The sequence below is a fragment of the Hemiscyllium ocellatum genome, chromosome 5 (genome assembly GCF_020745735.1).
Source record: "Hemiscyllium ocellatum isolate sHemOce1 chromosome 5, sHemOce1.pat.X.cur, whole genome shotgun sequence".
NCBI classification, from domain to species: domain Eukaryota; kingdom Metazoa; phylum Chordata; class Chondrichthyes; order Orectolobiformes; family Hemiscylliidae; genus Hemiscyllium; species Hemiscyllium ocellatum.
Genome location: NC_083405.1, coordinates 82,287,267 through 82,431,445, shown reverse-complemented (window position 1 = coordinate 82,431,445; position 144,179 = coordinate 82,287,267). Strand labels below are relative to the sequence as shown.

The 144,179-nt window shown below is 41.8% G+C and overlaps 2 protein-coding genes across 3 annotated transcripts; both read left to right on the top strand.

Annotated features, from left to right (window-relative positions):
* Positions 1-6,904: 6,904 nt before the first annotated feature.
* LOC132816092 (glycerol-3-phosphate dehydrogenase 1-like protein) lies at positions 6,905-60,935 on the top strand. 2 transcript variants are annotated; one of them, XM_060825524.1, is made up of 8 exons: positions 6,905-7,025; positions 19,283-19,460; positions 23,154-23,294; positions 26,084-26,222; positions 32,797-32,909; positions 50,622-50,855; positions 57,048-57,154; positions 60,415-60,935. In XM_060825524.1, the coding sequence occupies exons 1-8, from the start codon at positions 6,982-6,984 to the stop codon at positions 60,509-60,511; spliced, it is 1,053 nt and encodes a 350-aa protein (XP_060681507.1). In that variant the 5' UTR covers positions 6,905-6,981; the 3' UTR covers positions 60,512-60,935. The 2 variants fall into 2 exon arrangements, with proteins under 2 accessions (XP_060681507.1, XP_060681508.1); XM_060825525.1 differs by lacking the exon at positions 6,905-7,025 and adding an exon at positions 15,028-15,069.
* Positions 60,936-79,513: 18,578 nt separating this feature from the next.
* Positions 79,514-135,992, top strand: cmtm8b (CKLF-like MARVEL transmembrane domain containing 8b). The gene is made up of 4 exons (XM_060825522.1): positions 79,514-79,642; positions 129,719-129,892; positions 132,544-132,663; positions 135,857-135,992. The coding sequence occupies exons 1-4, from the start codon at positions 79,514-79,516 to the stop codon at positions 135,941-135,943; spliced, it is 510 nt and encodes a 169-aa protein (XP_060681505.1). The 3' UTR covers positions 135,944-135,992.
* Positions 135,993-144,179: the final 8,187 nt, after the last annotated feature.

Below are 144,179 nucleotides of genomic sequence, written 5' to 3'. Positions count from 1 at the left end.
ATACAAGCACCATCCTATGCATGAAAAAGTTGCCCCTTAGGTCCTTTTTAAACCTTTCTCTTCTCACCTTAAACATATGTCCTCTTGTTTTGGACTCCGCTATCCTGGGAAAATATCTATTCACCCTATCCATGTCCCTCATGATTTTATAAACCTCTGTAGAGTAACCCTCAGCCTCCAATGCTCCAGGGAAAACAGCCCCAGCCTATTCAGCATCTCTATAGCTCAAACACTCCAACCCCAGCAAAATCCTTGTAAATCTTTTTTGCACCCTTTCAGGTTTAAGAACATCTTTCTTACAACAGGGAGACCGGAATTAAATGCAGTATTCCAAAAGCAGCCTAACCAAAGTCCTGTGTAAAGCAGCATGGTGCATAGTGGTTAGCACTGTGCCTCACAGCACCAGGGACCCATGTTTGATTCCAGCCTTGGGTGACTCTCTGTGTGGAGTTTGCACATTCTCCCCATGTCTGCTTGGGTTTTCAGGTTATTCCCATAGTCTAAAGATGTGCAAGTTAGGTGGATTGGCTATGTTAAGTTGGCCAGAAGTGCCCACGGGTGTGCATACCAGGTGAAGTACCCATGGGAAATGCAGGGATAGGATAGAGGAATGTGTCTGGATTGGATGTTCTTCAGAGGGTTGGTGTGGACTCAATTGGCCGAATGGTCTGCTTCCACACTGTAGGCATTCTATGATCTCTGAATCTATGAGATATTTGTGTCTTCATTTCTTTTGAAGAACAGGCCGCAAAGCTGGCAAGGGAAGACTTTATCTGTAGTGATGGAGAGACTGGACTCTCAGAGGAAACTAATGGGGAAGCCACTGGTCTGTTTTTCACAGATGTGCAGACAGTGTGAAATGTTGCTTAGATAAACGTTGTTCTTTCTCTTTTCCACTCTTGGTACAAGCAGACATTAAACAGAAGCATCAGGAGAGGGCATTTAGAAAAGTTCCCAATGGTATAGGGGGTTCTCAGGTGCACACATATCACTCTATGGCCAAACATGATAGCAGGGAGATGTTCTGCTAGGGCATTTACTACCCATTCATACTCAGTTGGTGTGCTGCCATACCCAGGGTTTGGTTTGCTCAGTTGGCTGGATGTGTAACTTGTGATACAGAATAATGCTAACAATGTGGGTTGAATTCTTACACTGGCTGAGGTTACCATGAACTCAACTCTCCCTTTGCCTGATGTATGAAGATTCTTGGATTAAACCATCATCAGTTGTTTTTCTCTAGTGAAAGCAGCTCCATGGTCTGATAAGACTATGACAATTTTAACTTTATACTCAGAGTATTCTATGGCCCACCACAAAGAACTAGAAACAGGCTGATGACCTCTACTCCTCATCACCCATCTGCCACCCAACCTCACAGGGCACAGGGACAGCATGTCTGTGATTAGACCCATTATAAGGTGGGACAAAAATTCCCATCAGATATTCTGGACCAAAACCCTCTGAACTTGGGACAGGAGCTTGTGGAAAACATTTGAACTAAGATTCACTGAGCTCTCTGGCTTCCAATGCAAGCTCTAGAACAGGGTTTAGCTAAAGCTAAAGGATGATCCCCACAAGCACCTCAGCTAAAGACAATGAACACCATCCTGCAGAGCAAACAACAGACACATTTTGGAGCCTACACAATTACAAAGCCATTCAAGTTTTAATCAATTTGCTCGGACACAAGAGATACTGAACATCCTCACCATTGTACTACATGCAAACCTGTCTGCCCTTGAATGTGAAGGTCTTCACACAACCAGTAAAACATTAATATATATCCATCTAAGAGATATACTGGACATTCAAACCTATCAGAAAACCACTTACTTTAATTGGAGAACCATTCACACCTCATCTAATGATCAGGAGTCTCATTCAGTCTTGAGAGGAGGAACAACAGCTCAGTAATCAAATCCAGATTTAGCGGGAGATCAGGGGAACTGAGAGTCAGTATAACTGATCTCTAAGGAGGGTTCGGTTTAGCCAATCGAGAGAATCATGACCTCCCAACTCCTATTCCTAATGTACTGACCAATAAAGACCAGAGTACCAAATGCCGCCTTCACTATCCTGACTACGTGTGACTCCACTTTCAAGGAAGTATGAAATATACCCCAATATCCCTTTGTTCGGCAATAGTCCCCAGGACCCTACCATTAAGTGTATATGTCCTGCCCTGATTTATCTTACCAAGATGCAACACCTCACACTTATCGGAATTAAATTCCATCTGCCACTCCTCGGCCCAGCTGTTTAAGGTTCTGTTGTACTCCGAGATAACCTTTTTCATTGTCCATCACACCACCAATTTTGGTGCAACCTGCAATTTTACTAACCATATCTCCTATGTTCTTATCTAAATAAATGACAAAAAGCAGTGGACCCAGCACCGAACCTTGCACCACACCACTCCTCACAGGCCACCAGTCTGAAAAGCAAGTCTTCACCATGTCCTTTTGTCTTCTATCTTCAAGCCAATTTGTGTCCAAATGGCTAGCTCTCCCAAGATTCCATCTGATCTAACCTTGCTAACCAGTCTACCATGCGGAACCTTTTCTAACGCCTTGCTGAAACCAATATGGAAAATGGCCAATGCTTTGCCTTAATCAATCTTCTTCATTACTTCTTCAGAAAGCTCAATCACGTTAGTGAGACATAATTTCCCTTCATTAAACTATGTTAACTATCCCCGATCAGTTCTTGCCTTTCCAAATACTTGTAAATCCTGTCCCTCAGAATCCCCTCAAACAACTTACCCACAAATGAGGTCAAGTTCACCGGTCTGTAGTTCCTTGGCTTTTGCTTACCACCTTCCTTAAATAATTACACCATATTAGCCAGGCCCTTATGTCCCTGTGTCCTTATAAAACAAAGTTACCCTTTCTAACATCTGATTTGTGGTTTGGGGTGTCAATTTTTGTCATTTTTTCCTCCTGTGAAACACTTTGCAAGTTTTCCTACTTTGAAATTGCTGAATGAAGACAATTAGTTGCAGATATGGGCATTCAGCAGAAAGTTAACAAATTTGAGTGCAGATGGGGAGTTTGTCACTTACTCTCAAACAGGGTTAAATTAACACAGATGCAAAAAGCAAATGCATTGTTTCTATATGCAAATAGATTTTTACACCCTGTGCTTTCAAAAGAGATATCCGAATCTGCTCAGATAAAGAAAAATAACTTGCAATATGTCAATTGTTAAGAAATTGAATTATTAATATTACATGCAATATCACATCTCTAGTATGGAACATCTGATGCCAATGTAAATTGTAACATTATAACATGTCCAACTTCTGCAGTACCTGACACTTTCCAATGATTGTGGTGAAAATGTGTTGCTGGAAAAGTGCAGCAGGTCAGGCAGCATCCAAAGAGCAGGAGAATCGACGTTCCGGGCATGAGCCCGAAACATCGATTCTCCTGCTCTTTGGATGCTGCCCGACCTGCTGCGCTTTTCCAGCAACATATTTTCAGCTCTGATCTCCAGCATCTGCAGTCCTCACTTTCTCCTCAATGATCTGTGGTGGTCAGTCTATGTGAAGACAAGTCAGTCCTGTAAAACTTTACAAAACAAGTTGATAATATCCTAGCTTTTAACTACAAAGCCAAGGGTGTATTTTTTTAAAGTCAATTACAAAAATTAACTTATTAGATTTGTAACGTGTTTTCACATTATCAATCTAAAATGCACCATGGCAATCCACCGGTTTTGTTAGGCTGTACCTCACCATCAAAATGGTCACCAACCAGCAGTTCCATATAAAGTTTATTTAAAAGTATACGATTGAGATAACATTTTAAGAAGAACTTTTAACAGCACTGTATTTATGTAGCAAGAGGTGGACAACATTCCCGAAGAAGGGCTTATGCCCAAAACGTCGAATTTCCTGTTCCTTGGATGCTGCCTGACCTGCTGCACTTTTCCAGCCGTACATTTCCAGCTCTGATCTCCAGCATCTGCAGACCTCACTTTCTCCTCGAACAGTCAGGCTTGGGTTGATAACTGGCAAGTAACATTTGCGGCACACAAAGCAATGGCCATTTCCAACGAGAGCGAATTTAACCACTACTCTTGATATTTAATGGCGCAACCATCATCGAGTCTCCCACTGTCAAAATCTTACCATTGAGCAGAAATTAAGCTGGACCAGCCATGTAAATACAGTGTTTACAAGAGCAGGTCAGAGACTGGAAATCCTGAAGCGAATAACTAATCCCCTGTTTTCCCCCAAAACTGTCCATCACACGTGGAGAAAGAATGCCTCATCTTTCACCTTGAGACCCTCCGATCACATGGCATCAATGTCAGTTTCACCAGTTTCCATATCCACCCCCGGCATCCCAGATCTGAACCTACAACTCAGCACCACCCTCTTGAACTGTCCCACCGTCCATCTTCTTTTCCACCTATCCACTCCACCCTCTGCTCTGACCTATCACCATCACCCCCCCACCTGCATCTACTTGTCGCCTTCCAAAGTACCTTCCCCCAACCCCACTCCATATTTACTCAGCCCCCTTCCCGCTCCCCGACATTCCTGATGAAAGACTTATGTCCAAAACGTCGACTCTTCTGCTCCTCGGACGCTGCCTGACCTGCTGTGCTTTTCAAGTGGCACACTTTTTGACTTTGATCTCCAGCATCTGTAGTCATCGCTTTCTCCACCATCTATAAAGCACCAACAAGGAGTGTGATGGATTACTCCCACCTTGCAAATTAACATCAACTCTGATCACATTTCTCTGTTCACATTAATAATTGAGAGATGGCTGGAATAAAAAAAATTCTCCAGCTTTGTTCAAAAATTCATCTAAATGATAAAATAAAGAACAGGTAATGTTAGAAATCTGAAATAGAAAACAAAAGACAAAATCCTCACTAATATAGCCCCACACAATCTCAGGTTAATTACTAAATAAAAACCAGAAGAACTGCAGGTGCTGTAAATCAGAAACAGAATCAGAAATTGCCGGAAAAGCTCAGTGGGTCTGGCAACTGTGGAGAGAAATCATAGCTGACGTTTTGGGCCCAGTGACTCTTTCTCAGAATGAAAGGTTAACTCTGATATCTCTTCACAGATGCTGCCAGCCCTGAGCTTTTACAGCAATATCTGTTTTTATATCTCAAGTTAATGTCACTCTTCAATTAGAACCCCGCATTTACAATTCATTACTGCTGTTGCACATTAGCATTATCAAATGCCTGAATGCTTTTGTGTAACTCCCATGACTAAGAGAGTGGGACATTGGTTAGTTCAGTTGACTGGACAGCTGGTTTACAATGCAGAGTAATGCCAGAGAGTTGAGTGTGCACTGGCTGAGGCTCTCCTTCTCAACTGAGGGGAGGTGACAGTCAGTTAAATGACCACATGTCTCTTGCTGAGAAGACAGCAGCCCTGTGGTCTTCTGGGACCATAGCCATTAACTTGATTTTACTGCAGTGGGACCTGGGCTCTGTATCAGTACACATAAGAGCGCTAGCGAAATTCCACCAGCAATCCCTCTGCTGAAATCTCCAAGTTCAATGGGAGGACGGAGCAAATGCCTGTGTCCTTTTTGAAACCAGGTGTACAAGTAGTCAAAGTTTCTCAAAATCAATTATGATCAACTGGAAAATATATGGGCGGCACGGTGGTTAGCACTGCTGCCTCACAGCGCCAGAGACCCGGGTTCAATTCCCGACTCAGGCGACTGACTGTGTGGAGTTTGCATGTTCTCCCCGTGTCTGCGTGGGTTTCCTCCAGGTGCTCCGGTTTCCTCCCACAGTCCAAAGATGTGCAGGTCAGGTGAATTGGTCATGCTAAATTGCCCGTAGTGTTAGGTAAGGGGTAAATGTAGGGGTATGAGTGGGTTACGCTTCGGCGGGTCGGTGTGGACTTGTTGGGCCGAAGGGCCTGTTTCCACACTGTAATGCAATCTAATCTAATCTAATATGCAGATAGCTCAAAATCGACTCCACTGCTATATCTCAATTCTCAAATGGCCAGTGTTCAAAGCGAGGATAAAAAATGCTACATAGACACTCTGAATCCCTCCTTGAAGCATGGCAGCTTTGATATTAATGCCTTGCTGTATTATGTAATAAGTCCAAATGCCATAAGGCAAAGTAGCAGCAGCAGGGTAGAGGAATGGAGGCAAATTCTCAATTCTGGATCCCACTACCTTGTGGAACACCCTGTTCTACACGTTCATAAACTTGCAGGTGGATCATTGGCCTGTTCAATCATGGGGAGATCTATGGCTAGAAATTGTGCCTGTGAGTAGACATCATCTTCGAATTGACAGACAGCTTACAATACTTTAGTGGTTGACAGGGATGATGGCCAGAAGAGCACTAGTATAACCGACTCTGGAGGTTAAAGGTATGGGTGCAACATTGAAGAGCAAATGCACAAAGGTGATAGTGGGTAATAGAATTAGATAATAAGTGGATATGGGATAAATTGTCAGGTGAGAAGCTGAGGTAACCAAAAGGCTCATTCGCTAAATAACAGAGCATTGCTTGTGCTTGCAGCTTCACCAATGAGGCAGGAACAATGTTTGTATTTTGACATTTACCCAATCCCATTCTTCCTGATAAAAGTTCCCGGTCCCCTCCTGTCACCATCCCAACACTCCCCTCCAGCTCCAGTTCAATTCCCATCTCAGCCTTGACTCAACCTCATTTCCAGCGCCAACATCTTTTATTGTCCAGCGCTAGCAGCATTCCCACCTCCAGGCTGCAACACCTCTCATTGTCCAGCTACAGCCTGCAACATCTCTCACTGTCCAACTCTAAAATCAATCCCAGACCCAACCTCATTCCCAGCTCCAACTTTTCCTCTGCAGAGAGGAGGAGCACGTACACGTGATACGGAGAGATACACGCAAGCTCAGTGCCGGCTGCCGGTGCCTTCAGGTTGACGTTTTGCTGAGCTTCCCCGTGGCTGCTGTCAGACAAAGTCAATAGGAAATCCCGTGCTGTTCGCAAATGGCCGCACCTTTGAAAGTATGCATTATTGGCTCTGGAAATTGGTGAGTTTAATGAGAGGGTTCTGGTTGGGAGGTGCTGTTTGCCTGTGACTGGCAGGGGGGGGGGGGGACTGTCAGCGAGCAGTAACACTAGCAGAACCCAGGGCGAACATTACAATTGTTGCATCGCTTGAATTCAGCTTATTTGGGAATATGTTGACTTGTATTTCTCTGTGTATACTGCTGCTGTTTTAAACACATTTTAATGAAGTCCTAGTTTTGCCTCTTAGCTGCATGAAGTTCTATATTTGCGAGTTTCTCTATTGCATGCCATATATAGGGAGGAGATATTTTAATACCCTTGCCAACTTTGAACTGACATTTTGACATTTCAAGTGCAGGATCACCCTTTCACTCAGGATAATATTAGCAGTGGTTGATATTTAAATGAAACCCTCATCCACCACGTCAGGGTTATCTGAGAAGATCGTCTCAATCCGTATATAATATTTAATTTATAGTATGAGGAGTTTATTTTCTGTAAGCCTGTTTATATGTTCTATTATTACTAATGCATCTTCCAGTGTTCAATGCTCTGTGATTTTAAATAGTATTGTAGAGTTTGGATTTGATTTCCCTCTTTCAGAAGGGGTCGCATGGTCTTGCAGTCATTAGGATCATCTTGGGAGTGTGATTTCATCTTGTTCATATTTGCTAATCAAATCACTCCTACAGGCAATGTTAAATTCTTAACGTTCTACCAAATCCAACAATTAAAGACATTGTAACTCATTTCATAATTTCTCATGCAGACTGATTTTATCCAGTTTGAAACATTTGAAGGTGTAACTACTCGAGTATACTAATGGCATTATCCTTTAGGAATTTCTGTTAAAATGGTGTGAACATAACAGTGAACTAACATTAATATGTCAGTAACCTAACCACAAGCTGGTTTGTCTGAGACTAATCAACATGAATGCCTGGAATTTTTTTTTTAATTACCAAATACATTTGGATGCACTTGACAATTTGATACATGCATCTGTTAGTATGGTATCTTGATCACCAAATATGAATTTTAATAAAATTATTTTGAGATCGGGGAGTTGCTAGCTAGGTCAGCATTTTTGCCCATGTCTAATTGCCCTTGGGTGATGGTGAGCTGCCTTTTTGAAACACCGAGGTCCATATGGTGTAGTTATGATGTGGAGGAGCCAGTGTTGGACTGGGGTGGACAAAGTTAAAAATCACACAATATCAACAGGTTTATTTGGAAGCAGTAGCTTTCAAAGCGCTGCTAGCTACCTGAGGAAGGAGTAGCGCTCTGAAAGCTAGTGCTTCCAAATAAATCTGTTGGACTATAACCTGGTGTTGTGTGATTTTTAACTATATTGTATAGGTATATGCTGTTTGGAAAGAGTTCCAGGATTTTGACTGTACGAACTCAGTTCCCCCTGCATATCAGGTACATTATTTGAAATGGGGTAAAAACAATGACTGCAGATGCTGGAAACCAGATTCTGGATCATCATGAAGGGCTTTTGCCCGAAATGTCGATTTCGCTGCTCGTTGGATGCTGCCTGAACTGCTGTGCTCTTCCAGCACCACTGATCCAGAACATTATCTGAAATAATAGCTCTGATTTGTGTTAACAGTTTCTCTAACTATCGTGATGCATTTGATAACTGAGAATTTAATAAAGTTGATTTGTTTAAGTTGCGTTACAATGAACTTGTATTTTGTGATATGTTACCAATTTTGGACAATTATTAAATTTGAAACACCGTCAGATATTTTTAGCCAGACAGCCAGCTATCAAATTAGTTGTAGACAACATGCAGACTGTGTGTGTGTGTGTGTGTGTGTGTGAGAGAGAATAAAGTTTGCAGCAACTGTATTAATTTTATATTGCTTTTCCTTCAAAAGCAAAAACATTATTGAGGCAAAGCAGACTGGTATAATTTATGTTTTAAGGTTTTCTACGTCAGGATTTGGATATTATCCAGTTGGATTCTAGAACTCCTTAGTTAGGTACATAGGATTGTTATTATGCAAGAGGAGGCCATTTGGCCCATTGCTCATGCTGATTTTCTCAACAAGCATTATGGTTTAGTCCCATTCTCCTACTTTTTTCCCTGTAACCCTGCACATAGTATCAGATGAATAGAAACAATCTTGAATCATTGATTTGAACCTGCTTCCACTACACTTCCAGGTTTTGAATTCCAAACCCTAACTTCAAAACTGCGCACACAGTCTCACATTCCATTCCTGATCATTTTACAAGTGGCAACAGTTGACTGTCTGGACCAATGTGATTTTGAAAGTTTCTGTCAAATCTCATTTTGGTATTTTATCTCTCCAAGGAAACGGTCTTACCATCACTCAGTTTTCACAATGGAAGTTTATTATTCCTGCAACCATTCTCAGAAACTTTTAACACACTGACTCCAATGAATTTACATCAATTCTGAAGCATGGCATCCAGACTATACACAACACTCCAGCTTCTCAAAGCTTCAGTATAAAGCTGTCATTCATTCCCTGAGTCAGGTAGAGCAAAAGAGATGGTTGTAAGTCAAAAGGACATATCCCATTGTATGCTTCATAATGAAGCCTTACCAAAGGGAATCACTTAGTAAGTGATTAGAATTACCAAACTATTTGCAGCTGTTTGATTATTTTAAGGGGATAACATTTGTAATTTAACAATACAATAAAGAGAGTCTTGGTTAGGATGGAATGTGATGTAAAAAAGAATAGCCATTTCGTTATGTCGGCTTTCATTTTGAGGTAAATGATAATAAAAGCTAACTAAGAAATTGTAGCAATCTCTATGGTGTGGTTTTCTTTTCCAAATCTGGTGCCAAATCTAGGGGTTGCCTTGGTGCACAGCATAGAGTCATAGGGATGTACAGCACAGAAACAAACTCTTCAGTCCAACTCGTCCATGCTGACCAGATATCCCAACCCAATCTAGTCCCACCTGCCAGCACCTGCCCCATATACCTCCAAACCCTCCTATTCATATAAACAGCCTTTTAAATGTTACAATTACACTAACCTCCACCACTTCCTCTGGCAGCTCATTCCATACATGTACGACCCTCTGTGTGAAAAAGTTACCCCATAGGTCTCTTTTATATCTTTCCCCTCTCACCCTAAACCCATGCCCTCCAGTTCTGGACTCCCCCCACCCCAGAGACTTGTCTATTTATCCTACCTGTGTCCTTCATGATTTTATAAACCTCTATAAAATCACCCCTCAGCCTCTGACGCTCCAGGGAAAACAGCCCCGGCCTATTGAACCTCTCCCATAGCTCAAATCCTCCAACCCTGGCAACATCCTTGTAAATATTTCCTGAACCCTTTCAAGTCTCACAACAGGAAGGAGACCAGAATTGCACACAATATTCCAGAAGTGGCCTAACCAGTGTCCTGTACAGCTGCAACTTGACCTCTCAACTCCTATACTCAATAGGAAAGCATACCAAACACCTTCCTCACTATCCTATTCACCTGTGACTCCACTTTAAAGGAGCTATAAATGTAGGAGTGATTTCAACATGCAAGTAAGGGACCACTAATAGCTCAGTTGGTTAGATAGTTAATTTTGCAATGCAGAGTGATGCCAGCAACATGGGGTCAATTCCTGCGTCAGCTGAGGTTACCATGAAGGCCTTCTCTGCCCTTTCTCTTGCCTGAGATGTGGTGACCCTCAGTTTATACCACCACCACAAGTCGCTTTCTAATAAGGGAGCACCATTATTTGACTAGTAAGACGATGATGATTTTACCTTTTAGGATTCACAGGCACAAAAACAGGAAGATAAAAACTATTTATTCTTTACAAATAGTTTGGTAAAATGCAGACATATTCAATAGTGAAATAAATGATATAATTGGATTAAGATTGAAGTTAAAGCAAACATAAACTTTTAAGGAAAGTTTGTTGAAATGTATGAATTTCTTTTCCATTATGGTAAAACCTGTCATTGTACAAATGTAAAATTGCCATTTCAGGGGCAATATGTATTTAGCAGAAATTAAGAGGTTCCCACCCAGTGGAAAAATCCAGTCACATCTCATCAACTAACACTGAAGGATTTTAACATTGAGACTAACTGCACAAGGTGTTACAGTCCCTCTTCAGACAGTAAAAGAGATTTGAGATCCTAGTGATGCACTTGAAGAAATTAAACACGATCTCTGGGTTTAAGGCTTTTACTTGAACAACCAAATTAAAATCAACATCAGCTAAATGTTACTCAGTAGACTGCTGATATACTAAATTACTTTAAAAAAAAATCCCTTGTTCATTTCTGAGCACAGCCAATAACAAGTCACCATATTCATACCTAATGCTGCATTTGATGCAGAATGTTGCCTTTTCGTTTGAGTCCTTTCTGGTGTTCCGAATGATTCTTTCCTCCCCATTACAAATGCTTCCATTTGCATTCGTAGTTGTTTCTTATAACTTATGATTCCAACTGATGTTAATGTTGGCCAAGTCAAATCAGAGGAAAAACGTGGCTTGGTGCATTCTAATTTTGTTATTTTTCTTTTGTTTTAACCATAGAGGTCAGTTACTGAGCACACTATTAAGAGTCTGCTGATGTACTTTTAACAAAAAAAAATTTAAAATCTGACCTTAGACAAAAAAAATTTGGAAAGGTTCAACAGGAAAACTTTTTAAAATTCCAGATATTTCTTTCAAACGTCAAAACTTCAGAAAAGGTTAAGTACTATCTCTACATGAAAGCTTCCACTCAGGCGGACACATGCAACTGGTTTGGTTTCCTTCCAGCAATTCTCTTTATATTCATTAAATGTTTTTTAAACTGTTGTCGCTCCCTGAGACAGCTAAAACAAATGGTACATTGAACTGTCTTATAATTAAATTTCAGAACAAACTCATAAGTTCCATAACTCAGTTTCCACCAGTTTTGTTGGATTTCCTATTTGAGAGTCAACATACTAGCCTCCACTTTCTAGTGTGCATGCACACACAATGACTCATTTCTTGATAAAAGGTAGGGAGGAGGGACTTGGGGGAGGGGCGTTGGAAGTGCGATAGGTGGAAGGAGGTTAAGGTGAGGGTGATAGGCCGGAGTGGGGATGGGGGCGGAGAGGTCAGGAAGAAGATTGCAGGTAGGAAGGTGGTGCTGAGTTCGAGGGTTGGGACTGAGACAAGATGGGGGGAGGGGAAATGAGGAAACTGGAGAAATCTGAGTTCATCCCTTGTGTTTGGAGGGATCCTAGGTGGAAGATGAGGCGCTCTTCCTCTAACCGTCGTGTTGCTATGGTCTAATAATGGAGAAGTCCAAGGACCTGAATGTCCTTGGTGGGGTGGGAGGGGGCGTTGAAGTGTTGAGCCACGGGGTGGTTGGGTTGGTTTGTGCAGGTGTCCCAGAGGTGTTCTCTGAAATGTTCCGCAAGTAGGCGGCCTGTCTCCCCAATATAGAGGAGGCCACATCGGGTGCAGCGGATGCAGTAAACGATGTGTGTGGAGGTGCAGGTGAATTTGTGGTGGATATGGAAGGATCTCTTGGGGCTTTGAAGGGAAGTAAAGGGGGAGGTGTGGGCACAAGGTTGGCATTTCTTGCGGTTGCAGGGGAAGGTGCCAGGAGTGGAGGCACCAACGCACTTCCAACATGCCTCCCCCAAGTCCCTCCTCACTACCTTTTATCTTAGCCTGCTTGGCACACTCTCCTCATTCCTGAAGAAGCGCTCATGCCCGAAACGTCGATTCTCCTGCTCCTTGGATGCTGCCTGACCTGCTGCACTTTTCCAGCAACACATTTTCAGCTCTGATCTCCAGCATCTGCAGACTTCACGTTCTCCTTTCTTGATATTACAGTTTCTGCATGTTCCTAGATCTATGTTGCTGGGAAAAGCATAGTTTCTCTTTTTTTTATTATTACAATAAATGACTAGCTCTCAACCCTTCACTTCAAGAGTTGTAAAATGTTATTAAAGATTTATGGAAACAATTGGGCTTTCGGATTCCTTGGCATCAATCTCAAAAGTTCAACTGTAAACTTTGTGATGACAACAACATGGGTTAAATTTTTGCATCGCCTGTGATTACCACTCTCCTTGTCAACCGTTCCTCTTGTCTGAGGCATGGTGACCCTCTGGTTAAACCATCACCACCAGTCATCTCTCTGTAGTGAGAGGGCATCCCTACGGCAAACACACTGCAGCATCTGCATCTTCCTGTCTCACACTCTTGTCTCTATCTGAGAGTTTGCAAGTCTACCCATGACTACCGCAATACCTTTTCTGTTTAGCTATTAAATCCTGCACTTACCCTGTGTCCTTCCATTATTTCTGTGGCAACAGGCTTATTATTGTGCAGATTTAATCGCAGGTCATTATGCTACTTTATACTTTGTATGTTAAACATTGTATTTTAATTTAAACATCTTATAAAATCTTGCACTGTAGCAAAGAAAGTAATGTTTAGGCAATTAAATGTATTTGAGTCTATGGGAACTTTTCCAGTTAGAAAGGAATGTTGACTCACTGACAAAAATAGAAATTGCTGGAAAAGCTCAGTAGGTCTGGCAATATCTGTGAAGAAAAATCAGAGTTAATGTTTAGGGTTCTGAGGAAGGGTCACTTGACTTGAAAAGTTAATTCTGATTTTTCTCCACAGATGCTGCCAGACCAGCTGAGCTTTTCCAGCAATTTCCATTTTTGTCTCTGATTGAGAGCATCCACAGTTCTTTTGTTTTTATGTAGACTCACTGACAGCCTCTGGATTCCCATGTTATTTTGTACATGTGCAGGTTCTTATATGTTGGTGCAAACTCTTAACAGTTTTGTCAACATCAGTACCACAAACTCCAGATCATTACGTCTCCAAACCTAGCATTTACTTGTAGCTGCTTAGTCTAAGTTATGGATTCTTAGAAAGAAAATGCAACATGTGCTGTTATGTGTTCTGGAAAGGGTGACTGGTGCACATATTATTTTTTCTTTTCAATAAAACAGAGAGCATTGGTTTAAGGTGAGAGGGGAAAGATTTAAAAGGGGCCTGGAGGCAAAGGTTTCACACACAGGGTGGTGCATATATGGAACAAGCTGCCAGAGGAAGTGGTAGAGGTCAGTACAATTAAAACATTTAAAAGATATTTGGACAGGTACTTGGATAAGAAAGGTTTAGAGGGCTATGAGCTAAATGCAGGCAAATGTTAATAGTTCAGTTTAGGAACCTGGTCGGCATAATTAGTTAGGCTGAAGAGTCTGTTTCCATGCTGTATGACTCTGACTCAACAAGTTTATTAACATCTTAAAATAGGCTAACATTGCAAATGAGCCAATCATTAGTAATTAATAGTTGAACGTGCCTTATTTTGCAGATAGACCAACTGTTTTATTTCTACAGAGTGTCCTTATTTTAAGTGATTAACTTTGTTCTATTAGGTGATTTTGGCATATTGGTAATTAAGGTCAGCATTTACTGCCAATTTATAATTGTCCTTGCTCGGCCATTTCAGAGGGTAGTTAAGAATCAGCTCTTTACTGGGGACAGGAGTAGGCCAGACCGCGTAAGGATGGCAGATTTCTTTCACTAAAGGCCTTGAGTGAACCAGATGGGTTTTTACACCAAGTGATGATAGTTTTATGTCATCAATTGTTTATTTTTAAAACAATTTGTCCGAGGCTCATACCCCCATTCAAGATCCAATCAAGATTGTGTGCTCCCCACCTGCCCAAGATCTCACTCTCGCAGACCCAATATGGGAGTCACACAATAGCCTTCAGGCATATGACAATGCTAACATATAACAGCAGCAGTGGATTCTAATTGGAGAACGACATCAACTTAACATGATGTGTGGCAACAGTGGTTTGCTGCTTATTTCAAATTCCTAACTTTATCAGTTTTTAAAAAAAATCATTCAGCTGGATTTTTGAACATACCTGGAGAATTTTTTTTATTCCAGTTATTTCATGGTTATTATTGTAAACAGAGAAATACAATTGGAGGTAATGTTAAGGAAACTATGTTTGTTGATTTAATAGCTTTTTTTCTGTTTAGCTGCAAGTTTACAGTCACTTAGTACATGTTGGCCAGCCAATGGAGAACTATGGTGTGAGTAGTGCAAATATTCTCCATTTACCTATTTGCACTGTTTTAATAATTATAAGATAGCATTTTATTTTGTTCTACTAAATAATCCCAGAACATTGCATCATCCATGTCTTTAAGCACTTATGCCTTCTGGGTTCAAATGAGTGAGTTGAGCCCATGTAAGTGTAGGAAAACAACCCAAGTCCATGCTTTGATGAAGGGAAGCAGGCAACATTATTTAGAAGCAATCTTTTAATTAATAATCCCTTGTCTGCCTAACCTTCTCTCTCCCCCCACCTCTCTCTGGGCACTGTCCGCAGCTATTTGCCTCCCCACCCCTCCCTCCCTGTAATCAGAGTAAATATCACCTTTTCCTCCCTACTGTAAGTTCTGAAGAAGGGTCATTGCATTTGAAACATTAACTCTATTTTCTCTCCACAGATGCTGCAGACCTGCTGAGTTTCTGCAGCAATTTCTGATTTAATTTCGGAAGCATCTGATCTTTGTTAATCCAGCATTGGTTTTAAGAAGGGTTAATGAGCACGCATTCACTAGCTGGATGCGGAAAACGAAACTAATAAAAAGAATAAAGTGGTCATGATATTTGTTACAGAACAGCCTTCATTGAGAAGGCAATAAACTTTTCTCCTTTGTGGTTAAATATTCTGAATAGAGCATTAGTTCCCTAGGCTGTTCCAGTGAATGAATTCAATGATTATATTTCAAATAATATCATGTGCAAGCTTGGTCAATCTGCATTTGCCATTTAGCACAGGTAACTACAATTCTATGAGAGGAATCAGTGGTAACCAATCCTTCTGTTGCCCCGCAAGCCAAGCTAGAAAATTAGCATTAGTTGACTATTAGGCACAATGGCTCAGTGGTTCACATTGCTGCCTCACAGTCCCAGGGACATGGGTTCACTTCCACCCTTGGGCAACTGTGTGTATGGAGTTTGCACGTTCTTCCCATGTTTGCGTGGGTTTCCTCCTGGTGTTCTGGTTTCCTCCTACAATCCAAAGATATGCAGGTTAAGTGGATTGGCCATGCTAAATCGTCCATTGTGTTCATGGATGTGTAGGTTAGGTGCATTAGTCAGGGGTAAATATAGAGTAGAGGAATGAGTTTGGGTGGGTTGCTCTTTGGAGGGTGGGTGTGGACTTGTTAGGACGAAGGGCCTATTTCCACACTATAGGGATTCTAGTTTAATAATTTTAATAAAACAAAGAACTTCAGATGTTGAAGATCTGAAGAGGGGTCCCTGGACTTGAAGCATTAACTCTGCTTTTTCTCCACATATGCTGCAAGACCAGCTGAGTTTCTCCAGTAATTTCTGTTTTGGTTTAATTACTGTACTTGATTCATTTCCAAATAATTTGAAACACAACATATTTCTATCTTTTAACCAAGAATAGCTTCTCCTGGACAATTTATAGATATTTAAAAAGTAGAAATGGTTGTAGGAACTACAGTAGGATTTTATCAAGTAAAATGAATTAAAAGAATTTTAGTATGTGGTTTGTTATCAAAACATTTTCTAACTCCTGTTGCTAATATTGCCTCTTGATTCTGTTGAGAGGTGTTTTCTGTTGAAAAGCAATGTAAAACTGTGCATAAATCAGTAGATTCTGTGTTCTTAAAAAAAATGAATTGCATAGCAAACGCATTTTGCAGGGGCTGATAATGGACCTAAACTTTGTGCTCGCAGCTGGATATGATCTGTCACTGGCCTGGCATTTACAACTTATTAATGTATTAGTGTGACTCTTCATGTTTCCTAATAGCTTTTGGTTGCTACAATATGGGCAGTGTGAACTCTGTCCCCTGCTATTGCAAAATAACACCAGGTCACAAGGAAACAGATAATGTCGCAGAATATAATTGGCATTGACTCTCTCACAAATGTACTGCTAATTTTCAGTACGCTGTAAAGAAATACCTTTCCATAATGTACAAAAAATCATCACCATTTCTTTGGTGCTGTTGATTTTTCAATTACACAAGCGGTCAAACAGAATTGCTCCCTTAAACAGTTAATGATTTTATGCCTGGGATCAACCATTTTACCTCAAAAGAGGCTGCAACTAATCTTGCCAAAACTAAAATTTCACTCGGAATAGCAACTGTGCATGCTCATACACGTTCCTTTTGAAGGAAAATAAAAGTTTTAAGCTACATTTGAGCAGACACTTTGTTACATCAACATTTACAGCATAGAAACAGGCCGTTTGACCTGACAGCTGCTTGGTGAAATTCATGCTTCATATGACATACAACTCCCTTGGAAACCAGCACTAATCAAAATCTCTTACAACTGCCAGTCCTTGGTACCATCTTCACCTTTTACTGTGCAATAATTTATGAAAGAAACATGGTTCTTACAATCTATCAAGTATGCTCTCCTATTAATGTGGTTAATCCAGTTGATTTCTGGTTTACCACCTTATTGATCTGCTGATTTTTTTTATTATGACCAGTTTAACAATTTTCAATCACAGTGAGAAATGGGTTTTTGTTCTGCAAAATGCTGAGAAGCTGCAAGCCATTTGCATGTCATTGAGGTTTTCTAAGTAGAAAATATTTTAGTCTAAGATAAACCAGAGCAAAGGAGGAGCGTTAGTCTAAAAAATAAATCCCAATCCCAACCTGCATTCAAATCTCCTTCAGTTTTACTCGAGACTGACTGGAGTCAGGTAATTGAGAGTTAGGTTTGCAATTTAAATATTCTATTGAGGTTGCTTACTTCTGCCTGTATTGCTTACAAGACAAAGCTTTTCACTGTGCCTCGGTACACGTGACAGTGAATACAATTGATTTCATCTTTATTCAACATTTGAAATGTTAACCCTGACCTGAGTCTTGACAAACCAGCCAAATAAATTGAGGCAGGATCTGCTAGATCAAGGGTTAAGAGCATTCCAGCTACATGCTGAAATCAGCATGCCTGCCTGGCCAACCTGTCAGGATCTGACAACCCCACACCATCTCCACTAATGATTCCAATCTGTTTCACAAGCCTCTGGTTTCTGGACTCAACCACCACAGTTGGGACACAGACCAATATATACATTTTGAGCACATCCTACAGCATGTGTGGGGAGGAGGCCCTAGCTTCTGAATTATCCTTGCTAACCCTCTTCACGTTCACATGCACAGATCATCCATTCTTGAAACGTATCTGAAGCCTCTTTTGATTTTAGATCTTGATAGTTTTATTGTTAATATTAAATAAAGCGACATGTGAATAGCCGGTACATGATAGAAAATGGCATGTATGTATTTAGTGGCATTAATGTTTATAAGAAGTATTCTTGACAGAGCCATGTTTAATATCCTTTTTTTATGTGCATCTTCAAACTCTCCACCTCTGAGCTGCATTTGCAAGTGCATATAATTGAGGTATAAGAGAAAGCTGTTTGTGTACTTTGTGTGTACTGTGGATTTGTAGGGAATAAACATTTATTACTATGTTCCTACAAAACTGTATTAAAATATTCTGAGAGCTTAACTATTCCATGACTTTATTTTTCCCCCTTCTCTACTTTTCCTGTTGGTTTTCTCCCTTTATCCCATTTCTCTTGAAGGCAATGAATCATTCTGCATTACAGTTCTACATATGGCAGCAGCTCTTCAGTCCTTTGCCCAAATGGCCATTCATCATGCGAGACCAGACAGTGAGTATTGCCAGAGGAATTGTGTGAGGAACCTCGCAGTCAAGCTCCTTCTCACCGAAAGTGGTCCTCATTAATAGCAATCAGGCACACGAACCTGAGTTGGTTTTGTTTTCTCTGTTTTAGTTTGTTGTTTCCTTCTCCTCCTGTACCCCAGCATTTTTGGATGCTAAAGCCAAATGTAGCTCCACCTCTAATCATCAGTGCCACAGTAAACTGAAACCTTATTAGTCTCTGACTCAGTCATGCAACGTGACACGTTACTGCAGTGAGCTGGAGAATATCAGTGGTCGGGGGGGGACGGTGGGGGGGACAGTGAATGTAGAAGTGTTGTCACAAGAAGGAGTTAATTGATATCCAAAAGGTAGATTGTTCAGTATACTGTATATACATTACAGTGCTCACTGCTGTTATTTTTTTCCCATTATTATTCACATGTATTTGCACAATTTGTACATCGTTCAAATGTCCTTAATTGTATTAAAGGTATAAAAAATGTGCAATACTCCAGCAAGCTGAAAAAAATGAATATTTTCCTTCACACATTTTTAATGTTTTCACAGGGGGTCTGCAATTGCAAAAATAGTTGGAAACAATGTACAGAAGATTCAGAAATTTGCCACAACAGTCAATATGTGGGTCTTTGAAGAACTGGTTAATGGAAGGAAGCTAACTGAAATTCTAAACCAAGAACATGAGAATGTTAAATATCTGCCTGGATACAAACTGCCTGAAAATGTGGTAAGATAGTAGTCAGAAAAAAAATGTTGATAAGCTAAAGATTAATTGTTGTTTTAAGAAGAAATTACTATTTATTATCAGCAACCGTACAATTTTTTTAGTTGGAAAGAGTAAGATTTTTGTGGGGTTCTAGGCCATAATTTGCCCTTTATTTCATTTAGTTTATGGTTTTACCACTGCTTTCATATGCCTCATGGAATGCAACCTTTTTTTATTTCTGAATAAAACGCAATTAAATTTTTAATTTTTAAGAACTAATTTGAAGTAGCATTCGATGTGACCATTTGCACAGGCATTAGTTACATGGGGCAAAACTGGTACAAAGTTCAAAGCAGAGTTTAACTGATGAAGGGATGGCATGCTACACAGACTGCATCCTAAGTTACTTGAACCTCAAAAGCATTTGAGTCGAAGAAGAACAAAGAACAATACAGTACAGGAACAGGCACTTTGGCCCTCCATTTTGCCCTTCCGTACTAAAACACTTACAGGATCCGTATCCCTTTATTCCCTTCCTATTCATGTATTTGTCCAGATGTTTCTTGAATGCCTCTATTGTATCTGCTTCCACCATCTCCTCTGGCAATGCATTCCAGGTACTCATCACCCTTTGTGTGAAAAACCTGCCTCACACATCTCTTTTAAACTTCCCCTCCTTGCACCTTGAAACTGTCGCCTAGTAATTTACCCCTCTACCCTTGGAGAAAGCCTTATACTTTCCACTGTATCCATGCAATTCACAATCTTATGAACACGTATTAGGTTGCCCCTCAACCTCCTTTGTTCGAATGAAAATAAACCCAGCCTAGCCAACCTTTCTTCATCGCTAAAGTCCCCCATACCAGGCAACATCCTGGTAAATCTTTTCTGTTCCCTCTCCAAAGCATCCACATCCCCATGGTAGTGTGGTGACCAGAACTGGATGCAATATTCCAAATGTGGCTTAACTAAAGTTCTGTAAACTGCAGTATAAATTATCTATCCTTATACTCAATGTCCCTTCCAATGAAGACAAACATGCCACAACCTTTTCTTACTGCTGTATCTACCTACGCTGCCACCTTCAGTGATCTGTGGACCTGCACACCCAGATCCCGCTGCATATCAATACTCTGCCATTCACAGGCTGAATGTAGCACTGACTTCTGCCCTTCCTGTGATAAATCGCTGCTTCCAGTCTGTCCTTCCTTCTAATATTAAAAGTTGAGATTAAGGTGTGAGATTAATGTATGAGTATATTGACACTTCTTTATTATTCTGTGAACTATTGGGTTTTGGAATTTACTGTAATTTTGTTTGAGGATTTTTTTGTTTGAATTATGTAATAAATTTTTCATCCCAAACTCATTTTGTAAAATAAGCTTGTTTCGTAAGGCATGCTATAAAGAAAATGTTGCTTTTGTGTATAGAACCTTATAGGACTTCAGGATGTGTCAAGGCACCTTTATAGCCAATTAAGTAGTTTTAAACTATATTAACTGGTTTAATGTAAATGTCAGTTTTGATCCTGCACTGCATTTCACATTCAATTAATTGTCTGCCTCAGATTATCAAATCCCAGTTCATGTTTTTGAAAATTAGATACTTTAATATCAATTCTTTCACTTCCTGGATGGGGATTGACTTTTTTAGGTTCTAGGACCTCCCCACAAAAGATATACTTATATGAACATAGTATCTCAGGAGGCTGTTCAACATGGAGGGAATTGCAGGCAAGACCAATATCACATGATGCCCTTCCACAACATTTCAAGGAGTTGCTTAGAAAAGACCTAACTCAGGAATTGAGACTAAATTCAGTGTTGCTTAAGCTAAGAGTGGCTAATTTTGCTCATATACTACATTGTAAACATGATGTGGAAGTGCCAGTATTGGACTGAGGTGGACAAAGTCAAAAAACACATTACACTCCAACAGGTTTATTTACAGATTGTAAGTTGTGAAATGCAATCTCTAGTCTATGCTAATTGAACTCATAGTCATTAATGTCAAGTTGCTTACTCATGGGGCTGAAATTTAGGGTGTGCTGTGTTCCCTTATACTCCCTGCTCCACCCCAAATAAAACACTGGCTAGGAGCATGCCCACATATAAAACTGTTTGACAGGTTGTTAATTCACTCAGGACAACACTTCAATCTTCATCTGGAGAGGAAGATCCACCTTAAAATTGTTGAACGATCCAAATGGCCAATAGCGCTGTAGTCACAGCAATTCCACAGTTAGTCCCTAAAGAAGCGAAGTTATGGGAGCAGGACTGAAGATAAATATGGGCTATCAATGAGGCCTGATTGTTGGGACCTTGTTTTGAGTGGTTGGGGCAGTGGACTAAAAGGTGGCTGAAGTTTGGGGGTTGGGGGGGGGAAGGAGAGGAGAGAGAAGGTACCTTAGATGGACCTGAAGGCCTTCAGAGAAATGCTCACACCCATGTTAACCCTGCTTCAAGACTGTCCAACAGAAGCTGGATTAGTGGTGCTGGAAGAGCACAGCAGTTCAGGCATCATCCAAGGAACAGTGAAATCGATGTTGCGGGCAAAAGCCCTTCATCAGGAATAAAGGCAGAGAGCCTGAAGCGTGGAGAGATAAGCTAGAGGAGGGTGGGGTGGGGAGAAAGTAGCATAGAGTATAATAGGTGAGTGGGGGAGGGGATGAAGGTGATAGGTCAGGGAGAAGAGGGTGGAGTGGATAGGTGGAAAAGGAGATAGGCAGGTAGGACAAGTCATGGGGATAGTGTTGAGCTGAAAGTTTGGAACTAGGGTGAGGTGGGGGAAGGGGAAATGAGGAAACTGTTGAAGTCCACATTGATACCCTGGAGTTGAAGTGTTCCGAGGCAGAAGATGAGGCGTTCTTCCTCCTGGCGTCTGGTGGTAAGGGAGCGGCGGTGAAGGAGGTCCAGGACCTCCATGTCTTCGGCAGAGTGGGAGGGGGAGTTGAAATGTTGGGCCACGGGGCGGTGTGGTTGATTGGTGCGGGTGACCCGGAGATGTTCCCTAAAGCGCTCTGCTAGGAGGCGCCCATGGATGCTGCCTGAACTGCTGTGACCTTCCAGCACCACCAATCCAGAATCTGGTTTCCAGCATCTGCAGTCATTGTATTTACCCTGTCCAACAGAAGCTGCTGAGCCTTCAATTTGAAGTCTCCCCTTGCGAATGGAAGCATGTTTAGTACTTAACTAGTCATTGGTTTGTCACTCGAGGGCTTCACAAGGCTAAAAGGTGGTTGCCTGCAATCCTCACCATTGACATCCTCTCCCCAAATAAATAAAAGGGATATAGGTCAGTGTCGAGTAATATGGGCAGGGTGCTGGGCAGACAGCCAACACACTTCATTTTACCAGATACCTCCAACAGATGTTAGAGAAATTGTATCAAGTATATATTATTTGTGTATATATTTGTAAATCTGCCTGCTGTTTGGTATAGCCTAAATTCATAAAAGGATACTATATAAATGCAAGTCATTTTTTTTCTATTTGTTGACATGTTGGGATTCCAAACTCCTTGATTTGTAAAATGTCTTTCAGTGGAATGATGAGTCTAACCGTTTCTGATGGTCTGCAAAAGGCAAGTGCATACAACTGATGGGCTGGTGTTATTACGTATGATGAATGTAAAAGCAGTTATAGAGCTGCTTGCAAATGAACAACATCTGCATTGTGGATAGTTACTACCTAACCTATTGTGATTTTATTACAGGTTGCAATTCCAGATGTGAAGGAGGCTGTACGTGGTGCAGATCTGTTAATATTTGTTGTACCCCATCAATTTATCCGTAAACTGTGTGATGAAATAGTTGATCAAGTGCCGCAGAAAGCTCTTGGCATAAGTCTTATAAAGGTATCTGTACATTTATAAATGATTCTCTCACTTCTGGTTGCCACAACAGTGGCATATACAGTTTCATTTGAGGAAGCCATTGGACTGGGAAGGAAAAGTGGAATCTGTTTCTAGCTTTGAATCTTTCGATGTTTAGTTAACTTGCAGTGTTTATAAAATGTCAACTAATGCCTGCTCTTGTTGGCCAAGTTTTCAGTTCGTTTCTGATTCATTTTACTCCAAACTTCCAACATTCTACGGGTTAGCATTCATCTTACAATCAATAATTTGAGAGAAAGTTAGTATTTATAAATGTGTGAATTAATTGAAGCAAGGATGGATTTGCTAGTCTTTTGAGGGAACATTGGATAGCTATTTGAAGCTTAGCAAGATACAAGACAATGGGAAATATTGTTTTAGTGGAATCAGTTTTAGAATGCTCAAGCAAGGATCTGGCATCAGCATTGATGGTAAGCTGACTAGCTTTCTGTGCAGTAATAAGCAGACATAACCAAACTGTTAACAGAACATGATATACCTCCTGCACAGCCTGCCCTCTCCCTTCTTTTAGTTTGGCTGTTGTCTCTCCATATTGCTTTTGTTTATAGAAGCACTGTTTAAAAAAAAAACAATGCTGATATGAAGCAGGCCAGCCAATATCTATAAAGGGAACAAGCAAAAATGCAAATTGCTGGAGAAACTCAGCTGGCCTGACAACATCTGTGGAGAGAAAACAGCCTCAAAACATTAACTCTGGACTATTTTCTCTTCAGAGATGCTGTCAGACATGCTGAGCTTTTCATACAATTTACATTTTGGTTTGTTTTTGTTCTCCAGCGTCTGCAGTTTTTTGTCTTATTTCTATAAAGGGAACATTGCATGCACCCAGCATTTTCTGCTTTTGCTGAAATTTGATTTTCATTGGCTAAGTCTGTATGTCAATTAGGTAATGGGTTGCTACATTGGAGAGAGTGTGTTTATTAAACTACTGAAACTGGGCAAAAATGATTAAAGATAAGAAGTATGCACTTTCTTTCAAACACTCCAAGATGGCAGCAGAGTTGCAGCGCAACATGTGGTCTCCTCTGCCCGAGAGCCTGGAGCTCATCTATTCCATTCGCTCTACTTGTCTTTTCTCTTTCTAGGCTTTTTTTAAAAAAAATTTCCATTTATTATGGTATTTTACGTTTTAATGACTTTGGCAGAAGGCATCTTCTTGTGGCCCCGGCCTAGTGACGAGGTGAGTTTCAGCAGCCCAGAATGGTGGTATAAGCCTGGCACCTGGTAGGAGGTCTCCTGGTATGGTGGCGTTGTCCAGGAGAAGCGGTCTTGGTCTTGTCCCAGCAGGGAGGTCTTCAGCAGCTTCTGGGTATTCTAGCAACCCAATGTGGTGGTCTAGTCTCGGTGCGGCAGTCTCAGCTCGGCTCTGGCTGCCGGTTTTGGCACAGTTTTCCAACATACCCCAAAAGCAGGAGCTGTTAATTAAACTGTGATGAACTTTTACTTGATTTTTTTTCTTTTTTAAGACTTGTGTCATTAATTTAGGCACCGTAGTATGGCAACTTATAAAATGTTCCTTTACATGTTTTAAATAAAACTACACACGACAATAAATTGATATTCTATTTTTATCTGTGTGACTACACATGCTGAGTTTGTTGAGTGGCCCACTAATGTGGCAATTAATGATGGTGAAATTCATGTCCTGATCTTGTAGTTAGCTCATGATTATTACTAAAGCAGTCAACAATTTAGTACTTGAAGGAAATTTCAGATCTTTCATGTGAATGACATTAAACACTTATCAGTCTAAGCATTATTTCAAAATACCAGAATGTGGTGCTGGAAAAACACAGCAGGTCAGGCTGCATCTGAGGACCAGGAGATTAGACAGATAGATTAGGTACCCAACAGAATGGAAACAGGCCCTTCGGCCCAACAAGTCCATAGCGACCCTCTGAAGAGCAACCCACCCTAACCCCTTCCCCCACCCTATATTTACCCCTGACTAATGCACCTAACACTATGGGCAATTTAGCATGGCCAATCCATCTTTGGATTGTGGGAGAAAACCGGAGCACCCAGAGGAAACTCACGCAAACATAGTGAGAATGAGGAAATTCCACACAGACAGTCTCCCAAGGCAGGAATTGAACCTGGGTCCCTGGTGCTGTGAGGCAACAATGCTAACCACTGAGCTACCATGCTGGAGAATCAACATTTCAGGCATAAACCCTCCATAAGCCTGAAACATCAATTCTCATTCTCCTGGGATGCTGCCTGACCTGCTGTGCTTTTCCAGCACCACACTCTCAACTCTGATCTCCAGCATCTGCAGCCCTCACTTTCATCCATTATTTCAAAATGCACTGTACATTGTCAATATGGACACAGCCATATTAGAAATATCAGAATGCAATACCGTGACTTTATATTGAAAAGTTACCACCAAGGAATCATAATGAAAGCATGAAGCTATCATTAATGTTTAGTTTCATTGGAATCGCAAATACAGTCGGTTCTGCTATAACGTGCATTTCTTCAATGCAAATTGGCTATAATGCGTTTGAAGAATTTAGACCATTATTTGCAGAACTCAAACTTTCCTCACCTGTATTGGCTATAACTCTATTCCGGTCTCGTTGGTTTAAACAGTACCACTATTATGCGAATTTCGAATGATATGGGATAGCACGGGAATGGAACTATCACATTATATCAGAACAGACTACTACAACTCTAATGTTTAAATGAATCATTTCAGTCACAGTACATTCAATATTTTTCTGTTATTTTCTCTTTGATTCCAGGGGATTGATGAAGGGCCTGAAGGACTAAAATTGATCTCAGATATAATCAGGGAGAAAATGAAGATTGATGTTAGTGTTTTAATGGGGGCCAATATAGCCAATGAAGTTGCAGCAGAGAAATTCTGTGAAACTACAATCGGTAAATCAGTTTACTTTGCAACATTTCTACTTTTGCATTGCAATTTTTTTTCAAAAATTCAAATTCTGTATGCGATGAATTGTGGTGCTGTAATGTATTAAGCTTCCAAATAAGAATATGCGATTAAGTGTGTGGCAGACAGTAATCCTTCTGTTAAAGATGTGCTGTGAATTGTGCTGTAATGTATTAAACTTCCATTTAAGAATGTTGGTAGAAAGTTGCATGAATTAGCAGTTTAATTGTTACAACATTCTATTGTCTTCAGCCTTCAGAAAGATAAAGTGGACTGCATTAACACTATTATGTCTAGTTCTATGGAAGAGTTATTACTTACACTTTACTGGAGTGAGTTGGAAAGTGAATTTGGCAGAATACAAACCATACAGATTAGTTGGTCAATAGCTTTTGCTGAGTTAGTTGATCTGAGCTGGTGTGATAAAGTTGTACTTACAATTGTAATGGTGCTTTAACTGTGTTTATGCCTGTGAACTCAATCATGGTTTCCACTTATGACTGTTGTCTAGTGACACCTGCAGGAATATTGTAGAACGTGGCTGCTGGATCAAAATACCAGCTAGCACTTTCACTGAATCACACAAGGTGGCTGGGATCTTTTGAACCTTAGCCCGTGCTGGAGTCATTGCCTTTGTAGTAAATGGAGAGCTATTTGAAAGAAAATAAACAAATAAGTAAACAGGAACGGAACTTGGGAATGTTGCTCAATGAGGCACTTATGTACAAAATAGAAAATAACCTTTATCAGCACACAAGGGTGTTGCAATATTCTAAAAATACAGGGAAACAAATGAGAACATGTTATTTTGAAAACTATTTGTAGCACGGTAATAAAGAACTGTTTTCTTTGATTTGAAAATGTCTTATAAGTTGTAGAACAAATAGTGGTTGAATTAATGCATACAGGTCATGAATGTCAGGTTCCTGACTTTCTGGGATGCGTATAGTGCTAACTTAAAAAAAAAATAGGGAACTTTCAAAATGCAATAGGCTATTTGACTTCAGCAGCACATACCTTTGTTTACCCTTCATGTGAACAAATAGTTCTAATCTCACATTCACCAGATGCAATATGATTTACATTGTTTGTGTTGATGTTGGCCATTGTCCCCTTTTACTTGAAATCTAACAAAGTTTATATCTCTTATTAATTTATAATCATTAGCATTCTTTCTCATAGCATTGGCTTTGTTGCTTTTCAGATAAGTTAAATGCTGTCTCTATTTTCTTTACTGCAAGTGTTATCTCCTTGCAGGTCAGATTATAATTTTATAAGCATCAGCACTGACAGACACTTGCACATAGGCCTTTAGTGCCATACAGCTTGCAAAATGTCTTTACAGCCAAATATTTAGTGATGCAGTTGAGACGTGGGAGGTCTACAATAAGATCCCTCTCGGTGTACACTGTCTACTGAAATCTCTTGTATCATTTGGAACACAGGTGTGTCAGCACTGCAGTGAGATAAGGTCAATCATAAGCCAGAAAACTGGTTACTTAACTTAAATGAGCAGGAGACCATATGGCTGAAAGGCACTGTATTTTTTCTAATGCAGTTTAATTTATACATGCCACAACTTAGAATGTTCCACAAATTTCCTCTGGCTAAACAGAAAGTGAGATCCTCCTGTTTCTCAGTTTCAAGTCAAATGGTTTACCTGAACAGACAATGAGCAAACCAAAAATCTAATCTTGCCCCTTCCCTGCCTTTTCCCTGAAGATTGGATTGTCAGTATACAGTTTATAAAACTGTCATCTTGTTCCTCCACCTGTTACACTTGATACTAAGGCTCAGGTACATAGGTTGTTTGTCTTGTTGGGGTTCATGTTGTCCTGAGTGACAATAGACAATAGGTGCAGGAGTAGGCCATTCTGCCCTTCGAGCCTACACCACCATCCAATATGATCATGGCTGATCATCCTTAATCAGTATCCTGTTCCTGCCTTATCCCCATAATCCTTGATTCCATATCCTTGAGAACTCTATCCAACTCTTTCTTAAATTAATCCAGAGACGGGGCCTCCACTGCCCTCTGGGGCAGAGCATTCCACACAGCCACCACTCTCTGAGTGAAGAAGTTTCTCCTCATCTCTGTCCTAAATGGTCTACCCCGTATTTTTAAGCTGTGTCCTCTGGTTCGGCACTCACCCATCAGCGGAAATATGTTCCTGCCTCCAGAGTGTCCAATCCTTTAATAATCTTATGTGTCTCAATCAGATCCCCCCTCAGTCTTCTAAACTCAAGGGTATACAAGCCCAGTCTCTCCAGTCTTTCAGCGTAAGGTAGTCCCGCCATTCCAGGAACTGACCTCGTGAACCTACGCTGCACTCCCTCAATAGCCAGAATGTCTTTCCTCAAATTTGGAGACCAGAACTGCACACAATACTCCAGATGTGGTCTCACCAGGGCCCTGTACAGCTGCAGAAGAACCTCTTTGCTTCTGTACTCAATCCCTCTTGTTATGAAGGCTAGCATGCTATTAGCCTTCTTCACTACCTGCTGTACCTGCATGCTTACCTCCATTGACTGGTGTACAAGAACACCCAGATCTCTTTGTACTGCCCCTTGACCTAAATTGATTCCATTTAGGTAGTAATCTGCCTTCCTGTTCTTGCCACCAAAGTGGATAACCATACATTTATCCACATTAAACTGCATCTGCCATGCATCTGATCACTCACCTAACCTGTCCAGGTCACCCTGTAATCTCCTAACATCCTCTTCACATTTCACCCTGCCATCCAGCTTAGTATCATCAGCAAATTTGCTAATGTTATTACTAATACCATCTTCTATATCATTAGTATATATTGTAAAAAGCTGCGGTCCCAGCACTGATCCCTGCGGTACTCTACTGGTCACTGCCTGCCATTCCAAAATGGAGCCGTTTATCACTACTCTTTGTTTCTTGCCAGCCAACCAACTTTCAATCCAAGTTAGTACTTTGCCCCCAATACCATGCGCCCTAATTTTGCTCACTAACCTCCTATGTGGGACTTTATCAAAAGCTTTCTGCAAGTCCAGGTGCACTACATCTACTAGATCTCCCTCGTCCATCTTCAGAGTTACATCCTCAAAAAATTCCAGAAGATTAGTCAAGCATGATTTCCCCTTCATAAATCCATGCTGACTCTGACCTACCCTGTTACTACTATCCAGATGTGTCATAATTTCATCCTTTATAATAGACCCCAGCATCGTTCCCACCACTAAGGTCAGACTAACTGGTCTATAATTTCCTGCTTTCTCTCTCCCAACTTTCTTAAAAAGTGGTACAACATTAGCCACCATCCAATCCGCAGGAACGGATCCCAAATCTATCGAACTCTGGAAAATAATCATCCACGCATCCACGATTTCTCGAGCCACCTCCTTCAGTACCCTGGGATGTAGACCATCAGGCCCCGGGGACTTATCAACCTTCAGATCTAACAGTCTCTCCAACACCAATTCCTGGCAAATATAAATTCCCTTAAGTTCAGGTCCTTCAGCCACTGTTACCTCAGGGAGATTGCTTGTGTCTTCCCCAGTGAACACAGATCTGAAGTACCAATTCAATTCTTCTGCCATTTCTTTGTTCCCCGTAATATATTCCCCTGTTTCTGTCTTCAAGGGCCCAATTTTAGTCTTAACCTTTTTTTGCCTTTCACATACCTAAAAAAGCTTTTACTATCCTCCTTTATATTTTTGGCCAGTTTACCTTCGTACCTTATTTTTTCTCTGCATATTTCCTTCTCAGTAATCCTCTGTTGTTCTTTAAAAGCTTCCTAGTCCTCCGTTTTCCCACTTATCTTTGCTATGTTATACTTTTTCTCTTTTAACTTTATATGTTTCTTAACTTTCCTCATCAGCCATGGCCACCCATGCCTCCTTCTAGGATCTTTCTTCCTTTTTGGAATGAACTGATCCTGCATCTTCTGCATTATACACAGAAATATCTGCCATTGTTCCTCCACTGTCATCCCTGCTAAGGTATTGCATCGTTGAACTTTGGCCAGCTCCTCCCTCATAGCTCCATAGTTCCCTTTATTCAACAGAAATATTGTCACTTCTGATTGTACCCTCTCCCTCTCAAATTGCAGATTGAAGCTTATTGTATTATGGTCACTACTTCCCAATGGCTCCTTCACTTTGAGGTCCCTGATAATTCTGGTTCGTTGCACAATACCAGATCCAGAATTGCCTTCTCCCTGGTAGGCTGCAGCACCAGCTGTTCTAAGAATCCATCTCGGAGGCACTGCACAAAGTCTCTTTCTTGAGGTCCAATACCATCCTGATTCTCCCAGTCTACCTGCATGTTGAAATCCCCCATAACAACTGTAATAACATCTTTGCAACAGGCCAATTTCAGCTCCTGATTCAACTTACATCCGACATCCAGACTACTGTTTGGGGGCCTGTAGATAACTCCCAAGAGGGTCTTTTTACCCTTAGAATTTCTCAGCTCTATCCATACTGACTCTACATCCCCTGATTCTAGCCCCCCCCCCCCCCCCCGCGTAAGGGACTGAATATCATCCCTAACCAACATGGCCACCCCATAGAAACCATTCTAACATCATAGAAGAGGATGTGCTTTAAGTGTTAAAATGCAAAAAGGTAGATAAATCTCCAGGAGCTGACCAAGTGTATCCCAAGACATTGTGGGAAACTAGGGAAGAACGTGCAGGACCTCTAGCAGAAATATTTGTATCATCTACAGCCACTGGTGAAGTTCCAGAAGACTGGAGGGTGGCTAATGTTGTGTCTTTATTTAAGAAAGGCTGTGAGAAAAAGTCTGAGAAATGTAGGCTGGTGAGTGTGATGGAATGGTGGGTAATTTGTTGGAGACAATGCTGAGACACAAAATTTACATGCATTTGGAGAGGCAAGGACTGATTAGGGATAGTCAGCATGGCTTTGTCCGTGGGAAATCATGTCTCTCAAACTTGATTGAGTTTTTGAGGATGTGACCAAGATGATAGTTGAGGGCAAAGCATCAGATTTTGTCTACATAGACATTAGCAAGGCCTTTGATAAGGTTCTGCATGGAATACTGATTAATAAAGTTGGATCACATGGGATTCAGGAAGAGCTTGCTAATTGGATACAAAATTGGCTTGATGGTGGGAGACAGGGAGTGGTGGTTGAGGGTTGTGTTTCAGATGAGAGGCATGTGGTCAGTGGTGTTCTGCAAGAATTAGTATTTGGTCTACATTTGTTTACCACTTACATAAACAATTTGGATGAGATTATAGGAAGCCTGGTTTGGAAGTGTGTGGATGACACCAAAACTGGTGGTATAATGGACAATGAAGATGATTATCTAAGAGTACTACGAGATCTTGATCAACTGGACCATTGGGCTGAGGTGTGGCAGAAGGAGTTTAATTTAGATAAATGTAGTGTATTTTGAAACGATGAACATGGGCAGGATTTACACAATTAATGGTAGGTTGTTGAGTATTGTTGAGCAGAGAGACCGAGGGGTTCATGTACATAGTTCCTTGAAATTGGTGTCACAGGCAGACAGAGTGGTGAAGGAGGAGTTTAGCAAGCTTGCCTTCATTAGTCAGACATTTGAACAAAAGGAGATGGGACATCATGTTGTGGCTGTGCTGGATGTTGGTGAGGCCACTTTGGAGTACTGTGTACAATTCTGGTCACCCTGCTATAGGAAGGATATTATTAAATTGAAAATTGTGCAGAACATATTTACAAGGATGCTCTCGGGACTGAGGGTTTGAGTTATAAGGAGAGGTTAGAAAGGCTGAGCCTTCTTTTACTGGAGCATAGGAGTTGAGGGGTGACATTATAGAGGTTTATAAAATCATGAGGGGCACAGATAAGATGCATAGCACCTCAGGTAGGGGAGTTCAAAACTAGAAGGCATAATTTTAAGGTGAGAAGAGAAAGATTTAAAAGGGACCTGAGGGCAATTGTTTCACACACGCCGTGATTCATTTATGGAATGAACTGCCAGAAGTGGAAGATGCAACAACAGATCCAATGTTTAAAAGACACATAGACAGGTACATAAATTGGAAAGATTTAGAGGGATATGGGCCAAAAGCAGGTATATAGGACTAGTTAGTTTGGGAAACCTGGATGACATGAATGAATTGGACTGGAGGGTCTGTTTCCATGCTGTATGACTCTATACAGGAGCAAACATCTCTAGCAGTTTATTCATCAGTTCTAATGTATAAACAAAATCATTTTTATATAGCACCTTTCATATTGCAAGCCACCCTAAAGCATGTTATAGCCAATTAAACACTTTTTCCCTTAGTTTGGTGATTTCAATGAAAGCATAGATTACAAAGTTTGTTATCAGTAGTCAAATGACAGTACCCTGGTCCTTCAGCATTCTTCAGGGGCCTGAGTGCATGCGTTGTTGTGAAAGCCCAAAAAGTAACACTGAGTTTGCTTATTGCAAAACAATTATGTGAACCAATCATATGTTTAGTATGTACATGTGCTGTTTTTGTTGTTTGTGATCTGCTGTGTTAATTTAAAAAGTGGCAGTACATTTAACTTCAGTTAATTGGAGAACTTAGTAAATTGTTTTATAATCAGGCAGCAAAAACGTGCAAAATGGAAACCTTTTCAAAGAGCTTCTGCAGACATCCAATTTTCGGATAAGTGTGGTGGAGGATGCGGATACTGTGGAACTATGTGGAGCACTAAAGGTCAGAAAGCCTAATTAAGACTTCAAATCCTCCTCATTTCAAGCATTTTTATATGTTGTTGCCTAAATGTGTGCTCAAGTCTCACTCGTGCTTCTCAAAAATAAACAGGAGGTACATGGGTGTGACATGGTTGCTTTTTCAGTTCGATGGAGGTTATACTGGACAGTTTGGTGGCATGGAATTGAACCTATGGTTCCCTTACTCATACCATAGTAGTGTGTTCCATCATAGGCTTTGGTTGACTAGCCACGTTTGAGAAGTGAAGGGCATGAACTGGATCTTGCATTTTAAAAGTTAACATAGAACATTAAAGCGCAGTACAGGCCCTTCGATGTTGCATCGACCTGTGAAACCAATCTGAAGCCCATCTAACCTATACAATTCCATTCTCATCCATATGCCTATGCAATTACCATCTAAATGCCCTTAAATTTAGCAAGTCCACTACTGTGGCAGGCAGTACGCTCCACACCCCTACTACTCTCTGAGTAACAAAACTACCTCTGACATCTGTCCTCTATCGATCACCTCTCAATTTAAAGCTATGACCCCTCATGCTAGCTATCACCAATCTGAGGGAAAAGGCTGTCACTGTCCAACCTATCAAATCTCTGATTATCTTATATGTCTCAATTAAGTTACCTCTTAACTTTCTTCTCTATAATGAAACCAGCCTCAAGTCCCTCAGCCTTTCCTCATAAGACATTCCCCTCCATACCAGGCAACATCCTAGTAAATCTCCTCTGAATCTTTTCTAAAGCTTCCACATCCTTCCTATAATGTGGTGACCAGAGACCAGAACTGTATGCAATACTCCTGGTGTGGCTGCACCAAAGTTTTGTACAGCTGCAACATGACCTCATGGTTCTGAAACTCAGTCCCTCTACCAATAAAAGCTAACACACCGTATACCTTCTTACCAGCCCTATCAACCTGGGTGGGAACTTTCAAGGATCTATGTACCTGGACATTGAGATCTCTATGCTCATCTACACTACCAAGGATCTTGGCATCAACCCAGTACTCTTTATTCCTGTTGCTCCTTCCAAAGTGAATCACTTCATATTTTTCTGCATTAAACTCCATATGCCACCTCTCAGCCCTGCTCTGCAGCTTAACTATGTCCATTGTAACCTACAACATGCTTCATCACTATACACAACAGTACCAACCTTAATTTCATCTGCAAATTTACTAACCCATCCTTCTATGCCCTCATCCAGGTCATTTATAAAAATGACAAACAGGAGAGGACCTAAAACAGATCCTTGCGGTATACCACTGGTAACTGAAATCCAGGATGAATATTTCCCATCAACCACCACCCTCTGTCTTCTTTCAGCTACCCAATTTCTGATCCAAACTGCTAAATCACCCTCAATCCCATCCCATTTGCAATAGCTTACCATGGGGAATCTTATCAAATGCCTGACAGAAATCCATATACACCACATCAACTGCTTTACCCTCAACCACCTGTTTGGTTACCATCTCAAGTAGCTCATTAAGGTCTGTGAGGCATGACCTAACCTTCACAAAACAGTGTTGACTATCCTTAATCAACTTATTCCTCTCTAGATGATTATAAATCATATCTTTTCTATCCCTTTCCAACAATTAACCCACAACCGAAGTAAGGCTCACTGCTCTATAATTACCAGGGTTATCTCTTTGATATGTTTGAAGAGAGAGTGTGTGTGTGTGTGTGTGCGCGCGCGGGGGGTGGGGGGAGTAACTCTTCTTGAACAAGGGAACATCATTTGCTACTGCAAATGTGTTGCTGGTCAAAGCACAGCAGGTTAGGCAGCATCTCAGGAATAGAGAATTCGACGTTTCGAGCATAAGCCCTTCATCAGGAATAAGAGAGAGAGAGCCAAGCCGGCTGAGATAAAAGGTAGGGAGGAGGGACTAGGGGGAGGGGCGATGGAGGTGGGATAGGTGGAAGGAGGTCAAGGTGAGGGTGATAGGCCGGAGTGGGGTGGGGGCGGAGAGGTCAGGAAGAGGATTGCAGGTTAGGAGGGCGGTGCTGAGTTGAGGGAACCGACTGAGACAAGGTGGGGGGAGGGGAAATGAGGAAGCTGGAGAAATCTGAATTCATACCTTGTGGTTGGAGGGTTCCCAGGCGGAAGATGAGGCGCTCCTCCTCCAGCCGTCGTGTAGTTGTGTTCTGCCGGTGGAGGAGTCCAAGGACCTGCATGTCCTCGGTGGAGTGGGAGGGGGAGTTAAAGTGTTGAGCCACGGGGTGATTGGGTTGGTTGGTTCGGGCGGCCCAGAGGTGTTCTCTGAAGCGTTCCGCAAGTAAGCGGCCTGTCTCACCAATATAGAGGAGGCCACATCGGGTGCAGCGGATGCAATAGATGATGTGTGTGGAGGTACAGGTGAACTTGTGGCGGATATGGAAGGATCCCTTGGGGCCTTGGAGGGAAGTGAGTGTGGAGGTGTGGGCGCAAGTTTTACATTTCCTGCGGTTGCAGGGGAAGGTGCCGGGGGTGGAGGTTGGGTTGGTGGGGGGTGTGGATCTGACAAGGGAGTCACGAAGGGAGTGGTCCTTGCGGAACGCTGATAGGGGAGGGGAGGGAAATATATCCTTGGTGGTGGGGTCCGTTTGGAGGTGGCGGAAATGGCGGCGGATAATACGTTGTATGCGCAGGTTGGTGGGGTGGTAGGTGAGAACCAGTGGGGTTCTGTCTTGGTGGCGGTTGGAGGAGCGGGGCTCAAGGGCGGAGGAGCGGGAAGTGGAGGAGATGCGGTGGAGGGCATCGTCGATCACGTCTGGGGGGAATCTGCGGTCCTTGAAGAAGGAGGCCATCTGGGTTGTGCGGTGTTGGAATTGGTCCTCCTGGGAGCAGATGCGGCGGAGACGAAGGAATTGGGAATATGGGATGGCGTTTTTACAGGGGGCAGGGTGGGAGGAGGTGTAGTCCAGGTAGCTGTGGGAGTCAGTCGGTTTATAATAGATGTCTGTGTTGAGTCGGTCGCCCGAGATAGAAATGGAAAGGTCTAGGAAGGGGAGGGAGGAGTCTGAGACAGTCCAGGTGAATTTCAGGTCGGGATGGAAGGTGTTAGTAAAGTTGATGAACTGTTCAACCTCCTCGTGGGAGCACGAGGCAGCGCCGATACAGTCATCGATGTAGCGGAGGAAAAGGTGGGGGGTGGTGCCAGTGTAGTTGCGGAAGATGGACTGTTCCACATATCCTACAAGAGGCAGGCATAGCTGGGGCCCATGCGGGTGCCCATCTTCTGGCACTATTTCTGTAAACAATTACAGCATAAAGATCAAAGCCAAAGGATGAATAATCTCCTCCCTGGCTTCACAGAGAATCCTAGGATAAATCCAATCCGGCCCAGGGGACTTATCTATTTTTACATTTTCCAGAATTGCTAACACCTCCTCCATGTGAACCTCAATCCCGTCTCGTCTCGTCTAGTCACCTCTATCTCAGTGTACTCCTCGACAACATTGTCCTTTCCAATGTGAATACTGGTGAAAATACTCATTTAGCACTTCTCATATCTCCTCTGACTCCATGCACAAATTCCCACTACTATCTCTGATTGACCCTAATCTTACTCTAGTCATTCTTTTATTCCTGATATATCTATAGAAAGCTGAGGGTGTTCCTTGATCCTATCCGCCAATGACTTCTCATGTCCCCTCCTTATTCTTCTTAGCTCTCTCTTTATGTCTTGCCTGGCTAGTTTGTAATTCTCAAATGCCCTAACTGAGCCATTGCATCTCATCCTAACATAAGCCTTCAGCTTTCTCTTGACAAGAGATTCTACTTCCTTAGTGAACCACAGCTCACGCGCTCGACAACTTCCTCCCTGCCTGACTGGTACACACTTATCAAGGACACGCAGTAGGCGTTCCTTGAGTAAGCTCCACATTTCAATTGTGCCCATCCCCTGCAGTTTCCCAGTCAATATTTGGAAAGTTAAAGACCCCCATTAACCACTACCTGCCACTATTGCTCCTATCAAGGATCATCTTTGCTATCCTTTCCTCTACACCTCTGGAATTATTTGGAGGCCTATAGAAAACTCCCAACAGGGTAACCTCTCCTTTCCTGTTTCTAATCTCAGCCCATACTAGCTCAGTACAGTCCTTAAACATCCTTTCTACAACTGTAATACTGTCCTTGACTAACAGTGCCACACCACAAATTCCTACTTTTTTTTTAACCATCTTCTCCGTTCTTACTGAAACATCTAAATCCCAGAACCTGCAGTCACCATTCCTGTCCTTATTCTACCCATGTCACAATGGCCACAACATTGAAATCCCAGGTACCAACCCATGCTGCAAGTTCACCCATCTTTTTCCAGATGCTCCTGGCGTTGAAGTAGGCACACTTCATAACAACTTCTTGCGACCTTAAAACCTCACTACTCTCAACCTCCTGTATACTTGAACTACAATTTAAGTTCCCATTCCCCTGCTGAATTAGTTTAAACCCACTCAAAGAACATTAACAAATATCCCCCCCAGGATATTGGTACCCTTCTAGTTCAGGTGAAGACCATCCTGTTTGTAGAGGTTCCACCTGCCCCAGAAAGACCCCCAATTATCCAGGAATCCAAAACCCTCCCTCCTGCACCATCCCCGTAGCCATGTGTTCAACTCCTCTCTCTCCCTATTCCTCGCCTTGCTAGCCCATGGCACAGGCAGCAAACCAGAGATAACAACTCTTGTTTGTTCTAGCTCTAAGCTTCCACCCTAGCTCTCTGAAGTTCTGTCTTAAATCCCCAACTCTCTTCCTACCTATGTCATTGGTGCCTATGTTGACCATGACTTGGGCCTGCTCCCCCTCCCCCTCAAGGATCCCAAAAAAACGATCAGAGACATCATGAACCCTGGCACCTGGCAGGCAACACACCAACCTGTCATTTAAAGTACCTTTTGTTAAATGGATCAAGGCCAGATGACGAAGTATGAAACTAAATATCCAAGTTCAGCAGGTCCTAGAGAAGGAAGATGGATTGTTGGCCTTTATTTCAGCAGCAGGGAATGTAAAAATAGAAAAGACTTGCTAAAACTGTACAAGGTACGAATTAGAGCACACCTAAAATATTGTGAACAATTTGGGTCCCCTTATCTAAGGAAAGGTACAGTGGCATTGGAGGCAGTCCAGTAACAATTTTCTGGGATGATCCCAGGTATGAAAGGATTGTCTTATGAAGATAGTTTGAGAAGTTTGGCCTGTACCCTATGGGATTTAATATAAACAAAGGCGATATTTTTGAAACATATAAGCTTCTTAGGGGGCTTGATAGTGTAGCTGCAGACTTGTAGTGTCTCACTTTATGGGTGTGTTCGGGACCAGTGGGCATAATCTCAGTAATTTATTGATAGTAAGAGGACTACCTCTTTACTACTGATGGTTGTCTTGGCTGGGCTGCTACAAATATTCAAGGCTGAGATATAAAGACTTTTAATCAATAAAGGAATCACGAGTTATGGGGGGAGTGGTAAAGCAGGAAAATGTAATTGAGAATTTGCCAGATTGTCCTTAATCTCATTGAATGGCCTACATCTGCTCCCATGTCCTATGGTCTTGTCAGTCTGTGTACATAACACCCATTATATGTATTAAACTTTAAACATCTCCTCTGGCCTAGTTTTGAGATTCTTAAGCATGGCAAATCTGTCTTTATTGAATTACTAGATTGAAAAGTAATACAAGCATAATTTGCAATACTGTATTTTTCAGAAATTTGGTCCAAAATCTGAATAATGTTAGTTCCAATATTTATTATAACAAGTTTGATAGCAGGAAATGCTGCTTCAGTATCATGAGAGAAATGGCTTTATTTTGCATTTGGTCCCAATTTTGACTTAAGGCAAAGTATTATTTAATCAGATAAAATAACATTTGAGATTCATCCTTTCTCAGAATTAGTCTGGGTGAAATATAATGTAATTTCTCTTTTCAGATGCAAAGTGAGCTGCTGTGTATTTCTGACATTTCAATTGTCTGATGCCTTTTTGATCTAAAAACACAAAGTGTTGTAAATACTCATTAAGTCTCTCAGCATCTGTGGAGTTATCGTTTCAAACTGACACCCTTTCAGAGTCAGACAAAGTTAGAGACTTAATAAGTTTAAAGTAAGCTTGGAGTCAGTGAAAGGGGAGAGGGTGGGAAAAAGGTGAAGTTCTGTGAGCGAGTGAAAGTCATGAGCAATTAAATGGTAAAAGGGATAATAGTGCAAAGCCAAAAGGAATGGTAATTGAAGCAGTCAAGTAACAACGGCTTTATCAAGAAGGGGTGTGGAGGGCAGACTTAGGAACATCTGCTCTCTGAAAAATAAAGAATAAGACATAGCCGCAGAAGTAGATCTTTCAGCCCATCAAGTCAGCTTTGCCATTCAATGAGATTATGGCTGATCTGATAATCCTCAGTTCCACATTCTTACCTTTTCCCTGTAATTCTTGATTAATTTACTGATTGAAGGTCAATAACTCAATCTTAAATAAGGGAGTAACTCAGCCTTGACAGACCTCTGTGTTAAAGAATTCCACAAATTTGTCACTCCCTGAAAGGAGAAATCCCTCCTTGTCTATGTTTTAAATGGGTGACCACTCTTTCTGAGATTATGCCGCCGGTCGTAGACTTACCCACAAAGGATAAAAGCCTTTCCGTATTTACCCTGTCAAGTCCACTAACAACCTTGTTGCTTCTCACTTCTTATTAATCTATTTAAATGAAGAAAAACTACAGAAAGCTGCAATTCAATTGGGATACTTGTCTACAAGACACAGAAAGCTAGCACACAGGTGCAGCAGGTAATCAAGAAGGCTAATGGAATGTTGAACCTTATTTCAAGGGATTTGGAATATAAGCGTGGGAAAGTCTTATTGAAACACTACAAGGTGCTGATAAGACCATATCTGGGGTACTGTAAGCAGTTTTGTCCCTTTATTCCTGGAAAGATTTCATTTCATTGGAGGCAGTTTAGAGCAGTTTAGGATGATCCCTGGTATGGAGAGATTATCGTATAAGCAAAGGTTAAACAGGTTGGGACTCCACTCATTGGAATTTAGAAGAATAAGAAATAATCTAATTGAAACATTGGAATTCTTGAAGGGCCTGACAGGATAAATGTTGGGATGTTTACCCTTATAGGAGTCTAGGACCAGGGGGCACTGTCTCAGAATAAAAGGGTGCCAATTTAAGAATGAGCTGAGGAATTTCTTCTGAGGGTTAAGAGTCTTTAGAACTCCTTGCCACAGAAAGTAATGGGGGCAGAGTCCCTGTGTATATTTAAGACATAGAAAGGTTCTTGCTCAGTTGAGAAATCAAGGGTTATGTGGAAAGGGCAAGAAAGTGGATCTGAGGAATGTCAGATTCGCCATAATCCCGTTGAATGGTGGAGTAGGGGCCAAACAGACTACTCCTACTCCTTATTCTACTATATTCTGATGAGTACAGGCACAACCTACTCAACCTTTTCTCAAATGACAGACCTTCCATACCTGATATCAACCTCATGAACCTTCTCTGGACCGCCTCTAAAGGCTGTTTATCTTTCCATAAACCAGGGGTCCAAGATGTTCATAGTATTCCAAATGTGGTCTAGAGCCTCTATAGTTTTTGTGAAGCCTCCCTACTTTTATACTCCATTCACTTTGAAATAAAGGCCAACATTCCATTTGCCATTTCTATTACCTACTGAACTTGGATACGAGATTTTAGTGACCCATAGATAAGGACTCCCAAATCCCTCAGTTGTATAAATTTCTATAGTCTTTCCCCATTTAAATAACATTCATCTACTCTATGAAAGTGCATAACTTCATATTTCCCAACATTACATTTCCCCGGAAGTTGCGTCCACTCACTTAACGTGTTTAAGTCTCTCTGCGGACTCTTTGTGCTATCCTCACCATTTGCCTTTTCACCTATTGTTGTAAAATCCATGATCCTGGCTACAGCACATTCACTTCCTTCATCTCAGTCATTAATATATAGAATATAATTGTGGTACCAGCACTGATCTATGTGGCAATCCATTAGTTACAGTTTTCTGTCCTGAAAATATCTCTCTTATCTCAACTCTCTAGCCTTCTATTAGTTGGCCAATCCCGTATTCGTGATATTACACTACCTCCAGCAATATGGGCTCTATCTTAAATAGCCTAAAATATGGCACCTTATCAAACTCCTAAAAATCCAAAAGTATTCAATCCACTGCTTCTTCTTTCTCTATCCTGCTTGTTACTACCTCAAAGGATTATTGTAAATTTTATTGGCATGATTTCCCTTTCATGAAGCTATGCTGTCTGCTTGATCATATTGTGTATTTCTAAATGCTCTGCTATTACATCCTTTATGATAAACTTTAACATTTTCCTAACCAGTGTTACGCTAATTGGTTAATAGTTGTTAATTTTATTGGTTCCTCTCTTTCCAAATAAAGGTGTTAAACTGGCATCTTTCAGTCCTCTGGGGTTTTTCCAGAATCCACGGATTCCTGGAAGATTACTACCAGTTAATTCAGTGTCTCAATAATTTCTTTTCTTTGATATTCTAGGATGTACCCTATAAGATCCAGGGACTTAAGACATCATTAGTTTCCCTTGCACTTTTTTTGTAATTGAAGTTATTTTAGTTATTTCCTCTCTCTTTCTTTTGCCCCTTGATTATTTAGTAATTTTGAATTATTATTGCTCCTTCTATTATGAAGTATTTATTCAACTCCTCTGCCATTTTCTGGTCACCCATTATCATGACCTCATTCTTTCAGAGGCCTGTGTTCACTTTGGATTTTCTCTTCCTTTCTATATATGAAAAGAGGCTTTTGCTGTCCATCATGATATTACTTGCAGGTTTCTCTCAAATTTATTTTCTCCCTTTTGTTTGGTTGTCTTTTGTTAACTCTTAAAACATTTCCAATCCGCAGGCTTCCCACTAACCTTTGCTGTGTTGAATGTTTTTTGCTTTCAGTCTGATGTAATCTTTAACTTCTCTGGTTAACCATGGTTGGCATATTTTCTTCATAGAATTGTTCTATACTGGAATTTATCTTTGCTATGAGTCATAAGCTATTTTGTTAAATGTCTGCCATCGTTCCTCAATCATATTTGCTGCTAAACTAGTTACCCAGTCCACTCCTGCAGCTCCACACTCCTTTGTAATGGACTCTATATGGGTATTTCATATGGATTCAACTTCTTCTGATCTAAGATCATTTGTTGCTATTGTACTTATTCCATCGTGTGTAAACAATGTTACTCACCTTCTGGCCTGCCTTTTCAAAAGGTCATATATCCTGATTATTTCATTCCAGAATTTGATCTCCTTGTAATCATATCTCTATGATGGCTATAAGGTCATACCATCAACCTGCATTTGTGTCATTAATTCATTTATTTTGTTTTGAATACTACGTTCATTCAAGTGATGATCTATTAATTTTGTAATTTTACTATTTTTTTGTTACCATTATGACCCTATTTATTGCAATTTTTCAGTTGTTTATCCTGTGTTCCTTCCTGTTTCACTTAGAGTCATATAGATGTACAGCATGAAAACAGATCCTTCAGCCCAACCCATCCATGCTGATCAGATATCCTAATCCAATCTAGTCCCACTTGTCAGCACCCAGTCCATATCCCTCCAAACTCTTACAGTTCATGTACCCATCCAAATGCCTCTTAAATGTTGCAATTGTACCAGCCTCCACCACTTCCTCTGGCAGCTCATTCCATACGCGTACCACCCTCTGTGTGAAAAGTTGCCTCTTAGGTCTCTTTTATATCTTTCCCCTCTCACTCTAAACCTATGCCCTCTGGTTCAGGACTCCCCTGCCCCAGGGAAAAGACTTTGTCTATTTACCCTATCCATGCCCCTCATAATTTTGTAAACCTCCATGGGCGGCACGGTGGCACAGTAGTTAGCACTGCTGCCACACAGCGCCAGAGACCCGCCTCTGGTGACTGTCTGTGTGGAGTTTGTACATTCTCCCCATCTCTGCATGGATTTCCTATGGGTGCTCCGGTTTCCTCCCACAGTCCAAAAATGTGCAGGTTCAGTGAATTGGCCATGCTAAATTGACGGAGTGTTAGGTGAAGGGGTAAATGTAGGTGAATGGGTCTGGGTGGGTTGCGCTTCGGCGGGTCGGTGTGGACTTGTTGGGCTGAAGGGCCTGTTTCCACACTGTCAGTAATCTAAAAAACAGGTCACCCCTCAGCCTCCGACGCTCCAGGGAAACCAAGCCCAGCCTATTCAACCTCTCCCTATAGCTCAAATCCTCCAATCCTGGCAACAAGCTTGTAAATCTTTTCGAACCCTTTCAAGTTTCACAACATCCTTCCAATATGAAGGAAACCAGAATTGCATGCAATATTCCAACAGTGGCCTAACCAATGTTCTGTACAGTCGCAACATGACCTCCCAACCCCTGTACTCAGTATTCTGACCAATAAAGGAAAGCATACCAAACACCACCTTCACTATCCTATCTACCTGCGACTCCACTTTCAAGGAGCTATGAACCTGCACTGCAAGATCTCTTTGTTTAGCAACACTCCCTAGGACCTTACCATTAAGTGTATAAATCCTGCTAAGATTTGCTTTCCCAAAATGCAGCACCTCACATTTATCTGAATTAAACTCCATCTGCCACCTCTCAGCCCATTGGCCCATCTGATCAAGAACCTGTTGTAGTCTGAGGTAACCCTCTTTGTTGTCCGCTACACCTCCAATTTTGGTGTCATCTGCAAACTTACTAACTTTACCTCTTATGCTCGCATCCAAATCATTTATGTAAATGATAAAAAGTAGAGGACCCAGCACCAATCCTTGTGGCATTCCACTGGTCACAGGTCTCCAGTCTGAAAAACAACCCTCCACCACCACCCTCTGTCTTCTACCTTTGATTCAGTTCTGTATCCAAATGGCTAGTTCTCCCTGTATTCCATGAGATCTAACCTTGCTAACCAGTCTTCCATGGGGAACCTTGTCGCACGCCTTACTGAAGTCCATGTAGATCACATTTATCGCTCTGCCACATCTACCACTTTGCCCTCATCAATCCTCTTTGTTACTTCTTCAAAACATTCAATCAAGTTTGTGAGACATGATTTCCCACACACAATGCCATGTTGACTATCCCTAATCAGTCCTTGCCTTTCCAAATACATGTACATCCTGTTCCTCAGGATTCCCTCCGACAACTTGCCCACTACTGACGTCAGGCTCACTGGTCTACAGTTACTGGCTTGTCCTTACCACCCTTCTTAAACAGTGGCACCACGTTCGCCAACCTCCAGTCTTCCGGGACCTCAACTGTGACCATCGATGATACAAATATCTCAGCAAAAGGCCCAGCATTGACTTCTCTAGCTTCCCACAGAGTTCTAAGGTACACCTGATCAGGTCCTGGAGATTTATTAACCTTTACCTGTTTCAAGACATCCAGCACTTCCTCCTCTGTAATATGGACATTTTGTAAGATGTCACCATCTATTTCCCTACAGTCTATGTCTTCCATATCCTTTTCCATATGAAATACTGATGCAAAATACTCATTTAGTATCTCCCCCATTTTCTGCGGCTCCACACAAAGGCGACCTTGCTGATCTTTGAGAGGCCCTATTCCCTCCCTAGTTACCCTTTTGTCCTTAATGTAATGATAAAAACCCTTTGGATTCTCCTTAATTCTATTTGCCAAAGCTATCTCATGTCCCCGTTTTGCCCTCCTGATTTCCCTCTTAAGTATACTCCTACTGCCTTTAAACACTTATAAGGATTCACTCGATCTGTCTTGTCTATACCTTACATATGCTTCCTTCTTTTTCTTAACCAAACCCTCAATTTCTTGAGTCATCCAGCATTCCCTATACCTACCAGCCTTTCCTTTCACCCTGACAGGAATATACTTTCTCTGGATTCTCGTTATTTTATTTCTGAAGGCTTCCCATTTTCCAGCCGTCCCTTTACCTGCGAACATCTGCCTCCAATCAGCTTTCGAAAGTTCTTGCCTAATACCATCAAAATCTCCAATTTAGAACTTCAACTTTTAGATCTGGTCTATCCTTTTCCATCACTATTTTGAATCTAATAGAATTGTGGTTGCTGGCCACAAAGTGCTCCCCACCGACACCTTAGTCACCTGCCCTGCCTCATTTCCCAAGAGTAGGTTAAGTTTTGCACCTTCTCTAGTAGGTACATCCACATACTGAATCAGAAAATTTTCTTGTGCACACTTAACAAATTCCTCTCCATCTCAACCCTTAACACTATAGCAGTCCCAGTCTATGTTTGGAAAGTTAAAATCCCCTACCATAACTACCCTATTATTCTTACAGATAGCTGAGATCTCTTTACGTTTGTTTCTCAATTTCCCTCTGACTATTAGGGGGTCAATAATACAATCCCAATAAGGTGATCATCCATTTTTTTATTTCTCAGTTCCACCCAAATTACTTCCCTGGATGTATTTCCAGGAATATCCTCCATCATCACAGCTGTAATGCTATCCCTCATCAAAAACGCCACTCCCCCTCCTCTCTTGCCTCCCTTTCTATCCTTCCTGTAGCATTTATATCCTTGAACATTAAACTGACAGTCCTGCCCATCCCTGAGCCATGTTTCTGTAATTGCTATGATATCCCAGTCCCATGTTCCTAACCATGCCCTGAGTTCATCTGCCTTCCCTGTTTGGCCCCTTGCATTGAAATAAATGCAGTTTAATTTATTAGTTGTGCTTTGTCACTGCTTGTCCTGACTGTTTGACTCACTTCTGTTCTCAGCTGTACCCGTCTCAGATCGATCTCTTTCCTCACTATCTCCCTGGGTCCCACCACCAACCCCCTCCCCCCCCCCCCCCCCACCCCCACCTTACTAGTTTAAATCCTCCCAAGCCAGTTCTAGTAAATTTCCCTGCCAGCATATTAGTGCCCTTCCAATTTAGGTGCAATCCGTCTTTCTTGTACAGGTCACTTCTCTCCCAAAAGAAATTCCAATGATCCAAAAATGTGAATCCTTCTCCCATACACCAGCTCCTCAGCCATGCATTCATCTGCTCTATCCTCCTATTCCTGCCCTCACTAGCTCGTAGCACCGGGAGTAATCCAGATATTACTACTCTCAAGGACCTCCTTTTTAAATTTCTGCCTAACTCTCTGTAATATCCCTTCAGGAGCTCAACCTTTTCCCTTCCTATGTCATTGGTTCCAATGTGGACAATGACCTTTTGCTGGCCCCTCTCCCCCGTGAGAACATTCTGCACCCTCTCTGAGACATCCTTGATCCTGGCACCAGGGAAGCCCACACCATTCTGAATTTTTCACTGCTGGCCACAGAAACATCTGTCTGTACCTCAGACTAGAGAATCCCCTAACATAATTGATCTCTTGGAACCCAACGTACCCCTCGTTGCATTAGAGCCAGTTTCATTGCCAGAAACTTGGCTGTTTGTGCTACATTCCCCTGAGAATCCATCACCCCCTACATTTTCCAAAACAGCATACCTGTTTGAAATGGTTATAGCCACAAATGATTCCTGCACTAGCTTCCTACCTCTCTTACCATTCCTGGAGTTACTATGTTACTGTATCTGAGACTTTCCCCCATTCCTATAACTGCCATCCATCACATACTGTTGCTGTTGCAAATTCCCCATTGCTTCTAACTGTCTCTCTAACCGATCCATTCAATCTGGTAAGATTCACAACCAACAGCATTTATGACAGATATTATCTGCAGTAACCCTTAAACTCTCTTTGAACTCCCACATCTGATAAGAAGCACATATCACTCTACTAAAGGCCTTTTTTGCTCCTTCACAATCTATAGCCCCAGAAAATAACACTGTCTTATTCCTCTATAAACACTTACCCAGGTTAATTTAATCGTTATGGCTTATATTTTAAGTTTAATCAAAAGACTTATCTCCAAAAACATATAATCAAGAAAGAACTCATTCTACTCACTACTGCAGACTTTCTGTAGGTCACACTTAAAAACAATATGGTTATCTGCTTCTGTGCTGTGAACTTCGCCCAACAGTTCCTCCAAGATCAGTTGTGAATTTCACTGTTTGTTAATTTTCCCAGACATACTCCGATGTCCAGCAATACATGAATTCAAACAGCAAAGGCAGCGTCAGTTTCTTTCTCTCTCTCTTTCTCTTGCACTGACCTCAGCATGTGCTTCCTTTGTCTGTTTTTCGCCCATTTAAAAACTGCTGTTGTTTTGACTTTTTTTTCCAAAGTTCCAAAACAATGCAGCAGCATATAAAACAGTAATTATTGCCCCTAGAATTTGAGGAAATCACTTTCAGCACCTAAAATACCTCAAAAAAGGAGCAGCTGTTACAGCCAGAAATTTTTCCTGTCCTCCACCTTGGATTACCCAGAATCCTACCGTAAAGTATTATTATCCAAATAATTGTCTTGTGATCCTTTAATATTCTGTTGGTATGTAACCCTTTGTAATGGGTGGCATGGTGGCTCAGTGGTTAGCACCGCTACCTCACAGCAGCAGGGACCAGAGTTGGATTCTCATCTTGGACGACTGTCTCTGTGGAGTATGCACATTCTCCCCATGTCTGTGTGGGTTTCCTCTGGGTGCTCCGGTTTCTTCCCACAATCCAAAGATGTGCAGGTTAGGTGAATTGGCCATGCTAAATTACTCATAATGTTTGGTGCATTAGTCAGGGGTAAACATAGGGTATGGGAATGAGTCTGGATGGGTAACTCTGGACGGGTGGCGTGGACTTGTTGGGCCAAATGGCCTGTTTCCATGCTGTGGGGATCTAATCTTTATTTCTCCTCTCCCAAACCTCTCTACCCCTCAATTAGTTTAAAACCTTTTCTCCGAAGAATGAAAAAAGACAACCAATAAAGATAAAAGAGTTGGGGCTAGATGGACATAAAATTGTTGAATTCAGTGTTAATGTGGAAAGCTTTGAAGTGCTGTTGCTCAAGCAAATGTTAAGCTTAATGGACACTGCAGGATATTGGGTATGGAGAAGCCAGATGAGAGCCAAGGTTCAGCATCCAAAAGCCCTTTTGCCCGAAATGTCGACTCTCCTGCTCATCAGTTGCTGCCTCACCTGCTGTGCTTTTCCAGCACTACACTCTCAACTCTGATCTCCAGCATCTGCAGTCCTCACACTCACCCAGAAACCAAACTTGACTAGTCATGTAAATACTATGGCTAAAGAGCAATTCAGAGGCTAGGAATTCTATGGTGAATAACTTTTACCCCTGCCTCTCTGATACCTGAACAACATCTGCAAGGCACATTTTATTAGAATGCGATCCAGCTCTAACAGCAGTCCAGAAACTCAGCAAAATCCAGGACAAGGCAGCTCAGATAACTGGCACTCCGTTCACTAGCTTCAGCATTTACTCTCTTCACCAATGCACAATGACAGTATGTACCATCTGTGAGCTACAACTCAGTAATTCACCAAGGCTCTTTTTACAATACCATTCCACCTCTGAAACATCTACTACCCTGAAAACAAATGTAGCAGTTGCTTGGGTTACCTCCAAGTTACCCACGATCCTCATTTGGAACTTCTTGCTGCGCCCTCACTGTCACTGGCTCAAAATCCTGGAAATCTCTAATAGCACTGTATGTGTCCCTATTTGCCAATGACTATAGCAGTTGCAGAAAACAACTCACCACTACTTCCTCCAGGGCATTTAGAGATGGGCAAAAAGTATTGGCTTAGCCAGTAATGCCCACATTTCCATAATTAATAAATGAGACATCCAGTGTAATTGTAATATTCAATCAATATCCTTCCAGATACAGTATTCTATTTGCACTTGGCTCCCTCAGGCTGGCCTTCTCGCTGTTCTGTTGGCCTTCCTGGTGCCAACTGTGTTCAGCTGTCATTTTGATCTCCGCCTCATCAGCCCACTCCCTCAATTACCACCTTTATTGCTGTATGCTCTCGACTTGCTATTCTTCTTCTGAGTCCTTGCTATGAATGAGGACTCAGCAAGCAGAAGGGAATGGGAGCGGTACCATGTGGGCGATGTTGGGAGAGGCAGTCAGTGCTCGGAAATGCAAGACCCAGCAGGCTAGGGGATTCTGGGATAGCAGAGATGATGAAAAGCAGCATGATGTCGTTTGGGCTACATATATTGAGCACAGAATTACAGCACAGTGCTTGGTCCACATGCAGACTCCATGTTAAAATGTTAAAACACTCTTCAGGTATCTCCCTAACTGTATGAGAGTGAAAGCATGCTAATAAAATGTGCTTTAAACAGGGGATATCTGTTTGGGGGCTACTTTTCTCTTAGTATTTTGAATTTTTTTGTTGTCATCTTTGACTTTTCATGGGCTATTTTGTAGTTTAAGGATGTATTCACCTGGCATTCCTGTATATTTTGAGCTATGTGCTGTACAGCTACTTCTGTCTCATGACAGTCCAACTCTGGTTTCGAGCTTATAGTGCGGGGAAACTGTGACCCAATGGAATGTCACTGTGTGGTTAGTCCAGAGGCCCAGGCTAATGCTCTGAGGATATGAATTCAAATTTCATTAAAGCAACTGATGGAAATTAAACTCAGTTAATAAATCTGGAGTATAAACGAAGCCTGGGTAACAGTGACCATTACAACTACAGTTGTAATTTTAAAAGGAACAAAATAAATTTACAGCCCAGGAACAGGCCCTTTGGCCCTCAAGACTGAGCCGACCCAAATCTACTGTCTAAACCTGTCGCCCAATTCCGAAGCATCTGTATCCCTCTGCCCCCACCTACTCATGCATCTGTCCAGATGCATCTTGAATGAATCTACCGTGCCTGCCTCTACTACCTCTGCTGGCAACGCGTCCAGGCACCCTCTGTGTGAAGTACTTGCCGGGTGTATCCTCCTTAAACTTTTCATCTCTCACTTTGAAATTGTGACCTCTCATTATTGAATCTTTCACCCTGGGAAAAAGCTTATCTCCATCTACCTTGTTCATACCCTTCGTGATTTTGTAGACCTCAATCAGGTTCCCCTCAATCTCCTTTTTTTCTAATGAAAACAATCCTAACCTACTCAACCTCTCTTTATAGCTAGCACTTTCCATACCAGGCAACATCCTCGTAAAAGCCTGTTTCAAAAGCCTATCTAGTTCACTAATTTCCTTATCCAATCTGGCTGACATGCCACTTCAGAATCTCAGCAATATGATTTACTCTTAACTATCCTCTGAAGTGGCTAGCAGGCCACCCAATTAAGGATTGGCAGTACATACCAGATTTTAGTGACTTCCCATAAAAGAATAAAGAAAAAAAAACCTCTTGCTAATGCACCTCATCTTGGCCATGGAACTGATTATCAATCACAGTTTTATCTTTTTATCCAACTTGTACTCCAGACTCAAGTCTTCATTAAGTGTCACTTTTGTGATTGATCTACCCAATCATGTTCATTCACCTTCCATGCCTTTGGTGCTCGTAGGCTCACCACATCATGTAAAATTCCTGCCTTCAACTTTAATTAGCTAATTATCTGTATTGTCTTGCCTTTCCCTATCCTTATAATCGTGTTCAGTTGAGAACAGATTTTTTGCATTGTGATTGTTTTTTGAAGAAATAGGTATTCGTTGTGAGACTATGTGCCATGCCATCACATATAAACTTAAAAATGGACATTAAAACTTTTAGAATATAAATTAGAAATAAACATTTAGAACATATCTTATTGTGGATGGTACATGACTTTCATAAAATGGTACTGACCCTCTTTGACAGAACATTGTTGCTGTTGGTGCTGGTTTCTGTGATGGTCTTTGCTGTGGAGATAACACTAAAGCTGCAGTGATTCGCCTGGGCCTAATGGAAATGATTGCATTTGCCAAACTCTTTTGCAAAGGATCAGTGTCTGAGACAACTTTCTTGGAAAGTTGCGGGGTTGCAGATGTTATTACAACTTGCTACGGTGGACGAAACCGGAAGATTGCAGAAGCTTTTGTAAAAACTGGAAAGGTAAGTAAGAATTTGTTAATTGTGTATTATTCTATTAAAGCACTTTGAAAAGAAACACATACAGATTCAAGGGAATGGAAAACAGCAAGGCACTGGACTAATACAGCAGAAGATTAGTTAACTGCTGCCCACTGGACGAGTAGTGATAGTGTGGCATTTGCCCTTAGGTGAAAGAAGGGAATTACATTTTTAGGAAGGTTTCCTTCTAATTGTTAAACACTTATCCCTGAGAAGTGCTTGAATGTGGGTAGACTTTGGCTTGGCATTAATCCCCACAGTTAAATAATCTATCATAGAGTCATAGAGATGTACAGCATGGAAACAGACCCTTTGTTACAATCCGTCCATGCCGACCAGATATCCCAACCCAATCTAGTCCTACCTGCCAGCACCCGGCGCATATCCCTCCAACCCCTTCCTATTCATATCTTTAAAATGCCTTTTAAATGTTGTAATTGTACCAACCTCCACCACTTCCTCTGGCAGCTCATTCCATACATATACCACCCTCTGTGTGAAAAAGTTGCCCCATACGTCTCTTTTATATTTTTCCCCTCTCACCCTAAACCTATACCCTCTAGTTCTGGACTCCCCGATTCCAGGGAAAAGACTTTGTGTATTTATCCTATCCATGCCCCTCATGATTTTGTAAACCTCTATACGTTCACCCCTCAGCCTCCAACACTCCAAGGAAAACAGTCCCAGTCTCTCCCTATAGCTCAAATCCTCCACCCCAGCAACATCCTTGTAAATCTTTTCTGAACCCTTTCAAGTTTCACAACATCCTTCCGCTAGGAAGGTGACCAGAATTGCATGCAATATTCCAACAGTGGCCTAACCAATGTCCTAACCAACAGCCGCAACATGACCTCCCAACTCCTGTACTTAATACTCTGACCAATAGCATACCAAACGCCTTCTTCACTATCCTATCTACCTGTGACTTCACTTTCAAGAAGCTATGAACCAGTACGCCAAGGTCTCTTTGTTCAGCAACACTCCCTAGAACCTTACCATTAAGTGTATAAATCCTGCTAAGATTTGCTTTCCCAAAATGCAACATCTCGCATTTATCTGAATTAAACTCCATCTCCCACTTCTTAGCGCATTGACCCATCAGGTCAAGATCCTGGTGTAATCTGAGGTAACCTTCTTCGCTGTCCACTACACCTCCAATTTTGGTGTCATCTGCAAACTTACTAACTGTACCTTTTATGCTCGCATCCAAATCATTTAGTAAATAACAAAAAGTAGAGGACCCAGCACCGATTCTTGCGGCACTCCACTGGTCACAGGCCTCCTGTCTGTAAAACAACCCTCCACCACCACCCTCTGCCTTCTATCTTTGAGTTAGTTCTGAATACAAATGGCTAGTTCTCCCTGTATTCCGTGAGATATAACCTTCTAACCAGTCTTCCATGAGGAACCTTGTCGAATGCCTTACTGAAGTCCATATAGATCACATCTACCACTCTGCCCTCACCAATCCTCTTTGTTACTTCTCCAAAAAACTCAATCAAGTTTGTGAGTCAAGACCAGTATTCACCTATTTGGAGAAATGTATAGATTGGCTAGCTAAACAAGACACCGATGACGGTAAAACTGTATTGCAGCTAAAGTTCACGATTTCATAAGGAGTGTTTTGTTGAAAAAGAGGTGTGTGAAACATTTGCAGCCTGTTTTTACACCATGCTTATTATGTATTTATACAGAGTAGGTTATAACCACTGATGTCCCAATTTACACCCAATAAAGTACTTGTAAAGTGAAGCCACTATTTTGACATTTTATGCACTAAAAGCAACATTATCATGATCAGATGGTCTGGTTTTGTATTACTGGTTGAGAAAAAAAATTTACCAATGGCAAAAATATAGTGCCGTTCAAATCAAAAAGTCAGAGAGATTCTGAATGACTGGGCTGAATGGCATTCTTTTGCACCCTAACAATTCTGTGATTCTGAAAGGTTCTGGGTTTAATTCTCACCTGAAGGACAGCAGCACTCTCTCAGTAATGTACTGCATTGACAAACTTTATTTTTGTTTCTTTTGTTCTAGTATGGAATTTAGTTTTACATAGGGGGTATATATGTACATACAAGACATTCAAATTAGGAGCAGCCCTTGCACCGACACCACCATTCAATAAAGTCATGGTTAACCTGATTGAAAACTCAAATCTGCATTCCTACTTACCCCTCGTAACCTTTCACCCATCTTTAAAACAATTCAACTACTTCTTCCATAAAAATATTCAAAAATTCTGTTTCCACTACCCTTTTAGGAAGAGAGTGTTCCAAAACTTCAAGACCTTCTAACAGAGAAAAAAACACCTAATTCCTGCTTCCAATAGGTGAACCCTTAGTACTTGTTTCTGCCATAAGAGGGAACATCCTCCCCACACATATCCTGCCAAGATCCCTCAGGATTTGGTTTTGTTTCATTCAAGTTGTCTTATGTACGTTATGGACAAAAGGGTAACTAGGGAGAAAATAGTGGCTCGTAAACTTTAGCACACCTTTGTGTGGAACCACAGGAGATGGGGGAGACACTCAATGAGTATTTTGCATCAGTATTTGTTGTGGAAAAGGATAAGGAAGATAGAGAACGTGGGAAAATAAATAACGACATCTTGAAAAATGACCATATTACAGAGGAGGTGGTGTTGGATGTCGGGAAGCACAAAGGTGGGTAAATCCCTGGAACCTGATCTCTATAGGAAGTTAGGGAAGTGATTGCTGGGCCCCTTGCTGGGACATTTGCATCATCAATAACCAAGGTGAGGTGCTGGAAGACTGGAGGTTGGCTAACATGCTACTATGTAAGAATGGTGGTAAGGAAAAGCCAGGGAGCTATAGACTAGTGAGCCTGACATCAGTTGTTGGAGGGAATCCTGATTTGGATTTACATGATTTGGAGACACAAGGATTTTAGGAATAGTCAAGGTGGCTTTGTGCGTGGGAAATTATGTTTCACTAACGTGAATAAGTTTTTGAAGAGGTAATGAAGAGGATTGATGAAGGTGGAGCAGTGGATATGATCTATATGGACTTCAGTAAGGCGTTCGACAAGGTTCCTCTTGGTAGACTGGTTATCAAGGTTAGATCACATGGAATACATTGAGAACTAGCTATCTGATGACTGAACTGGCTCGAAGGTAGAAGACAGAGTGGTGGTGAAGGGTTCCTTTTCAGACTGGAGGCCTGTGACCAGTGGAGTGTCACAAGGATCAGTGATGGGTCCACTGCCTTTTGTCATTTACATAAATGATTTGGATGTGAACATAGAAGGTATGTTTAGTAAGTTGCAGATGACACCAAAATTGGAGGTGTAGTGGTCAGCGATGAAGTACCTCAGAGTACAATGGGATCTTGATCAGATGAGCCAATGGGCCGAGGAGTGGCAGATGGAGTTTAATCAAGATAAATATGAGTTGCTGCACTTTGGAAAGGCAAATCAGGGCAGGACTTATACACTTAGTGGTAAGATCCTGGAAGTGTTGCTGAACAAAAAGGCCTTGGAGTGCAGGGTCATAGTTCCTTGAAAGTGGAGTTGCAGGTAGATAGGATGGTGAAGGAGGCACTTGGTATGTCTGCCTTTATTGGTCAATGTATTGAGTATAGGAGTTGGAATGTCATTTTGTGGCTGTACAGGACGTTGGTTAGGCCATTATTGGATGCTAAACACAATTCTGGTCTCCCTCCAATTGAAAAGATGTTGTGAAACTTGAAAGGGCTCAGAAAAGACTTACAAGGATGTTTCCAGGGTTGGAGGGTTTGAATCACAGGGAGAGGTTAAATGGATTGCAGCCATTTTCTCTGGAGCGTCGGAGGCTGAGTGGTGACCTTATAGAGGTTTAAAAAATCATGATGGCCATGCATAAAATGAATAACCAAGGTTTTTTTTCCGGGGTGGGGGAGTCCAAAACTAGAGGGCAGAGATTTAAGGTGAGAGGGGTAAGATTTAAAAGACACCTAATGGGCAACATTTTCACACAGAGGACAGTATGTGTATGGAATGAGCTGCCAGAGAAAGTGATGGGAGCTGGCACAATTATAACATTTAAAAGGCATCAGGTTGGGTTTATGAATAGGATGGGTTAACAGGGATATGGGCCAAGTGCTGGCAAATGGGACTAGATTAATTTAGGATATCTGGTCAGCATGGATGAATTGGACCAAAGGATTCTACTTACGGATAGAATCATACAGCACAGAAATGGACCCTTCGGTCCAACTCGTTCATGCTGACCAGATATCCTAAATTAATCTAGTCCCATTGGTCAGCATTTGGCTAAATCCCTGTAAACCCTTCCTATGTATGTATCCATCGAGATGGCTCCACCACTTCCTCTGGTAGCTCGTTCCATATACACACCACCCCCTGCTAGAAAAAGCTGCGCTTTAGGTCCCTTCTAAATTCTTCCCCTCACCCTAAACCTATGTCCTCTAGTTTTGGACTCCACCACCCTGGGAAAAAAGACCTTAGCTATTCACCTATGCATGCTTCTCATGATTTTATAAACCTCTAAAGTCACCCCTCAACCTCCGCGCTCCAAAGAAAATAGCTCCATTCTATTCAGCCTCCATATCGCTCAAACCTTCCAAACCTGGCAACATCCTTATAAGTCTGTTTTGCACCCTATAGTTATAACATCTTTCCTATAGCAGGGAGTCCAGAATTGAACACTGTGTTCCTATTGTAACCTAACCAATATCCTACACAGTTGCAACATGACATCCAAACTCCTATATTAAATGCTCTGACCAATAAAGGCAAGTGTACTAAACACTGCCTTCACTGTCCTGTCAACCTGCACCTCCACCTTCAAGGAAATATGAACCTGTACCCCAAGGTCTCTTTTCAACGACTCTCCCCAAAACTCTACCATCAAGAGTAAAAGTTCTGCCTTTCCAAAATGCAACACCCTACATTTATCTAAAATTAAACTCCATGTGCCACTCCTTGGCCCATCTGATCAAGCTTCTATTGTTCTGAGATAACCTTCTTTACTGTCCACAACACCCCTAGTTTTAATCTCACCTGCAAACTTACTAACCATTCCTCCTATATTCACATGCATCATTTCTTGTAGCACATCACTGGTCACAGTCCTCCAGTCCAAAAGCAACCCTCTACCACCATCCTCTGTCTCCTACCTTCAAGTTAATTTTGTATCCAGATGGCTAGCTCTCTCTGAATTCCCTGAGGTCTAACTTTGCTAACCAGTCTACCATCCGCAACCTTGTTGGTCACTTTGCTGAGACCATATAGACAACTGCTGTACCTTCATCAATCTTTGTCACGTTTTCAAAAAAACTCAATCAAGTTAGTGAGGAACAATTTCCCACACCAAAGCCATGTTGACTATCCCTGATCAGTCCTCGCTTTTCCAAACACATGTAAATCTGTCCTTTTAGAATCTCCTTCAACAACTTACCCACCCCTGACGTCAGGTTCAATTGTCTATAGTTCCTGGCTTTTCATTAACACCTTTCTTAAGTAATGGCACTAACTTACCCACCCTCCTGCTTTCCAGCATGTCACCCACAGCTATCATTGATACAAATATCTCAGCAAGCGACCCTAGCTTCCCACAAAGTTGTGAGATGTGCCTGATCATGTCCAGACATTTATCCATCTTTATATGTTTTAAGTCCGTGAGCACCACAACCTCTGTAATCTGGACACTTTTTAAGATGTCACCGTTTCTCCAAGTTTTCCAGCTTCCATATCCTTCTCCACCATAAATACTGATGCAAAATACTTGTTTAGTATCTCACCCATTACTTGTTGTACCTGCAGGCTAACCTTTTGTGATGCATGCACTAGACCATGCAGATCCTCCTGTGTCTTTAAGCACTGCAATCTCTCACCATTTAGATAGGATTGTTTACTTTCATTTTTCCTGCCAAAAAAGACACTTTCATATTTTCCCATATTATTCTCCATTTGCCACATCTTTGCCCACTCACCTTAACCCTTCAGTATCTTTTTGTAGTCTCCTTATGCCTTCTTCACAACTTAGTTTTATACCAGCCTTTATGTCATTAGCGAACTCGGCAACCATACTTTTAATAATAGTACTTTAATGAAAAAGTGGTGTGTGGATAAATATATATTAGGTCAGCATCAATAATTTGTCATGTAAGGAATGACATTACAATAGTGTGTGGATTTATTTGTTCTTCAGACTATTGAGCAGTTGGAACAGGAGATGTTGAATGGCCAGAAACTCCAGGGTCCTCAGACTTCAGTGGAAGTGCACCAGATTCTCAAACAGAAGGGAATAGTAGATAAGTAAGTTGAGTTTGCTTGTTCTTTACTTGATGATTATACTTGTGCCTCTTGTTTTTTCTGCCTATGTTTAGCCACATTTGCTATTGCTGGCTGCTATTCAATATGCTGTGATTGATTGGTTTGATGTTCTCTGAAGCACAATTACTGTGCCACATTTTCTTTCTCTCAAAAAGGTTTTGTATGCCTTTATTAAATTTCCTATTAATCTTGCTTCAAGAAGGACAGTCCAGTCTCTTCTCCACTATCGTTACTCCACCAAGGAGCCAATCTCATTAAATTTTCTCTACCCTTGTTAACGCTTTCACACCCTTCATAAAGTGTAATGTCCATAATAATCCACTTGTGTCTGCAGAAGTGATTTATAAAGGGTTTTCATAATAACCTTATTTTTGTATACCTCGTTCTTATTTACAAAGCCATAATGCTTTATTCATTGCTTTCTCAGCCTGCTCTGCCATGTTCAATGATTTTTCTTCATATAGTCCCAGGTTGCTCTGCTGCACCACCTTTTAGAATTATGCTCTATGTTTTCTGCACCCTTCCTACCAAATGGATCAATTTTGAGTGGCACAGCAAAAAAAAATTCATAATCTGGATTACAACCAATTGTTATGCTTGCCTCTTTCAGCCAGGAGGTGTGAACTTGAGTATGTTGCTTGAACAAATCTCCACTTTCTTCCCAGGTCTGCTCCATTTTTGTCTTTTTTCACTTCACCCTTCCACTGTTAAACCTTTTAATGCATTTAATTTGTCAACTTCACTTTGGAGAAAGTGAGGACTTTCTAGGACATGCTGGAGATCAGAGTCAAAGAGTGTGGTGCTGTAAAAGCACAACTGGGTCAGGCAGCATTTGAGGAGCAGGAGAGTAGATAAGCTCCTCATCAGGAATGAGGGGGTTGGCCAGTAGCTGGGAAGACAATAGGTAGATGAAGGTGAGAGTGAAGGAGGTAGATTGGAGAGGGGAGCCAAGTGGATAGGTGGGAAGGAAAATGGACAGGTAGGAAAGGTCAAGAGGACGTTGCCGGTTTGGAACATATATTTCCCTCCCCACCCATATCTGTGTTCTGTAAAGACCATTCCTTCCATGACTCTCTTGTCAGGTCCATGCACCCCCACCAACCTGCCCTTCCCTCCAGGCACCTTCCCCTCCCACTGCAGGAATTACAAAACCTGTGCCCACATACCCCCCTCCCCCAACCCCACTCCCAACCTCCGTCCAAGGCCCCAAAGGAGCCTTCCACATTCATCAGAGTTTCACCTGCACTTACATACATAGAACATAGAACAATACAGCACAGAACAGGCCCTTCGGCCAACGATGTTGTGCCGAACATTTGTCCTAGATTAAGCACCTATCTATGTACCTATCCAATTGCTGCTTAAAGGTCACCAATGATTCTGACTCTGCCACTCCCACAGGTAGTGCATTCCATACCCCCACCACTCTCTGGGTAAAGAACCTACCCCTGACATCCCCCCTATACCTTCCACCCTTCACCTTAAATTTATGTCCCCTTGTAACACTCTGTACCCGGGAAAAAGTCTCTGGCTGTCTACTCTATCTATTCCCCGATCATCTTATAAACCTCTATCAAGTCACCCCTCATCCTTCGCCGTTCCAATGAGACAAGGCCTAGCACTCTCAACCTATCCTCGTACGACCTATTATCCATTCCAGGCAACATCCTGGTAAATCTCCTCTTCACACTCTCCAAAGCTTCCACATCTTTCCTAAAGTGAGGTGACCAGAACTGCACACAGTACTCCAAATGTGGCCTTACCAAGGTCCTGTACAGCTGCAACATCACCTCACGACTCTTGAATTCAATCTCTCTGCTAATGAACGCTAATACACCAGAGGCCTTCTTACAAGCTCTATCCACCTGAGTGGCAACTTTCAAAGAGCTATGAACATAGACCCCAAGATCCCTCTGCTCCTCCACCTTCCTAAGAATCCTACAGTTAACCCTGTATTCCGCATTCTTATTTGTCCTTCCAAAATGGACAACCTTACACTTGACAGGGTTGAATTCTACCTGCCACTCCTCAGCCCATGTCATTTACTGTATCAGTTGCTCCTGTTGCAGTCTCCTCTACACTGGGGAGACAGGACACCTACTTGCAGAACGCTTCAGAGAACATCTCCAGGACACTCTCACCAACCAACTCTACCGCCCCGTGGCCGAACACTTCAACTGCCCTTCCCATTCCACCAAGGGCATGCAGGTCCTTGGCCTCCTCCATTGCCACACCTTAACCACCCGACACGTGGAGGAAGAATGCCTCATTTTTCGCCTTGGGACCCTTCAACCACACAGGATCAATGTGGATTTCACCACTTTCCTCCCCCTCCCTCCCCAACCTTATCCCAATCCCAATTCCAATCTCCCAACTCGGCACTGCCCTCTTGACCTGTCCTAACTGTCCTTCTTCCTTCCCACCTATCTGCTCCACCCTCCTCTCCAACCTATCACCATTGCCCTCACCTCCATCTACCTATCGCACACTCAGCTACCTTTCCCCCAGCCTCACCGCCCTCCTGTTTATCTCTCCACCCTTTTGGTTCACGAGCCTCATTCCTGATGATGGGCTTTTGCCAAAACGTTGATTCTCCTGCTCCTTGGTTGCTGCCTGACCTGCTGTGCTTTTCCAGCACTACACACTTGACACTGATCTCCAGCATCTGCAGTCCTCACCTTCCCCTATTTATGTACCCATTCAAATGCCTTTTTAAATGTTTTAATTGTATCAGCCTCCACCACTTCCTCTGGTAGCTCATTCCATTGCATACTTCACCCAAAGAAATCCAAACATATAAATAGAAAGCGGGAATCATCAGCAGTGCTTTGTCTGAAGGCTCACTGAAGATGTTACCTAGTATGGTGACGAAACATTTGAAAATGAACCTTGCAGCTCAGCGAGCAAACCTACATCTACACATCATCCTCTGCTTGATCCCTTAGATCTCTTTAAATCTTTCCTCTATCACCTTAAACATATGCCCTCTAGTTTTGGACTCCCCTAACCTGGGGAAAAGACCTTGTCTATTTACCCTATCCATGCCCCTCATGATTTTATAAACCTCTGTATGATCACCCTTCACCCTCTGATGCTCCGGGGAAAATAGCTGCAGGCTATTCAGCTTCTCCCTACATGTAGAGCTTATTTGTGTACGTGTGTTCCGAATAAAACAACAGTTCTGCTGCTCCCAACTCTCTTAACCTGGCACAAACCCATACATATTCACATTCTTTTTATAGGTTCCCTTTGTTCACTGCAGTGTACCAAATTTGCTATGAAGGCAAGCCAGTGAAAGACTTGATTGCCTGTCTGCAGAGTCACCCAGAACACATGTAAACTGCTGAATTACTTAGTGTTCCTCTTGCATGGGGCGATTATGAGATAACCACGTGTGGATCACCTTTTGAAGAGATCATGCGTAACTAACTATGAAGTAGACTGTATGACACCAATCGGTCAGATCAGTAAGTGAGCCTAACTTTCAATGGAGGTTTCATTGTATCGTCAATTAACGTTTGCAATGTTGTAATTGATTGAAATAAATTTACAGTTAATGCCTTAGTGCGCAAGAGGCTTAATGAGTGCCTGTTCATGATGGAAATACAATAGCAGCTGGATTGCATGCACATTGACATGATATTTGAATAAGCGTTTGTGCATCAATTAATTTAGTTCTTTAAATGTTGATCAAGATGCTCATGAAAGTCTGTTATCACTAATTATATTGCTGTATTACAGAAGAGTGCCCAATTCTTTTAAAATTCTTACTAAAAGGTTGAATTTATTATTTTTAATATGATTTTATGAAAATCCATTATCTTCGACATTGTCTGTTCTAAGCATGTGATGTTTACTGTAATTAATTGCACACCTTGCTTCTTCTAGGTTTTAGCAGAGAAGTAAACAAAATATAAAAATCAAATAGACTTTCTTAGATCAAAGCAATTTTGTTACTTATTTTTCTTAAAGTGACAATAGACTGTCTATTCTTAATAGTAGGACTCTAGCTCTGAACCCACAGTTTGATTTCCATCCCCAGTCTGGAGACCTGGGCACACAATCTAAGATGCCACTTCACTGCAGTACTGGGAAAATGTTTGCGAATACAACTATATTTCAAAAATGTAATTGGCATTAAAGTACATTGGGACATTCTAAGTCATGAACCATGTTATGTCAATGTGAGCTCTGCTGTTTTTTCCACTTGGCTTTTCTGAGACTATTGCCACACAGTATTTTGTATTGTTGGTAGACTCAGCTACCAATCCAGCATGCACTGTTCTTTTTAATTAATGGGTGTTCAGGGGATAATATTGTGGGTGCCAACACATACTGCAAGGCTGAAAGGATATTAACTGGGAGATACTAAGAGCATCTGCCTGATCATTAATTTTAGATCAGTACTAGGAGAGGTCATGACTCTTGCTAAGTTAGTCCTGAATTTGTTCTTTGTACGTGATACAGGAAAACAACTCAGAACATTATGTTCCTCCTCTCTTTATGCAACAAAAGTGAATTCCAGTACGGGATTGAATTTCTGGTGGATAGAAATGTAGGTTTCCTGTACAATCCAGAACTCCTAGAGATGTGACAGAAGACAGACTCTTGCCTCTTTGAAAATTTCAGAACCAAGCTGTGAGGTAGATTTCTTGCTGCTGTAGAAGAGGAAGATTTAGTCTTGTTGATGACCATTCTGAAATGACTATTGGCTGTCCAAGGTGCATACCTCTCAGTTGTAGCTCCAGATTTTGCAAAGGACTGAGCAGGTTTCAGTTCCTTCATTAGACCTCAATAAATGGGTAATGTGAAACTAAATTGGGATGAATCTTGTGGTATGATATTATCTGGAGATGGTGTACAAAGGAGAAAAATGATACATTGGACTCTGAGATAACTGGCTTTAAGGGAGGCAGACATACCATGCTGGAAGTTCAGAACCAGGTCAGTCTATGTGGTGTACTTGGTAAGTTGATACTTTAGTCATGAGAGATGAACAATACTCCAGGACAGTAATTGGGTCAACTCGATTCACTAATGGAATCATGACCTAACGTTGAGGGCTTAGGTACTTTTCGTTCAGCACAAGATAGCAGTGCAAGCTAGAGTCCTAATTACAACTCTGGCTGGACAAGCAATGGGAAGCTTGCAGGTGGTGTGTGACAGTAGGGTGCAACCTTGAGCCGGTTAAAATCCAGCACATCCCACATGCTTTGGGAAATCTCTATACCTTGACTCTGCCAACCTACAGTGAAACTCTTTTTGGTATACTTTTGGTTTCTCTCATTTACCTCCTTCCCTCCTTATATTTCATCACAGACTAGTTTACACTCATTCCATAATCACAATTTAATTTTGTTAATCTTCTATTCTCCACCTAAGTACTTTAGAGGTCATCCTATTTATTTTCTTCTATGTGCATGTACTGTTCTAGATTTAAAAATAATCTATTCATCTGAAATATATTCTAGTCCTGAGGAAGAAATTTTTGACCTGAAACATTACTTTTGTTTTCTCTCAGATGCTGTTTGTTATGGCCATTTGAGTATTTTCCAACCTTTGTTTTAATGCAATTTTAATTCTCAGATTTCTGACATTTTATTTTCCTCTCTGCATCTAAGGCAGTCGACTTGGGTAGGTTGAATGAGGACAAGCAGAAACTCTATTTGTATACATTGCTCATGAACTTGAATTCAAAACTCCAGGCTAGGGATAGGTTTTAAATAGAAGGTCTGAAATCTCAACTGAACAATGATGGGTTTTTTTATATATACGTTAAGCATGCATCTGACCAAACAAAGAACATTACTCTGCTTTATTCTCCATTCACATTTGGAATGAAATGATGTGGAAGTAAATTGGATCTCATTACTGGTATACAGGTGAGAATTTTTAAAATCCCATCCCATTCCCACCCTATAATAAAGGATGAAGTTGACTTGGAGGTTGGGGTGGTGGATGTCAAATCTTGAACGTCTGAAAGATGACTCCAACATGCCCACTTCTGGTTTTAATGAGGCAGGATGACCAGTCTGCTCATGGGCATGCATTGACCATTCCAAAGATTTAGTTTTTATTTTAAATTTCTCAGAGGCTGATCGGCTTTCCTGAGAAGCACAGTTGTTAAAGAAAGGCAGGGAGTGTCCATTCTCCCCACCATCTCCCTCAAACCCATCCTTGATCAAACAACACCCTTCATGATGTCCACCAGCCAGAGAATTCTATTTTGGGCTTTCATTCCCCCTAGTCATGCCCTGTAATATCATTGACTGTCTGATCCACATCCCTTGACTCATCACATCCCTTCTCTCTGCTCTGAGGCTACAGCCCAGTGGCACAGGCTTTTCCATCCAGCCAGACTGTCTGCCTACCTCTTCACCTGACTGGCTGCAGCTGGAAAACCAAGATGAAAATGTGGGTCTGCAGGAAACACAATCTTCCAGGTTTCCTATAGAACCAACTCACTCTCACCTTCACATCATGGAAAGGCCACTGCATTTGAATTGGTAGTTGTGTAACACTGGTTTATTTGGAATAAAGATTCTGGACTCTGAAAATTATTATAACCCAAGTCACCCAACAGAAATTAGGCAGTTAGGTAAATTTGCCCAGGTAACTTACCTACCTGGATCTGCCATGGACCTCCAAATTTATCCTCTTACCTTGAACAGGTGAGGGTGAGACTTTCTCAAACTGATGAGATCCCCCCCCCCATGGAGGTAATTTCTGTAATTTCTGCCATCATGTTAGAGTGTTGTAGAAGGTCTGCGACTAGTGCGCACGCACATCTTCAGCTGATCACATGGGCACAGTTGCCCTGCAGTTTTGGTATCAGCAAACACTGCCCCTTTAAAATGTAAAAATAAGAGAATTGCTGATACTATAAATCAGAGACAAAAATAGAAATTGCTTCAAAGGGTCACTTAATCCGAAACGTTTACTTTCTCTCAACAGATGCTGCCAGACCCGCTGAGCTTTTCCAGCAATTTCTATTTTTTGTTTTTTAACATATTTTGTTCTGAGGCTATCTTCAGGAGCTGACTGTAATTTTATCTCATTCCCTGAGCAGGAGAATAAGGGAGAATAAACTCCAGGCTTAGATGACAAAGATGTACTTTACTCAAAACTCAGCTTGCAGGGGTGCTACTCTGTGCATTACAAGAATAACTTGTGGCTCTCTGGTAGATTTGTTCCCTTGTTAAGTCTCACCACTACCGGCTCCCCAGAATTAGATCAGAGATAAAATCAGCCCTCCATTGTCCCTCAATTTAATGCACTGATTTAGAATGTTTGCATTTCACACTAGAACAATAGGTATCTTGTTTACATAGGGACATCAAATCACAATATATTTGCAGCTTTGAATCAAGGCATCTCTGTAACAATCTGCTGGTGCTGTGGAATTTGCTGGATTTATGTAGTGCGGAACCTGAGCTACACTAACAGACAAAGAGTTTATCTAATCTGGTGGGAGATGAAAATGCTAACAATGCACAGCAAGCCTGTAAGTATGTAAAGAGGACAAAAAAAGGGTTTTGTTGAACTGATTGTACACACCATTAGAGGAAGACAGGGAGAATTACAAAGTAAAGCTATGCTAATTATTGTGACCAAGTTTGAGTAGCTTGGAGACATGTTTAATTGCTGGGCAGAGGTGGAAATTGTAATTGGGGACTTGTGGCAGCGTGATCACCCTTGGTGCCCTGTACAGGCCAGTTAAGGTATTGAGGGAATCCTCATTGGATTACTAATTTATAAAATCCTTTCATTTTGATTTAGTACAATCTTGGAGCAGCAGGGTGACTGTGTGGTTAGCACTGCTGCCTTACAGCGCCAGCAGGGAGCCAGGTTCGATTCCAGACTTGGCGAATGTCTGTGTGGAATTTGCACATTCTCCCTGTGTCTGTCTGCATGGGTTTCCTCCGGGTGCTCCAGTTTCCTCCCACAAAGATGTGCAGGTTAACTGAATTGGCTATGTTAATTTGTCCATAATATTCAGGGATGTGGAGGTTAGGTGCATTAGTCAGGGGAAATGTAGAGTAATCGTGTAGGTGAATGAGTCTGTGGGTTACCCTTCAGAAGTTGGGTGTGGACTTGTTGGGCCAAATGGCCTGTTTCCACACTGTAGGGATTCTATGAATATAGTCCCATTTGCCAGCACCGACCCATATCCCTCCAAACCCTTCTTATTCATATGTCCCTCCAGAAGCATTTTAAATGCTGTAATTGTACCAGCCTCCACCACTTCCTCTTGCAGCTCATTTCATACACGCACCACCCTCTGTGAAAAAGTTGCCCCTTAGGTCCCTTTTATATCTTTCCCCTCTCACCCTAAACCTACGCCCTCTCATTCTGGACTCCCCACCGCAGAGAAAAGACCTTGTCTATTTACCCTATCCATACCCCTCATGACTTTGTAAACCTCTATAAGGTCACCACTCAACCTCCAACCCTCCAGGGAAAACAGCCCCAGCTTATTCAGTCTCTCACTGTAGCTCAAGTCCTCCAACCCTGGCAACATCCTTGTAAATCTTTTCTGAACACTTTCAAGTTTCACAAAATGTATTATTCTATGCATTCAAATTATTTGAGGTAGATGAGGTCTAATTTTCTGCATTGTTAGTGACTTACTGCACCATGGTATGAAAAGATGCAGATTGCAGCAGCTTTCTACATTTGCCTTGGGGCTACCTTGGGAAGTACAGCAGTGGTTGCTGAAAAGGAGGCAGCTGGAAAATGAGTAATCCACTAATACTTAAAATATAACCAGACTGACCAGGCCCCCAAATCTCACTCAGGAAAGCAATTGTATGATTGGAGATGGAAAAAAATAATTGTATAAATGGCAAAGGAGAAAAAATTACACTGCCTAATTTTAAAGAAAACTTAATTTTCCCTACCACTCCTGCAGAATTCACTGTTATGTTTTCTGAATTAAAAGTTGATGAAGCCAAGAGACCATAGCTTTTCCACATGGCCATTAATCAAGCTGAATGTCAATACTTATCACAAAGTTAAAAATCACAGAACACCAGGTTATAGTCCAACAGGTTTATTTAGAAGTACAAGCTTTCAGAATGCAGCTCCTTCGTCAGGTAGCTATGATGATAAATAGGGTGACAGAGAATTGTTGTTAAACCCAATATCATCTGTACACAATATGTGTACATATCTAGTTTCAGCAGAGATCACCATTTGACTACCTCACTGAATCAAGGGCTCTGAGATCAATACATAGTGCCAACATTGCGCTGAGGTCAGAGAAACTCACCTCCAGACTCAACAAAGCCTATCTGCCATTCATAAAGGAAAAACCGGAAGGGTGATGAAATGCTCTGCACTTGCTTAGATGAAGCTGCTTCATTAACACTTGAGAGGTTTAACATTATCCCAAACAAAGCAGCCTGTTCGATTGGCACTCCACCCACCACCTTAAATGTCTCTCCCTTCATCACTGACATACTGTGGCAGCATTGTGTACCACTACAAATTGCACTGCAGCTCCCCAAAGCTCCTTCAAAAGCACCTTCTAAATCTATGACCTCTGCCATCCAGAAACACATAACCATGAACAAATGGGAACACCAACCTGCAAATACCCTCAAGTGCCCATTCTGATCACTTTGACTTAAAACAATATTGCTGTTCCTTCATTGTTGCTTGATCACAGTTCTAAAGTTTCCTTCCCGACAGCACTGTTGATGTATCTGCACCACATGGACTGCAGTGGTTTAATAAGTGGCTAACATTGTTTCCTCCAGGATTAGGAATTGACAACAAGTGCTGGGCTTGGCAGTGATGCTCACGCCTTGTAATCAAAAGAAAATAAACTGGTGCCAAACTAGAGTTCCTGCTTGCAGTCTATATTGGGATGTGAAAGCAGAAGAAAAGACGATGAAAAGATATGGAAACAGTGTGGTTAAAAGACACTTGTGCAGGGAGAAACAATAAGGTGGCACGGTGGCTCAGTGGTTAGCACAGCAGCCTCACAGTGCCAGGGACCCAGGTTCAATTCTAGTCTTGGGTGACTGTGTGGAGTTTGCACATTCTCCCGTGTCTGCATGGGTTTCATCTGCGTGCTCCAGTTTCCTCCCACAATCCAAAGATGTGCAGGTCAGGTGGATTGGCTATGCTAAATTGCCCATAGTGATAGGTGCATTAGTCAGAGGAGGGTGGGTTGCTCTTCAGAGGGTCAGTGTGGACTTGTTGGGCCGAATGGCCTGTTTCCACACTGTGGGAATCTAATTAGCATTTATTTCAACATTTTGTCAGAACTAAAACTTCTTTTTGTGTAAAGCTTGTAGTGCTTTTAAAACAGTTTGTTTTAAATTACTTTTTATTTGTTAATTAATACAAGATCTGTTCAATGGTCTACTTGCAAACTGTGGTAATCAGAAATGTTCATACATAATTTTATGAAAAGTATGCTCTGAAAGAGTTGACAAATGTGCACAGAAAGTAAGAACAAGTGCTCCCACTACAGAAAATTAAACACTGCCAAGGAAGGTGTGCAATAAATTATTGATACTGCTATAAATGTATAGAAGTGAAATTGTGAAAAAAAATTATAAATGAAATGTTTTGCAAATGTAATTTATTAACTTTTTAATTCTGCAAGTGGATGACTACAATGCAACTGTGTAATATTTCATCACTTATTGGAATATCAAACTTCTACACTAACATTTTAAAATAAAGATTAAAATTGTTCTGATTTTTTTAGTGTATTCCAATGAATGGTAACAAGAAGAACATTTTTCAAAATCTGTCAACTGTTCATAACAATCAGATACTCGGCATGACACCGTGAAGTACAATTGACTGTCATTGCATAAAAATGTGATTTTCAGTATATTTACTGATTCCATTAAGCTTCAAAACAAAGAAGTAAAGAGTGAAAGAAATAGAAAGTATCTGCAGTGCATTTTTATAAAGAGAAAATGGATTTCAGTCTTTTATCAATTAAATATTCTATCACTGCCTAATTTGATCATGTACAACTTGTGGATGGCTGTTTGAGTGTTTTTGTTGTTGGAGGCTGTACATGCATTGGCTCTGTAGAAGAGCATAACTGGAAGAATGCCAACTGTAGCCCAAAGCTTCACATTGCTTGGGGCTGATGCTTTCTCTGTATACTGTCTACGTTTTTGATGGGCAGGTATGCTGCAACCTATTCTAAGAAACCTCTGACCACTTTATGTCTATTAATATTCCAGAGGTCGCATTCTATTGATGCTATCCAAAATAAGAACAAATACCTCTTTTTTGGATTGGATGGTAGGGACTAGTGAGGCACCACTTCACCCCAGCTACTCACGAAATACAGCAATAATTTGGATGAGAGAATGAAATGTAATATTTTGCTGATGATGCAAAGCTGGGTAACTGTTGAGGAAGATGTAAATTGTATCATGGCAATTCAGAGTAGTTGAATGAGGAGGCAAAAATTTGGCAGTTGCAGTAAACTGTGGATAAATATGAAGTTATCCATTTGGTCAGAAAAACAGTATATCAGAGTATTATTTAAATAGTGATTAAAATGGGAAATGTTGATGTACAAAGGGACCGAGGTGTCCTTGTACATCAGTTACTGAAAAGAACATTGGGAAAGAAAAATGTTTATCATTCTTCACTGCACAGCCAAGGAGGTTTGGAGGTTTGTGGCAAGAACCTCAAAAATGATCATTCAAGGATGTAAGCCTTAATTTTCAAGTCTTAACTGTATTTCCTCAGTCCAGGCAACCTACTGAATCTCCAAATATGCCCTTGTCAAATCTTCGACTCAAATCTTCTACTCAACTTTATTTTCTCCCAGTGCACTGCACTCGACTGTAAAACTCACTACCTGTCTTGCTTCCTGAATTATGAGGCCATCTCCTACTCATGCATCTTACAGACAATGCGGCAGACACTACCATCACCAGCCTGTCCTGCCCACAGGATAGATCCAACTGAAGTTGCAGCACAGTGGTATACATTCAGAAGAGAGTTGCCCTGGGAATCCTCAACATTGGCTCCAGAGCTGCTGAAGCCTCATGGCTTCAGGTTAAAAATGAGCAAGGAAACCTCCTGCTGATTACTATACACCATACTCCCTCAGTTAGTGCTCGTCCGTGTTGAGCAAGACTTGGAGGATACATTGAGGGTGGCAAAGGTACAAAATGTCATCTGGGTCGGGCTTTCAATGTCTTCCACAAAAGTGGCTCAGCAACAATACTACTGATCAAGCTGGTCAGGTCTTAAAGGACATAGCTGCAATTCTGTGTCCAAGGCAGATGCTGGGGGAACCAACCAGAAGGAAAAACATACTTGACCTTATCTTTACCAATCCGCTGGCTGCAGTTGCATCTGTCCATGACAGCAATGGTAAGAGTAACCACCACATAATCTTTGCGGCAATGAAGTCCCACCTTCATATCGAGAAGATTCTCTAACATGTTATGTAACACTATCACCGTGCCAGAATGGGATAGACTACAAACTGAGCTAGTAACTCAAGAGTGGGCATCCATAAGGCACTATGGGCAAGTAAGTTTCACCTCTCACAAATGCAAGGCAATGACCATCACTAATAAGTGACAATTTTACCACCGTCCTCTGACGTTAAATGGTGTTATCTCACTGAATCCCCCACTATTAACATCCTGAGGGTTACCATTGACCAGAAACTTAACTGGACTAGTCACATAAACACAGTGACTACAAGACCAGGTCAGAGTCTAGGAATACTGCAGTGAGTAACTTACCTCCTGACTCCCCACAGCCTGTCTACATCTACAAGGCACAAGTCAGAGAAATGTGATGGTATACTCTCTGCTTGTGTGTTATTAGTGAATGAGTTTGTTAGTTACCTCAGCAGGTTCATCAACGCTCGAAAGCTTGACATCATCTGAGACAAAGCAGCCGCTTGATTGGCAGCACATCTACAAGCATTCACCCACTCTACCACTGATGCTCAGTAACATGTGTGTACTATCTATAAGATGCTCTGCCAAAATTCACCAAAGATCCTAGACAACACCTTTCAAACCCACGACCGCTTCTCTCTAGAAGGACAATAGCAGCAGATACATGAGATCACTATCACCTGCAAGTTCCCTCCAAACTGCTCACCTATTCCTTCACTGTCACTGGGTCAAATTCTAAAGTTCCCTCCTTACGGGCAGCATATGGACTGCAGCAATTCAAGAAGGCAGCTCACCACCACTCCTCGAGGATAAATAGGGACATGAAATAAATACTGGCCAGCCAGCAATGCCCATGTTCCATGAGTCAATAAAAATGTTGGGCTTCTGAGGACATCAAGAACATGAGGCAGCTGCCCTTGACTGCTTGTCTTTAAGTAAGTCACATGCACTCTTTACTCATGAGCCAGTTCATTGGCTTCTCCCCGATCAACTGGATGATAAAGTAGCACTGCAAACTTATTGGTAGGTTTTTCTCTAAGTACCTGAGCACCCCATGAATAAGACAATGTTTCATGAATAAAACAGAACATGTTAGAGCACCTGTGAGCCTGACAGCATGTGTGGAGAGAGAAACAGTGTCAATCTTTGAGTCCGGTGTAGCGCTTCCGAACTTTCGAGTGTTTCACTTAAGCTGTGCAAACTCAAACGTCTCCAAGAAGGCTCTGTTCAAGTTGGCCTCTTTAAGTGACAGGGTCTCAAAAAAAAGATGGGCTGCATACTTAAATCAAGTAAAAAGTTAAAGAGTACATTGGACTGAGATGGTTTTCAATTTTCAAAAGCCATATCTAGAAACGGGATTTCTAGAGGCTGTGTCTTATGCTGGTTGACAACATAATCTTGACTTCTGTTCCCACATGTACTAGAAACTGAAAGGCACATTTGTTATAACCTCTTGTTATAATACACTCCTGTCTGGGCAACGTTCTCATAAATCTCTTGCATTCTCTCTAAAGCCTCCACATCCTCATATAGTGTTGCAACTGGAACTGCGCGCAAAACTCGAAATGAGACCTAACTAAAGTCTTATACAGCTACAACATGACTTGCTAACTTTTATAATTAATGTATTGACTAATGAAGGCAAGTTTGCTGTACATCTTTACTACCTTATTCACTTATGTTGTCGCTTTCAGACATCCCTGAGGCAACAAACCACCTTGGAATTACATCTGCAGTTGCAGAAATACCTGTCTGCAACCCTTACTATGAAGTTCCAGGACACGACACTCAATCTGTTCGATTTGTGGCATTTCCTACAGACTGCCTGAAGCATCTAGGAATTTCCACATGCTTCAGACGGTGTAACATACTGGCTTGGAATAATTCAATTTAAAGAACTTTACATTTAAAACATATGGAAAGAAAAAGCTAAACTCTTGACTGTATATGCTAAAGCCAAAATATCCTCTGAAAACAGTACAAAAATAATATTTAAAAAGTATTAATCACAATTCAATATTATAAAATGGTAAACAAAAGTATGAAGACTCACCCAATGAGCTGTGTCCCTTGCCCTGCATCACTCTGGGAATCATCACAACAGGGGTTCCATGCCTGGACTTTGGCTAGCTCTCTCCACATTGCTCTCAGCAGGTAAGTGATTGCTAGCTTTTTGTGATCATGCACAAGGACCCTCAAATCCCACTGTGCTGCATCTCTCTGTAGTCCGTCTCCTCTTAAATAATACTCAGCTCTTTTATGCCTCCTATCAAAGTGCATAACTTCATATTTTCCACGTTATATTCCATTCATCAAAATTCTCATTTAACACTCATTTAACCTGTCTACAGTATATCCCTATGCAGACTCAGTCAGCATCATCACTTGCTTTCCTATATATTTTGAGTCATCCACAAACTTGGCAATAATACATTCACTTCTGTCATCCAAGTCATGAACACATATCGTAAATAACTGTGGCCCCAGCATTGATCCATATGGCACTCCACTAGTTACATGTTGCCATCATGGAAATACTCCTTTATCTTAAGTCTCTGTCCTCTATCCATGTTACCTCCAACACTAAGGGACTCTCACTGAGTAGTTAATGTACAATACCTTATCGAATGCCTTTTGGAAATCTAGCTATATCATATCCACTGGTTTTCCTTTATCTATCTTGCTTGTTACCTCCTCAAACAACTAATGATGAATTTGTCAGGCATGATTTCCCATTCATGAAGCCATGCTGACTCTTCATACAATACAACATAATATAAATCAATACAGGACAGGAACAGGCCCTTCAGCCTACCAAGCCTGGGCTGATTTTTAAACCTTATTTAGCCCTATTACTTATTGCCCATGCGCAGTTTCTATCCCTCTGTTTGCCTCCTGTTCATGTGTCTATCAAGATAAGCCTTAAACATTTCTAATGTGCCTGCTTCCACCACCTTCACTGGCAGTGCATTCCAGGCACCTACCAACCTCTGTGTGAAAGATTTTCTCTGCAATTCTCCCCTACATTTTCCCCCTCTCACCTTGAAGCTATGCCGTCTTGTAGTTGACCTTTCCACCCTGGGAAAAAAGCCTCTGACATTCCATCCTATCTATGCCTGTCATAATTTTGTAGACCTCCATCAGGTTGCCCCTCAGCCTCTAGCTTTCCAGTGAAAACAATTTGAGTTTTCACAAGTAAAATCCTCCAGATCAAGCTGGCAAATGTTCTCTGCACCCTCTCCAAAGCATCTATGTCCTTCTGGTAGTGTGGCAACCAGAACTGCATGCAATGTTCCAAATATGGTCTAACTAAAGTTTTGTATAGCTGTAATATAGCTTGAATTTGATGCCCCAGCCAATGAAGACAAGCATGCTGTATGTCTTCATGACCACCTTATCTGCCTGAGTTGCCACTTTCAGGAATCTATGGACCTGTAATCCCTCAGTATGCCAATGCTCCTAAGGGTTCTGCCATTTATTGTATAATTCATACCTGAATTTGATCTTCCAAAATGTATCACCTCACATTTGTCTGGATTAAACTCCATCTGCCACTTCTTTGCCCAAATTTGCAATCTATCTATATCCTGTAATCCTTTGATACTTCTCCTCATTTTCTGCAACTCTAGCAATTTTGGTGTCATTTGCAAACTTACTAATCAGACCACCTATCTTTTCCTCCAGATCATTTATAGATATTACAAACAACAGAGGTCCCTGCAAAATACTGATCTCCATTCTAAAAAGCACCCTTCCACCGCTACTCTCTGTTTTCTATGACCAAGCCTGTTTTGTATCCATTTGGCTAGCTCACTCTGGATCCCATGAGACTCTACCTTCTGTATCAGCCTGACATGAGGTATCTTATCAAATGCCTTACTAAAGTCCATGTAGATCACATCCACTGTCCTTCCCTTATCAATTATTCTCGTCATTTCATCAAAATACTCAATCAAATTGGTGAGACATGACCTTCCCCATGCAATCCCATGCTGCCTATCACTAACAAGTCCATTCACTTCCAAACTGAATAAATCCTGTCTCTCACTTATCCAACAGCTTCCCTACTATTGACACCAAGCTCACCAGTCTGCAATTACCTGATTACCTCTGTTTTCCTTCTGAAACAAAGGAACAACAATGGCCATTCTCCAATCCTCTGGAACTTCATCTGAGGCCAAAGAGGGTGCAATGATATCTGTTAAGGCCCCAGCTATTTCCTCTGTTGGCTCCCCAGTATCCTGGGGTAGGTCCCTTCTAGTCTACCTTAATGTATTTCAAGGCACCCTACACTTCCTTCTTCATTATTTTGATCTTTCCAACAGTAGCCACATACTTCCCATAACCTCAATATCCGTCATGACCCTCTCTTTGGTGAATACCAAAGTACTCATTTAACGATCTCACTCATTTTCTTTGCCTCCACACATAATCTCCCTCCTTTTTCCTTGAATAGGCCTACTCTTTCCTTAGCTACCCTGCTCCTAATATACATATAAAATCCCTTGGGATTCACCTTAATCTGCTAGCCAAGAAATTTTCATATCCCTTTACAGCCCTCCTATCTCCCCATTTGAGCTCCTTCCTACTTTCTCAATATTCTTCAAGGACGTTGTCTGTCTTTAGTTGCCTAGACCTTAGGTATGCTTCCTTTTTGTTGATTAAGCTGATAATTTCCCCTGTAATCCAAGTTTTCCGAATCCTGCCATTCCTGTGCTTCGTTTTCATAGGAACATGCCCGCCCTACATTCTAATCAACTGGTCTTTACAAGATTCCCAGATGTCAGATGTGGATTTAGCCACAAACAGCTGCTCCCAATTCACATTCTTCAATTCTTTCCTAATTCAATTACAGTTGGCCTTTCCCTAATTTAGCACCTTCATCCAATGTTCAATCTTGTCCTTATTCATAAGTATCCGAAAACCTACAGAATTATGGTCACTGTTCCCAAAATGCTCCCTCACTCAAACTTTGATTACCTGGCTGGGATCATTTCCCAATTCTAGGTCCAGTACGGCCCCCACCCTCATTGGGCTATCCACATACTGTTTCAAAAAACTCTCCTAGACATAACTAACAAATTGCTCCCCATCCAGACCCCTGGCACTAAGGGAGTCCCAGTCAATTTGGGGGAAGTTAAAAGCATATACATCACTAAGATCATCATATTGTGTATTTCTATATACTCTGCTGTTATTGCCCTTTATAGTAGACTCTATTATTTTCCCAACAATGTTTTTTAAAAATTCATTCACAGGATGGGGGCATCACTGACTATGTCAGCTTTCATTGCCCATCCCAGAGGGTAGTTAAGAATTAACAACATTGCTGTACGTCTGGAATCACATGTAGGCCAGACCAGATAAGGATGGCAGTTTCCTTTCCAAAGGACATTAGTAAACCAGAAGGCTTTTTCCTGATAATGAATACCAGTAGAGGCCAGATTTTCTTTTCATTACCAAATTCAAATTCTACCATCTGCCCTGTTGGGATTTGAACCCAGAACATTATCTGCGTCTCGAGATTCCTGATGAAGGAATTCTCCTGCCCCTCCGTTGCTGCCTGACCTGCTGTGCTTTCCAGCACCACACTCTGTTGATTAACAGTTGATTAATGATAATACCACCAGGTCATCACCTTCCCAGTCTAATAACCTAACCAGCCTATAGTTACCATTTTTTTGTCTACATCCCTTTTTAAATAAGGGTGTTAGATCAGCAGCTTTCTAATCCTATGGGAATTACTAAGAGCACACCTGCTATCCCTGCAGTTACTTACCTTGCTGTCCTAAGATGCAAATACAAGGACTTATTGAACTTTAACCCCATTACTTTTCTTAGTACATTTTCTCTAGTGATAATTATCGCACTTATTTTCTCCATTCATTTAGCCTCCTGGTTATTTTGCAGCTTTGGAATGCTAATTATTCAACTTTTCTACCATTTCCTGGTTTTCCAGCTTGGACCTGCAATGGGAACTATGTTCACTTTGGCCTTTCTTTTCCTTCATTTACACACAAATAAGTTGTTACTGTCCATTGTCATATTACTTGCTGTTTTGCCCTCATAATTTATTTTCTCCCTCTTTATTGTTCTTTGGTCATCTTTTGTTGGCTTCTACAACTTCTCCAGTACTTTAGATCATAAAAGTAAGATCTCTAAGCAATTTCATAGTAAGGGGACAATGTGCAGGGCACTTAGTTTTGGATCTTCTCCTCCTCTCTCCCTGAGTGACTGCTCACCCTCATTTACATCAGTAGTATTTCCTCTCTCCCCACGTGACTGCTCACCTTTATTTACATCAGTTGTATTTCCACCTAAGATTCTATGTTTGGTATCCTGTAGGCAGCTTTTGAAATGATGACGTAATGGTATTGTTCGTGAGACAGTAATCTAGCAAGACAGACAAGACTGTGAGGATATGGGTTCAAATCCTGTTATAGTATGTGATGAAATTTGAATTCAATTAAAAGATGTGGGATTCAAAGGGGGAAAAAAAGCTAGCCTAATGGTGACCATGTAACCAATGCTGTAAAAACAAACATTGGTTCACTACTATCTTTCCCTAGGCAAGGGTATCTGCCATCCTTACCTGGTCAGGCCAAAGTTTGACTCCAGACCCACACCAACCATGTTGTTTGACTTTTACTGCCCTTTGGGCTGTTAGGATGGACAATAAATTTTGGTCAAGCAGCAATACCCAGAATCCATAACTGACTAAAATGAAAAGCCTTTTCAGTCATTATTCACCAATTTAAAATCCTTTTTGAAAAGAAACTGTCCTTGGTTATGCCTGTCATTGCCACAGATGCAGAAACCCAAACAGCAAGTTCCCAGTTTTAGCTTGGGGAGGGAGAAATGTATTTTGTCTCTTGATTTACAATGAATAAGTTGAAGCATGTTTAGAAAGTTGATTTTCCTCCTATGACATTTTCCTTCTCACTCTCTTTACTGCCTTCTTGTCTAGATTCAGTTCCACAACTGAAATTTGATCAATGAGTTGCCCTTATCAATGGGCGAACCTTATCTGTGAATGAAATAAACTACTGGGCCTCAGGGTGATCATAATAGTTGAGACAATCCTCCTCAGATGTGCTCATGATCATTTTAAGTAGGAGCCACTCATTAATAATTTGGAATGAGAATCCTGATTGCTTTTTATCCCTTCGTAGCCCAGAGGCAGGCAAAGCAATTGTGGAAATCTAATATCTGCTCTAGCTAACATTAATGAATTCAGCACAGTCTTAAAATCAAACCTGAGATTTCGACAGGCTGTATGACTCAGGTGGTTAAGCTCACTGAGGTACGGACAGCCAAGAAATATTTGATTTCTGATGGTTTTGAGTTACAAGCATTGATGACATGCTAAGGAATGACAAATTCTTTTAATTCAGGCCTCCAGGACTGCTATAAATAGAATCCATTGTTTTAAAATGACCTCTGCCCTCCCTTCATGACCTCTAACTTAATTCTAACTAATTATGAAGATTATTAAAGACTATTAATAAATCAGCATGATTGACAAAGTGCTTGAACTTAATTTCAATACAATAAACTACAGGAGGGATATATTAATTCTTATGTGAAAAATCTCATGAAGAATTGAAAAGACGTTTTGTTCTGTATCAGGGAAATGAACACACCAGTTACTGCAAAGACTCTATTAATAGATTGGAAAGTCCAGTGAGAACTGGAGGAGAGTGGCCTGATTTTTAATGTTAGATCTTGTGTAATTAAAGGAAAATTCCAGGGAAAAACCCTTTTGATGGTTACTGGGGTATAGTTCCATCAGAGACAGGGACTCCCCAGCATGTCACTCAAACAGCTATTGTGTGAATATTGGCAGCTTCAGCAAACTTTGTTTTTAATGTGGGGACCATTGCAGCCTGCACTTTCCCCTGGAGTCTGCACACATGCACTTCCAGCATGATTTGGAGATGCCGGTGTTGGGCTGGGGTGTATAAAGTTAAAAATCACACAACACCAGGTTATAGTCTAACAGGTTTAATTGGAAGCACACTAACTTTCGGAGCGACGCTCCTTCCATCACCTGATGAAGGAGCGTCGCTCCGAAAGCTAGTGTGCTTCCAATTAAACCTGTTGGACTATAACCTGATGTTGTGTGATTTTTAACTTTGCATTTCCAGCAGGAATTTCTGAATAGTAATCAGGAATGGAAACTCTGTTAATGTTTACCTTCTCCCCAATCTGCATATACTAGACCCAATTGTAGGTTTGCCACTCCCTGTCCCAGGCCCTCTTCCCCACTCACCATCTGGCTTAGAATAGCAAACTAAACACTGACTAGGGAGCGAACCTGGGATCTTCTTAATATGTGGGCACCGAGTTCTGTGCATTGTTCTTCTCTGGTGACACTGTGGTTAAATGTGCTGTGGTATACAGCATTACTAGCTAATGATTAAAGCTGCTGGGTGTCACTTGTTTCAGGATCCGTGCCGTCGAGGGTTAAACATTGGGCCAGAATTTCTGCAGCTGATCACTACTTAGTAAATCCTGCTTAAATATGTGTGCAAGGAGCTCAATAAAAGCAATGACAACTTACAGCTATATGATGGATCATGAACAAAATCATCTTCCTGCAATTGTGATCCTGTCCTTCGAATTTAGTTGCTCAGCATCGCTCAGTCAGATTTCAGTCTATTCTTGCCTAGAAAGACAGTCTCTCATCTGAAGGAATCTTTGAGGGTCTGCTTTAGGTCTCTGTAACTGTTGAATGGCATCTTATAAGCTTATTTTGGTAAATACATGATAAAGGCTTATGCCTTAAAATTTAAAGATGAATGAGTGATTTTGCAAATAATGAGGATAAGCTGTGGGTTGCTGTTTTGTTTGGCTAGTGCATTCAAGAAAACTGCAAAGGAAGTAAATTGGATCAGTTTGGGTCAGAGAAAGATTCAAGGTGATACTCCTGTGATGAGAAATTGGAACTAGATTGATGGTCTGTATATTTGGTAACCTTCTCCCTAAACTAGGCCGGCCAGAGGAATTCCAAGACGCTGTTAATGATTGACTGCTCAGCCAGTTTTATTGATGGCACTTAGAAACATGCTGGTGATATTGAGGGGTTTCATTTATCTCAATCCTACAATGGGTTGGGTGGTCCTAGTGGAAGCTGGAAGCAGTTTCCTGGTAAACCTCATGACTTTCGCTCTGCCACTTAGCATTTTTCAGTTGCTATGCACCACAAGTTATTTTTATTGTCAATTACACCAGTGCAGGCCATGGCTTTTCCCAGACTGAATTTTGTGAGCAGCACCTCAGAATTAAAGAATGTTATTGGCAATCCATGCGGATTTCCTCAGTGATTTGGCGGCTTTGCGGATTCTGAAGCACAGGGTGTATCGTTGTATGTGTCAGATATAATTGATTTAACAAAAATATTCAAGGAATGACAAACTGCAAATGTAAACTTCATAAAACTCCAACACTGCTTCTAGTCTTCACTTTGGGGATTGGAAATGTGAATTTTGACTAAAAAAACAAAGGCATAACTTTCAGGTCAAATTCTAAGATAATTTGTCTCCTCTCCCGACAAAACAAAAAAAAGGTTCAATTACCACCTCCTGATTTTGGATGAGTGGAACCAACAGTGAAATGTGTGCTGCAGGTCTGAGCAGAGTATCAGTGGACTGTCTCTTTAAGAACTAATAAACGGTGTTTCCATTTTGTAGCTTTAAAGGATGTGCGCTGGCATTCATTGGGCAGAGAGGGAGCTTTGCTGAAGTTACCTGTGTTAGTCATAGCCACCTGAGGGAGTGTAGGTTGCTGGGTCTCAGCTCTGCTGCATTGACCTAGCATTCAGCCTCTGCAGCTCAATAGCATGGACGGAGCAGAGCTCTGACTTCTCCGGGATCGTGCTACTTTCCAGCCACTCACGGGCAAAGTTTCCAAAAGTTAACGTTTCAGATCAAAGATGGAAGATCGCCCTCGGACCATCAGCACAACCAGCAGCACTTACACTGTGTCCTTCAGCTCGACGGCCAGGGGCTATGACAAGGCTTTCCTTAAGACCCTGCCGGGACTCCTCATGATCGCAGAGATTGTAAGTGACTGTGTGAGGGGGCAGCTGTGAAGAGAGATTACTGGTGTTGTCTGTCGGGGGGGATTGTTTTGTAACAGGAGGGCTGTAATAACTTAAAGGCATAAATCTTACGTTTTCCTTTAGACCTGATTTTATCTGAAAAGCGATTTAAAAAATAAATCCAGGCGAGTTTATCAATGTGCAGCAGCTTTACATATGGTACATCGAGACCGAAATGTCATCTTGAGATGAACTGGGCGGGGGATAATTGAATCACAGAGCGCCCCAGATTAAAGCCATGCCTGTCCTTGTTTTTGAACATTCAACAATAAATTGCGGCGTCAACTTTTATAATGGAGATTGGGACCGTAAACTTTTTTATAATTACAGGCTCTTGACAGTCAGTTAATGTGGCGGTGTTACAACTTAGAAACATGCTCTTCGGCCCATCCATTCCGTGCACATTGATGCTGTTACAAAGCATCTGTTTGAGCACATTGGTCTGGGCAATTCCCATGTCTCTTTAATCACCACCATCCCCCCAGGTCCTTACTTCACCTACCCAAATCCAGTCGGGAAGATGGAGATGATTTGGTTTCCAACGCTTTGGTGACGGGGGTGAATTACAACCTGACAAATTTCTACAACTAGTTTGGCAGCAAGTTGAATTTCATTACTGCAGTACAGATAATGTTGTCGATTGTGATGAGAGCAGCTTTTATTTCACATCTAGCAGTTTTTACACACCAGCTTTTCAAAAGTTGTTAAAAAGAGGAAAAAAATTCATAAACTCATTTCAGGTGTGCACATATTAGAACAAAGCAATTTGTGAGCAGTGACATGTTTTTCTGTTCTCTGGTGGGATGTAGGCATCCTGGCCAGCATGGATTGTCTATCCGTGGTTACCCTTGAGAAGGTGGTGGTGAGCTGCCTTCTTAAACCACTGCAGTCCACCTGCTGTGGGTTGACCCACAATGCCATTCGGGAGGGAATTCCAGGATTTTGACCCAGCAACAGTGAAGGATTGTCTATATATTTCCAAGTCAGGATGGTGAGCGGATTGGAAGTGTTCCCAAATATCTGCTGCCCTTGTCCTTCTAGCTGAAAGCGATCATGGGTTTGGAAGGCGCTGTGTCAGGACCTTTGTGAATTTCTGCAGTGCATGCTGTGTAAATGGGTAAAAACAATGACTGCAGATGCTGGAAACCAGATTCTAGATTAGAGTGGTGCTGGTAAAGCTCAGCAGTTCAGGCAGCATCTGAGGAGCAGGAAAATCCATGTTTCGGGCAAAAGCCCTTCATCAGGAATAGAGCTCTATTCCTGATGAAGGGCTTTTGCCCGAAACATGGATTTTCCTGCTCCTCGGATGCTGCCTGAACTGCTGTGCTTTTCCAGCACCACTCTAATCCAGATGCTGTATAGATGGTATACACTACTGAACACTGGTGTGCATGCAATGCTACTCAGGCGGGCTGCTTTGTCTTGGATGGTGTCGGACTTCTTGAGTTTCTATTGAATGGATAATGAGTTTAAAACAAGATAAATGACAGGTGAGCAAGGAAGACATGAGGTGATCACTAATGAATATGAATGAATATTTTAAAGGGGAAAGGAGTCAGAGCAGTGGTAAGACAGAGAGAGACAAGACTGGAGAAATGGGATTAAGTTATGGGAAGGAAAATGAGTGGAGAGAGGGAAAGGGGAACTCCTGAAACTACAATCTTCCAGCAACCTCTGGCTCAGATGTAGCTTCAGCTGTTGTCAGCTCTTTACTGAGTTACACCATCTAAGACTTCCCTCACCTGATACAAAGAAAGACGAAAAAGGAACTGGGATGGCATGAGTGAGGAAGAAAAGACTGAAACACAAATCTATGGAGATACAGATAAAGTCACAATAGTCCTACCAAACCATAGGGCTGCTCTCTCATTAGAGAGAACTAGCTGCTAGTGGTTTAACCTCATGGTCACCCTGCCTGAGGTGAGGGGAAAGGATGAGAAAGCAAATCTCCATGACAGCATCACTTGGTGCAGGACTTGAACCCACACTGTTGGCATCACTAACCAGCCACTCAGCCAACTGAGCTAGCAGACTCCAATACAATAGACAATTTAAAGGAGTAGCCATGTTCTCCCACATCCTCCATTCAACACCATGGTTATTAAACTGCCAATTTTAAAAATAAATCTGTGAACTGTTCCTGACCACCTTTCCTATTTATAATTTCTGTGGAATATAGTCTATCCTGAAACCTTCTCAGGTCAAATAGGGTAAAAAATGAGGTCTGCAGATGCTGGAGATCACAGCTGAAAATGTGTTGCTGGTTAAAGCACAGCAGGTTAGGCAGCATCCAAAGAACAGGAAATTCGACGTTTCGGGGAAGGGCTTATGCCCGAAACGTCGAATTTCCTATTCTTTGGATGCTGCCTAACCTGCTGTGCTTTAACCAGCAACACATTTTCAGGTCAAATAGGGTCCAGAACCCTTCTGCTTATTGTAATCAACTGCCCCTCCTATTGCCATGTCCTCCACACTCAGCTGATGAATTTATGCTGCTTCATGTTGGACATCACATGGAGGACACACTGAGTGTGTCAAGAGTTTAGAATGTACTCTTTGCTTGCAGACATCAATATCTATCCCCAACAGTAGGTGAGGAGCACCACTACTGACTGAGTCCTGAAGAACGTGACTACAGAATGGGTCTTCAACAGACAGTGAGATGGGAAAATATATTTGACCTTTTCTTAACCAGTCAATCTGTTGCAAAAACATGTATCCATGACAGAATATGTAACAGCGATTACCACATGGAATATGTAAGATCACCAACACACAGACCCTGTGGACATGAATTTCTGTGTTTCCATTATGCATTGTCACCATGCTAAATGGGATAGGTTTCGAACATATCTAGCAAATCGTAACTGGGCATGCATGAAGCCCTGTGTGGGCTATTAGAAGCAGCAGAATTGTATTCAAACACAATCTGTCACCTCATGGCTTGGCATATCCTCCACTCTTACCATTATCTCAATCCAATGTTTAAACGAAGAGTGCAGAAAGGCATGGCAAGAGCAGCACCTGCTAAAAATGAGGTGTCACCTAGTGAAGGTATAAAACTCAGGAGTACTTATGTGTCAAATCGCATAAGCATCCTGTGATAAAACTAAGTGATTGCACAACTAGTGGATCATAGCCAAGATCTGAATTGCTTCCATCTCTAGTTGAGTAGTGATAGATATTAAATAACTAACTCAAACTTTGCAAATGTCCTCATCTGCAATGATGGGAGAGTCTTATAACATCAGTGCAAATGATAAGGCTGAAGCAGTTTTAGCTATAAGAATCCCTACAGTGTGGAAGGAGGCCATTCAGCCCATTGAGTCTGCACTGACCCTCCACATAGCATCCCACCAAGGTCCAGCCTTTCCTTGTAGCCCCAGATTTACCATATCTAAAGCACCTTGCCTGCACACTATGGGTAATTTAGCATGGCTAATCCACCTAAATCTGCACATCTCTGGACCTTTGGAGGAAACCCACGCTGACACAGGGAGAACATGTAAAGTCCATACAGACAATCACCCAAGGCCAGAATTGAACCTGGGTCCCTAGTGCTATCACGCAGTAGTACCTACCACTGAGCCATTGTACTGCTTACACCTAGAGGATGATCTGCCTCTGCCTCCTCAGGTCCCTAGTATCGCAGATGCCAATCTTCACCCAGCTCAATTCACTGTACTTGATATTGAGAAACGACTGGAGACAGTGCGCACTGCAAAATCTGTGGACCCTGATAGTATTCTGTTAATAGTATTGAAGATGCATGCTCCATAAATTGTCACTCTCCAAACCAAGCTTTCACAGTACATTTAAGGACCACGGGGAGAATGCTGGCAAGTGGAGTTGAAATGCCCATCAGCCATGATTGAATGGCGGAGTGGACTCGATGGGCCGAATGGTCTTCGTTCCACTCCTATGTCTTATGGTCTTATAGTTACAACACAGACACATATCTGGAAATGTGGAAGACTGTCCAGGTGTGTCCTGTTTTTGACAAAAAGCAAGACAGATGCAGCACAACAGACTTACTCCCTTATCTAGGCAAAAGTGAGGACTGCAGATGCTGGAGATTAGAGGAATCCTGATGAAGGGCCCCTGCCTGAAACGTCGATTTTCTTGGTCCTCAGATGCTGCCCGACCTGCTGTGTATTTCCAACACCACTCTAATCTTGATTCTTACTCCCTTATCTGTTTACTGTCAATCACCAGCCAAGTATGGAAGGTGTCACTAACCATGTTTTTAAGCAGTTATTCTTGAGTAAGATAAAATAAAAATAAAAAAACTGTGGATGCTGAAGATCTGAAACAAAAACATAAATTACTGGAGGAACTCAGCAAGTCTAGCTGCATCTGTAGGAAGAATGCAACATTAATGTTTTGAGTGTGGTGGCTCATCTGAACTGCTGACATGGGTCATAGTCATAGAGATGTACAGCATGGAAACAGACCCTTCAGTCCAACCTGTCCATACCAATGATATCCTAAATAAATCTAATCTAATCCCATTTGCCAGTATTTGGCCCATATCCTTCCTTTTCATATACCCATCCCGATGCCTTTTAAATGTTGTAATTGTACTAGCCTCCATCACTTGCTGTGGAACTCATTCCATTCATGCCTCATCCATTGCATGAAAAAGCTGCCCCTTGGGTCCTTTTTAAATCTTTCCTGTTGACTTAAATCTATGCACTTTACGTTTGGAGTCTCCTAACCTGGGGAAAAGACCTTGACTATTCACTCTATCCATGCCACCAAATCACAGTTGCCATATCGTGTACCATCTACAGGATACACTAACAAATCTCCAAAGTTCCTTCATGAAAATTTGAGCTGTGGTGGACAGCAAAGAAGATTACTTCATGTTACAATGGGATCTTGATCAAATGGGGCCAATGGGCTGAGACGTGGCAGATGGTGTTTAATTTAGATAAATGCGAGGTGCTGCATTTTGGGAAAGCAAATCTTAGCAGGACTTACACATTTATTGGGAAGGTTCTAGGGCATGTTGCTGAACAAAGAGACCTTGGAGTGCAGGATCATAGCTCCTTGAAAGTGCAGTCACAGGTGGATAGGATAGTGAGGAAGGCGGTTGGTATGCTTTCCTTTGTTTATCAGAGTGTTGAATGTAGGAGTTGGGAGGTCATGTTCTGGTCTCCTTCCTATCGGAAACTTGAAAGGGTTCAGAAAAGATTTACAAGGATGTTGCCAGGGTTGGAGGATTTGAGCTATAAGAAGAGGTTGAACAGGTTGGGGCTGTTTTCCCTGGAGCGTCGGAGGCTGAGGGGTGACCTTACAGAGTATTATAAAATCATGAGGGGCATAGATAGGATAAATAGACAAGGTCTTTTCCCTGGGGTGGGGGAGTCCAGAACTAGAGGGCATAGGTTTAGGGTGAGAGGGGAAAGATATAAAAGAGACCTAAGGGGCAACATTTCACCCAGAGGGTGGTACATGTATGGAATGAGCTGCCAGAGGAAGTGGTGGAGGCTGGTACAATTACAACATTTAAAAGGCATCGGGATGGGTATATGAAAAGGAAAGGTTTGGATGGAAATGGGCCGGGTGCTGGCAAGTGGGACTAGATTAGGTTGGGACATCTGGTTGGCATGGACAGGTTGGACCGACGGGTCTGATTCCATGCTGTACATCCATATGACCCTATGACTCTATGAATAATAAAAAAAAAATCAGCTGTGTGCAAACATAACTTTTAAACATCTCTTTCAAAACTTTGAATTTAAGGTGAATAGCCATTTTGTTGATCCCTTTTGAAGGGAAAGGAGGTATTGCTGGAGGTGAGTGATGGATCAATTAGTATTGCCCAACAAGAACATTGGGAAATAAGGCAGGGCAGGTGACTGAGATGTTAGTGGGGGTGCACTTTGGGGCCTGTGGCCATAATTTTATTAGTTTTTAAATAGTGATAGAAACGATTGAATCTAAAAGTTGAAGTTCTAAATTGGAAGAAGGGCAATTTTGATGATTAGGCAAGAACTTTCAAAAGTTGATTGGGGTCAGGGATGGCTGTAAAATGGGAAGTCTTCAAAAATGAGACAATGAGAGGCCAGAGACAGTGTGTTCCTGTTGGTGTGAAGGGCAAGGCTGGTAGGTGTAGCAAGTGCTGGATGACTGGAGAATGTAAGGTTTTGGTCAAGACTAAGAAGGAGGCATGTGTCAAGTATAAACTGCAGGGATTGCGTGAATCCCAAGAAGAGTAAAAGGCAATTGAGTCATAGAGATGTACAGCACGGAGACAGACCCTTTGGTCCAACTTGTCCATGCTGACCAGATATCCCACCCCGATCTATTTCCACCTGCCAGCACCCGGCCCATATCCCTCTAAACCCTTCCTATTCATATACACATCCAAATGCCTTTTAAATGTTGCACTTGTACCAGCCTCGACCACATCCTCTGGCAGCTCATTCCACACGCACACACACTGCCCTCTGTGTGAAAAAGTTGCCCCTTGGGTTTCTTTTATATCTTGCCCCTCTCACACTAACCCTATGCCCTCTAGTTCTGGATTCACCCACCCCAAGGAAAATACTTTGTCTATTTACCCTATCCATGCCCCTCATGATTTTATAAACCTCTGTAAGGTCCCCCCTCAGCCTCCACTCCAGGGCAGTAGGAGTTTACTTAAGAGGAAAATCAGGAGAGTAAAAAGAGGGTATAAAATAACTTTGACAAATAGGGTTAAGGAGCATCCAAAGGGATTCTACAAATACATTAAGGACAAAAGAGTAACAATGGAGAGAATAGGGCCCCTTAAAGATCAGCAAAGCCACCTATGTAGGAGATGGGGGAGACACTAAATGAGTATTTTGCATCAGTGTTTGCTATGGAGAAGGATATGGAAGATAGAGAACGTGGGGAAATAAATAGCGACATCTTGAAAAATTTCTGTACTACAGAGGAGGAGTGCTGGATGTTTTAAGGTACATAAAGGCAGATAAAGGAAGCTAGCAAAGTGATTGCTGGGCCCCTTGCTGAGATATTTGTATTATCGATAGCCTAGGGTGAGGTGGCAGAAGACTGGAGGTTGGCTAATGCAGTGCAACTATTTTAGAAAGGTATTAAGGAAAAGCCAGGGAATTACAGATCGCTGAGCATGACATCAGTAATGGGCAAGTTGTTGGAGGGGATGCTGTGGGACAGGATTTGGGGATAATCAACATGGTTCTATGCGTGGGAAATCATGTCTCACTAACATGATTTGAGTTTTTTGAAGAAATAACGAAGAGGACTGATAAGACATGATCTGTCTGGACTTCAGTAAGGTATTTGACAAGGTTTCTCATGGTAGAATGGTTAACAAGGTTAGATCATACGGAATACAGGGAGAACTAGCCAGTTGGGTACAGAACTGGATTGAAAGTAGAAGACCGAGGGTGGTGGTGGTGGGTTGCTTTTCAGGTTGGAGGCTTGTGACCAGTGGAGTGCCACAAGAATCGGTGCTGGCTGTGCTACTTTTCATCATTTGTATAAATCATTTGGATATGAGCAAAGGAGGTATGGTTAGTAAGTTTGCAGATGACACCAATATTGGAGGTGTAGTGGACATTGAAGAAGGTTACTTCAGACTACAATGGAGTCTTGATCAGATGGGCAGTGGCACATGGAGTTCAATTTAGATAAATGTGAAGTGCTGCATTTTGGAAAGGCAAATTAGGACAGGACTTAGACACTTAATAGAGAGGTCCTGGGAGTGTTGTTGGCCAAAGAGACCTTGGAGTGCAGGTTCATAATTATTTAAAAGCAGAGTCCCAGGTCAATAGGACAATGAAGAAGGTGTTTGCTATGCTTGCCTTTATTGGTTAGTGCTTTGACTATAGGAGTTGGGAGGTCATGTTGTGGCTGTACAGGATGTTAGTTCAGCCACTTTTGGAATAGTGTGTGCAATTCTGGTCTCCTTCCTATAGGAATGATTTTATGAAAATTGAAAGGGTTCAGAAAAGGTTTTCGCGAATGTTGCCAGGGTTGGAGAGTTTGAGCTACAGGGAAAGGCTGAGTAGTCTGGGGGCTATTTTCCATGGAGCATTGGAGATTGAGGAGTGACTTTATAAAGGTTTATAAAATCATATGGAGCATGGATGCGGTGAATATCCAAAGTCTTTTCCTCCAATGTGGGAGAGTCCAAAACTAGAGGGCTTAGGTTTAAGGTGAAGGGAAAAATTTAAAAGGGACTTAAGGGACAACTTTTTCACACAAAGGGTGGTGTGTATGGAATGAGCTGCCAGAGGAAGTGGTAGGAGCTGGTACAATTACATTTAAAAGGCATTTGGATGGGTGTATGAATAGGCAGGGTTGAGAGGGATACAGGCCAAATACTGGCAATTGGGGCTAGATTAATTTGGAATATCTAGTCGGCATGGATGAGTTGGACTGAAGAGTCTGTTTCCATGCTGGACAGTTCTATGACTCTGACCTGAGGAGATCATGCTGAAAGACACTAAAATGGGAGGGGTTTAAATGAACAGTTGTGTGCTACATGGATCAGATCAGTTTGGTGAAGACATGGAGAGATCAAAGTTAACAGCAGCTATAAGCAGTCTGATTTGGAAATGAACAGCTCTTGGATTGATGCATCAGTTCATCGTCAGAATATTGACTGTACATTTATATCACCATGGTTATGGGCACCAGAAGTTATAGTTAGTTTTGCTGTAAGGTACATTTCTTGCAACATTGATGTATTTGAGACTTTTCTTTTTCAAGACTCTTGTACACAAAAGCGAATAGAGATAATTTCCAACAATTGCTCTAATGTTGATCCTTCTTTGTAAATATACAGAAATGTTACTGGATTGTATTTTTAGCTTTTCTTTTGGTTTTGAATAAGGAACTTGTACCATTGCATTAGGTAAAGAGAAAGACCCTTTTGAAAATTGATTTCCTGTTGAAAAAATGAAAATTTATTTTGTAAAGGCAAAGCATTACAAATGCTGGAGGCCTGACAAAAATGTGATGGAAGAAGTCAGCAGGTTTTACAACATCTATTGAGAGAGAAACAGTTAACACTTCAAGTTCAGTATGACTCTTAACTGTGGTTGATGAGAGAGGAGAAAAATTGGGTTTTGTGCTGTAGAAAAATGGGAGCAGCAGGTCAACGGAAGGGAAATTTAGAGGGTGAGGGAGATTGGAAACTGAAAGTATTACAGATCAAAAAGCAAAGAGCTTGGTAATGGTTGATTATTAGTGGAAGGTTATTTGGGAGGAATGCAGGGGTCACAATTGAGGACAGAGTTTTCAATGTTGAGACCTGAGGGCTATAAAGTGCCTAAATGAAAATGAAGTGCCATTCCTTCAGTTAACACAAGGCTTCACAGGAATGTTCAGCAAGCTTAGGACAGATATTAGTGAGCGTGAGAGCAAGATGGTGTATTCTTGATGAAGACCTTATGCTCAATATATCGATTCTCCTGCTCCTTGGATGCTGCCTGACCTGCTGTACTTTTCCAGCGCCACACTCTTCAACTTTGATCTGCAGCATCTGCAGTCCTCACTTTCTCCCTGGCGTATTCAAATGGCTAGTGAACATTACTGCTCCCTTTTCTGTTCAGAACTTTTGGTTTTTAATTTGCATCCAGGCCTGTTAAATTATAATTCAGTGTTTGGAAATCCCAAGATTTTTGCTGGTTGCAATCTTCACAAATTATTGATCTTTCAATAGTTGGAAAGGTATGAATAGCGTATGCTGGATTTTTCCAGGTAAGAAATTTCCATCAAGTCTCAAACGGTATGAGCAGCACAGCAAAAGAAACCCCTCAGTTGTTGAGTGTTTTCATATTTACTCACAGGATGTAGCAATAGTTCTTGGTTCTCTGTATACAGCTGAATGGCTTTCTGGGCCATTGCCGAGAGCTGTCAAACGTCAACCACATTCCTGTGGTCTGGAGTCACAGACCATACCAATAATCGGTTTATTTCCATTAAAGTCAACCAGATGGGCCTTCATGTCTTACATGATCACCATTAATGATGTTCGCTTTTTATTCCAGATTTATTTAAATAACGGAACATAAATTGCATTGCTGTTGTGCTAGGATTTGAACTCGTGCCTCTATCCCATTAGTTCAGGTCTTGTTCACTAACATGACCACTGTGCTATTGTGCCTTCAACTCACAGATTAATTGATTCTACTGTATTATGTGAGAATGACTCATACAGACCTGGCTCTTGGCATTCCCCCCACCCCAATACCAAAGTTGTTGACGGCATTAGAGCACTCCTGCGGGCATCAGTTCCTAGACTAATGTTTAGAAAACTTGAACAAGGTTCCTCCACTGATCACTGTCTATCTCCTAAAGGAATACATGTGGAAATTTTTTCAATCCGGTTGCAATTTCTTGTGGTAATATGTCTGGTGGAAAAGGTCATGAGCACTCCCTTCCCAGCACCATGAATGAAAATTGGACGGTTGCTTATACCACTGGACTGGCACTTCACTTGAGTTACTGGTTTTAGGTGAAGAGGAATTAAGCAAAAAGGAAGAAATAAAAGTAGAATAAACCCAATTTTGTGAATGTGAATTGTTAAAAAATTTACAGCACATCTTAAATCAGTAGAAACTTGAAGTGTGTGGAAATGGCTGAGGTGAAGCACACCATCTGAAAATGGGTTCACAACTTCTTTCTCCCTTCCTCCTCTCACACCAGGCAACTTCCTTAGATTAGATTAGATTTCTTACAGTGTGGAAACAGGCCCTTCGGCCCAACAAGTCCACACCAACTCTCTGAAGAGCAACTCACCCAGACCCATTCCCCTATATTTACCCATTCACCTAACACTACGGACAATTTAGCATGACCAATTCACCTAACGTGCACATCTTTGGACTGTGGGAGGAAACCAGAGCACCCGGAGGAAACTCACGCAGACAGTAGCCCGAGGTGTGAATTGAGCCCAGGTCTCTGGCGCTGTGAGGCAACAATGCTTACCACTGTGCCACCGTGCTGCCCACTAAGTTAAACAATATTCAAATTTCCTAAATCTGATTTAAATGTTCTGCTTTTGTTATAAGGATATGACTGATTTGGTTCCATGGTAATTCTAGAAGTGTGTACACAAGGTGTGAAGTAGGCTTGCTCCCACAATACTGACTTAAACTCTTCAAAATTAATGAATAAAGCAAAGTTATCACTGGGGACCTTGTTTTATCCAGGTCAGGCAAGGGTTAATGCTTTGAATGAATAACAACGGTTGCAAACCTATTGCCAAACTTGCTACTTCTTACCATCTAGAAAGACAAGGGCAGCACATACCTGGGAATGCCTCCACCTGCAAATTCCCCTCCAAGCCACACTCTTTACCTGACTTGGAAATATATCGGCCATTTCTTACTCCGTGGTGTTTAAATTCTCGACAGTCCCTCCATGAAAATGCAGGTTGTTCTCTCAGTACGCGGACTGCAGTGGTCCAAAAAGCAACTTGCTGTCGTTTTCTTGAGGGCAGTTAGAAATGAGCAATAAATGTTAGCTTATCCAGCAACACCCACACCTAATAAACAAATGGAAAAAGCATGCTAGAAGACTGCCAAGTGCTTACCTGGCATTCTCTTGCAGAAGTCATTCATCCCGACACCAGAAAAGTAGTGGTATGACAGGAAGTGACTCATCATTAGTTTAATTGGAACTCGTGTCTCTATCCCATTAGTTCTTGTTGTTGGTGAGTATCCAGCTCCTATCCCACTACCTTCTCCAGACTATTTACAAGACCTCTCACCTTCCAGAGATTAAATTAGATTACCTACAGTGTGGAAACAGGCCCTTCAGCCCAACCAGTCCACACCAACCCTCTGAAGAGTAACCCACCCAGACCCATTTCCATCTGACGAATGCATGCAACATTATGGGCAATTTAGCATGGCCAATTCACCTGACCTGCACATTTTTGGACTGTGGGAGGAAACAGGAGCACAAGGAGGAAATCCACGCAGACAGGGAGAACGTGCAAACTCCACACAGACATTCATCCGAGGCTGGAATCGAACCTGAGATCCTGGTGCTGTGAGGCAGCAGTGCTAGCCACTGAGCCACCGTGCCACCCACATCTGATCACCCAATTCCATATATAACAATCTGGACAATTTTCTTGAGTTCAATTTATTAACCATAATGTCCTATTGTCAACTACGATTTTAACATCCTTGTATTAAAGAAGAACAAAGAAAATTTACAGCCCAGGGACGGGCCCCTCGGCCCTTCAAGCCTGAGCCAATCCAAATCCTCTGTCTGAACCTATCGCCCAACTTCTCATCATCTGTATCCCTCTGCGTCCTACCTACTCATGCATCTGTTCAGATGCACCTTAAATGGATCTACTGTGCCTGCTCTACTACCTCTGCTGGCAACGCGTTCCCGGCACCTACCGCCCACTGTATAATTCATGTGTATCCCCCTTAAACTTTTCACCTCTCACCTTGAACGCATGACTTCTCGTTATTAATTCCCTCACCCTGGGAAAAAGCTTATCTCTATCTACCCTGTCTATACCCTTCATGATTTTGTAAACCTCAATCTCCTTTTTTCTAATGAAAACAATCCTAACCTACTCAACCTCTCTTCATCGCTAGCACCTTTCATACCAGGCAACATCCTTGTAAACCTTTTCTGTACCCTCTCCAAAGTGTCCACATCCTTTTGGTAATGTGGCGCCCAGAACTGTACACAGTATTCTAAATGCAGCCGAGTCAAAGTCTTGTACAATTTTAACATGACCTACCAGCTCTTATACTCAATACCCTGTCATATGAAGGCATGCATACTATATGCCTTCTTGACCACTCTATCCACCTGTGCAGCTACCTTCAGGGTACAATGAACCTGAATTCCCAGATCCCTCTGTTCATCAACTTTTCCCAAGGCTCTTCTGTTTACAGAATAGTTCGCTCTAGAATTAGACTTCCCAAAATGCATCACCTCACATTTGCCTGGATTGAACTCCATCTGCCACTTCTCCACCCAACTGTCCAATCTATCTATATTCTCCAGTATTCTTTGACTGTTCCCCATGCTTTGTGCTACTCCACCAATCTTCGTATCATCTGCAAACTTACTCATCATTACCAACAGTGCACTCTTCCAGATCATTTATGTACTGTATATTACAAACAACAGTGGCCCCAACACTGACCTCTGTGCAACACCACTGGTCACCCTTCTCTATTTTGAGGAAACTTCTTTCAACTACTACTCTGTCTCCTGTTGTTCAACCAGTTCTTTATCTAGCTAGAACACATGGCACACCATGTGACTTCACTTTCTCCATTAGTCTACAATGGGGAACTTATCAAACGCCTTATAAAAGCCCATATAAATGACATCTACAGCCCTTCCTTCATCTATCAACTTAGTCACTTCCTCAAAGAACTCTATTAAGTTGGTAAGGCACGATCTCTCCCGCACAAAACCATGTTGCCTATCACTGATAAGCTCATTCTTTTCCAAATATAAATAGATTTTATCCCTCAGTACCTTCTCCAGCAACTTTGCCACCACTGACGTCAGGCTCATTGGTCTGTAGTTACCTGGAATATCCCTACTACCCTTCTTGTACAGGGAGTCACATTAACAACCTTCCAGTCCTCCGGCACTTCACCTGTGCTTAAGGGTGCTACAAAGATATCTGTCAGGGCCCCAATTATTTCCTCTCTTGCCTCCCTCGGCAACCTGAGATAGATCCCATCCACTCGTAGGGGTTTGTCCACCTTAATAGCCTTTAGCCGACCCAACACATCTTCCCTTCTTATGTCAACGTGATCCAAAGTAAACAAACTTCTATCTCTAATCTCAACTTTCATCATGTCCCTCTCCTCAGTGAACACTGATGCAAAGTAATCATTTAGAATCTCACCCATTTTCTCAGGTTTGACACAACCTTCCTTCCTTATCCTTTAGTAGACCAACCCTTTCTCTACTTACCCTCTTGCTTCTTATATCTGAATAAAAGACCTTGGGATTCTCTTTAATTCTGCTCACTAAAGTTATTTCATGTCTCCTTTTAGCCTATTGATTCATCATTTAAAATTGGTCCTACTCTCCCAATATTCCTCCAAGGCCCATTCTGTTCTTAGCTGCCTGCACCTTATGTACGCTTCCCGTTTCCTCTTGGCTAGTTGCACGATTTCTCCTGTCATCCACAGTTCATGAATCTTGCCTTTCCTATCCCTGTTTTCAAATGGACATGCCTACCCTGCACTATCTTCAACCTATCTTTGAAAGCCTCCCACATATCAAATGTGGACTTCCCTTCAAATAACTGCTCCCAATTCACATTTCCCAGCTCCGGCCGAATTTTGATATAATTGGCCTTGGCTTAGTTTAGTACATTTCCTTTCGGACCACTCTCATCTACAAGTATTCTAAAACTTACAGAATTGTGGTCACTATTCCCAAAGAAATGGGAACTTCTATCAATTGGCCAGGCTCATTCCCCAACACCATGTCCAATATGGCCCTTTCCCTAGTTGGACTATTGACATACTGCTCTAGAAAACTCTCCTGGAGCCTTCTTACAAATTCTGCCCCATCCAGACCTCTGACACTAAGTGTAAAACCAATCAATGTTGGGAAAATTAAAATCAACACCACCCTGTTGCCTTTACATCTTTCCATAATCTGTTTATCTATTTGTTCTTCTACCCCACACTTACTATTGGAAGGCCTGTAGTCCAGCCCCAACAATGTAACTGCACCCTGCTTATTTCTCAGCTCTACTCATAATGCCTCACAGCTCAAGCCTTCCTTAGTATTCTCCTCTAGCACAACTGTGATATCATCCCTGAACAGCAATGCAACTCCTCCCTACCCTCCCAACTTTTTACTTCCCACTCTGTCCTGTCTGAAGCACCTATATCATGGAACATTTAGTTGTCAATCATGCCCTTCCTTCAACCAAGTCTCTGTGATCGCAATAACATCATACTCCCAGGCACCAATCCAAGCCCTAAGTTCATCTGCCTTACTCACTATACTCCTTGCATTAAAGTAGATGCATTTCAGGCTGCCAGTTCTTTTGTGTTCATCAGCTGTCTGTCTATTCCTCCCCTTGGTAATGCTAACTTCACGATCCTTACTGTCTCTAATTTCCACCTCACTGTCTACTAGCCTTCTCTTTGGTTCCCTGTCCCCTGCCACATTAGTTTAAAACCTCCCCAACAGCAGTAGCAAAGTCTTGTATTGGCTTTTCATCTGGGAACGCAGCTAAGTTGTGCAAACTTTTCTTGTTTTCACAAATGGCTAAAGTATATGCAAAAGAAAAACAAATTGATGTTACATCTTGTACTGTTGATGGCATGGTTCCAAAACAAATTGCTTAGTTCCGGTTTTACCAGAATCACTCCAATTCAGCTGTTGTCACAGCTTTGGTTCAGGAATGGATATGAACTGAATACCAGACACAACGAGGCAGCATTTGACCAAGTAAGGCCTGAAGGAGCCCCAATGAAACAAAACTCAACTGGCTTGGTTATCAGCGAGACTGAGGTTCCAGGTCATGTGCTATTCTACTACATGTGTTAGGTTTAATCCCTAATTGTCCAGAGGGCAGTTTAAGAGTCAGCCACATTGTTGTGGGTTTGGAGTCACAGTTAGGCCAGACCAGGTAAGGATGTAAGTTTCCTTCACAAAAGGACATTAGTGAGCCAGATGGACGTTTCCAGTAATTGGCAATGGATTCATGATCATCATTAGACTCATTTTATGAGATAGATATTTATTGTATTCCTATTCCACTTTTGCCACATAATTCCCAGTGTCAGACCTATCCTTGTAGCCAAAATATTTATGTTTCAGTTTCATTTCAGTTTCCGATCGATGGTAACCTGTGATGTTGATGGTAGGGAATTCAAGCAATAGTAATGCTATTGATTGTTATAGAGAGATAGTTTGGTTCTTTCTGTTTTGAGATGGTCATTGCCTGAATGTTACTGGTGTGGCATGAATATTACTGGCCACTTATTAGCCAAAGCCTGAATACAGCAAGAACTGGTAAACACATACAGCGAGATTATTGGTGTATCTGAGGCATTGCAAATGATACCGAACTTTGTGAATGTTTAATCAGCTGGATTTTAAAAAATCAGTTCGAAGAGCTGCTCCTGTGACCACGTACTATACCCCTCAGATACAAAGGGGACCTTTCTGTTCTTGTGGCCTTTTGAACTCCATTTTTGCCCAGGTGGTGCACCAATATGTCATGCATCTGTTAGTCCCCACAATGATCACGGGCACCTACATTCACTTGGATTAGGTACCTGGCAGACTATTTCCTGGTTCTCTAGCTCTCATCAGAGGCTCCCTAAGCACAAGCCCATCAGACATAGGAGTGGAGATACCAAAAGAGAAAATGCTGGAAAATCTCAGCAGGTCTGGCAGCATCTGTAAGGAGAGAAAAGAGCTGACGTTTCGAGTGTAACTGACCCTTTGTCAAAGCTTATTTAGGAGTGGAGATAGGCCATTCAGCCCAGTGAGTCTGCTCTGCCAGTCAATGAGATTGTTGCTGATCTGATAATTCTTGCCTCCATTTTCCTGCCTCTTCCATATAACCCTTGATTTCCTTACTGATTAAAATTCTGTCAGTCTCAACCTTGAATACACTTAATGACCCGGCCTCTATGGTCTTGTCAAATAATTCCAAAGATTCTCCCCCCTCTTGAGTGAAATTCCTCCTCATCATTGTCTTTAACTAGGTAATCCCTTCCTCAGAGATCATGCTGTTTGGTCTGTGAGTGGTTCCCTCCCCTTACAATGGTTCTTGAACTTTATGATTTTGTTCTATAAAAAAGTTACAGACAGGGTTTTGCTCAATCATAACTTATCGTTTCCAGAGTCAATAGCCCTGAATATTTAGTTTTCAGCTTTGATGTCCTTTTGTAATGATGTCTCCGTAATGGCTAGAAGATCATATGCAATAGCTTCTCCTTGTATCATTAATTTATTATTATTTTGTTCCAAATACCACATGCTTAAGTAAAAATTTGATACTAATTTGGCCTTTTTGCAACTTTTTTTTTCTTTATACACTCTCTGTCCTATCGATATCATGATCCAAATAGCTGGCCTGAAATACAGCTGTACCCTTTTACTTTTTAAGTCTATAATTCCCTTCTCCCAAACTTGCACACCTCCCTCCAGTTACTGTGAAGCTCTATTTATTTGATTTTACCAGGATACTGATCTCAGCAAGTTTGAGTGAAGCCTATCCTAGCTGGAACAGCTCCCCTTTAATCCAGTAATGATGTTAGTACCCCACAAACTGAAAACCATTCCACTCACACCAACCTTTGAGTTAAGCATTTAAGATTAGATTCCCTACAGTGTGGAAACTGGCCCTTCGGCCCAACCAGTCCACAACGACTCTCCAAAGAGTAACCCACCCAGACCCACTTCACTCTAACCAATGCACCTATGGGCAGTTTAGCATGGCCAATTCACCTGACCTTCACATCTTTGGACTGTGGGAGGAAACTAGAGCACCCTGAGGAAACCCACACAGACACAGGGAGAATGTGCAAACTCCACACAGATAGTCACCCGAGGCTGGAATCAAACCTGGGATCCTGGTGCTGTGAGGCAGCAGTGCTAACCAGTGAGCCACCGTGCCACTCATAATTTTCTCTTGATTCACCTTATGCCAGTTTGCCCATGGATGAAGTAACGATTATTACCTTGAGGCTCTGGTTTTCAATTTAGCATTTAACTGTTCAAATTCTTTCAATAGACCCTCTCTTCTAGTGCTTTCCATTGTCTTCTAAGGCCATTTGCTTGCTTACTCCTGAAAGTCAGGAACTGACCACCAGCCATGCTGCTGCCATTGGAGTATCCCAGAGCAGGAGTCCTAGGTCAGCTAAAGACTCTTAGAAGATGGACACTGGGGGAAATGTAGAGGAGCTTTTGCGTGCAATTTCATTTCAGCTTTGTGGCCGAAAGGAAACTGTGATGGTTAGTATTGCAAAGGAGGTAAGGTGTGGTTCTGTTGAACAATGAAATGTTGGGATTGCGATAATTGGCTTTGCACTTGGAAGGACAGCCTGGGTATTAAAAACCTATTTAGATCTCATTCTTCCTATGATGCTTATCCTCAGCTGTTGCTGTATAGTTGGTGGGAAGGGCTGCTCCCCCAGTGTGAGGTTGTGCAACATGTTACAGACCACCATGAATATTGTCACATGCGCTACTGAATATGTACTGCAGAGTAGTCCGGGGAGCAGAGGCATATTAGTAACTCAGTGTTCTATTCCATTATATTTCCTGTGGCAGCAAGGCTGTTTCTGGAAACATGCTGTGTACTGTATGCAGGGGTAGCACACAGTATCAACTTATCATCTGCATCATTAGTTCAAGTATAGGTAGAATGGCACCCATAAAACAGTGTGTATTCAGTGGCACCATAAGAAAGGTTGCAATTTTATTGAAGTTGAATATTTTCTCTTCCTCCTTGATTCTCCAACAAGAAAGAATGATGAGTAGTTGGCGCTCTTTAAATAAAGAGCCTTGGTGTTCTTCATTATGTGATATGGTGAGCAGAAAACCACAGGATGCTGCAAACATCTTCAGTTCCAACCTGGAAAGACCCAAATGCCTTTAAAGGTTTATATTTCCATGGTGACCTTCACAACCTATTTCCCCGTCATCTTTGACGTGCTCTGAGAGTGCAGTGCATCTGCAGCAGCAGTTTTCATTGTCACTGTCCTTACCAAAGCACAGACAGCTCACATTATTGCTCAATAAAATTCTGGTCGGAGAATTGCTGTTTAAAACCCTCAGTGGACATGCCCTTCTGCTGAGAGTCCTCCTCTGCCCTCTCTTCCTTCCAGCTGCTTGACTAACTCCCTGTGGCCTCAAACTTGGAGAATGAATACACTGTATGCCATGTCTGGGGAAAACTGGTTTGTGCAAAAAGTTTCTGCAGCATTGCAAAATCACACGTAGGGGTGTTTGTAATTTGAAACAATCATCAGAAGCATTATCTACTTATGGAATAGTCAGAAGAAATCACAGCACCTAACCGGTACATAGTTAATGATATTCTGATGGAGTGGAAGAGTAAGAGGTGCTTCCAATTGTTGAACATTTGGTCAGCTCTGCAGATTGAGAAAATATCAACTGGAAGGCTTGAACTCCAAAATGATGTCAATCGGCATGCAAGGCCTGTTTGACAACATGATCTTACTGCTGTGCACACTTCCAATGCTTATTGACTACACATGTAGTAATACCTGTACTAATGCAGAGTCCAACACTATTTGATCCACGTGTGCCATTTCTGATCTCCAACACATTTTAAAGCTCTTGTGGAACGTCTACTTGACATGCACTGTAGAGTCTAATTTTCACCATTCATGTGCTCAGATTGTAGCATGTCTGAAATAGTCATAGTCATAGTCATAGTCATAGAGGTGGACAGCACAGAAACAGATCCTTTGGTCCAACTCATCCATGCTGACCAGATGTCCTATTTGCCTGCACCTATTTGGCGCATATCCCTTGAAGCCCCTCCTTTTCACATACCCATCCAGATGCCTTTTAAATTTTGTAATTGAACGAGCCTCCACCACTTCCCAAATGAGGCTGACTTTTCCAAAAGTTAATTGTTTTTGGACTTGTAGTATTTTCCGGTTTGTTTCAATGACATATTATATTGTCTTCACTTGTACTTCTCCAACATAATGGTCTTTCACCACATTTTCTCCTCTAACTTGATTGTGAAGGACAGATATGTAGGAAACAGCTATTCTCCAGCATGTGAGCAGTTTAATTGTGCTAAATGTGCAAACAGTAAAGTATTACAGTGATAAAATTCGAGGAAAAAACTAGGATGTGATCTGTGTGGAGTATAAACATCAGCATAGAACATTAGGCCAAAGGAGCTATTTCTGTTTCTATGCTGTACATTCCATGTAGGGCACTGCAGCCAAAAGTGACATCCACTTTTCATCTTGACATGCAGAATATCCTTTAGGGATTAGAAATAAAAGCAAAGTACAATAGATGTTGGAAATCTGAAATAAAAACAGAAATTGCTGAAGCAATGCAACAGTTCTGGCAGCGTCTGTTGAGAGAGAGAGACAGAGGGAGTTAATGTTGCAAGCCTGGTATGACTCTTTAGTATTTCTGATTTTTATATTGGGGGAATGAAGACTCTTGTTTATGATTTTAAACTTATTCCACCTCGCAGCACAGCTTAACTCCTGTCAGTTATTGCCCTCCAGCACCACTCTGCTGAGTGCTCACTGATTCGCGCATATATATTTTGTCATAAGAGATTTCACCTAAATAACAGCTCCATATGGTGTGTGTATACAACGTATGACCCTCAGACATCAGTTGGTTACTGTAATGAGTGCTTCATAACTTGTGTTTTACTGCTGAAAATGAGCCAGCTCCTAAAGTTAATCAGTACCTGAGGAGTGATTGATTATTTGACTTTTCTCATTAACATGACAAATCTATAGCTCTGTGGGCAACCTGGTGTTGTGTGATTTTTAACTCTGTGGGTAACGTAATGAACATTGACGCAGACCAGTGATGTGCAATGTTTTTCTCAGCTTAACACCAAAGAAAAATCCTGCTGATGCTGGAACATTGAAATAAATAATTGTTGGAAATGCTGTGCTGATCAGGTTCTGATGAGATGTCATCTTGACCCATACAATTAACTCTTTCTCTCCCTACAGATACTACCTGACCTGTTTAGTATTTACAGCTTTTCAAGGCATCTACTGACCATCCCCAGTTAAATAGTGATAAACACAACCTATGTTCTTCTGGATTTAGTCTTCAGTGTTTCCAGACTCCAGTTCCAGCCCAAAATCTTGTAGCCTAATTTTCATCCCTGTATGTACTTGTGCATTAAATTTGGCAGGATTTACACTGCACTTTTTCTGTCAGGTCATTTTATATCGACCACAAGCACGGCAGTATAGGGAGGAGCAAAACGTTTGTAATTAAACCCAGGCTCTATCGTACAGTATTCATCTGTCATAAGGAAAATATTAGAAGCTATTATTAAAGACATAGCATGGTGCTTGGAAAACATCAAGGTAATCAGGCAGAGTCAACACTGCTTTATAAAAGGGAAATCATATTTTAACCAAATGATTGGAGTTTTCTGCAGAACCAACACATGCTCTGGATAAAGGGTATCGTTGGATGTTTTTTAATTTTAGTCATTTGTGGGCTGTGGGCATCACTGGCTGGCCAGCATTTATTGTCTGTCCCTAATTGCCCCTGAGAAGGTTCTGGTGAGCTGCCTCCTTGAACCACCTGCTGTGGGTTTACCCACAATGCCATCAAGGAGGGAATTCCAGAAATTTAACCCACAGATGGTGAAGGAACAGCGATATATTTTCAAGTCCGGATGATGAGTGGCTTGGAGGGGAACTTGAAGGTGATGGTCTTCCCATATCTGCTTCCCTTGTTCTTTAAGATGGAAGTGGACATGAAATTGGAAGGCAGCTGTATGAGGATCTTTGGTGAATTTCTGCAGTGCATCTTGTAGATAGTACGTACTGTTGCTGCTGAGCATTGATGATGGAGGGAGTGGATGTTTGGGACAGCTCGGTGGTTAGCCCTGCTGTCTCACAACACCAGGGACCTGGGTTCAATTACAGCCTCAGGCATTTTTCTGTGTGGAGTTTGCACATTTCCCTAGTATCTGCATGGGTTTCCTTCCTCAGTCCAAAGATGTGCAAGTTAAGTGGATTGCCCATGCTAAATTGCCCATAGCGTCCAGGGATATTCAGGGTAGGTGGATTAGCCATGGGAAATGCAGTGTTACATGGGTAGGGGATGGGTCAGGGTGGAATGCTCTTCAGAGGGCTGGTGTTGACTCAGACCGAATGGCCTGCTCCCACACTGTAGGGATTCTATGAAAGCAGTACTTGTGGGTGCAGTGCCAATCAGGTTTGTTGCTTTGACCTGGATGGTGTCAAGCTTAGAGTGTTGTTGGGGCTGCACACATCCAGGCTAGCAGGGAGTATTCTATTACACTCCTGCCTTGTGCCTTATAGATGGTGGCCAGGCTTTGGGAAGTCAGGAGAGAAGTTACTTGCTGCAATGTTCCCAGCCTTTGACCTGTTCTTGCAGCCACTGTTTCTATGGTGAGTACAGTTAAGTTGTTGGTCAATGATAATCTCTAGATAGTGGGGTATTCAATGATGTTGAATGTCAAGGTGCAGTAGTTAGACTGACTTTTATTGGTGATGGTCATAGCCTGGCATTTGTATGGCATGAATGTTATTTGCCATTTGTCAGGCCAAGCCTGGATATTGTCCAGATCTTGTTGCATTTGAACAAGGACTACTTCAGTCTCTGTGGAGTTGCGAATAATGCTGAACATTGTGTAATCATCTGCGAACATTCCCACTTCCGACCTTTATGCTGGAAGGAAGGTCATTGATGAAGCAGCTAAAGATGGTTAGACCTAGGTACTATCCTGAGGAACTCCTGCAGAGATGTCCTGAAGCTGAGATGATTGACATCCAACAACCACAAATATCTTCCTATGGGATGGATATGTCTCCAACCACTGGAGAATTTGCCTCTGGATTCCCATTGATTCCAGTTTTGTGAGGGTTCACATTTGGTGAAATGCAGCCTTGATATCAAGGGCTGTCACTTTCACCTCATCTCTGAAATTCAGCTCGTTTTGTCCATATTTGAACCAAGGCTGCAATGAGGTCAGGAGCTGAGTGGTTCTGGCAGAACCCAAACTAGGTGTCTCTGAGCAGGTTATTGCTGAGAAGGTGCTGCTTGATAGCACTGTCTATGACACCTTCCATCACTTTACTGATGATGGAGAATAAACTGATGGGGTGGTAATTGGCTGGTTTGGATTCGTCCTGCTTTTTATGTATAGGACATACCTGGGTAATTTTTCACATTGTCAGGTAGATTCCAGTGATGTAACTGTACTGGAACAGCTTGGCTAGGGGAGCAGCAAGTTCTGGAGCACAAGTCTTCAGTATTCTTGCTGGAATGTTGTCAGGGTCTGCAGTCTTTGCAGCATCCAATGTTTCCAACTATTTCTTAATATCACATGGAGTGAATCAATTGATACCCATAATGCAGGGGACCCCTGGAGAAAGCTGAGATGGATCATTGACTTGGCACTTCTGGCTGAAGATTGCTGCAAAAGCTTCAGCCTTATTTTTCCACCATTTAAGGATGGGGACATTTGTGGAGCCTCCTCTTCCAGTGTATTGCTTAATCGTCTACTACCATCCACGACTGGATGTGGCAGGACTGCAGAGTTTAGATCTGATCCATTGCTTGTGGGATTGCCTTGCTCCGTCTATCACTTGCTACTGTACTGTACTTCAATTTGCAGAAAAATAATCTAATGGTGTCGCTGATTGCTTAGCTAATAGGAAGCAGATGGCATAAATGGGTCTGTTTTTTGGTTGGCAAGATGCAACACATGGTGTTCCACAGGCACCAATGCCGGGGTCTTAACCTTTTTCCATAAATGGCTTGGATGAAAGAACCAAGGGTGTGTCTATTAAATTTGCTGATGAGATAAAGAAAATTAGGGAAGTAAGTTGTGCAAAGGGGGTAAGGAGGAACGTGTTGAAGGGGCCAAATGGCCTACTCTGCTCGTAACTCCTGTTTATACACGAACATGATGTCTCTCTGTGCCAACATTTGGCACACATGTTTGCAACAAATGTGGAAGAGGGGAGCGAGAGATACTGATTCCCTTTCTTTTTGTAAAGTGTGCAAAATATATTTTTATCTTGAATGAGCAGATGGGTGAAGTAGTCACCTCGCACATTTTGCATGTTTTGACTCGGGCTGTGACTGAAGATTTTAGCAAGTATTTTGCTCTCCACATTTTTAAACTTCAGAATTTTAGAAACAAAATATGTATCCCTGTGCTTTTTTTCTTTAAACCTGTTCTTCTCTATTCTCAGTTCTTGATTTGAGACATACTGAGTGGAAGCGCCTTTCAGAGACCTGGGAATGTGAAAGTTCATTCTTGAATTGTATTGTCCCTAATGTTCTTGGCAGCTGGTAAGCAAGGTCCTTACACTCTGTGAACAGGGTTTCCACCTATCCACTCCACCCTCCCTCCTCCCTGACCTATTACCTTCATCACCTCCCCCACTCACCTATTGTACTCTATGCTACTTTCTCCCCACCCCGATCCTCCTCTAGCTTATCTCTCCACGCTTCAGGCTCTCTGCCTTTATTCCTGATGAAGGGCTTTTGCCTGAAATGTCGATTTTACTGCTCCTTGGATGCTGCCTGAACTGCTGTGCTCCTCCAGCACCACTAATCCAGAATCCAGTGTGTAGAGTGTAGGCTAGTTCTATTTATACTGAAATCCATGCGCACAGTTCTGGGTCAGGGTGCATATTAGCAAAAAAGAACATTTCTAAGCAAAGGTTCTTATATTTGCATTATTTCCAAACTTGTGGTTCCCCACCTACGTTCGGGACACCTCCCACGCCCTCCATCTCCTCCATGATTTTCGCTTCCCCGGCCCCCAACGCCTTATCTTCACGATGGACATCCAGTCCCTGTACACCTCCATCCCCCATCACGAAGGACTCAAAGCCCGTCGCTTCTTCCTTTCCCGCTGCACCAACCAGTACCCTTCCACTGACACCCTCCTTCGACTGACTGAACTGGTCCTCACCCTGAATAACTTCTCTTTCCAATCCTCCCACTTCCTCCAAACTAAAGGAGTTGCCATGGGCACCCGCATGGGCCCCAGCTATGCCTGTCTCTTTGTAGAATATGTGGAACAGTCCATCTTCTGCAACTACACTGGCACCACTCCCCACCTTTTCCTCCGCTACATCAATGACTGTATCGGCGCTGCCTCGTGCTCCCACGAGGAGGTTGAACAGTTCATCAACTTTACCAACACCTTCCATCCCGACCTGAAATTCACCTGGACTGTCTCAGACTCCTCCCTCCTCTTCCTAGACCTTTCCATTTCTATCTCGGGCGACCGACTCAACACAGACATCTTCTATAAACCGACTGACTCCCACAGCTACCTGGACTACACCTCCTCCCACCCTGCCCCCTATAAAAACTCCATCCCATATTCCCAATTCCTTTGTCTCTGATGCATCTGCTCCCAGGAGGACCAGTTCCAATACCGTACAGCCCAGATGGCCTCCTTCTTCAAGGACCGCAGATTCCCCCCAGACATGATCGACGATGCCCTCCACCGCATCTCCTCCACTTCCCGCTCCTCCGCCCTTGAGCCCCGCCCCTCCAACCGCCACAAGACAGAACCCCACTGGTTCTCACCTACCACCCCACCAACCTCCGTATACAGCGCATCATCTGCCGTCATTTCCACCACCTCCAAACGGACCCCACCACCAGGGATATATTTCCCTCCCCTCCCCTATCAGCGTTCCGCGAAGACCACTCCCTTTGTGACTCCCTCGTCAGGTCCACACCCCCCACCAACCCAACCTCCACTCCCGGCACCTTCCCCTGCAACCGCAGGAAATGCAAAACTTGCGCCCACACCTCCTCCCTTACTTCCCTCCAAGGCCCCAAGGGATCCTTCCATATCCACCACAAATTCACCTGCACCTCCACACACATCATCTATTGCATCCGCTGCACCCGATGTGGCCTCCTCTATATTGGGGAAACAGGCCGCCTACTTGCAGAACGCTTCAGGGAACACCTCTGGGACGCCCGAACCAACCAGCCCAACCACCCCGTGGCTCAACACTTTAACTCTCCCTCCCACTCCACCGAAGACCATGCAGGTCCTTGGACTCCTCCACTGCCAGAACATAACACCACGACGGTTGGAGGAAGAGCGCCTCATCTTCCGCCTGGGAACCCTCCAGCCACAAGGGATGAACTCTGATTTCTCCAGTTTCCTCATTTCCCCTCCCCCCACCTTGTCTCAGTCGATTTCCTTGGACTCAGCACCGCCCTCCTAACCTGCAATCCTCTTCCTGACCTCTCCACCCCCACACCCTCTCTGGCCTATCACCCTCACCTTGACCTCCTTCCACCTATCACATCTCCATCGCCCCTCCCCCAAGTCCCTCCTCCCTACCTTTTATCTGAGCCTGCCTGGCACCCTCTCCTCATTCCTGATGAAGGGCTCTGGCCCGAAACATTGAATTTCCTGTTCCTTGGATCCTGTCTAACCTGCTGTGCTTTAACCAGCAACACATTTTCAGCTCTGATCTCCAGCATCTGCAGACCTCACTTTTTACTCATTTAATTTAGACAATTGGCTAACTCCTATTCTTTTTCTTCAGATGGCATCTCTGCTTTCACAGGTCTTGGCAGATTGTACTTGGCCTTTTGCTGTTAAAACACATCTTTTTCTTGTTATATTTAATTTCTCCTGCTGAATCTTAAGAATAGACTCCTTTTAAATACAGGTGTACTGTTCAAGGGCTCCTTACTCTGGCTGGAGCACTAATTACAGCATTCTTGAGTCGTAGAAAATAATGGCCCAGCTTTTGTAGTAGCAAGGCCATCTCCCAGCATGTCTGTTAGTTCCACATATTCCCACACCCTACAGCTCCAACGAAATTCTGGTAATTTCTCCTTCAATAATGAGGTTAAAGAATTGAAACATAAACTTGAGAAGGAGAGTGAGTCAGTTCAATGATAAATCCAATGGAGAAAGAGAAATTGAAGGAATGAAAGACTGAAGAGCATAAGATATAGGAGCAGAATTAGGCCATTTGACCCATTTGAATCTGCTCTGCCATTTAATCGTGGCTAATACTTTTCTCAACCTCATTCCCTTGCCTTCTCGCTGTAACTCTTCATCCCCTTACCTGTCAAGAACCTATCTTAAATATATTCAATGACACTCTACAGCCCACTGCGGCACTGAGTTCCTTAGATTAACCATTCGCTGGCTGAAGGTTTACCTCCTCATCTCCATTCTAAAAGGTTATCCCTTCACTCAGACTATGCCAGCAGGTCCTAGTCTTTCTTGCTAGTGGAAACAACATTTTCTCCACATCGACTCTATCCAGGCCTCTCAGTATTCTGTAAGATCCTGCCCCTCCTCCTTCGAAACCCCACTGAGTACAGACCCAGAATGCTCAAGTACTCCTCATATGACCCTTCGTCCCCAGGATGATTCCTATAAACCTCCAAGCCAACATATTTTTCCTCAGAACCTGGGTCCCAAACTGTTCACAATGTTTGATTCCAACCTCAGGCGACTGTCTGTGTGGAGTTTGCACATTCTCCCTGTGTCTGCCTGACACTTCCCCACATTATATTCCATTTGTCCACTTCTTTACCCACTCTCCTAGCCTGCTGAAGTCTGTCTGCAGCCTTCCCAGTTCCTCAGCACAGCCTGTCCCTCCACCTATCTTTGTGTCATCTGTAAACATGGAGACAATGCCCTTAGTTTCTTTGTCCAGATCATTAATGCGTTGCGTTCCAACACTGACCCCTGCTGAACATTACTAGTCAACAGTTGCCAACCTGAAAAAGATTGTTTTCCCCACTCTTTTTGCTTTCTGCCAGTCAGCCAATCTGCTATCCCTTCCAGTACCTTCCCTCTAATATCATGGGCTGTCATCTCACTCAGCAGCCTCCTTGTCAAAGGCCTTCTGCAAATCCAAATAGATCACATCCATGAGCTCTCCTTTGTCTAAATTTGCTCATTACCTCAAAGAATTCGAATGGATTTATCAGGCATGACCTCCCCTTGACAAAGCCATGCTGGCTCAGCTCTTTACTACACACTCCACAATCTCAACATTAATGATGGACTCGAGTGTTACTAACAACCGGGTTCAGGCTAACTGGCTTATAGTTTCCTGTCTTCAGCCTGCCTCCTTTCTTAAAAGGCCATTTTACAAGCCTCAGCAATCTCCTTGACTCCAATGATTCTTGAAAGATCACCACCAATGGCTTTACAATGTTCTCTTCTATCTCTTCAGAACTCCAGGTAGTAGTCATCGAGATGTACAGCATGGACACCGACCCTTCGGTTCAACCCATCCATGCTGATCAGATATCCCAACCCAATCTAGTCCCACCTGCCAGCACTTGGCCCATATCCCTTCAACCCTTCCTATTCATATACCTACCCAAATGCCTTTTTAAATGTTGCAATTGTACCAGCCTCCACCACTTCCTCTGACAGCTCATTCCATGCATGTACCACCCTCTGTGTGAAAACATTGCCCCTTAGGTCTTTTTTAAATCTTTCCCCTCTCACCCTAAACCCTCTAGTTCTGGACTCCCTGACCCCAGGGAAAAGACTTTGTCTATTTATCCTATCCATGCCCCTCAATTTTGTAAACCTCTATAAGGTCATCCCTCAGCCTCTGACGTTCCAGGGAAAACAGCCTCAGCCTGTTCAGCCTCTCCCTATAGCTCAAATCCTCCAACCCTGGCAACATCCTTGTAAATCTTTTCTGAACCCTTTCAAGTTCCACAACATCTTTCCGATAGTGTGGAGACCAGAATTGCATGCAATATTCCAACAGTGTACAGCCGCAACATGACTTACCAACTCCTGTACTCAATACTCTGACCAATAAAGGAAAGCATACCAAACACCACCTTCACTATCCTATCTACCTGCAACTCCACTTTCAAGGAGCTATGAACCTGCACTCCAAGGTCTCTTTGTTCAGCAACACTCCCTAGGACCTTGCCATTAAGTGTATAAGTCCTGCTAAGATTTGCTTTTCCCACAATGTAGCACCTCGCATTTATCTGAATTAAACATCATCTGCCACTTCTCAGCCATTGGCCCATCTGGTCAAGATCCTGTTGTAATCTGAGGTAACCTTCTTCGCTGTCCACTACACCTCCAAATTTTGGTGTCATCTGCAAACTTACTAACTGTACCTGTTATGCTCGCATCCAAATTGTTTATGTAAATGACAAAAAGTAGAGGACCCAGCACCGATCCTTGTGGCACTCCACTGGTCACAGGCCTCCAGTCTGAAAAACAACCCTCCACCACCACCCTCTGTCTTCCACCTTTGAGCCTGTTCTGTGTCCAAATGGCTAGTTATCCCTGTATTCCATTTGATCTGATCTTCGGAGGGTCGGTGTGGACTTGTTGGGCTGAAGGGCCTGTTCCACACTGTAAGTAATCTAATCTAATCAGTCGCCCATGGGGAACCTTGTCGAACACCTTACTGAAGTCCATGTAGATCGCATTTACTGCTCTGCCCTCATCAATCCTCTTTATTACTTCTTCAAAAAACTCCATCAAGTTTGTGAGACATGATTTCCCACACAAAAAGCCATGTTGACTATCCCTAATCAGTCCTTGCCTTTCCAAATACATGTACATCCTGTCCCGCCGGATTCCCTCCAACAACTTGCCCACCACCGACGTCAGGTTCACTGATCTATAGTTCCCTGGCTTGTCCCTACCACCCTTCTTAAACAGTGGCACCACATTAGCCAACCTCCAGTCTTCCGGCACCTCACCTGTGACTATCGATGATACAAATATTTCAGCAAGAGGCCCAACCATCACTTCTTCTCTAGTTTCCCACAGAGTTCTAGAGTACACCTGATCAGGTCCTGGGGATTTATCCACCTTTGTGTTTCAAGACATCCAGTAGTTCCTCCTCTGTAGATTAGATTAGATTCCCTACAGTGTGGAAACAGGCCCTTGGGCCCAACCAATCCACACTGACCCTCCGAAGAGTAACCCACGCAGACCCATTTCTCTCTGACTAATGCACCTAACACTATGGGCAGATAACCATGGCCAATTCATCTGACCTGCACATCTTTGTGACTGTGGGAGGAAACCGGAGCACCCGGAGGAAACCCATGCAGATAGGGGAAGAATGTGCAAACTCCACACAGACAATAGCCTGAGGCGGCAATTGTACCTGGGTCTCGTCCATCTGGTCCATGTGATTTATCCACCATCAGACTTGTATGGTTCCCCAGCACCTTCTCCTTAGGGATGGCCACCAGGTTCACCTTTGCCTCTGACCCTTCTGAAATTCTGGTCTGCTGCTGGTATCTTCCACTGTGAAACCTGATGCAAAGTACCTGCTCAGTTCCTCTGCCATTTCTTTCTTCCCTAATACTACTTCTCCAGCCTCATTTTCCAGTAGACAAATGTCCACTTACCTCTCTCTCTCTTACCCTTTTAGATTTAAAAGAAAATCATACAACATCTTCTTTCCCTGTTTATTGCTTTTAGTTGTCCTCTGCTGGTTTTAAAAGACTTCTCAATCCTCTGGCTTCCTACTAATCTTCACACATTGTTGTTTTTTTGCTGACCCTGACTTCCCTTGTCAGCCGTGATTGCCTCATCTTCCCTTTTGTATGTTTCTTCTTCCTTGGGGTGAATTTCTGCTGTGCCTCCTGAATTACCCCCAGAAACCCCTGCCATTGCTACTCCACCATCTTCCCTGCTAGGCTCCCCTTCCAATAAACACCAGCCAGCTCCTCCCTCATATCTTTGCAGAGAAAGGAAGAGTTTGACTTGTATGTTTTCTTTTCCTCAGGTAAGCCAGTCACTTTAACTCAAGTCAGCAAATGAGACCTCAAGAGTTTTAGATAGCTTTTTAAATTTATTAAGCGACAATTTAGATATGCATAATCTAAATAGACAAGTAAAGCATACAACCCTGACCAGTGAGAGTGGTTTACTGACCTCTGAGGACAAATAGATATCTGGTGTAGTGAATGTCTGTAGCTTGTGGTGGTAACCTTCTGCTTAAAAGGGACTGCTTTCCCTGTTCGTTGTCCATTTGAGGATTAGTCCGTTGCCTGATGAAGACTGCCCACTGCCATTGATTACCATTCATCTACTTTCTTCCTAGAGGCTAAGTTCTTTTTAACCTTGCATTAATCTATTCAATCCCTCTAAACCAATGAAGAAATTACAGGTGACCTCCCCCACTTTGTCCATCACTTCTCTCCAGATTATCTGTTAATTAACCTCTGGCTTGAAGCCATTTGTTACTCTAGTCACAATAAGAGGGTCTAAGCTGCCAATTTATCAGCTAGGAATGTCAATATGAAAAACACAAACCTTAACATTTCTTGGGATTGTTTGTGTGTCTCCCAAAAGAAATGTAAACAACTTTTCTGCCAGATCATCTCCTGCCTTCCATATAGTACCATACAAAATCCATAATGTTTAGAAAAGTACCATTACTTACATGGTTGTAAATAAAAATTTAGAATTCAGTCTATTCAGCCCAGCTGATGGATACAGTGTTAATAATCCACATGAGCTACTCACCAATGCTTCATCATCTAATTTTATTAGATTTCCATCTGTTTCTTTCTTTTTCATATAATTATCTACCTTTCCCTTCAATGCTGTATGCTATTCACTGCAGCAAATCCTTGGGCTTTATTGCCCACTGAAGTGAGCTTTGTGCACCTGACGGTAAATGTCAATGTAAGCTGACATCCACTTAGCCGGTTCAGCCCCTTTAATTTTTCAGGTGATGGCCCTTTAATGCAGGAGGTCATCCCAAATGGAGCTATCAACCAGTCAGTGACCAACAGTGCTGCATATTGGCAGGACCAAGCAGGAGGGATGGCTGCTACAGATTCTGCAGTTAGGGCAAGGAGTGGCATTTACTGGTGGACATGGCAAGGCAAATAGCTGGTTTTTAGAGGAGCCTGAGGAAGACATCCACTCCTTTCACTGCCCAACTCAGTGTTAGACCTATCGGGCTACAGGCTGGGCAGAGATCTTTCACACTACCTGTTATCTTGGAGCAGTAGCGGGACAAGACTATAAGATCTAGGAACAGGAGTAGGCCGTTTGTCACCTTGAGCCTGTTCCGCTATTGAATAGGATCATGGAATCAGAAATTCCCACGCCCACTTGCCTGCATTTTCTCCTACTGATCAAGAATTTATCTCAGCCTTAAATATACGTAAGGATTGTACTCCCACAGCTCTCTGTGGCAAGGAGTTACAAAGACTCTCAACTCTCCGAAGAAAGTTTTCCTCATTTAGACTTAAATTGATGCTCATTCATTCTGAGATTATGTAGTCTGCTTAATTGCCCACTTAAGGGCTTCAAGTGGGGTGACCCACCTGATGCCTGTCCCACTGCAATTGGACAGCTTTTGTTCCAGAATCCAGACTGTTCAAACAGTTATGCTGACAACAACTATGCAATAGTCAAATTTTTTAGGGTTAAATTATGAGCTCGACTATTATAGGGATACTACATTTGAGAGGCTGAAATTCATGCTACATTCTGAAATACTGTATCATTAACAGAAGCCCAAATGATCTCTGAACGAATAAAGAAAACAAGCACAACCACTTATGAGTAATTACTGGATAAAGACAATCGAAACAAAAATGAATTAGTAAGCTTTTATTTATACATACAAATAGTGAAGTAGAAATATAATACGGCTTGAAATCTCAATTACATGGTACATCTTAAATTAAACATGTCAAATACAAAAGTTCATTAAAATCCTGCAAAATCACACTGTTCAACATCTTCAGCACCAACTAAAGCTTCATAACCATCAGGATGAATGATGTCATTGTCTGGATCCTCTTCAGCTTCGCTGACTGTAGTTAGCGGTCGCACATCATTCACTTCTTTTTCTTCATAATTGCTCTCTGTAACGTGCAATACATTCGAAATTGCACATTCAAGAAATGATTTGAAAATAGTGTCAGCTTTTATTTCCATCCATGAATTAATGATCCATTCATAGATCAGTGGCAGTGGTGGAGCCTGCATTCTACCTCTTTTTGTGTGTTTTGTCTCCATTGTGCATCCAGTTATTCCACTTCATTCTCATCATGTCCTCAAATGGCTTATTGATACCAACAGCTGTTGGTTGCAAAACACTTGTAAGTCTTCTGGGAATTACAACTACATCAGTGTTATGTGATCAGATGTTATCAACAACATTCTTCGCTAGATGTAATCTAAACTGGTCCCAGACGAGCAAACTTTTCTTGCGAAGTCCACCAGGTCGGAAATTCCAAATTTCCTTTATCTATTTTCTACATCCACCTTCAACCATCCAGCCTTGTGGATGCATATGGATGACAATTCCTTTTGGAAGTTTCTGCTTTGGCAAAATTTTTATCTTAAAAACTAAATTAAACAGTCTTAATTTAGTGCCACCTGCCATATAAGAAAGAACCTTGCTCAGCACATCATCACCAACTCCAACAACTCTCCAGCCCATCAGTATTTCACTCAACTGCCAAGGGACATTTTATGCACATGAATCTTCTGCTCCTTGCTTCACCTCAGAGTGGTCACTTAGAAGTTTCCACCCCTTCTGGTTTGCATTGCATGTTGGGAGAGATGGCAAATTGCTGTGGCTCTGGAGTCACCTGTGGTCTAGGCCAGGTGAGGATGGCGGGTTTCCTTCCTTAAAGGACAGCAATGAACCTGATGGGTTTATGTGACAATCTGAAATGGTTGAACAATCATTTATTTGATTAGCTTTTTATTCAAGATATTTACTGAATTCCAATTTTACCATGACCCTAGAATATTTGCCTGGGATTCTGATTTACTGGTCCAGTGACAATACCATGAAGCCACCAACCTACTCCTGAGTAGCAGAGAGAAGCTGGTGCCTTGTGGAGTGCAGAAGGCACTGGTGTGTGTTCACCTGGACACTGCATTGACTCAGACCACTGTCTTTGCCAAGCTGTCCTGAGTTTGTTGGAGCAGCTTCATTTTTTGGTCATCAGGAAAAAGCCTAAACACCTGTCAGTGAACCAAGGGTGTAACTTGCCTTTCTGGGCTATTTCCTTGGGAATAATGATGGAAAGCCATCACGTGAAGGTCATTTCCCAGCTTTCAGTACCTAAAGTGATGTGGATCTGGTCTTTAATTATGGTGCAGGTAAAGTCTTGATAGCAATTAGAATTTTCACCTCTCTCTCTCCTGCTACACAATTCCACGAATGGACACCAAAGAGATCTAATTATATAATCTTACACACTTCTTTTTATTAATTCTATAAGAAAAGTTGACATGGGTCATTGCAAGCTCATTCACAAAAATAGAGTAGAATTCAGGCCTTGGCTGTGCCTTTTAGTGTCATTTCCTTCCTGTGCGGAAAGTATAGAATCCTTAGTGGGCTATCTTGCAATGTTCAGTCTGTCTCTTAAAGTGACCATCATTCAAATTGCTCTGGACAGATGTGTGGGTGGGGACTGTTGAGTGTGTGTATCTGATGCCCAAGTTCAAGCACTACTTAATGGGGATTTAAGCCACTAATTTCCCCGAAACTGTGCTGAGGTGAGTTTGCGTATTCTAGCTATCACACTGGTTGACAGCAACTATTAAATTAGGACTCTCCTGGTATTTGTAGCATTTTAATTCCTCCCTGAGAAAGCAGGAAATGCGATGTAAACTTGGTCTAAGCATTACAGAGCTACTGCAAACCAGCAAATTAAATTTGGGCCAATTAGGGAAAGCTAATATGGATTTCTTGAGGGAAATCATGTTCAATTAACTCTCTGGAGTGTTGGATTTTTTTGTATTAACTCCTGAGACATGGGTGTCACTTGCTAGCCAAACATTTTATTGCCTTTCCCTAGTTACGCTTGAGAGGATAGTGGTGAGGTGCCTTCTTGAACCACTGCAGCCCACCTGCCATTAGGGAGGGATTCTGGGATTTTGACTCTGACAGCGAAGGAATGGTGATATATTTCCAAGTCAGGATGGTAAGTGGCTTGGAGGGGAACTTACAATTGTTGGTGTTCCCATATATCTGCTGCCCTTGTCCTTCCAGATGGAATTAGTCATGGGTTTGGAAAGTGCTGTCTAGGACCTTTAGTGAATTTTTGCACAGCATCTTATAGATGGTACACACAGCTGAGTGTTGGTGGTGGAGAGAGGGGATGCTTGTGGATGTGGTGCCAATCAAGCAGGCTGCTTTGTCCTGTATGGTGTCTAGCTTCTTGAGTGTTGTTGGGGCTCCACTCATCCAGGCAAGTGGGAGTATTCTGTCACATTCCTGACTTGTGCCTTGTAAATAATGGACAGACTTTGAGGACTCAGGGGGTGAGTTACTTGCTGCAGTTTTCTTAGCCTCTGGCCTGTTCTTGTAGCCACTGTTTATATGGTGAGTCCAGTTGAATTTTTGGTCAGTGGTAATGTGAAGCATGTTGATAGTGGGAATGTCAGTGATGGTAACATTATTCATTGTGAAGGGATGGTGGCTAGCTTGTCTCTTATTGATGGCGACTTACAGACGTTTGTTACTTGCCACTTCTCAGTACAACCTGGCTATTGTCCAGATCTTGCTGTATTTGAACATGGACTGCTTCAGTATCTGAGGTGTCACAAATGATGCTGAACACTGCAATCAATAGCAAACATCTGCACTTCTGACCTTATGATGGAGGGAAAGTCATTGATGAAACAGCTGAAGATGGTTGGGCCTAGGCACTACCCTAAGGAACTCCTGCAGAGATGTACTGGAGCTGAGATGACTGACCTCCATCAACCACAACCATCTTCCTATGTATCTGGTATGACATCAACCAGTGGAGAGTTTGCCCCCAGTTTTGTTAGGGCTCCTTGATGCCACAAATCCGGCCTTGATGTCAAAGGCTGTCACTCTCACCTCACCTCTGGAATTTAGCTCTTTTGTCACTGTTTGAACCAAGGCTGTAATGAGATCTGGATCTGAGTGGCCCTGGCAGAACCCAAACTAGGCATCCCTGAGCAGGTTATTGCTGAGCAGGTGCTGCTTGATAATGTGATTGAGACTTTCCATCACTTTACTAATGATTGAGAGTAGACTGATGGGGTGGTAATTGGCCAGATTAGATTTGTCATGTTTTATTATGTACAAGACAAACCTGGGCAATTTTCACATTGTTGAGTAGATACCAATGTGTTGAAAATGTGTTGCTGGTTAAAGCACAGCAGGTTAGGCAGCAGCCAAGGAATAGGAAATTCGACGTTTCGGGCATAAGCCCTTGGCTGCTGCCTAACCTGCTGTGCTTTAACCAGCAACACATTTTCAACTGTGATCTCCAGCATCTGCAGACCTCATTTTTTACCCGAAGATTTTAACCTACTGCGAATCCTCTTGCAAGGATGCGTTCCTTGAAGAAGCTCTCTTCCTCCCTCTACAAGGATTTCAGTGAGTCTCTCTCTCACTGCACCCCCCAGGTCATCTCCTCTGCACAGAAGACCTCCTTCCACCTATCACATCTCCATCGCCCCTCCCCCAAGTCCCTCCTCCCTACCTTTTATCTTAGCCTGCTTGGCACACTCTCCTGAATTTCCTATTCCTTGGATGCTGCCTAACCTGCTGTGCTTTAACCAGCAACGCATTTTCAACTGTGATCTCCAGCATCTGCAGACCTCATTTTTTACCCGTAGATACCAATGTGGTTTGTTTTCTTTGTTGTTGCAATAGTCTTACCAGACCAAAGGGGCTGCTCTCGCATTAGTGCGAAGCAACTGGTGATGATTTAACCCGAGGGTCATCGAGGGAAGAGGTTGAAAAGGAGAGTCCTTGATGGCAATCTCAAAATGGTGATGGAAATTGAACCCACGCTGTTGGCATCACACTGCTGTGTAAACCAATGATCCAGCCAACTGAGCTAAACTGATTCCCACCAGTGTTGGAACTGAACTGGAATAGCTTGGCTAGGTGTGCAGCACGTTCTGGGGAACAAGTCTTCAGTACTATTGCCAGAATGTTGTCAGGGCCCATACCCTTTGCAGTATCCAGTGTCTCCAACTGTTTCTTGATATCACATGGAGACAATGGAATTGGCTGAAGACTGGCCTCTGTTAAGCTGGAGAGCACTGGTGGAGACTGAGATGGATCATCTCCTTGGCACTTCTGGCTGAATATTGCTGTGAAAGCTTATGTTTAGTACTGATATGTGGGTCTGTTTCATCACTGAGGATGGGAATATTTGTGGGGAGTCTTCCTCCAGTGAATTGTTTAATTGTCCACTGTTATTCACATCTGGATGTGCAGAACTGCAGAGCTTAGACCTGATCCATTGTTTGTGGGATTGCTTCACTGGAGTGCTGATGCAGATAGTGATGTTGATATGGTGTACATGACTTCCAAGAGGTATTGGTTACACTGTCACATCAGAGTCTTGTGAGGAAAGTTATGGAATAAAAGGAGCAATAACATGTGGATACCTGGGAATTTATCAGGCCAACAGTAGGTTTGCGTAGAGGTTCCCACGCGTTTGTATTGAGACCATTGCTTTTCCTGATTTTTATATAAATGACCTAGATCTTGGAATGCAGGAGACAACTTTAGAGTTAGTGGATGATACAAACTTTAGAAGTATTATGCAGAAGGCAGTTTAGAACTTCAAGAGGACATCAACGTATTGTTGAAATGGGTGGATAGGTGGCATATGAAGTTCAACTGCAGAAATGTGACGTGATACAAAGAATATGGAGAGATAGGATAAAGTAAAGGATCATATTCTAAAGGATGTGCAGCAGCAGAGAGATTCGGGTGTATATGTACATAAGTCATTAAAGATGGCAAGTGTGTTTAGAGAAGCATACAGTATCCTGAGCTTTATTAATAGGGACATTGAGTACAAGTGCAAGGAGGATATCCTAGATCTTATGTAGAAAACAAACTTAATCATCCAGCAGAGTTCAGGTTTGGAATACACTGCCTTTAGAGTACAGTAGGAGCAGTTTCAACTGGAGCATTCAAAAGGGAATTGAATTGTCTGGAAAAGGAAGAGTTATGAGAAGAATAAGCAAGAATAACACAATGTGAGTTGCTCATTTGGAGAGCTGGCATAGACACAATAGGCTGAGCAGTCTTTTTTTTTAGATTAGATTAGACTTACAGCGTGGAAACAGGCCCTTCGGCCCAACAAGTCCACACCGACCCGCCGAAGCGCAACCCACCCATACCCCTACATTTACCCCTTACCTACCACTACGGGCAATTTAGCATGGCCAATTCACCTGACCCGCACATCTTTGTGACTGTGGGAGGAAACCGGAGCACCTGGAGGAAACCCACGCAGACACGGGGAGAACGTGCAAACTCCACACAGTCAGTCGCCTGAGTCGGGAATTGAACCCGGGTCTACAGGCGCTGTGAGGCAGCAGTGCTAACCACTGTGCCACCGTGCCGCCCTTATTCCATATTGGAATCCTTCTGTAATTCTTTGAAATGTCATGCATATCTGATAATGTAGAATGAGTAATTTGAGAGCATGTGAGAATGCAGGGAGCTAATATTCCTGCTCTTTAGCAATCTTTAATCTTCAAGGAAGTTAGCTTGACCTGAAACCAGTAGTGAACAGTACCAGGATGTTCAATCAGATTCATTAATGCCCAGTTGCTAAGCAATATGCTTCCAGCACAGCTGTGCACTTTTTTGCTCTCATTTTAATCATTAACCCAAATTAATAGATAAGATGAGCAGAATTTCAATCATCATTACAAAGCCAGAGACTGACTATTCAGGCACCATCTTCGTCACTTGTGTCTGGCAGAAGTTTAAATTTACTAATGGTCTTATTCCTGATGAAGGCAGTGATACTTCCATGCTGCAAGATTATAAAGCAACTTGTTGCATATCAAAAAAATTCCTTAAATAATTGATATCAAGGCTTGGGCTTCTGCTAATGTGGCGGGAAGAACAAGTCAGGAAATTTCCTTGTTCAGCAGACACTGTCTATAATTAACTGGTTAGAAGGCCAGCCTCCGTTTCCTGGGACTTTTGCCTTTTAGCTTTTGCTGCATGTGGGGAGCTGAGATGCCTACCTCCACAATGGAACCAGCCAGATTTAGAGTGCAGGCTGCAGGTGTGGTACTCACACTCTTAGTTCCAGGAAAATTGCTGGCATCAGGTCCTGTCTGTCCGATTTAAAGGTGCCCAGGGTTGGACCAACTCATGAAAATTTGTCCCTTTTCTCTACATTTCCATTAATGTGGAAGGAGCTTTTGAGAGCGGGGCCACAAATGACTCTGCAAGATAAATTTTAGTGTGAAATAACACTTTAAATTTCAACGCAACAATCACTTGGCTCTCCAGTGCTTGATGCTGCCTCCATTAATATGTGATGAAACATGAACAATCTACCTGCCAAGTAGAGGAGTAAGTAACAGTAAATAGAAGATAGTTGTGCAGAGCCATCATAAATTTCTGTCATTGCATTGCAGTGTTTAACAAACACTGCAAAAGGGTTTATCAAAATAAAGATATCAAGAGAAGTCAGTAACATTACATTGAACTCATTGAATAAAATCTAAGTTATTCTCTCCATCAACTTTGTATCGCATGATTAAGAGGTCAAATTGACAATACTTCTGTTCTATTGTCCCAGTATAGTGAGAATTCCACTTCTCATTATTTAATTCTACATTGTAGACTCAAGTCACTGGAGTTGGATTTGAACCCAAAACATGCTGTAAGAAGTAGGAATAGGAGAAGGTCGAGCCTGCTCTGCTATTCAATGGGATTATGAATGATCCAACACCTCCTTTCCTGCCTTTTCTCCATAACCATTACACTGATCAAGAATTAATCAACAATAATATATAAAAAATCTATTGATAGCAAGTTTTGAGAAAATTTGTAGCTCAGGTTGAGGTTCTGGATGTAAGTTTATTCGCTGAGCTGGAAGGTTCATTTCCAGACTTCTTCAGTGGACCTCTGGACAAAGCATTGCTGATAATTCCTGCTTTCTATTTATATTTTTGGGTTTCTTTGGGTTGGTGATGTCATTTCCTGTTCTTTTTCTCAGGGGGTGGTAGATGGGGTCTAATTCGATGTGTATGTTGATAAAGTTCTGGTTGGAATGCCATGCTTCTAGGAATTCTTGTGCATGTCTCTGTTTGGCTTGTCCTAGGATGGATGTGTTCTCCCATTCAAAGTGGTGTCCTTCCTTATCTGTATGTAAGGATACTAGTGAGAGTGAGCCATGTTGTTTTGTGGCTAGTTGATGATCATGTATCCTGGTGGCTAGTTTTCTGCCTGTTTGTCCAATATAGTGTTGTTACAGACCTTGCACGATATTCTGTAAATGACATTAGTTTTGATTGTTGTCAGTGTAGGGGCTTTCAAGTTCATTTGCTGCTGATTTAGTGCGTTGGTGGGTTTGTGGGCTACCATGATGCCAAGGAGTCTGAGTAGGCTGGCAGTCATTTCCGAGATATCTTTGATGTAGGGGAGAGTGGCTAGGGTTTCGGGATGTGTTTTGTCTGCTTGTTTGGGTTTGTTGATGAGAAATCGGTGGACTGTGTCCATTGGGTATCGGTTCTTTTTGAATACACAGTAGAGGTGATTTTCCTCTGCTCTGTGTAGTTCCTCTGTGGTGCAGTCTGTCTTGGCTCGTTGAAATAATGTTCTGATGCAGCTTCCTTTGTGGATGTTGGGATGATTTCTTCTGTAGTTCAATATTTGGTCTGTATGTGTTGTTTTCCTGTATACGCTGCTTTCAAGTTCCTCATTGGCTGTTTGCTCGACTGTGACATCCTCTTTAGTGAATTTTATGCCTGTAAGGGTATTATTGATGCTCTTGACGGTTTCCTCTAATTTGTTTTGCTCAGTGATGACAAAGGTATCATCCACGTAACGGGCTCAAATTTTGGGTTGGATGGTTGGCACAGCTGTTTGTTCAAGTCTCTGCATTACTGCCTCTGCTAAGAACCCTGATATAGGCGATGCTATTCTCTTATATAAGCTAATATATTGTGCTGAATTTTGCTGAAAAATAACAAAATGCAATCAAATAACTATTGATGCTGTAAATTTGAAATGAGAACAAATTGTTGGAGAAACTCAGCAGATCTGGTACCATCTGTGCAGAAAAAGCAGAGTGGGTGGAGAAAGTGAGAACTGCAGATGCTGGAGATCAGAGCTGAAAAATGTGCTGCTGGAAAAGCGCAGCAGGTCAGGCAGCATCCAAGGAGCAGGAGAATCGACGTTTCGAGCATAAGCCCTTCTTCATTCCTGAAGAAGGGCATATGTCTGAAACGTCGATTCTCCTGCTCCTTAGATGCTGCCTGACCTGCTGCATTAATAGTTTGGGTCCAATGATCCTCCTTCAGACCCTACCGTTCACTGACTCTGCCCCACAGCTCTCTGTGGCAAGGAATTCCAAAGATTATCAAAATACCTGAGAGAAGAAATTTCTTCTCATCTCACTCTTAAATTGGTGCCCCTTTATTTTGAGACGATGCCCTCTGGTTCTAGACTGTCCCATGAGAGGAAACATCCTCTCGGCATTTACCCTGCCACAACCTTTAGAACCTTAAACAAAAACAGAAATTGCTGGAAAAGCTCAGCAGGTCTGCCAGCATCTATGAAAAGAAATCAGAGTTAACACTTCAAGACCAGTGACCACCATCAACACAGTTCTGAAGTAATTTATGAGTTCCTCCCAGGATAATGTCCCCCACTTGAAACTGAGGCAAGGCTATTTTGATGAAAACAGGGCAATAATTTTCACTGATTTTAAGATCTTTGTAGCATCTATAAGGACATTTACACAAATCAAAGGCTTCAAAGGTATCATCTGTTGTGGATATTCTTACTTACAATTTCGCTGGTTTTTTAAAGAGTTAAACCTGTGCAGAATGTTTTTTTGTTTGCTGAAGGCCAAATGTGGCAACTGAGCAAAGTGTTCTTACAGCCACCCTGTTGACTGTTGTTAAGTCTCTTGAGTTTGTAAACAGCACTTTTGAACACAATGTCCTCTTAAAACCTATACATTATTCTACAAGTGATTCTTCGCAATCAGTGATCTGTAAAGTGTATTTCAAGTCCAGAGAAGGTTTTCACAGCTTTTGTCTATTTTAAAATATTTGCACATCTAAATAAGTTAGAAAACGTAATACGAAATAGTGTTGAATAGAGAAGTTGTTCCTGTTGTTAGTTCCTGAATTCAGTCATTAATTAAAATACAATGCATTACTCACCATGGCAACCCTTACCTAGTTAACTGTTGCTTCTGCCATTTAGCTTTTTGCTGAATCTCTATTTACCTTTTTCATCCTTTTCTAGGTATAAGCTGTACTTTACAAACCAGAATGCTTCCAGCTCCTGGTGCAATCCAGTTTAAGATTGACATTTCTGCATTCTGGATTTCCATAGAATGGGATGAGCATTTCCACATTGAAACTGAAATTGCCCCATATTCCCAATGAAGAGCTTATGCCCGAAATGTCAACTGTGCTGCTCCTCCGATACTGGCTGTGCTTTTCCAGTGCCACACTTTTCGACCCTGATTCATTCATGTATATCAGGCAACAATATACACCAGATTTTGGCGTGGCCCATAAGTAAAACTTGTTCACCCACATTTTGAGTGTAAACATATTGTGTGCACAAAGTTACTACAAGTGAGAGTTTTTTTTGAGAAATAAACAGCATGAGAACTGTCAATTGCAGCAAAATTCAGCACCATATATTAGCTTATTTAAGAGAATATCATCACCTAGCTGTTTCTCCTGTCCTCTTTTTCTTTCTCTCTCTCTCTCTCTCTCTCTCTCTCTCTTCTTTCTCACATGCTCTCTCTCTCATCTCTCACTAATTTTTTAAAGCTATATCAGGGCTGGGAATCAGGGACCTTAGGATCAAATCAGGTAAGGTTAGACAGATTGATAGAAATCTTGATCAAAGAGATCAGGTGTATGTTTTTTTTTGTTTGAAAAAGAATGAATTGATGCAGAGGCTTAGTGTGGAAATTTGTGGAATTTCGACCCAGGCAACCATTGAAATATCTACTGATTTGTTATGACAAACGGACAGGGAATGTACAAAAAGATGGAGTTTGAGAGGAATGCAGCAATTGGAGGGAGGTGATAAAGATCTGGAGGAGAATGCAGGATATGGTTGGGGCAAGGCAAGGGAGTTAAAGGCGAGGATTTTAAATTTCACACATTAAGAGAGAAAATACTGATAAGTATTCACTTTGCTCATGTGATGTGGGCATCACTGGCTGGGCCAATATTTATTGCCCATCGTCCTTCCACTGGAGAGATGTGTTGACGAGCTGACTTCTTGAACTGCTGCAGTTCTTGGGGTGTAGCATCACTCACAATGATCTTAGGAAGGGTGTTCCAGGATTTTGACCCAGTGGCAGTGAAGGGAAGGTAACATTGTTTAAAGTGAGAATGTTGCATAGCTTGGAGGGGAACTTGCAGGTTTTTAAAAATGTCTATCAGTGGGATGTTGGCTTTGCTGGCTACATTTTAATTGTCATTGATGTGGAGGTGCCAGTGGTGGACTGGGGTGGATAAGTCAGACGACACCAGGTTATAGTCCTTATCAAGGAGCAGCGCCCTGAAAGCTTGTGATTTTGAAAACCCAGTAAATCAAGCCCTTCTGAAAATTCAAGAGGCCACATCCTGAAGAATTTGAAAGTGACTGGGTAAATAATGTTGCCAGTGGATCCAAAGAAAGGGAATTCTTGGAAAGCTTACAGGATGGCTTTTTGGAACAGCTTGTCATGGAGCCCACAAGGGAGCAGGCTATTTTGGACCTAGTGCTATGTAATGAACCAGACTTTATAAAAGATCTTAAAGTAAGGGAATACTTAGGAAGCAGTGATCATAATATGGTAGAGTTCAGTCTGCAGTTTGAAAGAGAAGGCAAAATTGGATGTAATGGTGTTACAGTTAAATAAAGGTAATTATGAGGGCATGAGAGAGGAACTGTCGAAAATCGATTGGAAGCAGAGCCTAGTGGGGAAGACAGTAGAGCAAAAATGGCAGGAGTTTGTGGGTATAATTGAGGACACAGTACAGAGGTTTATCCCCAAGAAAAGAAAGATTATCCAGGGAGGGATTAGACAGCCATGGCTGACAAAGGAAGTCAGGAAATGTATCAAAGAAAAAGAGAGATCCTATAAAATGGCCAAGAGCACTGGGAAATCAGAAGATTGGGAAGGCTACAAAAACAAACAGAGGATAACAAAGAGAGAGATAAGGAAGGAGAGGATCAAATATAAAGGTAGGCTAGCCAGTAATATTAGAAATGATAGTAAAAGTTTCATTCAATACATAAGAAACAAACAACAGGCAAAAGTAGACATTGGGCCACTTCAAACTGATGCTGGAAGGCTAATGATGGGAGATAAGGAAATAGCTGGAGAAGTTGATAAGTACTTTGCGTCAGTCTTCACAGTGGAAGACATGAGTAGTATCCAATAATTAAAGGGAATCAGGGGGCTGAGTTGAGTTTTGTAATGGTTGCCATTACGAAAGAGAAAGTGCTAGAAAAGCTAAAATTGACAAATCTCCTGGCTCCGATGGGCTACACCCTAGAGTTCTGAGAGGTGGCTGAGGAAATAGCGGAGGCATTGGTTGAGATCTTTCAAAAGTCACTGGAGTCAGGGAAAGCCCTGGATGATTGGAAGATCGCTGTTGTAACCCCCTTGTTCAAGAAAGGATCAAGACAAAAGATGGAAAATTATAGGCCAATTAGCCTAACCTTGGTTGTTGGTAAAATTCTAGAATCCATCAATAAGGATGAGGTTTCTAAATTCTTGGAAGAGCAGGGTCGGATTAGTACAAGTCAACATGGATTTAGTAAGGGGAGGTCGTGCCTGACCAACCTGCTGGAATTCTTTGAAGAGGTGACAAGTAGGTTAGACCAAGGAAACCCAGTGGATGTGGTCTATCTAGACTTCCAAAAGACCTTTGATAAGGTGCCACACGGGAGGCTGCTGAGTAAGGTGAGGGCCCATGGTATTCGAGGTGAGCTACTGGCATGGATTGAGGATTGGCTGTCTGACAGAAGGCAGAGAGTTGGGATAAGAGGTTCTTTTTCGGAATGGCAGCCGGTGACAAGCGGTGTCCCGCAGGGTTCAGTGTTGGGGCCGCAGCTGTTCACGTTATATATTAATGATCTGGATGAAGGGACTGGGGACATTCAAGCGAAGTTTGCTGATGAAACGAAGTTAGGTGGACAGGCAGGTAGTACTGAGGAAGTGGGGAGGCTGCAGAAGGATCTAGACAGTTTGGGAGAGTGGTCCAGGAAATGGCTGATGAAGTTCAATGTGAGCAAATGCGAGGTCTTGCACTTTGGAAAAAAGAATACAAGCATGGACTATTTTCTAAACGGTGAGAAAATTCATAAAGCCAAAGTACAAAGGGACCTGGGAGTGCTAGTCGAGGATTCTCTAAAGGTAAACATGCAGGTTGAGTCCGTGTTTAAGAAAGCAAATGCGTTGTGGTCATTTATCTCAAGAGGGTTGGAATATAAAAGCAGTGATGTGCTACTGAGACTTTATAAAGCTCTAGTTAGGCCCTATTTGGAGTAGTGTCCAGTTTTTGTCCCCACACCTCAGGAAGGACATACTGGTACTGGAGCATGTCCAGCGGAGATCACACGGATGATCCCTGGAATGGTAGGTCTAACATACGAGGAACAGCTGAGGATCCTGGGATTGTACTCATTGGAGTTTAGAAGGTTAAGGGGAGATCTAATAGAAACTTACAAGATAATACATGGCTTGGATGCTAAGAAATTGTTTCCGTTACATGAGGAGATTAGGACCCATGGACACAGCCTTAGAATTAGAGGGGGTAAATTCAGAACAGAAATGCGGAGACATTTCTTCAGCCAGAGAGTGGTGGGCCTGTGGAATTCATTGGCGCAGATTGCAGTGGAGGCCGGGCAGCTAAATGTCTTCAAGGCAGAGATTGATAAATTCTTGATGTCACAAGGAATTAAGGGCTATGGGGAGAATGCGGGTAAGTGGAGTTGAAATGCCCATCAGCCATGATTAAATGGCGAGTGGACTCGATGGGCCGATGGCCTTACTTCCACTCCTATGTCTTATGGTCTAAAGTGGAGTTTTCATGGTCCCTGGTCCTGGGAGCTGTGAGCAAGCACTGACAAAAAGCAGAATGTTTTAGGTCAGAATTTGGAATTTTATTTCCAACCCCTTTTTGTTGCTCTTCGTACTGCGAGGGAAAGTTTGCCTTCGGATTGTTTTCCAGCTGGTGTATGCTGCAGGGCAGTTTCACTTTGGCCCATGACATCATCAAAAGTTCTCTTTGAATCTGGTCCCAAAATGGAAAATGTGAGCCGGTCAAACTGTTCAGTTTAGTCAGTGCATAATCAGTGATTTAAAATCTGTATTTGTACTGCCACTTGCAACAGCAGAATATAAATCTTGTTTTATTGTATTTCTCTCCAGGAGACATTATAATCAAAGAAATGTGTTCAGTATTTTAGCAGAATGGACTGTTGCAAGTGAACAGTGCATCGTCCATCTATTACTGTGATGACTGTGATTATAATGTTTCTCCCTGTATCCAATAAATTAATAAAGAATCCAATGCTGATTTTAACTAACCTCCATTTTGAATTGAGACATGACCATCTAAAAAATACCGCTTCATCAAATGAGTGGTTCCAGTTGCTGGTTGTTTCTGAATGAAGAGATACTTCCTGATGTCTGCCCTAACATTCTGTTCCATTCTATTAAATTTGTCTTGTTCTGTCCAGATTCCTTTGTTATTTCACATTTAGGCATCTTTCTGTAATCATTCAATTAGAAATGCCTCTTGACTGAGAGATCTTTACTGATCTAATAGTATGCATTTGGACCATCTACCAGCAGGATGATACAATAAAGTTCTCTGTTCTGATGAAGAGTCACCAGACTCAAAATGTTAACTCTACTTTCTGCCCACAGATCCTACTAGACCTGCTGAGTTTTGCCAGCACTTTGTTTTTATTGTCATCTATCAGCAAGATTCACTTTCAGCGCTGATGCCAAGCTGGAAATGGAGAAAAGTTGCTGCACAAAACTGTGAATAAATATTCTGTATTAAAAGCATGATGCTCAATTTCATGGCATTGATCCATTACTAGATTATTTCCACTGGGTGAGGCTAATGAGCTCTTGTAATACTGTAATGTAGAGTTATAGCCACAAGATGGTGGTGGTCAGAATGTAAGTGAAATGCTGTTTCCTAACTGATGGTGAGGGAAATCAATAAAGTCAAAGATATTAGACCGCAGTTCAAAATTACTGAAGCAAGTCGAATAAAATATCACATTTGACAGTTTATCACTTTATCGTTAGAACATTTAGAACATAACTAGGAGCAGGAGTAGGCCACCTAGCCAATAGAGCCTGCTCTGCCATTCAATAAGATCATGGCTGATCTTTTTGAGGACTTATCTCCACTCACCCGCCCGCTCACCATCACCCTTAATTCAGTTACTGTTCAGACATCTACCAACCTTTTGCCTTAAAAACATTCAATAAGGTAGCCTCAACTGCTTCACTGGGCAGAGAATTTCACAGATTCACAACCCTTTGGGTGAAGATGTTCCTCCTCAACTCCATCTTAAATCTGCTTCTTCTTACCACCCCACTCACCTCCTTCCAGAGCCTCAAACAGTCTTTCCAGGTGAGACAGAGGTTCACCTGCATCTCTTCCAACCTAATTTACTGGTGCTCCCAATCTGGTGAGACCAAATGTAAACTGAGGGCACGTTACACCAAGTATCTCGCTGGGCCAGTAAGAGCCGACCTGACCTCCCGGTCCCCGCCCATTTCAATTTCCCTTCTCACTCCCCCTCTGACATGTCTATCCTTGGCCTCCTCCACTGCCATGGTGAATCAGACTGGAAATATTAGGAGCAACACCTCACCTTCTACCTGGGCAGCCTACAGCCCGGAGGATTCAACATTGAGTCCTCCAATATCAAATAACCTCCCTTCCCATCCCCTGATTTCCTTTCAAGCCCCACCTACTCCCTTCCATTCCACTTACTGGCCCTTTCTTCCAGCTACCACTGGATGTACCGCCCCCCATTGACCAACCAGGCTGAACCCTCTACCTGTGTTCACCTATCACTACCTCATCACTCCAACCCTCTCCCCTCCCAAAACCCTGCTTACACCTCCTCTTTATCTGCAGTTCCCCTCATCCTCACTCCAATCGCAGTCCTGAAGAAGGGTTATACCCGAAACATTGACTTCTCCATCTCCTGATGCTGCCTGGCTTGCTGTGTTCTTCCAGCCTCATGTAACCCCCTGGTTCCAGCCACACCACCTCCACCCCACCCCACCTCCCCCAAAACCAACCAGGGGAATCATCCTTCCTGGCTCCAGTCTGCCCAACCTTGTCTTATACATTGCCTGTTGACATCTTTTTATCTTTCTTTACTCCTTTTTAAGATGCTTGTTAAAACCTACTTCATTGACCAAGATTTTGGGTCATCTGAGGTAATATCTCCAATGTGGCTAGGTGTCATATATGGTCTTATGTTCTTGTGAATGTCCATACAAGTATAAGGTTATTTTTCTCAACAAGAAAGGAAATAGTAAATGAAAAGATCATAAAACAGGTAAATATGAAAGAAGATAAAGGTACAAATTTCAAGTCACTTTAAAAACATTTAATCTTTTTATTCACTTCAGACTGACGCAGTGACTCAATTCAGTTTCTGTAAACCATTTTTGTGGTCACATTAAATGTTCAAGTGTCTCAGTAATCTTCCTCCTGAAAATTTCTCTATGGTCTGAAATCTGTGCAAAGCAGGGATGTTAACTGAATGACCTGTAATAAGATTTTGCTGAATAGTCTGGCATATAAGCGACAACACCTCAGGAGATCCTAGAGGTGCTCCATAAGTATGAATGAATGTTGAGACTTCGGTGATTTCAGAAGTTATATTTCATTGCACTAAGACCTTTAACATCTACAGAACTGCTCATAACGGATTTCTTGGTGTGGATAAGATCTTTCTTTTTTTTTGGAAGATGCCACTGGAGATCTTTCACAGTTGGTGACCACATAAACCCATCAGTTTTTTGTTTGTGTATAAAACAGGGTGGGGTAAGATATAGGAAATTTTCATTGGGTTTCATTAGCTAGCAGCAGGGCCTCATCAGACCCCTGTCATGGCAGTAGTTTGTTTCAGAGGTGATGTTGTTATGCTATCAGTGCAACCATAATGGGACATACTGTTGAGCCTCTACAAAGGTTGACAGGAAGGCCAGCTGCACATTAGAAAATGCAACGGGGAAAAGTGTTTACATTCTCTTGCTCTCTTGAGACCCAGACTGCAATGTGAATACAGCTTTAGTCATTGGTGACAATAATATTTTGAGTGTGTGAAATGCACAGGGACTGCTTTTTACTGTTAATGTCATCCGCTCATAACATTTAAATTTTCTGTGGTAATGCTCAATGTTAAATATGTTTATTCCCCTTTTAATAACAAAAAGAAACAAACCAAATATTGAAAATTTAGAAATAAAACAAGTTTGGAATACACACGACTCCTGATAACCTCATGAAAAATGTCAGATTAGTATTTGTGATGTGTATCAATCATCAATTTTAAAGACATGCATTGCCTATTTTTAATTTCTGTTTCCAGTCCATTATGTGCAGTCCTTGTCTATGTACCTATCAGTTTTTGATAAGATTGAGTTTGAACATCCAGACTCCTGCCACTCTTTTTTTGGAAAGAAAACCTTTCCCCCTTTCACCTTTAAATGCAAGGCCCCTGGTATTAACACTTCCAACTCGGGGTGGGGTTGGGGGGTGGAGAAAGATTCTGACTGTCAACCCTGTATGTGCATCTCATAATTTTATAGATTTCTATCAAATCTCCCCTCAGCCTCAGAAAATGACCTGAGTTTTTCCAGCCTGTCCTCATAGCTGGTAAACCTGGTAAACCACTTCTGCACCCTTCAGTAATGTAGCGACCAGAATTGAACACAACACTCTAAGTGTGGCCTAACCAAAGTCTTGTAAGGCTGCAACATGAATGCTGATTCTTGTACTCTGTTCCCTGACCAATAAAGACAAGCATGCCGTACGCCTTCCATACCACCCTATCTACATGTGAGGCCACTTCTGAGGAGCTGTGGACTTGAAGCCCAAGATCCCTCTGTATATCAATATTATATGCAATAATGATTTGAGCCACTGCTGTGTGCTTGAAGTTTTTTTAAAAAATGCAAATTTTTTGGGCCTAAATGTTTTAAAGTATTCTCAATGCAGTGAGATGAGGTCAGCTCATTTCCTAACTGATCCAGACAGAGACAGGTTAGAGCCAGCCCGGAGCTAGTAATTTGTGATATACTTGCAATGGATTTTTTTTTCAGATACTTGGGCTGTTGGTCTGGATATTGATAGCGAGTACAGAATATTTCTCTGTCTCTGCCTTTGGCTGGGTGATGTTCGTGGCAGTCTTTTACTGGGTGCTCACAGTCTTCTTTTTGATCTTCTACATCACCATGGCTTATACGAAGATTCCTCAGGTACCATGGACCACAGTGGTGAGTATCCTGCTAGCCATTTGTTTTCGCTGTTTCCTTCAAAATAGTTCCCTGAATTTCTCACCTGCAGTCCTGTATTCGTGCTTTGGTGTTTGTTGCTTTGGTGCTATATACTTTCCTGTATACTGGCTTTATTGTACAGACTTAGAACCGAAGCATTAGCAGGTTATTATGTGGGAGCATTGCTGCTAATGCTGATCCTGCCATCACTCGTCTATCTGTTGGGAGTAGGTCTCTTGTTTGAATTTTCCTTTTCCTAGCTCATAGCCCCAGTCAGCTTTTGAATCTATTTCTGCTTCACTGAGGTCAATTCAGGAAGGAGTGCTTATGAAACTGGAAGTAAAGATAAACTAACCAGGAGAAGTATCAGGGACGTGCAGCCGAATTAGTATCTGTTGTGCGGAACTGTAAAGTTCTGGGATGATGGCTGTTCACTGATCTCAGTTCAATACTTTCAAGCTAAGGCCACCTCCAGTGATTTGACGAGCAATCTTTATCTGAGGATGGCCAATCAAGTACGAAGGACAGTGTGTGTGGAGTTTAGTGGAAGGTTAGCCTTGGAGAGAGTTCAGTAGGTGCAGTTAGACAGAAGTTTTATTATCTTCAGTTAATCTTTATGTGAAGAGAATTTAATTTTGTTAGCAAGTGTCTGACACTATTGACAGTTTAGATGAACATCTTCTATACTCTTATAGCAGACACCAAGTTGAGTAATGCAAATAATCCTTGTGATGTGTGTCGAATGCAAAACATGAGCCATCATAGATCTTTAGTATATCAGAGGCAGTTCATTTGAACATTTTAATGGAAAACTGAGTCATAGGATTATAACAGGAATAGTCCATTCAGCCCCTGAATGCTCTTCTGTCACCTTGATAAATCATAATTGATCTACAATTTTTTTTGCTTATTTGTCTTTGCTCCATCTCTGATCTTGAAAAATTTAGTTGCCCAAGATGTGACACTTTTCTGTGGGTGAGAGTTTCCTCTTTGTTGAAAGATGCTTCCTGATTTTGCTTCAGCTGTATTTTTAAAATGATCTCTCTATAAATGGAAATAGTCCCTCTGAAACTAACTACTGTATACATTTACTGTATTAAAGATGGCAGGAAGATCACCACCTCCAGAGTGCAGAACATTTATCTTTCACTTTGCAACTTTAGAGTGAATGGTGTTCACAGGGAACCTTTGGAATATGGTCCCTCAAGGCATGTCAGACAGTCCAGGACATGGGAATAGTGCAAGGAAGTGAGTGACCATCTATGTAGTGGGTGCAGGCCTCACAGTTGTATAGATGTCTTGGTTTGTTGGGATTGTATCGTGGATATGTTGCTGGGCAGTGCAGTGACTTAAAGGACACTAGCCTTGAATAGCATTGTGCCTCATTGAAACAATACTTTTAAAGACACAAATTACAAAAATGAGAAGCTACAACAGTGAGACTATCTATTTTCTGTTTCAGTGGGGAAAAATTCTTTCATATAATATGTAGCCTTGTCTTAGTTTCACCATGGACATGCCAGTGAGTGGTCAATTATTTGCATGACATTCTTTAAGTGCCAACTCATTTGTAGGGAGTAGACTTACTGTAAAAGACGATGTAAATCTGGCACCTGCCCAGAGGTATGTGCACATTTCACATTTTCAAATTCACAAAACGAATGCAATTGCTCCACTCACTGACCAAGGTTTAAGAATTCAATTGCAATGCTGTAAATCTTAATATCTCTTATGAGATTCAGATTCACACAAAAAAGAGAGTTGTTGTCATATAATTCCATCCTCATTGATTTTAATTTCACTGCCAAGTATACACAACTTGCTGGCACATACTGACCCCAAATCCTGCTCCAGTTTCTACTGTGGTAAGAAAGTGAGAACTGTCATCTTAGGGAGAATTGTCTCGAGGGCAAGAGAGGGCAGAGATACTTCTCCATTATAGGCCTGGTGGGAGTGTCTAGCCTAAACTGGAAACCAGTGCATCCAGCTGTCAGGCTAGTTCCATATTCTTCCACTGGAGATGTAGTAGGACTGCATCAGTGGGCTGAGAAAATTTCAGCCCCGACCACCTCTGCTTAGCTTTTGCAGTGTTGTAGCAATTGGTGGAACAAATGTAACAGTTGTGAAGGTATTAGTAAACCCTATCTTATCACATTTGAGCTTTAAGGCAGTGTAATAAACTTGTTCATTTTGTTTTATGTGACTTCCATTTAGATGAAAGGACTATGCCAGAACCAGATGTGGTTAAAGCTGCCTCAGATCTTGAGCACACAATCTAGTCTGATGCATGAGTGTAGGATTGGGTGCTGCCTGACTATTCGGGTGGACATAAAAGAGCATGAAGAACAGCAGAATGCTCTGGTGTCATTGCCAACATTTTCCTCAAATAACAGCACCTAAAATATTTGGTGATTTTTCATGTTTTTGGGAGTTTGCTGTATGAATGTTCACTGCTGCATGTGCCTACATAAGTCATAGTACTACATAGCAGCCGTTCCTCTGTGACCATTATCATATATTCCAAACCTGTTAAATGTTTGCCATATTAATCCCAAGTTCTTTTTTCTCCAAGTTCTGCAGAAGTGTATCTACTGGATGTATAAATCATTACTACTGAAGTGGGGTAATAATGTTGTTTCTCTTAAATCCAGGGTTTGAGTTTTAATGCCAGTGCTACTTTGATGTACCTCTTAGCCTCAATTGTGGATGCAATTTCAATAAAACAAGCTCAAGAAGGTACACACAACTACAACAGCTGGGTGGCTTCCACGGTAAGTCAGTTTTCGATTTATCGCATACTTTCTTCCTCGTGCAGGTAAACAAGAGCCAAACTCATTAAAAATCTGACTTCTATTTGCCAAGCTCTCCATTGGCAACATAAGCTCATCTGAAGAGTTGTTATTCAGCCCAGACTCATTTGCAGGTATGTGTTATCCAGTCCTGTGAACGAGCAGTAAGATTCCCATCCAAATTCCTGAAGGAGAAAAGGCCCCTTCCCTAGTCACATCCTTTCATTCAAAGGCAGTGGCTCCACTCTCCAACGCAGTTGCAGTAACATTCGCATACTATTTGAGTAAGTTGACACCAAAAGGAAAGGCAATTTAAACCAAAATATGCATCTACAGATATTTATGTTAATTTTATTTCTGTTTTGAAGACTCTGTCAGTTGTTGTTATGTAAGTGTACCCAGGGATGAGGAGCAAAGGTAGCTAAAATGGGTTAAAATACAAATCTGTTAGGATTTAATTGAAGCTCAAGAGGCTGAATGGCGTATTCCTGTTTCTATGCACTGAGTTATTTGATCAGATTTTTGGAAGCTGCAATTGACCTCATTGTCTTTTAAAGTCTTTAGGATACCCAAAGATGGACAATTAAAACTGCCAATGTTAACCATATCCAAAAAATAAAATTTGAAAAAAAATCAATTAGGAAGGGAAAGATCAACAAGGTCGGTGGCATAGTGGTTAGCCTCACAGCGCCAGGGACTTGGGTTTGATTCCTGTTTCAGGCAGCAGTCTATGTGGAGTTTGCACATTCTCATAGTGTCTGTGTGGGTTTCCTCCAGGTGCTCCGGTTTCCTTCCACAGTCCAAAGATGTGCAGGTCAGGTTGATTGGCCATGCTGAATTGCCCGTAGTGTTCAGGGATGTGTAGGTTAAATGCATTAGTCGGGGTAAATGTAGAGTAGTAGGGGAATGGGTTTGGGTGGGTTACTCTTCGGATAGTCAATGTGGACTTGTTGGGCTGAAAGGCCTGTTTCCACACCGCAGGGATTCTATGATTCTATGTGCAGATTAGGTGAATTGACCATGCTAAATTGTCCATAGTGTTCAAGGATATGTAGGTCCGGGGTAATGGAGAATAATAGTTTAGGGGAATGGGTCTGGGTGGATTGCTCATCGGAAGGTCGATGTGGACGTGTTGGGCCAAATGGCCTGTTTTTACACTGTAGGGATCCTATGATTTTTAATGTTGGTACTAGTCATTGAGTTGAGTTAGAAATTGTAGATATGCAGATGTCTGGTAAAGAGAGCTTTTGATTTGTCTGTATACCCTCAGGTTGAATAATCTGCGCAATTCATGTTCTGAATTAATTGGTGAGGAATGGTCACATCTACAATAAGCTAGAACATTCTATTATTGTAAAGAAGTGATTGGTATTCACAGAGTGATATCTTTGCATAAGCCAATACCTTCAAGAGAACGATGAAGAACATTAGTGGGAAAAGAACAATAGGGAGCATACAGTCAATGGTTTCAATCCCTTACCCAACCTCCCTTCATGCTACAACTTGACTGGTTCATGAACTAAAGACCATAAATGAGAGTGTTGGAGCTGAAATTCAACAGGGTTGAGGAATAAAGTTAGTGACTAAAATTTAGTTTATGTTATTTAGTTGGAACTTGTAGAGGATAGAGTAATGTAAAGTTGAGAAAAATGGGCGCTTGGTTTTCTGTGAAGGTGACTTTATTTTTGGGGCAGGGATCAGAAACTTTGATTTTGCCCGCTGCTAAAAACAGTATTTCCAACAAATCATGTGACTTCTGTTCAATGACTAGACAGGCTACCTAGTAAAATAATTGCTGAAGTGTTTACTAAGTTGAGCTTTTATGGCCTACTATAAGAGAAGCTAGAGGCTAGAAGTAGATTCAGTTCAGAAGAGGAGGATCTATACCAGCAGATGGGCAGATTAGTTTTAGCAGTCCTCAGGCCAGCTGAGAGATAGAAGTCTTAAACTGTTTCAGCAGTCCAAGTACAGATGCTGGAAAAAACTTTGTTTAAAAGAGGCAAAAAAAGCCAATGATTAGCATATGCCTGTATACTGTGTGAGACAGCAATGGAGAGGACCACATGGTGAATATGCACAGGGTTACCAAACGGAAACATTGTGATCTCATCAGGTTTTAGTAAGAAATTTTAAATTGAAGAGAAGAGGTGTGAGGACAGTGCTACAATACAACATTAAATCTTTTTCCAAAAATTATTTTCCTACTTTCTCAATCGTGAACTTTGTTATAAAGATAGTACATTGGTAGCCAGGTGACTGAATTGCAAACTGCAAAAGAAAAGTTGTGGTCTGTTAAGCTAGGTTTCACTCTGGAATCTGACTTTTCAATGTTACCATCAGCTGGGAACATAAATTCTTCAGCACAAAGTAAATTTTTGCTTTTCCAAACTGAGGTTGGACATTGAGCTGGGCATATGCATTTAAAAATTTAGTATTAATTATTGAGTCAAACTTGCCAAATTTTAGCATTTTCATTCATTTGTTGTGATACCTTATATCCCCCACTTGTCAAACGTTTTGTTTTATGGATCTTTTGTCGGGGGGTGGTAGGATGTAAGTGTTGCTAACAAGGCTAGCATTTGTTGCCCATCTCTAATTTTCCTTGAGAAAGTGTTAGTGAGCTACTTGAACAATCACAGTTGGTATGGACACACTCAATTTTGTTAGGAAGTGGAAGAGTTTCAGGATTTTGACCCAGCAACATTGAAGAAATGGCAGTATAGTTCCAAGTCAGAATGGTACGCATCTTGGAGAGGATCTTTCAGCGGTGCATCTTTTGCCCTTGTCCTTCTAGGTGGCAGAGATTGAAGGTTTAGAAAGTTCTGTCAAAGGAACCTAGTCAAGTTGCTACACTGCATCTTGCAGATGGTATACAGCACTGTCATTGTGAATCGGTAGTAGAGGGAGTGAATGTTTTAGGTAGGATGCCTTTCAAGCAGGCCACGTCTTGTCTTGGATGGTGTTTAAGCTATGTGAATGATGTCAGAGCTTCATTCATCCAGTGGAGAATATTCCATCTCAGTCCTTACTTGTGCCTTCTTAGATGGTGAAAGGCTTTGGGGAGTCATGAGGTGAGTTACCTGCCTCGGAATTTCCACAAATTCCAAAATGTATGCTCAAATCAGTGCATTTGAATAAGATGAAGTGAATTAAAGCCTTGTTTTCTCTTTTACAGATTTTTGCTTTTATAGTCACGCTCTGTTACTGTGGCAATGCATATTTGAGCTTTCAGACTTGGAAGTCAAGAGATCAAGGACCATAATGGGCTAGTATTCTAAAAGCGCCTGTTGGTAACTAGAGAAAATTTGGTGTGAACAAAGGAATTGTGAATAGCCCCAATAATTAATATATATTGTGTTGTACTATTGTGACTGCTGACTTGGCTCAGTGTTCATTATAACTCTAGCGATGTTTAACATTTTCCTGTTTAAAATAACATTGCCAACGAGTTTGTACCAGATTGTGGTTATAGGTATTTGAGTCTTATTTCTCCACCATCTCCTGTTCTTCTGTGGCATTGATTTATTCTCCCAAGGTACAAGTCTACAGAGATGGTATACCACTGATGTCTCATCCAACTGGTCCATTCACTATGAGGAACATTCTAGGTGTGCATCACCCTTGTTCACAGTCAAGGGTCCATACATGTAGGGTGGCACGTGGCTCAGTGGCTAGCACTGCTGCCTCCCAGTGCCAGGGACCCGGGTTCGATTCCAGCTTCTGATGACTGTCTGTATAGGGTTTGCATATTCTCCCCGTATCTGTGCGGGTTTCCTCCGGTTTCCTCCCATAGTTCAAAGATATGCAGGTTAGGTGAATTGGCCATGCTAAATTGCATATAGTGTATCAGGGATAAGTAAGTTAGGTGCATTAGTCAGGGGTAAACATTGGGGAATAAGTCTGGGTGGGTTACTCTTTGGAGAGAGTGTGGACTTGTTGGGCCAAAGGGCCTGTTTCCACACTGTAGGGATTCTATGATTCAACATGCATGTCTCCAAATGACATTTGGGGGAGAGTCTTGGCTGATCTTTCCTTTTGCTTACCAAGAAATGACAATAAAAATTGTATTGTCGCTCTACTGCTGTATTAGTGAGATAAGAAATCCCAATGGGGACAAAACTGGGACCTTATGACAGAAACCAAATTTTTTACCATTTGACCAGGGAATTATTCATGTCTTTTTAAATGCTTTAAACAATGAAGATTTTACTTTGAATTTTAACGCTGTTAAGAATGGAATTGATTTGTTTTATTCTATTGAGTTGCTAACCTAATAACAGGGAAGCTTTGTCACATATCATTGCCTTGCATTTAACATCTGAATGAAACCTGAACTGATTGTAATGCTGCTTTAGCAAAGTGATCTGAAATGTTTCCATCTGTCTAAAGTATAGATTGAAGTTGTCATAAACAGTGTCCGTACCAACATTTCACTCACCCTCCCCTTTTTCTCTTGCCCTCTATTAAAGATACTAGCCCTGTTGTTATAGGTTCATGGTTTATCAGCCGCCATTCTGTACTTTGTCTCTTCATCATGTGAACATAGACAGTGAATGTTAGCAAGTAACACAACTATGGAATACAAACCAACCAAGCCAGATACTGTCCTCAATGGTAATTCTTCAGCAAGCTCAGGATTATACCTGAGGAACCCGTGGTCTCTGGGACACTGTTTTGCATTGTTTATTTGCAATGAAAGATGCAATTGTAACATAAATAGCCCCACTCTCTGTGACTAGCTGATTTCACTTACTGAGGATTGACCATGTGTATTAATCCTGATCAGTTCCATTAATAAATAAAGTAACAATGCACACTTCTGTAGGAGGAAACATGTTGTCCATGCTTTACTACACACTGCAGTGGTAATGATCAATTGAAATCACTTGCAATAATAGTGGTACTGCAAATGGCAGTTGTCTAATAGTGTGTTTATTAAAATGCTTTACATTATCGGTCAGTAATTCTATATTTGTTTATGTGTCTGTCCTTGTTCATATACCAATCAGGGAATTTTTCCCAATTACTTCATTATCAGAAATTTGACTCAACATTTTCCTGATGTTGACAACTGTGAAATAACAATCAATGTACATGATACATTGCTTTCTTTGAATTTTGAGTATTCAAGATTAACAAAGAGTCCTTCCAGGCATTTTAAATTAATTGCCAGTGTTGCTGCCAAGTTTACTATATGTCCTGTTTTCCTCTGTGTGGAGATTAAATAAATGTTTCAAATTTGAATGTTTCACCATTTTAATTAATGAGATATGGTTCCTATTGAAAGAGAATCTGTGGTTAAGCATCAGAGTTTGTGATGGGGACGAAAGATAATGGCTTCCACTGAATATCAACAAGCCACCTGATGACTTATTGGTTGAGACCAATAGTTTCTGATTAGGTTGCTTGATGGTGAAACAGAAGAAAAGCAGGAAGAGAAAAGTACTGCAGATGATTCTTTGGAAATGAATGGAACCAGGCAAGTGCAGTCTCGTTCAGCTGGACAACAGTAAAGAGACTGCCTTCTCTCCTCCTGGGATGTGCAGTCTCTTAATCTGTTCATCCGACGATGGTCTGAAGGTTCTCTGCTTCCTTTAAAGAGGTTTGAACAATCCCTGACCGCCACCACCTCCTTCATCTGGCTGAGCCTGTTTTCATTCTGATCAACATTTCCTTTAATGTGTCTCATGTTCTCCAAGTCAAAAGGTGCTGCTATGGGTACCAGCATGAGTCTCAGCTAAACCTGTTCCTTTGTGGGGTATGTGGAACACTTCTTGCTCCGGTTGTACGCAAACTCCCACAATTCTGACACCTCAATGATGTTTTCATTGCTGCTTCCTGCTCCTTTTCCTCAACTGAGAATTCTCCCCCACTGCGGTCGACAGGCCCTCTACTAGGTCTGACCCAATTTCCTGTACTCCTCCCCTTACCCCTTCCTCTTCTTGCCAAAACAGTAGGGTTCCCCTTGCCTTCATATTTTACCCACTAGTCTCCTCAAGGTCTGCCACTTCCAACAGGTTACCAACACCAAACATATCTGCCCATCCCTTCCACTGTCAGTATTTCCACAGGAACCATTCCCTCTGTGACACCCTGATCCACCGCTTCATCATTCTTAACATCCCACCCAAACATTATGGCACCTTCTTATGTAATCACAGAAGATGTAACACTTGCTCAGTCATCTCATCATCTAAGATCACAAATACACTTTCCAGGTGAAGTAGCAGTTTAGAGTCAGAGTCGTAGAGATGTACAGCATGGAAACAGACCCTTTGGTCCAACCCGTCCATGCCAACCAGATATCCCAACCCAATCTAGTCTCACCTGTCAGCACCCAGTCCATATCCCTCCAAACCCTTCATATTCATATATCCATCTAAATGCCTTTTAAATTACTTGTGCTTATTTTAATCTAGTCTAGTGTGTTCACTGGTCTCAGTGCGTTTTACATTAGCAAGACCAAACACAGCTTGGGTGACCACTTTGTGGAGCCTCCTTCTTTATCTGCAGATATGATACCGACCTTTCAGTTGTTTGGCATTTCAATAAACCATCTCGTTCCCATGCTAATATTTTACACCTTGGATTTGTGACCGGGTTCCAATGTAGCTCGATGTTAGCTGAAGGAATGACACCTAATTTTCCACTTAAGCAACTTTTTACACCTCCTCGGAATAAGTATTGAGCTTCACACTCGGCATGACTCCTGTCCTTTCTTCTTTCTTTCCCTTCTATTCTTCCTCCAGCTCCCAACTTCTACCACCATGTCCTGTTTGTGTTTTGTTTACTTTGGACAGTGGACACAATTTCTGCTCTGTACCCCTTCATTTATGCCCTTTTTACATTTCTATCACATGTTTCCAATTAGCATTGTCTTTGAAGCACAACACACTGAAGGGAATCCTCAATATGAGAAAAGGATTTTGTTTCCAAAGACTCTGCAATGGTCATGCTTACCAATAATGAAATGGATTGATGAATGTGTGGAAGATTGGTTAGTCCAAGTGTGGAAGTCCAGTAGATATTTCTGTTTTGTTGGTTCATTTACTACATGCTGCAGTCCCAGTCTAACAGTTATTTCTGTGACGCTTGGCCAGCTGGACATCAATGATACTGGTAATTTATTCTAGGTGATAGATATTGAAATTCCCCCACTGAGAGTATGTTTCTGTGCTCTTGCCAATCTCCAAGTGGTGGTCAACATCAATGAGAACTAATTCATCAGCTGAAATGGGGGGATGGAGAAGGTGTGTGTGGGTTGATGTTAAATGATGATGAGTGGGAAGTTTACTTGCCCATGTTTGACCTGAGATTTCATGGGGATGTGGAGTCAATGTTGAGCATTCCTAGGGTAATTCCTTCCTGACTATAACCTGTGCTGCCACTTCTAGTAGCCTGTCCTGTCACTGAGACAGGACATACTTTGGGGATCGTAATGGTCGTGTTTGGAAAACTGTCTTCTAAAAGGTACGTTCCATGAGTTTGATTGCATCAGGCTGTTAGTCTGTGGAACAGCTCTTCTAATTTTGGCACAAATATCCCAGATGTTCAACTGTGACCCCCATCTGGCTATTCTAATGAGTTCAATGGTTGTGCGGAATTCTCCTGATGCCTTGAAAACATTCTGTTCTTAAAATAATTAGTTGCTAATTTATATGATTCTTGTCAGTGGGCCCTTCAGGAACCATACTGATTGTCACAATGTAACAACGTTACTGCATTTGAAGTAACTTATTAGTTGTGAAGTGTATTAGAAAGTCCTGACAATTAAGATAAAATACAGTAAATACAAATTCTTTCTTCGCTACACCTAATTTGTTAACACATGACCACAGTACAGTATATATGAATGAGTAAAGTGTTTTCAAAGCTTTATGTTTTGAAACAGATGGTCATCGAGGTACATTATTAATACAATTTTAATGTTGTAAAATTTATGATAAAACAATATCTTTAGATTAAGTGGTGATTTTGAAAAGTAAAATGACAATACTAATCAAATTAAATCATGTGTAAGAGTACTTTGATTATAATCACATTATTACCTATTAGTTGGGTTTTGTTTTGCACTTGTACAACAGTTAAGTTACACAGTCTATACTTGACAAATAAATGGTAGTTGTCCCATGTTAGGATTGTTGCTTGAACATGAGCGTAGGATCATAAATTATCCTTCCTGGATTAACCATGTCATTCAGTATCTACAGAACTAATTTGTGGAGCTGCCTTCAGTGAATCTTGGTAATCATTGTTCATTGCTTTGTATTTCTATCCTTAGCAAAAATGGTACTTTATTCCTTAGTTATAATAATATTCTTCCTTTTAGTTCAATTTCAGTTATTAAATTCACTATTGCAGTGCACTTACTCAGTACTTCCTTCTTAATATAAAACAAATTTGACAACATACCTTAACAATTTTTGTATTTGCATCCTGTCTCTAAAGCTTCCTTACCAAAAAGGACATTTTGACTGCTGTAGACAGCCAAATGATAGGTGACAGAGACAATACAATCGTTTTAATTAGCTGGTGATGTTCAAATACATCACCTTGAATACGTTAAAACATTTCCGACATTGTCAGTTTGCCACCTGAATAGAACAATTTAAGTGCTCCTGGATCTATGTCAGTGATGTTTTTGGGGCTTTTTTTCAGCTAATGTCTATTGATATCTCTTGCCTTCCTCTACCCCTCCAAAAGGGTAACAGCACCACTACTCCTAAGTGTTCAATAAAATGCATGACCACTTTGTTCAGCCCATAGCACTACATGTAGCATGGGATAATAAATTTTTGTTTGCATGTTTTAGTGATTTTGGAAAGTTTTAAAGATCCTGTGCTACCAGGTCCTCCTAATGACCTAGCCACAAGCCTCCCTTGTCTAACGTCATGAAAATACAAACAGATTGGCCGAAACACTCCTTGGATGTTGTGAAATATAATGTAATATAACTGGAATGGCAACTTGGATTAATCAAGGATTTGAGTGAATAAGCCTGGAATCAATCATTCTTCATTAAAAAGTAGAATGCTGAGTGAAGCTGACACTGTATTGGGCATTGCTATCCTCATTGTGATGGGTATTGCAAAAGGTGCAGAAACTAACTTACAGGAAACATTACCAGTCTTCTAAAAAAAAGGGCAGGATTGATTAAAGAAAAACAGGTTAGTGCATAGTTCCAGTTAAAATAGAAGTACTGGGAAATTTCTAATGGTCTGACTGACCTCTTTCTTCTTAGAGGGACATAGAGCTGTACAACATAGAAACAGCCCCTTTGATCCAACTTGTCCATGCTGACCAGATATCCAAAATTAATCTACTCCCAAATCCCTCTAGATCTTTTCTATTCATATATCCACCCAGATGCCCTTTGAATGTTTTATAATTGTACTAGCATCGTCCATCACCTCCTCTAGCACCTCAACTCATAATATACCACCTCTGCATGAAAAAAGTGCCCCTTTTAAATCTTTCCCCTCTTATCTTAAACCTATGCCCTTTATTTTTTGACTCCCTTAGCCTGGGGATAAGAGTTTGGCAATTCATCCTATCCATGCCCCTCATGAATTTATAAACCTCAGCCTCCGACACTCCAGGGAAAATAGCACTAGCTTATTCATGTTATTGGGGCGGCTCAGCGGTTAGCATGGCTGCCTCACAGTGCCAAGGACCCGGGTTTGATTCCAACCTTGGGCAACTGTCTGTGTTAAGTTTGCACATTCTCCTGTGTCTGTGTGGGTTTCCTCCAGGTATTCCAGTTTTCTCCCACAATCCAAAGATGTGCAGGTTACGTGAATTGGCCATGCTATATTACCCATTGTGTTCAGAGATGTGTAGGTTAATGGTATTAATCAGGTGTAAATACAGTGGTGCCTCAGAATCCAAATTTAATTCCGAAACTATTTTCCCCATAAGAAATAATGGAAAGTGAATTAATCCATTTCTGGACCCAAGAAAAACATTTTCAAGACACTTTTTTAACTGCAAATACATATGGTTGATGTAAAATGAGTAAATGACCTAAATATCAAGTAATAATAATAAAAGCAAGAAATAAATGTACTAACATGAAAATAACTTCGTTTACCTTAGTGAGGAGTACTAATGGTGAATGCACTTATTTGCTTCACTGCTCTTCTTGGGTGTCATGGTGAATGCACAAGGGTGGTAATTTTAAAAAAAGCACAAATCAAGGTGAAAACACAAGGTAAAACTAGTGATGGATACATGAGAGATGCTTTCATGACTACTTCCCAAGATGAACTGAACAAACAATGTGCGACCTGAATGGTACATGGTGTTCGGATTCTGAAAATGTGCTCGGATTTTAGGGCAAAATTTTCTTGAAATAATTGTTCGGATTCCAAGTTGTTTGAACAATAGGGCGTTCGGACTCCGGGGTCACCACTGTATAGAATAATATGGGTTTGGGTGGGTTACTCGTCAGAGGGCCTGTTTCCACAACATAGGAATTCTATGATTCACTATTCTGCCCCACTTACCTGCTTTGTATTCAGTAAGGGCCTGGCTTTTCTGATTGTAACTTTAGACTCACACTCCCTTCGATCTTTCACTCCCTTGCTTACCAATAATTTATTCATCTCTGCCTTAAATATTCAAGAACTCAATTTTATGAAGAGATAGTTGAAGTAGAGTTCTAAAGGCTGTCTCATTTTTAAATAGTGACCTTGTTCCAGATTCTCCCATAAGAGGAAAATCCTTTCCATTCCTACCCTGTCAAGATACCTCAATTTTACAGGTTTCATTTGAGTCACCTCTTACTCTTTCAAACTCTAATGAATCGAGCCTGGTCTGCCCAACATTTCCTCATAAGACAGCCTACCCATTCCAGACATTAGTTTAGTAAACCTTCTCTGAATGGTCTTGAATAAGGTGATTAATACTGTGCATTTTATTCCAGATGTGCTCTCAAGTTCCCTCTATAACATTGCACATCTTCCTTATTTTTGCATTCAATTCCCTTCATGATAACTTATAACGTTCTATAACTTCAATCATTTGTTACAATTGCATTCTAACCTATTCATGCACAAGAGCATCTAGATTGCTCTGCATCTGAGCTCTGAAATCTTTCATAGTTTAGATTTTTAATTTGTCCCGCCAGAATGGACATTTTCACATTTTTCCATTTTATACTAGATTTGTCACATCTTTGCCCACTCACTTAACCTAATAAAATCCTTTTGTAACTTCCTTGTATCATCTTCACAACTTTATTTTCCTATCTATTGTCCTCACCAATAATGACAACTTTACCTTTTATCCCTTCAGTTAAGTCATTTATGAAAATTCTAACAGTTGAGGTTTTATCATCACGTCTCGTGATGCACTTTTACCCAAAATGAAAATGACTCATTCACACCTTTATCTGTTTCCTGTTAACGAGCCAATTTCCTATCCAGGCCAAAATGCTACCTCTAATGACATGAGCTTTTATTTCCTGCATTAACGTTTCTGGTAACTTATCATATGTC

What these genes read in the sequence shown, in the direction of transcription:
- cmtm8b (XM_060825522.1), top strand. Translation starts at nt 79,514, where the DNA reads ATGGAAGATCGCCCTCGGACCATCAGCACAACCAGCAGCACTTACACT. An exon ending in AGGTACCATGGACCACAGTG is followed by an intron (nt 129,893 to 132,543) that starts GTGAGTATCCTG and finishes TCTTAAATCCAG; the next exon opens with GGTTTGAGTTTTAATGCCAG. An exon ending in ACAGCTGGGTGGCTTCCACG is followed by an intron (nt 132,664 to 135,856) that starts GTAAGTCAGTTT and finishes TCTCTTTTACAG; the next exon opens with ATTTTTGCTTTTATAGTCAC.
- LOC132816092 (XM_060825524.1), top strand. Translation starts at nt 6,982, where the DNA reads ATGGCCGCACCTTTGAAAGTATGCATTATTGGCTCTGGAAATTG. An exon ending in ACAAACTGCCTGAAAATGTG is followed by an intron (nt 19,461 to 23,153) that starts GTAAGATAGTAG and finishes ATTTTATTACAG; the next exon opens with GTTGCAATTCCAGATGTGAA. An exon ending in CAGAAGGGAATAGTAGATAA is followed by an intron (nt 57,155 to 60,414) that starts GTAAGTTGAGTT and finishes TTCTTTTTATAG; the next exon opens with GTTCCCTTTGTTCACTGCAG.